The sequence below is a fragment of the Erinaceus europaeus genome, chromosome 3, assembly GCF_950295315.1.
Source record: "Erinaceus europaeus chromosome 3, mEriEur2.1, whole genome shotgun sequence".
Taxonomy (NCBI): Eukaryota; Metazoa; Chordata; class Mammalia; order Eulipotyphla; family Erinaceidae; genus Erinaceus; species Erinaceus europaeus.
Genome location: NC_080164.1, coordinates 41,262,247 through 41,384,142, shown reverse-complemented (window position 1 = coordinate 41,384,142; position 121,896 = coordinate 41,262,247). Strand labels below are relative to the sequence as shown.

General features: G+C 40.5%; 1 protein-coding gene across 4 annotated transcripts; it reads left to right on the top strand.

Moving 5' to 3' along the window:
- Positions 1–1,754: 1,754 nt before the first annotated feature.
- Positions 1,755–80,528, top strand: TPO (thyroid peroxidase). 4 transcript variants are annotated; one of them, XM_007518930.1, is made up of 14 exons: positions 1,755–1,848; positions 10,986–11,070; positions 28,938–29,107; positions 29,910–30,042; positions 35,893–36,022; positions 42,198–42,404; positions 46,024–46,542; positions 55,658–55,916; positions 57,367–57,537; positions 61,187–61,424; positions 63,926–64,134; positions 69,057–69,227; positions 72,852–72,983; positions 80,425–80,528. In XM_007518930.1, the coding sequence occupies exons 1-14, from the start codon at positions 1,755–1,757 to the stop codon at positions 80,526–80,528; spliced, it is 2,622 nt and encodes an 873-aa protein (XP_007518992.1). The 4 variants fall into 4 exon arrangements, with proteins under 4 accessions (XP_007518992.1, XP_007518996.1, XP_007518995.1 ...); XM_007518934.1 differs by lacking the exon at positions 46,024–46,542; XM_007518933.1 differs by lacking the exon at positions 57,367–57,537.
- The last annotated feature ends 41,368 nt before the right edge of the window (positions 80,529–121,896 follow it).

Genomic DNA, 121,896 nt, shown 5'->3' with positions numbered 1-121,896 from the left:
ACTAGAAAGTTCAGAGAGGGAAATGGAAGTCTTATATGGGCAAATTGATCTGGTTTCTTCTAACATAAATAAAATGTTCAGTATGTAAACATTCTTTGTAACTTTGTCCAACCTCAAAAATACCTGTTAACTTTAGTGTTAGCTTTAGTGGCACAGAGCAGTGGTGTGAACACAACTATGTTTTGTTTACCAGCATTTCATCCTAGCATAGAGCTGCCCTTTTCCTGCTCACTTGAGTGAGCATCACAGTGTGGAACTAGTTTATATAGGGGACAACAGAGCCCTGGAAACAGCTGAAGATTTTGTTGCAGAAGAGTGAGACCACTGATTACCTCCCAACCTAGCAAGTTCCTCATGGATAAGTGGAGGAGAAACAAAAGGTCAGGATGGCAAACTTCTGATTTTTCTATTTGCTCAGAGAAATCTGTCACTGAAACTTTAACAGTGGTCCAAGAGAGACCATTATTTTAAAAAAATATTTATTTATTTATTTATCCTCTTTTGTTGCCCTTGTTGTTTTATTGTTGTAGTTATTATTGTTGTTGTTATTGTTGTTGGATAGAACAGAGAGAAATGGAGAGAGGAGGGGAAGACAGGTAGGGAGAGAGAAAGATAGACACCTGCAGACCTGCTTCACTGCCTGTGAAGCGACTCCCCTGCAGGTGGGGAGCCATGGGCTTGAACCGGGATCCTTACACCGGTCTATGTGCTTTGTGTCACCTGCACTTAACCCGCTGCACTACAGCCCGACTCCCTGAGAGACCATTATTTGTGTTATGTGGCCTGTCTTGGCAGTGTTCAGAACAAACTTTGATGAACTGATGGATGATGGTGTGTTCTCAGGGCCCTCTTTTCAGTGTCAGGATGATCCCAGAGTATTAATAATTGAGACATAGGATGTAGTCATCAGCACTGTTCTGTTTCACAAATTTAGAGGTTCAAAAATGGTGTAAGAACACAAGGTTAAGGAAACAAAGATTTGTAGATCAGAAATGACTGGTTTAGAACCTTTTGCTTTACTTTACAACTTTGAAATCCTTACAAAAGTAAGGGAAAGAATGCCATAAGAAGTTGAATATGCATTTAAATAATTGTATTTACAGGGCCTGGGTGGTGGTGCATCTGGTTGAGCACACATGTTACAGTGTGCAACTATCCAGGTTTAAGCCCCTAGTCCCCACCTGCAGAGGGAAAGCTTCACAAGTGGTGAAGCAGTGTTGCAGGTGTCTCTCTGTCTCTCTCCCTCTGTATCTTCCTATTCTTCTCAATTTTCCTGGCTGCCTCTATAAAATAAAAATAAAAAAGATAATAAAAAAATTTTTAAAAAGGTTTTAAAAAAGGAATTGTATTTACTGGTTTTTATGTAGGCTAAATTGCCAACATTCACCTTTTTTCTCCTTAGACGTACTAAGGGAAACATATTTACTTTATTCCCAGTAATTCAGTGCAATTTGATAGCACATAAATTAAAACAGGTGGTAACTGTGTTTTGGGTGACGATAGCCACCGAATAGGAAAGACTGGCTTTTAGGTAATTTGAACAGGCAAGACCTGCTTAGTTTGGTAAATTGATGGAACACTCTTCTTGGTTTGGAAAGCAATTCAGAATCTGTCTGAACTCTAGATCCAAGGTTCTGAGAATTCATCACCTTTGGAAAACTAATAAGTGAAGAAACAACCAGTTTGGTAAGTGACATAAGATCATTTCCTCTGCCTTGGCCTTGATGTCTGCTGCTCTTTGTTCATATTTTAGGATGTGGGTGCTGGTCCTTAAGGCTCTTACACTGGTTGTGACTTGTGTCCTAGTCTTCTTCCCATTCATCTGGAGAGGCAAGAGCCTCCTTTGGGGTAAGTGACATGCAGAATACAGTCTTTTGGTCGAATGAAGTCATTGATCACAATTAGCAGTGCAGAAGTATAGTGGATGCATTTCAGCACCAGTAAGCTTCTACACTGTGTGTTTTGCCATACAGGAAAAAAATATCCTCCTTCAAGGAAGGAGATTACATTATAATTCTTCCTGAAAAAGAAATGATTGCCTGTGATAACCTGATTTTTTTAAAAAATTCTATTTTTACCTCATTGATTTGAATTTATTTTTCTTCTTTGGAAATGTTTGATCCTATAGTACAAAATCAAAGGGTCCGGAACAGAGGCCTGGGTGAGTCACAGCTCAGAGAGAAATAAACTTGACACCTGAAAATACAGAAATAAAATAATTTGACAGTGGAAAATATTTATTTTTGCTCAAAAGTATGTGTGTGACCACTATGGATCTAAGGGAAAAAAATCTGCTTAAATCTCTTCTTCCAAACCCTGAACAGAACTTTCTCCAGGACACCATGTGTATTCATCACCACACAGATTGTGATGCATTTCTAGTGTTTGTGCAAAGTCAAGATTTATGTGCAATTATCTTTATGGCAAATGTTCCAATAAGTTATAACTGTTAAAGAAAATAAGATGCAAATGAACAGGGGGAAGCAGAAGTTTTGACTGCAGATTGGGAAATTTGGGAAGCCAGCCTAATGAGTGAATTTGTTTAAAAATGAAAGTTGGCAAACTTTATTTCAGCTCATTGGATTATAGAAAACAGCAACGATTAAAGTAAGGATCAGAACATAGTGCTCTGAGTAAGAACCACATCCTCCTCAGTGATAGTCAAGGGCAGATCTCAGGGGCAACAAATTTATGGTTTTGGAGAAAGAAACTCTTGATTTTTTTTTCTTTTCTTTTGCTGTTGCTTAATAAGCACTCTTTGGTAATGTGTGGTTTTCTTTCTTGCATAAAACTTCCTTAATTATTTTTAAAAAATATTTATTTTTTTATCTATTATTGGACAGAGACTGAGAGAAATTGTGAAGGGAGGGGGTGATAGAGAGGAAGAGAGACAGAGAGACACCTGCAACTCTACTTCACCACTCATGAAAGTTTCCCTTTGCAGGTGGGGACCAGGGACTTAAACCCAGTCCTTGCACTCTCTAGTGTACATTCTTAATCGAGTGCACCATTGTCTGGGTCCCAAAAACTTCTTGAATTCTATCTCTTCAACAAGTGAACTAACTGTACCCTGAAGGAGTGCTAATTATCTTTAGAATAGATGCAGTAGGCAGGGTGTGTTCTTCAGACCAGACTGGTGGTGTAACTAACACTTTAGAAGTTACTTTTCAGAGCTGAGGAGATGGCATAACGATCATGCAAAAGACTTTCTTGTTTGAGGCTTTGAGTTCCCGGGTTCAATCCCTAGTACCACCACAATCCAGAGTTAAACAGCACTCTAGTTTCTCTCACTCTGTTTCTCTCTCTATCAATCCTGTCTGGACAGCACTCCCTGCCCCAGTACTTTGCTGGTTATGAACAGTAGTTGAAGAAACCAGAAAAGGAAATGGAGGAAGGATTTATAACTATGGAGGAAGAAATATTTCTTCATTTTCATGCAGTGATAAATCAAAGCAATTAAAATCTGTTCAGTACTAGTAGATATTTAAGACTGATATAGATGAGATTCATATTTTTCTGGGAGAATTTTTTTCAATGAAAAACATTTCTTATACAAAAGTTGTAGAAAACATTATTATTCAAGCCCATAATACTTTTTCTAAAAATATAGTAAAAATATTTTGTGATAAGTGGCATGAGATCAACCAGGTGTTAAAAAGTTACATTTACTGGTATAAATTAAACTTTTTAATTTTATTTCTGTTGGTCAATAATAAGAAAATAATCCTTCTAGTAAATGGTAATTCTAAGTATAGTGGCAACAGATAAATACTTCTTTTTATATGTTATATGTAGTCAATAGACTCAAATAATTCCCAACTGCCTATGAAGAGCCATTAACTGATCTAAGTACTAGAGAAGATAAAGATGTGAAGAAAGCATAACCCATAACCCATCCCTAAATAAACTCATAGAAGTGTGATATACTTTTTCAGGTAATATGCATAAAGGAATTCATTATGTTTTCTGGTGTGTAGGGAAACACTAAGATTTCATAAAGGCAGAGACATGAGTTGAAAACTTGAGGTCAAATATTACATAAGCTGGAGGAGAAGTTCAACATTAAGTACAGAGATTTTAAAACATAAATTGGTCACAGTCAGATGGTTAACTTTAGAATAAGGTTGGAGCTTTCTTGGCATGTGGACATCTTCAAATATTTTAGTAAAAGGCACAGACATAAGCAGTTCTTGTTTTAGAAAGATGGCATGTGTGACAGCACAACTAAAGGAAGAGTTAGAGGTGAACATAGGAACCAGATGGAGGATCTTTCTGCATAGGCACATGGGAATGAGAATTGAATGAGACAATTTTTAGAGACAGAAAGATGAAATTAACACAGCAAGGTGAAATCTAGGAAAATAAGCACCACTGTCAAATTTCTTCTTGAGGTTGTAACTTGCTAAGTGAATGTCTGGGACCAAAGGCTTGAGATGGGATTAGAAGAGCAGATCTTGTGTCTGGACATCAGAAGTTCAAGGTGTATACAGATGTCTGGGAGAGGGTGGAGGACAGAGTGATGTGATAAAGAGAACCAAAGATAATATGTGGGTCCAACCCACTGTGTGAGGTGGGCTAAGGAAAGAAGAATTAGCAGTTAATTCCAATAGGAGAGAGCTTGTCATTGGTAGAAATCAGATGATGCAATACCATACATCTACAATTTGTCTGACCTTCTGCTGGAGTTTTGCAATCTCTCCTTCCATCTTCAAGCAATCCTAAGATGTAACTGTGAGAAGAGGTGAGTAAATGGCAAGGCTAAAGAACTTACCAAATTATTTGAGAGTTAGTTTCAAAAACAGGTTAGAAAATAAGTCATTTTGAAGCCTTCTGCTGCACAAAGCTGTCAGTGAGGTATAAGAACCAAGGTCTTGTAGGCAAAGGGCAACTTTAGAAATGAAAATATGAGCTGAACTATAAGGGTGCTTCAGTGGGTAAGGAGGGAAGGGGGGGGAAGTGCATGAAAGCACAGGTGCAGTTTTACCCAAACTTATGGAAACTCTCCTAGCCCTAGAGTTCTGAGTTGTCCTCAGGTTATGTGTCCTTGGAGTTTGTTTCCTTTTATCTCTGGTTCCTCCTATACCATCATTTCCTTGTGCCTCATGCAGCTCCAGGTACACAGGTCAATGTGTAGCTATCCCTTTTTCAGACTGCCCACAGGTTCCTGGCTATGGGAGAATGAATCTCATCATGCCAGGTCTTTCTGGGCAATAGGTTTGTAGAACCCATGGCCTAATTATTCTGCATGGCCATCAGAGAGTTGTAGCTTAAGAAGCTCGAATAGGTATCACTGCAGCCAAAGCTCTGGATTCCAAAGCTCCTGGCCTTCACCATTTGTTAACTGGTGTGAATGAAGGGATACATAATTTGCTGGCCATTGTAGCCATAAAATCTGTTGAGGTCCCCATAAGAACACTACTCAGAGAAGATCAGTGTTACTGATCTATACAGATTTTGCCCTCTCTTTGTTTTCTTTATCAAATAATTTGTCTTAAAATTCATTTTTTCATTTTTCAAATTTTATTTAGTAATGAATGACAAGTATGTTGGATAAGAGGGTTACAACTCCATACAATTCTCACCGACAGATTTCTCCATCCCACCCCTTCCATTAGAAGCTTTTGTATTCTTAACTCTCTGGAAGTATGGACTCAGGATCATTATGATGTGTAGAAGGTGGAAGGTCTGGCTTCTCCAAGTGTTTCTCTGCTGGACATGGGCATTAGCAGGTGGATCCATGCTCCCAGCCTATTTCTGTCTATTCCCTAATGGGACAGGGCTCTGGTGAGGTGAGATTCTAGGACTCTTCGGTGAGGTTATGTACCCAGGGAAGTCACGTTTGCATCATGATAGCATCTGCAGCTTGGTGGCTGAATAGCATTCATATATAATGCAGAAAGATTGTTTAGTAATTGGATTGTTTAGTAATTTAGTAATTCTGCATTCATATATAATGCAGAAAGATTGTTTAGTAATTCTTACCCAAGGGTAAGAATAAAACAGATGAGATTTGGGTTCTCTATTTTGGCAAAAGTTAGGAAGACTATTTTAGGTATATATACCAAGGGTCCTATGTCTTTATTAATTTTTACTTTAACCTTGATAACTAATAAAAGGCAGGGAACTCAATGGGCACAGCCTCAGTGTTTACAATCCATTTTCAGGGAAGTATGTGCCACACTGAGCCTCTTAAGATTAAGATCAAACTAGAGTCTTTTAAAATTATTATTAATGATTTAGTATTAATCCACAGAATGATGACAACATGGGCTTAATTCCATACCATTCCCACCACCAGAGTTTTGTATTCCCACCTGCTACATTAGAAACTGCAGCAGTTCTCCCAAGGTTGCAGATATGGGTTGACTATTATTCCTACAATTATCTGTCTATATTTACATATATTTGACCTTTTTTCTTTTCCTATGGTCCTGCTCTCTCTTCCTTTCTAAGTTACACTCACACCTATTACTACTTCTGAATGTCCTTCCTTTTTCCCCTCTTCTCTCTCTGGGTCCTGATGGAGCTGGAGTTCACATATCTGTGGTTATTTCCCCCCTATCATTTCTCTCCCTCTGGGAATATGGACCACAATTATTAATGAAGTGCAAAATATGGTAGTTCTGTCTCCTGTCATTGCTTCTCTAATAGATGGGCAGATCTATCTGTACCCCCAGCCTATTTCTACCTCTATCTGGGGGTTAGGGCTCTGAAGAGATGAGGTTCCAGGACACAATGGTAAGGTTGTCTGCACAGGGAAGTCAAAATGTAATGACGATAGTATCTGAAGCCTGGTGACTGAAAAGTAGTAAGATTAAAAAAAAAAAAAAGCAGGACAAAATGATTAATGAACAGGAAGCAAAAAGTAGGAACAGAGCAGATGAGAATAGGAATCTTAGGGTGGAAAGAAACTAGGAAGTCTATTTAGGTGTGTTCCTAGGCACCCATGACTTTTGTAGTTTTTGTTTGAGTTTGATAGCTAATTTGGAGATGGACAAAAATATTGTCTGGGAAGATGGTGGCAGAGTTGAGAATAGGGATAAAAAAATTGGATTAGGGCAGAGAGTAGCTTCCAAACCTGGAGAATTTCTACAAATAAAATTAACTTTACCCCATCAACCTGAAAATCCATATTTAGTACAGGAGCCTGTGCACTCTTGAGTCCTGAACAGTCTAATCTGGCAGTCCATGGTCACAGCTGGGAACATTCTAGGTGCACTCATTTCAGGATTCCTCCAGTATTCCTCTAGTATTCCTCCAGTGGCTGAGTAGGATAGCCCTGCCTCCCTTCAGAGTGAGGCAGTTCTTACCATTGCTAATTTATAGTGAGGACAAGTTCTTTGAGTGGCCCAAGAGAGGGTTTATGATGACATTCCTGGTGGAGGTGACCAGCAATGGTGGAGAGAGGGATCTATTAGAGGTCTAGGCCCATGATATCTGTGGGAATCCAAAGATTTCTTGACTAGGGCCTCAGATGTTGGGGTTATCTGTTATTGACCAAAAAGGCCATCATTAAGTGAGCCAATCTCTTGCCCTTCTCCAGCTTTTGTAGTCTTTTTTTTTTTTTTTTTTAAATCTGATGAGCTTAGGCTTTCTCCCAGTTGTTAAAATGATGAGTGCTATTTGTTGTATCCAAACTAGCATTAGGATTGTGGAATCTGCCTTCTTGGGCATTTGTACTAGATTGCCAAACTTATTAAGTCTAAGTCTAGTAGATAATTTATGGTGTCTCCTTTAGGCCCTTCTACAAGGATCCCAGACTTATTAGGTCTAAGTCTAATCAGAGAAGAGCATTAAGCACTTTCACTCTGAGGTATATGATTGCCCCTTATTTATGGATACATGCACATCTGTACCTGATACACTAAATCCTAGTCTGTATCTAATACCTGTAACTTTGTTCAATAATGTGCTATCTGAAATGGAACTTGGTTGTCCCATGTGTTAGGAAAGATCTCACCAGATTAGAAGAGTTGGGAGGTTGGCATCTGTGACTTCTTGTCTCTGGTGACAATCTGCGGTAACAAGTCAGTAGCAGCATAGTATGGCATGGCATCTCCAAACTAGAGTCTTAAGTAATCATTTATTGGTCCTGAATTGGAGGCTGCACATCACTCCACACATGGTTTTATTTGCCATGTCTTAGCAGAGCACGGCTGGCCTGCACATCTTTCAGCTTTCTACTTGAATACTTTTACTTCTGTTCACAATTCTCCTCAGTCCTATGAAGAGTTACCTAGGCCCCAACACCCACTGTTTTCTTCCAAAGAATTAAATCTGAAACTTTCCTTGCCTTAGTTATTTAACTATAACGTTTATTGCCAGAAGAGAGAAGGTAGGGCAGAGATAAATGGGAGCAGATAAAATGTTTGTTGTTTGGGCATAAATGTTGAGAGAGGGTACATGAATGTAGATCCTTGACAATCCTTCAACATATCTCTTTAAAAATTCACCTTATGAGAGTCTCCATAGTGAACCCAAGGTTGATAGTAGAAATTTGATATGTTCTCCTATTCTAGGAACCTACAATCTAAAGTTCTTCAAACAGCTTTAAAACACTTCATTTATTTTTTAAATAAAATCGTTGCTTAAATTTTAGAGCAAATGATTCAAGTAACATAATCATGTTATAAGCATTCATAATTTAAAATGTTTTCTGTAATATGCCATGCTCATTTAATTTCTTATTGATAGAAAGAGAGAAATTGAAAGCGAAGAGAGAGAGAGAGCACAAAGTAGTGGCACAGCTGGTTGAGTGCACATATTTCACTGCACAAATACCCAAGTTCAAGCCCCTGGTCCTCACTTACAGGGGGAAAACTTCACAAGTGAGTGGTGAAGCAGGGCTGCAGGTGTCTCTCTGTCTTCCTCTCTACCACCCTCTCCCCTCTGTCTCTGTTCAGTAATAAACAAATATTTTTTAAAAATAAAAGATAGTTTTAAAAAGAGAGAGAGAGAGAAAGAAGAGAAAGAGGACTGCAGTTCTTATTCCCCAGCTGTGAAGCTTACTCCTTGTGGGTGGGGACCAGAAGTTTGGACCCAGGTCCTTGTGCATGATAACATGTGTTCAAACAGGCATACTATACTGCCCATCTTCTATGTCTACATAAGTTTAAATATGCTGAAATTTACTTTTTAAAATACTTTACTTTTGAGGCCTGGGAGGTGGTACAGTGGACAAAGAGTTGAATTCTACCAGGGCTAAGTTGAGTGCACATGTTATAATGTCCAAGGTTTGTGCCCCCAGTCCCCACCTGCAGAGGGAAAGCTTTGCAAGTGGTGAAGCAGGTTTGTAGGTGTCTCTCTGTCTCTCTTCCTCTCTATCTCCTTGTTTCCTCTTGATTTCTGAATGTCTACCCAATAAATACGTAAAGATAAAAAAAAAAGGATTAAAAAAAACAGTAGAATTCTCAGGTATGAGTTCAGTTCTTGGCAGTGAACATTCCAGAGTACTGGTTGGTTCCCTTTCTCTCTCTCTATCTTCCTATCTCTTACTAGTAAATAAATATTTTTAATTAGTTTTATTTCTACATAGATGCATACTGATTGCAAACTATGACATTCTATTTTTCAGAAAAACATCCATTTTATTTGGTAAAGTATTTATTATGCTGAAATAGTTTAGTCACAAAAGCTGTTTATGAGATTATTGGAATAATTTATCTATTTGGTATTATTCATTTGGAATCTCACATTTTGATTGCTTATTTTTATATGGATCAATGGGATGAATTACATTCCTTCCCAGTCCAATTTCTTGTTCTCTATTTTTGTGTGAGAGAGGAAAGGGAAAAACAGACAAAGGGAAAGGAGAGACATCACAGCACTGCTCCACCCTCTATGGAGCAATCTTATGTCTCCTGTGCTGTTCCTATGTCATGCTGACATTCAAATCCAATGTCTCATTCACATGCAGCAAGGCATATACTGTACCAAGTGAATTATCCTCTAGACAGCAAAAGCTCATATTTTAACATGGGAATGGGACCATAACTTATTATCCTGTTCCATTTGAACCATTTAACAAATAATCATACACTGGGACACTTAATCAAAGATACTTACTTTTCCCAGTCTAAAAGCTGGAAGTCCAACATCAAGATGATGGCATATTTAGTGTCTGGTGATAACTTCCTTCCTCGTTCATAGGATAGGAGAACATTCCTGTGTCTTCAACTGGCAGAAGGAATGAGGGATTTCTGTGTGATCTCTTTTACAAGGACTTTGATTCCATGGATGAGGTCCTCATTTTCATCAATGAATCTACTTCCCCCGAAGTCCTACCTCTTAACACTTGTAGTCACTATGATTTCCACACATGGGTTTGGGAAAAGCAACAATTTCTCAGACAAAGTCACTTACTAAACTTGCTCACAACAGCAACAACAAAGTGGAAATTATGGGGATCAGATAGTAGTGCACCAGGTTAAGCATACATAGTACAAAATGCAAGAACCAGCTCAAGAATCCTGGTTCAAGCCCTCAGCTCCCCATCTGAAGGGTGGGGGTCACTTCACAAGCAGTGAAGCAGGTCTGCAGGTATCTATCTTTCTTTCCCTTTCTTTATATTCCCCTCCTCTTCCAATTTCTCTCTGTCCTATCCAGTACAAAAAGGGAAATAAATGGCCTCCAGGAGCAGTAGACTTGTAGTGCCAGCAAAAAAAAAAAAAAAGGTAATCTTTTCATTGGAAAATTTGGGGACAATTAAGTTAAATACACAAGTTAAAAAGAGGTAAATATTATTAAGAACTTCATTACTGGCTTAGGAAGCAAAATAGTCTCAGTCAGATGTGTAAAGGAGGAACAGCAACTTCCCTCCCCCATGGAAGATAGAAGATGGTGTTTTGGGTAAGTGACCCAGTGATCAGATTTCCCCAGCCAAAGCCCTGTGATTATCACCAAATCAAGCTGGATTTGCTGAATTTGGATAAAAGTGACAGGAAATCCTGAACATTGTGTTATGATTGTGTTCTTTTATTCCATAGGCAAGACAGAAGAGTCTCATGTTATCAGCATTTTGGAGGAGAGCAAGCTGTTGGTGGACAGTGCTTTCTACAAGACCATGCAAAGGTGAGATGTAGTGTGGGACTATAGGAGAAGGGCAGAGGGAAGTGGCACTGCTTACTATATAGTATCAGCACACTTAGCTTTATTTACTTACTTTCTACTACGTGTGTGTGTGTGTGTGTTTCATTTCTTTCTTTTTTTTCAAGAATTCTTTTTCTTTTTTATTTTTATTATCTTTATTTATTGGATAGAGATGGGCAGAAAGCGAAAGGGAACAGGAAATAGGGAGAGAAAAAGAAAGATACCTGCAGTACTGCTTTACCACGCAGGGAGGATCTCCCTGCAGGCAGGGACCAGGGGTTGAACCCAAGTCCTTGCACACTGTAACATGCACATTCAAGCAGGTGCACCACCACATAGTCTTTTTCTTTTTCTTTTTTTAAGCTGAAGGTTTATAGCAACCCAGACTTCAGAAATGTTTTTCCCACCACCTTCTCAACAGCATTTCCTTACTTTCGTGCATATGTGTCACATTTTGATCATTTTCTCAAAATATTTCAGTCATTATTATGATGATTCTTATTAGTAGTAGTAGTAGTAATAGTCGTAGTAGTAGTAATGCCACAAGGGTTACCACTGGATCTTGATACCTGCTCTAGGAATCTACCAATCCTGGCATGCATTTCTTATATTTATTGGGGGTATTAATAGTTTACAGTCAACAGTAAAATACAATAGTTTGTATATGTGTAATATTTCTCAATTTTACACATAACAATTCTGCCAGGCTAGCTTCGTGGGCAGGAGAGAGAGATGACCAGGGACTCATGGCTGAGTGGTACACAGTTCGGTCTTTATTCATGTGGAACGCAGTGCAATCTAAGCTAAATCTAATCACAATCCTGTCCTTATATATATACTCGCCAAGTAGGGTGGAAACAGGATGTGATGTAGAGAGGGTGGAGCGAAAAGAGACTGGTGGAAATCAGGGTGACTACGAGAGGGAGCGGAGCAAAAAGACATCATGTACCAGTGGGGATTAAACCAATGTCCTGCAGGCAGGGCAGTTCCTAGGTAACTGGTTATGTAAATAGACCGCAGGGATAAGCAGAGGGAAGCTGGCTTACTGCCCAACACAATTCAACCCCCTCTAGGTCCTCCTCTGCCATTATATTCCAGGACTCGAACCCCACCCCCACCCCAGAGTCTTTTACGTTGGTGCAATACACCAAACCCAGCCCAAGTTCTGCTTTGTGGTTTCTTATTTTTCAACTTCTGTTATTATTATTATTATTGATTTAATAATGGTTGACAAGATTGTGGGATAAGAGTGGTACAATTCCACACAATTCCTGCTACCAGCCTGCCATATTCCATCCCCTCCATTAGAATTTTCCCTAATCTTTATTCCTCTGCAAGTATTGACCAAAGACCTCTATGGGGCACAGAAAGTCAGAGGTCTGGCGTCTGTAATTGCTTCTCTACTGGACGTGGGCATTGGCATATCAATCTCTACCCCAAGCCCCTTTCTACCTTTTCTAGTGGGGTAGGGCTCTGGGAAGGTGGGATTCCAGGACACATTGGTGAGGTCATCTGCCCGGGAAAAGGAGGTAAGCATCATGGTATTATTTTCCTTTTCTTTTCTTTTCTTTTCTTTTCTTTTCTTTTCTTTTCTTTTCTTTTCTTTTCTTTTTTTATTTATAAAAAGGAAGCATTGACAAAACCATAGTATAAGAGGGGTACAACTCCACACAATTCCCACCACCAGATCTTCATATCCCATCCCCTCACCTGATAGCTTTCCTATTCTTTAACACTCTGGGAGTATGAACCCAAGGTCATTGTGGGATGCAGAAGGTGGAAGGTGTGGCTTCTGTAATTGCTTCCCCACTGAACATGGGCATTGACAGGTTGATCCATACTCCCAGCCTGCCTCTCTCTTTCCCTAGTAGGGTGGGCTCTGGGGAAGTGGAGCTCCAGGACACATTGGTGGGGTTGTCTGTCCAGGGAAGTCTGGTTGGCATCATGCTAGCATCTGGAACCTGGTGGCTGAAAAGAGAGTTAACATATACAAAGCCAAACAAATTGTTGAACAGTCATGAACCTAAAGGCTGCAATAGTGCAGATGAAGAGTTGGAGGTTCCTCCATTTTGTAGATAGCTAGTAGGCCTATTTTAGTTATATTCCAAAGGGCTGTGGCTATACTAGTTTTTTTTTTTTTCCTTGAGCCTGAAATCTGATATGCAGATGAATCCAAGTTATTGTCTGGGGAGGATATGTTATGACTGGAAAAGGGACAGAAAGCTAGATCAGGGAAGACCGTAGCTCCCTAATATGGGAAAGGGGTATAAATATTGTTGATTGTAAACCCCATCAATTTGATTTGGTCTCGGGCCCATATTCAGCTTAGGTGCCTATGCGACCTCTGCATCCCTGTAGATCTGAGCTCACATTCTGTGGTCATGAGTAGGAACATTGCAATCTGCCCCAATATTGACCCATCTTCCTCAGGTGTAGCATGGAGTATGTTGTCCATCCTCCAAAGGGAGGATGGACGGTAATATTTTTCAATTTATGTCTATGAGTGAGATTATACCATAGCCATCCTTTTCTTTCTGGCTTATGTCACTTAACATGATTCCTTCAAGCTCCATCTAAGATGAAGTTAAGAAAGTGAAATCACCATTTTTAATAGCTGAGTAGTATTCCTTTGTGTATATATACCATGGCTTTCTCAGTCACTCATCTATTGCTGGATGTCTGGGTTGCTCCCAGGTTTTCACTATTACAAATTGTGCTGCTATGAAAATAGGTATATAGGTATACAGGTATACACAAATCTTTTTGGATGGATATATTGAGTTACTTATGATATATCCCCAGGAGAAGAATTTCAGGGTCATAGGGTAGGCCCACTTCTAGCTTTCTGAGAGTTCTCCAGACTGCTCTCCACAGGGGTTGGACCAATTTACATTCCCACCAGCAGTGCAGGAGGGTTCCTTAGTACCCACAACCTCTCCAGCATTTGTTGCTGCTAACTTTTATGGTGCATGACATTCTCACAGGAGTGAAGTGGTATCTCATTGTTGTTTTTATTTGCATTTCTCTGACAAGCAATGGCTTGGTGCATTGTTTCTTCTGGTTGTTGGCCTTTTGTATCTCTTCTGTGGTGAATATTCTGTTCATATATTCTTGGCATTTTTGGATGGAGTCATTTGTTTTCTTGTTGCTAAGTTTTTTGAGCTCTTCATATATTGTGGTTATTAGCCTCTTGTCTGATGTATGGCATGTAAAGATCTATTCTGTAAAGGGTCTCTTTGAATGGTGGTTTCTTTGGCTGTGCAGAAGCTGTTTAATTTGGTGTAGGTCCATTGGTTTATTTTTGTTTCAGTCTTCTGGATTTGTATCATTAAAGATGCTTTTAAAAACTAGATGGGGGAGTGGGGCGGTAGTGCAGCGGCTTAAACGCACATGGCGCAAAGCACAAGGACCAGCATAAGGATCTGGGTTCCAGCCCCCAGCTCCCCACCTGCAGGGGAGTCGCTTCACAGGTGGTGAAGCAGGTCTGCAGGTGTCTATCTTTCTCTCCCCCCTCTGTCTTCCCCTCCTCTCTCCATTTCTCTCTGTTCTATCCAATAACAACCACATCAATAACAACAACAATAATAACTACAACAACAATTTAAAAAAAGACAACAAGGGCAACAAAAGGGAAAATAAATAAATAAAATTAAAAAAAAATTAGATGGAAAGAGTTCTGCCAATATTTTCCTCTAAGTATTTGATAGCTCCTGGTCTAACATCTACATCCTTAATCCATTTTGAATTTACTTTTGTGTTTGGTGCAATAGAATGGTTCAGTTACATTCTTTTGTGTGGCAGGTATTCTTTTTTTCTCCTTGTGTTCCCTCTTTTCCTTTTACTTGATAGGACAGAGAAAATTTGAGGGGCTAAGTAGATGGGGAGAGGGAGAGAGAAAGAGATACCTGTAGACCTGCTTCATTTCTTTTCATGCTTCCACCCATACAGGTGGGGGCTGGGGACTTAAAGCTTGAGCAGGGTAACAGACACTCAACCAGTCCTATCACCCCTCCTGCCACTTTCTTACTATGTTGGTTTTTGTGTTTTGTGATCAATAAAAAGATAAATCAATAGTTGATTTATCCAAATTTCTGTTATTCCAAGAAGAATATTGACTGTATTGGATACAAACTAATATTTTACTTATCTTCTAAAATACTGAGCTAACAGGAAAAAATAAAACTATATTCTTAAGAACTTCTATACATTTTACCACATCTGAAACTATGGTAATTATTAACCAGAAAGATATAATAATAGATTTCAAGTTCACAATAATGATCTCATGCTAGCCTCATAGCAATATTTTTATGTCAAGACACTTATTTTGGAATTGGTGTCTTGATTCCACAGATCCCTCAGATGGTGGTAAGCCAGGAGAGATATTTTATTGCTAATATTTTGTTTTAGGTAGTTCTTAAATAATATCCTCTATACCTGCAACAGGTTTATACTTTCTTCTTCATAAAAAATCCTGTTTCTATTATATGCTGGAGGCTCACGATATAAGATGAATTAAAAATATCACCATTCCTAGGCTGGGTGGTGGTGTACCCAGTTAAGCAAAAATAATGCTATGCGCAGTACGTGGGCAAGGATCCAGGTTTAAGCCTGTCGTGCTAGCTTTGTAGGCGGGAGAGAGAGAGACAACCAGGGACTCATGGCTGAGCTGGGAAGCAGTATCTCTTTATTGATGAGTGGAGATGCGGTTCAACAATCTAATCTCTTCTAATCACAACACAGTTCTGTCCTGCCTCTCTTTTGAGGCAGAAGAGTCAGGTCTGAAAAGGATGTATGTAGGATAGGGGGCCGGGAGAAGGAAAAAGCATGAACCAGTGAGGATTAAACCAATGTCCTGGAGGCAGGGGCATGCTCAGTCAACAGTGGCTATGCAAATAGAATACAGTGTTAAGCAGGGGGATCAAACCAATGAAACAGAAGGGGTCTCAGCAGCAGAATTTAGAAGCATACCAACACAAGCCCCCACCTCCCCACGTGCAGGAGGGATGCTTCACAAGTGTGAAGTGTCTGCAAGTGTCTTTTTCCCTTTCTATCTCCCCCTTTCCTCTCAATTTCTCTGTGTCCTATCAAATAAAAAAGAAAAAAATATCACCATTCTCAAGAAGTTCACCTTCCTTCTATAAAGATAGGTATATAAATAGTGCTCTCAATTTAGGAATGGGTATATTACAGATAATAAACATACTTCATGGTTGATTAACTGATTAAGGATAAGCCTTTAATATATATATATTTATCCAAAAATTTTAATAATTTCATAATTGAAGAAGAAACAACTGTCAAAATAATATCCAAAGTGAGAGCTATGGTTAAATTGATTCATCCACTTAATCACCAAGGGTGGCATAGTGTCATTGTTTTAGAAACTGTCATAAAAATACATAGAAAGGCCCACAGAGGTATGAGAAATGGTAGTACTAAGACTTTACCCTCTTGAAAAACTCATATCTGGCAACAAAACTAATATGGACATGAGACTTCTGGCTCAGAGACCATGGAGTTCATAGAAACCTGGAACTTTGATTTTGTATGCCTCTGAAACTCTGATCCTTAGGAGTAGTGAATAGAGGACTAGAGACAAGTACACAGGGTTACACAACCTGAACAGAACTGAGAGCTCAGGAACCCATGACTTTTTTCTTTTTCTTTTTTCTTTTTATTTATAAAAAGGAGACACTGACAAAAACCATAGGATAAGAGGGGTACAACTCCACACAATTCCCACCACCAAAACTACATATTCCATTCCCTTCCCTGGTAGTTTTCCTGTTCTTTATCCCTCTGGGAGCATGGACCAAGGGTCATTATGGGATGCAGAAGGTAGAAAGTCTGGCTTCTGTAATTTCTTCCCCACTGAACATGGGTGTTGACATGTCAATCCATACTCCCAGCCTGTCTCTCTCTTTCCCTAGTGGGGCAGGGCTCTGGGGAAGTGGGGATCCAGGACACATTGGTGGGGTCATCTGCCCAGGGAAGTCCATTTGGCATCACGGTAACATCTGGAACCTGGTGGCTGAAAGAAGAGTTAACATATAAAGTCAAACAAATTGTTGTCTAATCATGAACTTAAAGGCTGGAAGAAACCCAAGCCTTTTATAGCAGGAGGCAGGTCTCTTTGTTACACTGGATAGAATAGAAGTGACTTGTGGAGAAAGATACTATCTCTGTTTTATAAAACTATTGCTTATTCCCATAATCTTGGAAAGTAATTCTAGAGTACAGATAGTCAGCACTTTTTTTTTGTGGTTGAATGTAGATGACAAAGACCTTGGAGGATTCTCTCCAATGATATCCCCTTGATATGTACATCATATAACTTATGCAAGCTTTCCTATGACTGTCCCTCTGTAGACATTACCCCTTTCCAATCTGATTGGCAGGGTCAAGGTCATGTGAATTCATCTCACAGCATTCAGTTAGTGCTATGTCCAATGGCTCCAGGCACAGGATGGGACAAGCATGCTATTCTTAGCTCAATCTCCTCAACTATATTGACTTCTAGATATAATGAGCTGAACCACCTCAGTATCTGTCAGGATCTAACTTAGAAGGCTAAGTGTTTTTCTCCTTGAGTGTCTGAGTTGATCATTTCCCTTAACTGAGGCATTCATTGGACATAGAATAATGCTGAGAGTGGCTCCTGGCCTAGGGCAACTCTTTCATGAGTTGAGGTCTACTGATGCTCAAAATAGATTTGATTATCACACTCTGAGGATAAGTAAATGGAGGCAGGATGAGAGTTCATAGTCACCCAGTTGCTGACCAACATTAGGGAGCAAGGGAAAGAGTGGATGGCAAGGTCAACAAGATTTTGACCCCCAAGGTGTCCCTTGCATAGTATTATCCCAACTATGGCAGGTGGAAGGACTATTGACCCTTAGCCACCCTCAAATGAGGGAACATCCCAAGTGTCCTGAATGTTCAATGACCTCCCTTTAAAACAAAATCAAAACCCTGTGACTCTTTTGACCATTTGTCATTCTAGCTCTCCCAGAATGAATGTGTGCACAGTTTGTGTATTTAAATTCTTTCCCATAATATGATGGGATGATACCATTCCTGTCTCCTTTCATTGTTTCTGTGCTCAGTGGGACACTGATTTGTACTAAGGAGGCATCAGGTCTGATGAAATTAATGGATGAGGAACCAAATGTTCTTATTAGCCTAAATAGTAGAGAGCTGGGTTATATTTCCATCACAAATAATTTCTTTTTAGCATTCAGCAACAATTTCCAATGTGCCCATTATGTTGTGACAACCTGGAATGTCTGCATGTAGATTAGTGATATTACTTGAGTCTTTTATTGTTATGTGTCTGGCATTGCCCAGTGGCACATTGAAAGTCAAGGGGACATTATTCATTCATAAAATGACCCAGTATGCTCTGACCTCCAGAGATTCAGAGAAAATGGGAACTTGAATCTGGCATATGACTCTTCTAGACTCTTGATACTAACTGACCAGTCAGAGTAAAATTCCATCAAAATTTGAATAAAAATCAGAATTTTTGTGGCAATTAAGAACATGCACCTGTCATTTCTTAATATCTTGCTCACATTCTAAAGCTGAAATCTTGAGCTAATGCAGTCCTGGCATGTGGTTTTGTACAATGATCGTAGAATGTGAAATGATCCATTGCAAAAGCTCTGGGGAAGCAACAGCAGAGGAACAGAGCATTGTCCAATGTACAGATGGACAAACTCACATGTCTAAGGCAGCTAATGTCCTCACTATGTGGTTATATGAGGGAAAGGGACCAGCAGGAGAGTTTCTCTATAGGAGCTCATAGAAGTGCAGGTGATCTCAGGTACTCAGAGGAAATTAATTTGTGATACCAACTCTCAGTGGTCACCTACTTGTTCTGGGCTTCCTGGACAAGAGGTCAATTACCCTAGAAACCTGACATGGGTAGATGGAGACTGGGGGTTTTGAGATGCATCTTCCCATAGCCAGAAACCAGATAGCACCCCAGTTAGGAAGATAATTCAGTTTCAGGTAGAGATGAATACGCACCAAGAATAATGCCTATTCCTGTCATTATTACCAGTGGGTAACCCTGTAGATAGGACCTCAGGCTCCAGAACAAAGATGTCAGAGTTGTGGAACAGCACAACCTGGTCTTGGCCAATGAAGTTGGACTTAGAGTGCCCATGGCATGATCAGAAAGGTTGGAGGCAGTCTGGACCCAGGACCAAAGAGTAATATGAAAGGAGGCTGGCCTCTTACCATAGCCCCATGCCCAGCACAAAGAGTGGAGTTCAGAGGGTGAATTATGGAGCTGGAAAACCTGAGAAAGAAGGGGATTGGACTAATTCCTTGCTACCAAAGGTCTGCACCAGTCAGGAGCCTGGAAGTCTTGACATTAGACTGGCAATTAGAAGAGAGGTGGTGAATATCGTTAATGCTCACTTTAACGCTGGCTGTGGATACCAGGCCAGCCCTGTTGTGAACATCAGACTAATCAACTAACCAGCAAAGGGCCTCTATAGGGAAGGTTATTTTTCTTTCTTTCTTTTTTTTTGCATTATTTTAATTTATTTATAGAACTGAAATACTGACAAGGCCATAGGATAAGAGGGGTACAATTCCCACCAGAAGAACTTAGTTCTTCCCATCCCCTCCCCTGATAGCTTTCCTATTCTTTAACCCCATGAGAGTATGGACCCAGGGTCATTATGGGGTGCAGAAGGTGAAAGGTCTGGCTTCTATAATTGCTTCCCTGCTGAACATGGACATTGACCAGTCGATCCATACTCCCAGCCTGTCTCTCTTTTATAGGGAAGAGTTTAAATCCTACTGGTGTTCACTGGGTTTCCATCAATGTGGGTACATTCATGTGTATGCACACATATCCATAGAATAGAAATCCTTGTGTACAATGTTTAAGAAATAGTGTTTAAGAACCAGTGCACATATTTGCATCTATAGCTGCACAACTATTTGCATAAATTGTTTAAATTTTTTATTTATTCTTTTTTTAATGAGTGAGAGACACATAGAAACCAGAGCACTGCTCAGATCTGTCTTGTGATAGTGCCAAGGGTTGAACCTGGAATGTCAAAGACTCAGGCAAGAAAGTTTTTTTGCTTAAGCATTATGCAGCCTCCCTACCCTAGTTGCATGGATTTAAATGAAGATGCTCTTAAAGACTTCCTCCCAGGAGAATGTCCGGGGAGCCACTGGGAACAGAGTATGGAAATTGTTGTTGTTATGGCCAGGGTTAGGAGTGGAGAACAGGTTTCTAGCCTCACCTCATACCTTTCCACCTATGGGTTATAAACACATACTTACAAAAACAAGCAAAGCACTGTGCTCTGTTTGCACTGTCAACAGGATGGTTATTTCTTTGACCTGTAGAGTGGATGGTACTGTGAGCACAACTGGCCTCTCCAGGTACTTTTAGAGCATGTCCTCTCATAGGTTTAGGGCCACTAAAGTGGAAGAAATGCATAACTTCTGCTTCTCTGAACTAAGCACGTTAGCCACTAATTTTCAAAAAGTGCATGATGCAAGCTCCCTGTTTCTAGTGCTGATGCTAGAACTCAGGACACACTCAAGACTCATACATTCACAATAGACATATCACACACTGATTAGATATGTCACAACAGGTTATGCATACACTCAAGCTTGCACGCACGTCACCCTCACATAAGATGTATATGCTTTTGTACAAGTTCATACACTCTTACATACATATGCTATACTTGTTCCTATATATTGCAAACATAGCACGTCTTTGCTTGTTTTGGTGTGTATGAATATGGTATATGTGTAGACAGTGTATGTGCATGTTTGTATGTGATTATTGTGTGGTGCTTATGTGAGTGTGTGAAATGTACTTGCATGAGTGTTATAAGCTGTACATGTGTGGTATGTGGGGTGTGTGTGTGTGTGTGTGTGTGTGTGTGTGTGTTCTAACTACCAGTAGAAGTCTATTCCCTAGGAACTTGGGTCTGCTCTATTAAATTATCAAATCGATTTTTTACATTTAACTGTTCATATGTTAGGAAATTGCCTTTTCCTGGCATTGACTTTCAATAAATGTCACTGGAGAACAGAGTGAATTTAAACATTTGTTTCCAGAACTGAAGAGTGGAGTGGGTAGTGTAGTACTATGAACTAGTTCCAATGTAAGAAAATGTTCTTATTCTGTTAATAGGGAGACACTGGTAAGTGGGCACTCACCATCAAAGAAAATTACAACATTTTTGCACATTCTGTATGAACAATAAGAAATCTGTAGTATTTTTTCACTATACTTACTACCATAGTGGCTTTTGATAATCTCATATTAGTTCATGTTAAGTGATTTAGAATATCCAGGGTTAGAACTAAAGACTTTACATTTGCAATCTAAAAGCAGATAACCAATCAAACTTCCCAGTCCCCAGTTTTGGGGTTCCTTTTCATAATCACATTATAAGTAGTGATTTTGACAGGTTCAGGGCTCAGAGCTCCTCTATCCAAGCAGAAATCATCATACTCAAGTCATTTATAATGTTCATATACTTAATTCAATAAATCTGTAGGCTCTATGGAGATATTAACAATAGTAGCATCTTTAAATACAGTTTATTAATTTTCTAGTCAGGGTCCAACTCTGTTTATATAAATCACCTGCATTTCTTTTGACTAAAATTTGAAGTCAGTAAAATCTGCATTTAACAAATAAGTGGGGGATAATAAAACTTTAACCCTTATCTAATTTCATGGCCACCCTACAAGCACTGCCTTACTTTGCCATCTAGGAAATATAATATACATCTATATCATTCAGTACTGTTCTTCAGACTTCTTTTCTCCAAATACATAGTAACCTGGGAGACAGTATAGGAACATGAGAACTCTGAAGCAGACTCAGGAGGCCCAGAGACTAAACACATACTCACACAAATACATGGAGGCACATATACACACAATTGGTAAACAGAGTTTGGAATCAAAAATAAGGCGAGCACAAAACCTTTTTAAAATCTGTTCAACAAACGTAGCACTGGTATACAGGGTTTCTTTTCCAACTTTACCCCCCTGTAATCCATCTTTCTCTCCATAAGAGAATTGACCTCTGACCTCAATGTTCATAATGCATTTGACCTAGGGCTTTGTTTCAACTCTGAATGTTGAAACAAAAGGATATTGAAAGGTGTAAAAAATTGATTTTCGTAAAACCAAGGGGACAACACTTGAAATAGCTGACAACCAGGCTACCTTCACTGAAACCTTGGAAGTAAATTGAAACCTCATTCAGGGCCAGGTTTCCTGCTGATCAGCATTAGGACCTGGCCAAGCAGCAGTGTGTTTGCTCAAAAAGGTTTTGTTTACCCAAGTGCTTTCTTTTATATACATCCACCACAGTGGAAGAAGCAAAAGCTGCCTTTATTCTAAATAATTCTTCCAGGATGCTTTCAGAGGAATAGTCTTGGAAGGCAGAATGTGTCTAAACAGAAAGGAGAGTTCTCATCACTGTCAGATGTAAAGGAGCTAATGACTCCTCCTGGGTAAAGGCCAGGTCAAGTGACTGACAGATCCAGGTTCCATGACTGTGGATCCTCTGTGTAGCAGTTCCTCCACCTCCAGTCAGAGAGCCAGCTGCCCTTCTCTGTTCCTTTGTGACAAAAGATGTACTGATTTTTGGTGGTTGCAATAATAAAGTACCACACACTGCACTGGTGACTTAAAGATAGCACAAATATCTTAGTAGAGACCTGTAAATTCGAAATCCAATATGAGTCTCATCAAAATGTTTGAATGACTGTACTTCTTGATAGGTTGTAGGGAAAAACCCCCTTTTATTGTTGTAGTTATTATTGTTATTGATGTTGTTGTTGTTAGATAGGACAGAGAGAAATGGAGAGAGGAGGGGAAGACAGAGGGGGAGAGAAAGATAGACACCTACAGATCTGCTTCACTGGCTGTGAAGCGACTCTCCTGCAGGTGGGGAGTCAGGGATTCGAACCAGGAGCTTTTAAGCTGGTCCTTGCGCTTTGTGACACGTGTGCTTAATCCACTGTGCTGCTGCCTGACTCCCTGTAGGGAAACCCTTAGTCCTCTGCTCTTTCTGGGTTCTAGAGGAGTCTGTCCCATGACTAAAAGCCAATATTTCTGACTATCTCTAAATTTAAAGTTACCACACCCACTCAGGCCACCTTATTCTCTTCTAGGGACCATTATAGTCAGCCTGGTCCATTTTGATAAACCATAACATCACCCCCTCTATAATCAACTGATCAGCAATCTTAATTCTATCTGCAGCTCAACAGTTATTACTGTGCAGGTGCACATTTGTAGATTCTGAGGATCAGGACCTGGGTATCTTTGGTGAGTATTTTCTATATACCAAAGAGATTCAGGCATTGGACATCCAACATCAAACTCTACAAATCTATCACCTTACTCTGAGTACTAGCCAAAGCTCATGACTTCATTCTGGAAATCATGTTGGCAGATCTCAAATTCAACTGTTTGATTTGTTCATCACATATATTTCTGTGTTTGTTAACTTATTTCCAGTGTATATGGTGTGTTTGTGTGTTTGTGTTTGTGTTTGTGTGTGTGTGTGTGTGTGTGTGTGTTGTGTTTGGGAGTTGATTTTATTTATTTATTTATTTTTATAAAAATTAAACATTGACAAAACCATAGGATAAGAGGGGTACAACTCCACACAATTCCCACCACCAGATCTTCATATCCCATCCCCTCCCCTGATAGCTTTCCTATTCTTTAACACTCTGGGAGTACGGACCCAAGGACATTGTGGGATGCAGAAGGTGGAAGGTCTGGCTTCTTTAATTGCTTCCCCACTGAACATGGGCATTTATAGGTTGATCCATACTCCCAGCCTGCCTATCTCTTTCCCTAGTAGGGTGGGGCTCTGGGGAAGCAGAACTCCAGGACACATTGGTGGGTTGTCTGTCCAGGGAAGTCTGGTTGGCATCCTGCTAGCATCTGGAACCTAGTGGCTGAAAAGAGAGTTAACATGCAAAGCCATACAAATTGTTGAACCTAAAGGCTAGAATAGTGTGGATGAAGAATTCGGCATCTTCCATTTTGTAGATAGCTAGTAGGTATATTTTAGTAATATTCCAAAAGGCCTGTGGTTTTATATATATATATATATTTTTTTTTTTTACTTGAGCCTGAAATATCATATGCAGATGGATCCAAGTTATTGTCTGGGGAGATGATGTCATGGCTGGAAAAGGAACAGAAAGCTGGATCAGGGAAGAGCATAGTTCCCTAATATGGGAAATGGGTATAAATATTGTTGACTATAAACCCCATAGATTTGATTTGGTTTGGGGCCCATATTCAGCTTAAGAGCTTATTTGACTTCTACATCTCTGTAGATCTGAGCTCACATTCTGTGGTCATGAGTAGGAACATTCCAAGCTGCCCCAATATTGACCCATCTTCCTCAGGTGTAGCATAGATTATGTTGTCCATCCTCCCTTCGGAGGATGGAACATTCTCTACCGTTGTTGATCCAAGTTGAGGGCAAGGTCCTATGGGGGCCCACAAAGGGGTCTATTTTGTTGTTCCTGATATAGATGACCAGTAACAATAGAAAGAGGTATTTATTTGAGGTCTAGGTGGGGGTTGATTTTTATAACTTAATAGTGTTTCCATCTCTTACTGGCCAACAGCCTAATATAAAGCCACTTCTAACAAATATAAGCTCCTCATCTTTGAAATGGGCATAATTATAATGTTTATCTCATGAGGTTTCTAAGGATATAAAAATTTAAAAATTGATTAGCATGTGTACATGCTTAGAATGATGGTGACTAACATGTAATTTTCACTCAGTAAGCATTTTGTGTCTTCAGCTATCGTTAATAATCAGAAACATAAGCAGTCCACATACTTATGGATAGAAGATTCACTGGAAGAATAGTTAGGTTGTTTTCCCTCACAAGAAAGAATACTTATGAACCAAAAATCTAGCCTGAGTCAAGAGAAGCATTTATGATGGTCACTGAGACTCATCTGAACCTGTTTGGCCTCACTTGAGATTAGGGCTGGGTTCTTAGATAAGGTGCTTGGGATCTCAGTGATGCTGCTCTGCAGATGTCATTTGGTGGTGACAATCTCATTGAATAGGTCATTAGAACCATTGCCCAGGGACTGGAAAGCCCAGTTGACCCCATGTTTGTTGATCTGAAAGATTAAGGTACCTGTACTAAAGAACAAGATACTGGGGTCAGGCAATGGTAGAGTTGGTTAAGTGCACACAAGGACCAAGGTTCAAGCCTCTGGCCCCTGCCTGCAGGGGGAAAACTTCATGAGTGGCAAAGTAGGGCTGCAGGTGTCTCTTTCTCTTTCCCTCTCTATCTTCTTTCCCCCCTCAATTTATCTCTGTCTCTATCCAATACTAAATAAACAAATAAAATATCTTATAAAAAAGAACAAGATACCATCTACCATTGGTACTTAAGGACATGTAATTTTTGACAGGAGTTGGGGGAGCAATATATTGAATAGAGAAAAGAGAGTCTCATAAACAAATGGTGTTGGGAAAATTGGATTGAAACATATAGAAGAATGAAACTAGACCACTACACTTCACTTCATACAAAAGTAAACTCAAAATGGATTAAAGATATGGATGTTAGACCAGAACCCATAAAATATTAAGAGGAAAATATTAGCATGACTCTTTTCAATCTAGGTTTTAAAGATGCCTTCAGTAACTGGAGACCATTTGCAAGGAAAACAAAAACATAAACCATTAAGACTACATTAAATTGAAAAGCTTCAGAATAGTAAAAGAAAACACCACCCAAATACAGATACTTCTTATGGAATGGAAGATCTTTTATGCCATATGTCAGACAAAGCCATAATAACAAAAATCTATAGAAAGCTCACTAAACTTAGCAACAGCAACAACAACAACCCCATTCAAAAGTAAGGAAAGGATATGAACAGAATATTCACCGAAGGAGAGATCCAAATAACCAATAGGACATTAAAATGACTTTTAAGTCACTTATTAGCAAATAAATGCAAATGAAAACCACAATGAGATAATATTCATTCTTGTTGGAATATCATACTTTAGAAATGACAGTAACAACAACTACTGGAGAGGTTGTGGGGTAAAGGAACACTTCTACACTGCTGGTGTAAATATAAATTGATCCAACTTTTTGGAGAGTAGTCTGGAGAACTCTTTAAATTCTTACTCACTATCAGGCTACCTCATCATCTGGGACCCTAGTTGGAGATTCCTGGGGTTCTCACATAGACATGATAGCCTAGACCTTGAATAGACCCCTTTATCCACTGTCACTGGTCATCTCCATCAGGAACAACATAATGGACTCATTTATAGGCCCGCATAGGACATTGCCCTCAATGTGGATCAACAATGGTAGAGAATGTTCCATTCTCCTAAGGGAGGTTGGATAACATACTCTATCTACGATCTGAGTAAGATGGGTCCTGAAATCGGTGAATTAGAATGTTCCTACTCATGACCACAGAATAGGAACTCAGACCTACAGGGATGCAGAGGTACATAGGCTCCTATACTGAATATGGGCCCCAGATCAAATCATTGGGATTTACAGTAAATAATATTTATACACATTTCCCATATTTGGGAGCTACTCTCTTCCCTGATCCAGATTTCTAGCCCTTTTCTCAGCCATACACCATTTCCCCAAACAATAACTTGGGTCCACTTGCATATCAGATTTTGCTCAGGCAAAAATCTAGTAAAGTCACTGGCCCTTTGGAATATACCTAAAATAGACCTACTAGCTATTTCCAAAATGGAGACCCCGAATCTTCATCTGCAGTATTCCAGCCTTTAGGTTCATAACTAATCAACAATTTGTTTGACTTTATATGTTAACTCTTTCTTCAGCCACCAGGTTCCAGATGCTACCATGATGTCAACCAGACTTTCCTGGGCAGATGACCCCACCAATGTGTCCTGGAGCCCCACTTCCCTAGAACTCTGCCCCATTAGAGAATGAGAGAGACAGGCTGGGAGTATGGGTCGACCTGCTTACACCCATGTTCCACAGAGAAGCAATTACAGAAGCCAGACCTCCCACCTTCTTTACTCCATAATGATCTTGAGTCCATACTCCCAGAGGGATAAAGAATAGGAAAGCTATCAGGGAAGGGGATGGGATATGGAGTTCTTGTGGTGGGAATTATGTGGAATTATGTACCCCTCTTATCCTATGGTCTTGTCAATGTTTTCATTTTATAAATAAAAATTAAAAAAAGAAATGGACTTACTTTATGACCCAGTAATTCTTCTCTTGGGAATATATCCTCAGGAAACAAACATGTACTTCCAAAAGAGATCTAGGTACACCTATGTTCAAAGCAGAAAAATTTGTAATAGCTCAAACTTGGAAACAACACAGGTGTTCAACAGCAAGTGAGTGGCCAAGAAAGTGGTGGTATATAAACACAAAATGGAATAATACTCAGCTATTACTAATGATGAAGTTACTTCTTTACCTCAGCTAGAATGGAGCTTGAAGGAATCATGTTATGTGAGATAAGTCAAGAAGAGAGTGATGAATATGGGATAATGTCACTTGTAGGTAGAACTTGAGATGCAAGAACAGAGAGAGGATACACAAAGTAAAACATGGATAGAATTGATGTATTGCACCAAAGCAGATGATTCTGGGGAAGGAGAAGGCAGAGAAAATTGGTGAGAGAATGGCTTTGAGGTCCTGGCACATGACAATGGAAAAGGAACTAAATTGGTGCAAAGAGTGTTTTATAAACACCTATCATGATGAGATGAGAAATTTTACCCATGTGCCAATAATTGTACTGTAAACTATTACTCCCTCCAATAAAATGATTAAAAATATAATAAAAAATAAACAAATAAATAGAATATACCAACCATTGAGGAAGACCTGTATGGAAAATTATCAGGACTTTACCTTCTACTGAAGTATTTTAGTTCTTACTGTATGCTCCTTTATTGTTGTTTTCTATAGTGCAGTGAGCTCCTTAATTAGACAGAAAATGCAGGGTTCATCATAGACTCAGTAGGTATGTCTAGCTCCAAGCCTCCTTCTCATCTGCTGGAACCAAAACAAATGTCCTCTGTGTAGATTTGAATGAGAGGGTTTATCTCACATAGTTGTTATGAGATTTAGATGAGTTTGGATATGAAATCTTTGTAAAGGTCATCTTGCCCATTCACATCTTTCAATATGATGGACTGTAATCTCTTTCTTTGTAAACATCCCATAATCAGGTTCTGCATAAATTCTGTCATTGGATACTCCACAGAGTCTAGTACATGATGGATCTGTAGGGAAGGAAAGGAGACCCAAGAATCTCCCCATTCCCCATGTTGTCTGGCTCACCCCGGTTTTGTTCTCCAAAGAATTGCCGAGGACCATACCCTCAAGCACTCTAACCTTTTATTATGGAATGTGAAAAGGCACACACATAGAGACCTGTAGGTTATTTGGCAAATGGCAGAATGGCAGAGTTCTTGAGGAAGATTGGGCCTTTTTAGTACACTTTGCAAGGCCCTGACTTCTTGTGTTCTAAGTCACACCTACAACTATTACTAGTTCCTTTTTCTTCCCTCTAGCTAATGGAAACAAAGGGTATGATGACTTCCTTAGGTGTTCTCTAAATTATCTTCCTTCTCAATGACAGGGCCAAACAAAGATTCTTGTTTCATGAAAGTTCTGGGTCCTGCAGAATTGAGGTTTAGGGTACTCTGGTTCTAATCTTCCCCTAGCATACCCTCTGTAAAATACATGCTTAATCCATAATTAACTAACAGTGATAAAATACTTTTTGTGTATCTCCTCTTTGTACCATAGAAACCTCAACAAAAGAGAAATAATTTCTCCCTCTCAACTTCTGTCTTTTTCCAAACTCCCTGAGCCAATAAGCCGATCTATTTCTCGAGCAGCAGAGATTATGGAAACCTCAGTACAGGCAATTAAAAAGAGAGGTCACCTGAAACTTAAACAATCACAACCTCTAACAGGTGAGTATGCCTTTGGGTATCCCTCTTGCTCCAGGAGCAGTGATCTCAGAGAGTAAAACAATTTTCTTTTTCCAGTTGGATGGAAAATTTTAGGGTGTGTTTCTCCTTTGACTCTACCTATTGTGCGTTGGATTCTCTTCTCTTTCAGGAGACAAATGCTGGAACTCCTTATATTCTGATCATACGGTCACTGCATTTTATTTCCATTAGTCTGGGAATTTTTTTTTTAATATTCAAATCAGTACTTTGTGTTTACTCTCTTGTAAAGCATTGGGGTCATAAAGGATATGCTCTCTTATTTGGGCAGCTGAGAAGAAAAACTGGATGAGGATGTGTCCAGTGAGGACAGAGAGGACTCTTATATGTGCTCCCTGCTTATCTCTTGAGGGGTGGGGCTTGACTCAAAACTCTTAGAATTGCCCTCCTGATAATTTGCAGTGCCAATATAAGTTAAAAGTGCAGGTGTATCTCCATTACCTTTCCCTCTCTTTCTCTCTATTCTTCTCTGCCTTTATCAGAAAAAAAAATTAAGAGGAAATAAATAAATAAATAAATAAATAAATAATAAATAGGTCACTGGGAATAGTGGAGTTGTCATGCAGACTCCAAACCCTAGCAATAATTCTGGTAGCAAAAATAAATAAATAAGTAAATAAATAAACCCCAAACTCAGATGATGGAACCATATCTAAGACTATATTAGAAAAAAATGGATATTAATAGCAAAAATATTTTAAAAAGAAAAATGAAATTAAGTAGTTCTGTCATTACAAATGGAATGCCTATGGCTTATTTTTTCCAGATGCTTTATCAGGAAATCTACTGAACATAATTGCCAATGTGTCTGGATGCCTGCCACATATGCTCCCCCCAAAATGCCCAAACACGTGCCTGGCAAAGAAATACAGATTGATCACAGGAGCGTGCAACAACAGGTATTTCCTTTAGATGTTTTAATCTTCCAGTGTAAATTGTACTTGAACATGATTAGATGTCATTCTAAAAGGAGACTTTACATCCCATGTTTGTATACTTCTGCCTCTGTGCCCTTGACACCTCCTTCTCCAATTATCTTTCAAGGCTTCCTGTGTGCTTGATGGGCTTATAACACACAACATACCCAGAGCAAAACATTTCTTCCAAGAAATGAAGGTCTTTTCGCAGTATGTGCTTACAAGTCTCTCTTATCTTCTAAGACTCAGAAAATAACTCCTTTGGTCAAATTCTTAGATGTCATTATTGATTTCTTCAACTATTTTCACACCTGTAACCAGCACATTAGTAAGACAGGTCCTTTTACTTCCAAAAGGAGCCCTCATGTCTCCAACTTCCCACTGTCCATTACCAGACTCTCAAAGTGAAAATAATCCCTCATGTTTATCACATCCTTCCTCTTGTAACTGGCTCTTCTATTTTCCTACATTTCTCACTTTTGGGGTAGCAGACACAAATCTCATCACTGCAGGCTCCTCATAGATATCTTCCTTAGTATACTTGTCTTTCTGCTAACACAACAAGTTTCCTTCTCCATCAGCAGCATACACTAGGCGCATGTATCACAGAACTCAATGGCATGACTGTGCCCCGTATATAAATGTTTTGCCTTCCTATCAGTGTTTATTATAATCTGGGTCTCAGTTATAATCCTCAGGCAGCATGACCATCCCAGACACTGTTTCAGGTCCAGACCAATCACATTACTCTGGTGTGGGTGTTTTCATAGCACCCCTGCTCATCATCTACAGTTGCTTATTTGTTGTTCTTTCCCACTCCCTCACCCAGGGAATGTGCGATCCAGTGAGCATGCTGTTGCCTCACACTGCTAGTAACTAGCTAGGCAGTGTCTGAGCAGGAGGAGAGCAAGGCAGACATCCGTAGCTAATGAGTGGTAGAATGACTACCCTGGAGTATATATAATACCTTCAGACTGAAGCCATTATGTGTTCCTTGGAGTGAGGAGGTGACTACATGATACTGTCACACAAATATGAATGAGTTCATTGCAGCCAGGTACTGAAAAAAAAATAAGTAAAATACAGGCACAGGAAAACACCTGTCATGAACTTTAGAGTCAATATCCTTGACATGGTAAGGGAAATGAGTTCAGAAGTTAATGCAGCTTATTCACTGATTTATTGAGTCACTCAGTTATTTATTCATAGATTTATTCAGAGTAGTAGGAACACCCTTGAGTACTGAGCATGCATCTGGCAACCTCTGTTCTCACACATCTGTAAAACAGGTGAGCATGGCCCCAGTGCAGCTGAAAGTGTCCAAGTTTATACCTGTAGATTTAGAATAAATGTTAATAGCTACCTTTGTCTGTAAAAAATGTCTCCCAAGTTTATGAGCCGATGATATGATTATGCTCTTTATAGAGTAAAAATGACAAAATAAAACAAACCAGGGCTGGGTGGTGGTTCACCTGGTTGAGTGCACATGCTACAATGCACCAGGATCCAAGTTCAAGTACCTTGGTCCCCACCCTCAGGGGGAAGGCTCTGTGAGTGGTGAAGCAGTGCTGCAGGTGTCTCTGTTTTTCTCTCTCTACCTCCCCATTCCCTCTCCATGTATGGCTGTCTCCATCCAATAAATAAATAAATATAATAAAAATTAATAAAATAATAGAAAAAACAAACAAATAGCAATGATGAGTGGCTAGGCTATGGGAGAGTGCACACAGGGTATTTTTATTGGTGTTATTATTGGGATTTCATAGTTCAAGGCCTGAACTGACATAGCCACCAAGTCTTCAGACCCACTGAAAACAGTGATAGGCATTTATCACAACTCACAGGTCTAGCTGACCAGGCTGAGGGTCTGATTTTGACATTTAAATGCACGTATATACTGACTGCTCTCAAGCACATGTCTGCTTCTAGGCTATTATGATATCCTCATGGGCAGCTGAAATATAAAAGTCAATCAGAAAAAAAAAAAACAACCATTGTCCAAGTAGTTAAATTTGACTTTCATTATTTTTAGTTGGGTGAACTAGCACCTCCCTATGTACAAATCTTCATAAAATTTCAATAAAGATAGGGGTTGTCCATGAATTTCAATAAAGATAAACCAACTATAACAAGTCTGAGCCCTTTACTGAAGTGTATTCCTATCTTCCTATGCTGACATATTGCAGCTAATTGAATGCATTACTGTCCCATACAGTTATGCAAATTGAGCTGCTTTGATGTGAAGAAAATCCAAAAGGTATTAATAATAGAGTTATTCTCTACTCGTTATCCCTACAGGTAAACACAAGTAACCATCTCTACAACCTATAGCTTTGAGCTATTCTCCAATGGTTTCTGGATAAAGTAGTAGTGACACCAGTGACATCAGCAATAAAGTTTCTTTTCTGTAATGCTTAGAGCTGTGTGGTATCACTAGGAGACATACAGATAGAAAAGATATTCAGCTTGCTCAGTCTACTGCCAAGGGCAAACAGAATCTTGCTTTTAACTGTGTTCACTTTCTGTTGCTCAATTTAGAAAGAGTTCTTAGTGTCATATTTGTCCTTTCACTCTTACCCAGAATATCTAAATCAGGCACATCTGTGTAGGTATGGTTAGTATAAGTTAGTATATGTCTATAACGATACTAATAATTTAGTTTCAAACAATTTTAAATATTTATATTACCAAATACCTCCCAAAATTGTAAAAATAAAAAATATAGTTAGACTTATTTTTTTTAATTCATTTTCTGGGAAAAAAAAAACAACAGAGTTTTCTCCAGTAGGAAAATCTTCATAGTTATTTATTGTTAACTGATATTTCCAAACCATCTCTGGTTTTACAAACTTAGATAATTCAGATCATTAGACTATTTTATTCTTGAAAATTTTTCTCTATTACATATTATTTTGCTTTCAATGCTGTAAGATATTCCTTTGTTATACAGATTATATATTTGCAATTTTTTTGCCTCTAGGGTTATTGTTGGGACTCAGTGCCTGCACCATGAATCCACCCCTCCTGGAGGCCATTTTTCCCCCTTTTGTTGCCTTTGTTGTTGTAGCCTTGTTGTGGCTATTATTGTTATTGTTGATGTCATTTGTTGTTGGATAGGACAGAGAGAAATGGAGATAGATGGGGAAGACAGAGAGGGGGAAAGACAGACACCTGCAGACCTGTTTCACTGCCTATGAAGCGACTCCCCTGAAGGTGAGGAGCTGGAGGCTTGAACCAGGATCCTTACACCGGTCCTTGCGCTTTGTGCCATGTATGCTTAACCCACTGCACCACCGCCCAACCCCATATTTGCAAATTTTATATGATCATGCATTAAGCTTACACCTCCACATACATTTAACATATATACTTGCATGTTCTTATGTTTTAATTTATAAGTTGTACATATTTTCATTTTGTAAATTCTGCTCTCACATTTACACTAATTCTCAGTAGCATAAGGGCCTTAGATTTAACTGTTTTCCTCAAAATTTAAAACATTTTTAAAAGTGTTATTATTATGAGACAGTTGATAAAATAGCACACATATATTATAAATATTAATGAATGGGTAGGGAGATAGTACAGAAGTCATGGACCACACTTCCATTTCTGAGGCTTTGCAGGTCTCTCCTGGTCCCCTGTTCAGTAGAAGTGAGGGCCAGAGTGGCCCCCTGGGGTCCTGGGGTTGCTCCATGTGTTGAGGGCAAAGTGCTCAGGAAGACAAGCAGTCAGCCCTGGGAGAGCCTCAGTGGGTCAACTCGTTTATTGAAAGAAAAGGTAGGCAAACATACCCATAACTCTGGGGGAAGGTTGAGGTAACCATTAACCCAAACACAGAGCAACGCAATGCACAGTCACATTTTGACCTACAGACTGTTTGATCACAAGTAAAAGGTTACCACACAAGGTTTGGTCACAACCTTTACAATGTACATTTTTCTGGAGGTAAACTGCGGGCACTTTAAAGCAGTGAGTGGGGGGGGGGTGGCAACTGAGCAATCAGGATGTTTACTGGCAGTTTTCAAGTTAACCACACATAGTAATCCATAACTTTTAATTAAAGAAAAATTGGGGAGTTGTGGCATGTAAGAGAGTTGCCCATGTCTGGGGGATTTGGGGTCCAGCTGTCATAAATTCCAGAGGTCAGGGGGGAGGTTTTGGGGTCAAACCCACTCAGACCTCATGGAAACTAAGTCCTGGACTTTCCTGGGCAACGAGCCCAGCCCCCAACAAGGCTTGACTGTCCCAGGTTCAATCCTAGTACCACTATAAGCCAGAGCTGAACAGTGCTGAGGTTGTTCTATCATTAAGATACATATTAATAATTTTCAAAATAACTATCAATCATAGTAGTGAATGTCTTGCTTGCAATCCCTGTTCAAAATTAATTGCAGCAGAGTGAATTTCTATTGTAATGAACTTGTTGATGAGATAGGAGCAGTATTTTAGCTAGCTCAAGGATCAGAGTGAACACAACATTCTGACTGAGTGACTATGCAGTCCTGTTACCTGAAATAGTCTCTGTTTATACCTGTCACTGCAGAAAATGATTCACTAGTTATATTCCCTTCTACTTTTGAAAGTATTCCATTTTGAATTATGAATTATATGATACCCCAATTTATTACAAATCAAGAGGACATAACAGCAACCCCATGTCTATTTTTCATCTTTGCTGAGAAGATAAAAAGTCCTTATTCCTGTGAATACTCAGAACAGAAATTTCTGTTACAGTAATGGATCCTGGATCTAGGATTCAATTATGAAATATAAAGAAAATTAGCAAAGAGTAAGACATCATTAGATTTACTTTTCTTGGTTTACCAGCAAACAATTCAATCAAATTCTTCAAATACTTTGTTTAAGAAACTTTGGAAGGTGTTAATTTACAAATGGATTCTTTTTTAATCAGTCCCCTATTTTCTCAATTTCTGGAACAGTTTCCATAATATTGTAAAAAAAAAAATTTCACTCTTGCCTTTTTTTTCTTACTGAGAGTCAGTGTCCTTAACATATCATGCTCAGAAGTGATTTGTAAAATAAATTATTATTATCCAATACAGTATTGTCTCATTATGCATTATATTTCTTATTGAAATATATTTTGATCAACACAGTAAAGTCACATATATGGAAAAATAGCTCATTTAATTTTATTGACTAAGTCCATTATCATTGTCAAACACATCAACCAAATATGACTTACTTTCAGAAAAAGGCTGGTTTATTTTTCTTTCAAATAAGTATATTAATACATGCTCCCTTGACAACCATCTCACTTCTGGATTTAGAAAATATCACTAAGTCCCTAAGAACCTTGTTTCTAGCAGAAACTTCTTCTTATAGATAAATACATATGACAAGAAGAGCACAAGGCTCCATATGGCTACATGGCTCCTGATTAAAGGATGCTTAAATACAACAATATTTCAAGCTATTTTTGTCTGGTATCCCAGAAGTTTCTGTCCATTTCTGTCCTCCGAGGAAGGGCCACAGGTGTCAGAGACATGTCTTTAAAGGAAAGAGGGAAGGCAATCACATCTACAAGTAATTATAAAAAAAGAACACATTTTCAAGCATGAGAACATGGTTCTGGAATTGAGGCTTTGGAAATTAATTTCTTGGAGATTCTACCTACCACCATGCTGGAAGGAAGTATTTCAGTATCCACAGGTTTGTGACCCCCAGGCTTAGATCCTCTCTATAAGGCCATGACCTCTTGGTTGCCATCTCCATTTATTCTCCTTGAAAATGATGTCCTATATTCAGGACTTTCTACCTCTTTCCTTTCTCTTCATTTCCAAGTCATCCTTACATTTGTTCCTACAGAGATCACCCCAGATGGGGAGCCTCCAATGTAGCCCTGGCAAGATGGCTTCCTCCTACCTATGAAGATGGCATCAGCGAGCCCAGAGGCTGGAACCCCCACTTCTTATACAATGGCTTTCCACTCCCCCCGGTTGGTACTGTCGTATTGCACATGCTACTTAAATTGATGTGGAATTAGTCTCTCCTTCTGCTACAAAATCCACCACTATATTGGAGGAGTCTAATCATATATGAGGTGTTCTTTATTATAGTTGATGGTGTGGGGGAATGACTGTTATAGTCACAGGTTATATTACATGGTTTCTGTAATGTTCACACTGCCTGTGAGCTGGAAAGTCATTCTACATTCTAACATACAGTGAGATTCTGAATGATTTAAGTCACTGAGCAAGTAGATAGAGAAATACAGATTTAAACTAAGTTCATATAACTCTACTATCTTTAAGTCACCTCAGTGTTTTCAGATAAATTTCTCTACTCATAAGTGTAAAACTGGAAACATTGACAGACATTTATTAATTAGGTAGCTAACTCATGTATGCAAAATGATGATTGCCACTTTCCTCTCATGAGAAATACTTTTGATAAATAACTCATATCTGATCTATTAATAAATTTGATTTTTTTAAAAAGGAAAAGATCATTTTGCTCCAACTTGACTACTTTCTGAAATGAATGAACTATTCTATTTCTTCCTATGTTAATTTGGCAATAGTATACTTCAAAAATATGTAATTGACATTCTGTTCAGTTAAAGACCATCAGTATGAGAAATCAGACACATTAATCTGAGACACATTAATTATAGATTCCACTTTCCTTCCTCTACTGAAACCAAAATTTTAATTGTAAATTTGTTTAGGTACAGGGTTTGTCAGAGGGTCATTAATATTTGAGTGAGCATCTTTATTTTCTTCTATCTTCCAAATAAGTCATTACGGTAGTATTGTCATCAGAATAGACTTGCAGAATCCTGTGCATTGCTGATTCTCTTACTTGCATTATGATTTCTTTTCTTCTCAATCTCAGCGCCGTCATCCATGGAGGTCCCACAGGTGCTGTCCATAGTGTGAACCCAAAGCTTCAATCATAATAAGGATCACACTCTACTGGATGAGCTCTCACTAGACCCCTAAGGTTTTATATATATCAAGATTGCATGTCAACAGGTGTTTAAATCAACACCATTTCCACCACTAGAGTTCTGAATCTTCAGTCTCCCCACTGCAGTCCACTACAGTTCCCCTAAGGTTTTAGACATGGGCCAACCATCATCTCTATGACTACCTGTCCACATTTATACCTAATTTATGCCCCCCTTTTTTTATAATTCAATCCTCTCTTCCCCTCCAAGCCACTCATGACAACATAACTACTTCCATATGACCCTTTCCTTTTCCTTCTCTCTCTCTCTCTCTCTCTCTCTCTCTCTCTCTCTCTCTCTCTCTCTCTCTCTTTCTCTCTCTCTCTTTCTCTCTGTGCTGGCTGAAACCAATATTTCATGGGGAAATTTTTCTGGACTGCCATATAGTAAGAAGAGAATGGAGAAAGTCTGAGAATCTGGATAGAATCCATATTTGATGACACAAAGGAGTTTAGTGCTGCCATATAGGACACCCACAACTCAAAGTTCACTTTCTATCCTTAATATTCTGTATACCACTAAATCTCTCTTACATCAACTGACTCTCTCTAAAATGGGCTTAAGAATTAGTTTTCTGTCCTGCTAGATTCTGGGTTAGTTCAATGCCTAGGGCTCTTTGAACCTTAAGTATTGACAGACTAAGGTTCTATAAATCCATACTCAGAATTGTCTATTTAGAAAAATCAGAGCTCAAGTGTCTTGAAATTGTGCTGTGTCAATTCTTACTATAACAAATTCTCATGATTTAAAACTATAGAAATTAATTATCTTCCACTTCTATAGGTTAGAAGTGCCACTGTGATAAAGTCAAGGTTGGACAGGGCTGCTTTCTTTCAGAGCAGAATTAATTTCTTTGCCCTTTCTGCTTCTGAAAGTGTTCACCTGTCTTGTCTCCTGGCCCTTTCCTTCAAAGCCAACAACTTTCATCTCTTTGTGCCTTTCTTCTAAAGTCATAACTCCTACAACTGATTGTAGTCAGGAAGGTCCTTAGGTTTTAAGAATACAAGTGACTAGATTGGATCCATTTGGAAATCCAGGATAATCTCTCCATTTTGAGAACCTTAAAAGTAAAACCTTAAATCTGCAAAGTATCAGTGTATTCACGTTCTAAGGTTTAGTAGGAATTAGATGTCTTTGGGGGCTACTATTCTACCCATCAGATTGTACCCTTTAACCATAAAAGATACATGTTCATTTTATATGCAAAATATTTACTCTAAACAAAGCCCTCAAAAATCTCTCAACCATTGACTTCTGGAGGTGTGGCTATGCAGTATGACATGTTTTAGATTGCTACCCCTATAAACTAAAAAAAGGAATGAAAAATCATCTAAAATGCGACAAAATAATCAGAAACTCACTAAGCCACAGGTGAGTAGGTGAGTGCAGACATATATGTACAATGGGTAGAAAAAAGGGGGTGAGGGAAATTCTTGAAAAATAAGAAGCTGTACTCAGTGACTACTGACAACAAATTGGGCATTACCCAGTAGAGCACATGGGCAGTAGCCAAAATGTGGGCTTGGGTGCTAACCTCTGAACTCAAGAGCAACGAATATTGAATGGCCCATAAGGACTCGAGTGTTCAAGAAAAATCAGGCTGATGTTAAAGCCCTCTGAATGGCTCAGGCTCCCACAGCTGGCTAGAGAAGTAAATCCCAGCCAACTTCTGGTGGGATAGCAAGGGATTGGCAGCTGCAGAGCCTCACATTGGAGATTAGTTAAAGCAACAACAGCTGTTAAGAACAACAACAACAACAACAAAAAAAAAACAACTAAAAACTCACAAATGCACAATTGTGACTTCTTAAGTAATTCACTTAACCATAAGTGGATGCAGGCAAATGTGATCAGTAAATGGAAAAGAAGGGAAGGGCTCTCAAGACTTAAGAAGCCATGCTCAGTGGTAGCTGGCATCATTTCAGTACTTAGAAAACACAGCACACAGACAAAGGAAGGAAGGCAGGGAATTTGAGAGGCCTTAAACTCTGAACCCAGGGGCATCAAGATGTTAAACTGCCCAGAAGGGTCACCAGGATTTATGGCAAAACCTGACTGAGAACAAATCTTGCCTGGACTACACAGATACTGGCAATTGGTTAGGGAAATAAATTCTACTTCCTCTCTCAACACTCAACACTCTGAAGGAAAGGATTCTCCATAAATTCTTCCAAAATTTGAAGAGGAGCAAGCACTTCTTAATATGTTCTATGAAGCTAATATCACCTTGATCCCCAAAGCAGTGAAGGAGTCTACCAAGAAAGAAAACTACAGACCTTTATTCCTGATGAACATTGATGCAATGATCCTGAACAAGATCTTGGCAAATTGATTATAACAACATAAGAAGACAAAAATTCACCAAGACCAAGTGGGATTTATTCCTGGGAAACAGGGCTGGTTCAACATTTGTATGTCTTATTCATCATATAAAAAAAGAAATATAGGAATCACATGGTCATATCAATCAATGCTGAAAGGGCATTTGACAAAAGCCAACACACATTTATGATGAAGATCCTCTAGAAACTTGGAATAGAAGGATTCACTCCTCAGTATAATAAATACCACTTATGACAACATCATTCTTAATGGAGAAAAGCTGAAAGCTTTGCCTCCAAAATCAGTAACAAGATAAGGTACTCATCACTACAATCAGACAAGAAAGAGATATCAAAGAATACAGATTGAAAAGGAAGAAATCAAAGTATTACTTTGCTGATGATATGGAAATATACCTAGAGAACACCCAAAGACTCTACCAAAATTAATACTGGAAATAATTACTAATTTCAGTAAAGTATCAGGACACAAAATCTGTATACATAAATCTGAGGGAGTTCTGTATACAAACAAGGATACAGAGGCGGAAAGGGAAATAAAAACTCAACCCCATTTGAAGTCTAATCCAAAAAAGATAAAATACCTTAATGTGACTCTTACAAAGGAGGTAAATAAAATTTTCAATGAAAATTATAAGACTTTGTTAAAAGAAATAGAGAAAGAACCATGGAAGTGGAAGAACATACCTTGTCCCTGGATTAGAAGAATAAACATTATTGAAAAGCAACCTACAATTTCAGTGAAATCCCTATCAAGACCCCAATATTTTTCAAGCAAATCACACAACTTGTTAAAAAAATTGTGTAGAGCCGCAAAAAAAAAAAAAACTTGAATAGCCAAAGCATTTATGAGAAAAAAGGAAAAATATGGAGGAATCCTATTCCCCAACTTCAGTTTATAATACAAAGCAATAATAACCAAAATAGCATGTTGCTATAATAACAATGGATATTTGAATCAATGAAGAAGAACCAAGAGCCCAGAAATGAGCTCAAAAATATATAACCACCTAGTATATGACAAAGGGACCAAAACATTTCAATGGGGTAAAGAAGTTCTCTTCAACAAATAGTGCTGGAAAAGTTGGTCAGCCACACATAGAAAAGCGAATCTACATGATCACCTAACACCATCCACCTAGGTTAAATAAAAATAGATTAAGGATCTAAATATTAGACCAGAAACTAAAATTTATAGGAGAAAATGCATGTGAAACTTTTCAGGACCTTCTATGGGAAATAAACACAAGAGTAAATAAATTGGATTACATAAAATTAAAAAAACTTCTGCACATCGAAACCAAACTATCCAAGGATAGCCAAGCAAGTGAATAAATGAGAGAAGATTATTTTTCACATTAGACAAGCAACTGATATCAAACATCTATACAGAATTAGTACAGATCTAAAGTAACTCAATTAAAAAAAAAGTGGTCCAAAGAACTAAGCAGACAGTTTTATAAAGAAAAGATACACATGGCCCACAGACACATAGAGAAATGCAAATTAAAACTACGCTGAGATACCATCTCACACCTGTGAGAAGGGCCTTCATAAAAAAATCAGGAAATGACAGGTATTGGAGAGGCTGTGGATAAAAGTCAACTTGGCTACACTGCTAGTGGGAATACAAACTAGTACAACCCTTTTGGAAGAATGTATAAAGTCCTTAAGCAAATAAAAATGGAATTACTTTATGATGCAGTAATCCCACTCTAAGAATTTATTCAATGGACACTGAAACACTAGTTCAGAGGGACATATGGGGTTCATAGCTGCATTATTCATAATAGCCAAAGAATGGAAGCTGCTTAAATGTCCATCATCAGATGACTGACTGAGATATATATTCCATGGAATACTACTTTGAAGTAAAAAAAAAAAAAAAGATGATATTGTGTCACAATAGATAAAAGTAGAGGTGGAAGGTGAAAACTAAAGCTGAAAGACAACTACTGGATGGTTTCACTCATGTGTGGAATCTAGAGATTGAATATACATGAACTTAAAAAAAAAGGAACAAAAAACAGAAAGCAGAGGCAAACAAAATGTTTCTAAGACTAGTGTGAACTATGCTAGTTATCTTTGGGAGTTGGGAGTTAAGGATACAGAACTTTGATGGTAAGTATGGTATACTATTATACACTAATATTACAATCTTATAGCATATTAATAAAAATAATTAATTTAAAAGTCTCAATTATTATATCATTAATTAAAACTCCAAAATTTCATACAAATTTTACCCAAATCTCATCATCTATGTGATATAAATCATAAAGAGTAAGAACTATCCCAGGGTAAAATTACTCTCTAAAAATGATACAGCTCACTGTCTAACTGCTATGGTAAGAAAGATATAGGATTATAATTACAGATAACCTGGTTTAGAAAAGAAGTGGAAAGAAAAATAAAATTTATTAATCAAAAGAATCTTTGAAATCAGATCAGAGAAACTCCCTAAGCTTCCAAGCACTAACAACTGCTCTGTGTCAGGAACCTCTTACTTTGGAGTCCTCTATGGTTCAAGGTTCTGTAGTCTAGGACCCTGACTTCAACCTCAAGTCAGGCAGCATTTGTGCCTAGATGTTCTATATGTGAGTCCATTTGATCTTCACAACAATCCTAAAAGGCTGACCCAGAAAATCGGAACAGTTAAGTAACAGGTCCTCAAGTCACCACAGAGCAGTGCACCAGGTGTACAACCAGTGCCTGTCTCCATGACAACTCTATCCCTGTGACCACCAAACTGTGGACATCCTCCCCTTACCCTATAACCCAGTCTTCTGCATGATGACAGGCTGCTCTCTCCCACCCAGGTCCGAGAGGTGACCAGACAAGTCATTCAAGTTTCCAACGAAGCTGTAACAGAGGATGACCAGTATTCTGATCTCCTGATGGTGTGGGGACAATATATTGACCATGACATTGCCTTCACACCTCAGAGCACCAGTAAAACTGCATTTAGAGGAGGAGCTGATTGTCAGTGGACATGTGATAACCAAAACCCATGTTTTCCCATACAGGTATAATATTTTATTATGAAACTATTTAAAAATCTATTTTAAATGAATCAGTCACAAAGGTGTAAAGTTAAATGTCAAAATAACTTTGTGTCCAATTCTCAAAGATAATTTCTGTTGTGAGTTTTCTGTGCATCCATCAAAAAGTATCTATGCACATATGTGTGTAATATGTACATATGCATATGCACAGACTGCATTCATGTCTATTTTATCTTTTACATGTTTTGCTTGGAATTGGCTTGAGGTACTAATCAATAATTCTTATAACTCTTGTGAACTGGGAAATGGCACAATGAATAAATAAGTCTTGAACTTTCAAGTATGGAATTCTGAGATCAATTTCCAGCATCATATACTCGATGCTTTGGTCCCTCCCCTTAATAAATAAAGAATACCATTTAAAAAATAATTATTATCTTATATATTTATTGGATAGAGATAGCCAGAAATCGACAAGGAATGGAGAGAGAGAGAAAGAAGCGCCTGTAGGTCTGCTTCGCTACTTGCAAAGCTTTCCCCCTGCAGGTAGGGACTGGGGGCTCAAACTTGGGTCCTTGCACATTATAACAAATGCACTCAACTGGGTGCACCACCATCCAGCCCCAATAATTCTTTAGAAACTAATAGTAAACATAAACAGAAGTTGAGAAAGAATAATGGAAAGGGAAACACAAACCAGAATTTAACTGAGTTTGGAGTATTGCACTAAACTAAATACCTCTGGGTGGAGGAGAGAGTAGATTTTCAGCTTCATTATAGAGGGTAGAGGTAAAAAGTAATAATTTTTATGAAGTAGATATGAAATTGACTGTGTTACAGTGTTTAATATCCCATCAGGTCTACATTATGCATTAGAACTTACTTAACCAGTTGTTTTCAGCTTTATTGTTATGCCATCACAATAATGAGGTGAACATGTATTTGGACTTAAATCCTGGTGCACATGCATATATACTAGACAAATCATCCAGAATCAAGTAGTCAGATGTAGAGTAGGTGTATGTGAAAGTTTGATGGATATTGTGAAACTGCTTTCTATTAATAGTGTTGCAGTCTCCCTCCTCTCCAGAAAAGAAAGACATACTACATGCACAACAGTAATTGTAACACTTTAGAAACATCTCATGGCTGGCAAGGATCATTTATTACCTAAGAGCCTGACTAGGATCCTGGCTAAGCATCTCTTCCCTTGGGAATTCCAAGCTACACCATAATTCTTGGGAACCCATGCTCTTTGAATTCAGATCAGAGAAACTCCATAAGTTTCCAAGCACTGACAACTGCTCTCTGTCAGGAACCTCTGCCATGGGGCTCCTTCCTCCACAATAAATAAATAAATAAATAAATAAATAAATAATAAATAAAGTTAAAAGCTATAAGTGATTGGGTATTGTCATATAACTGTAGGAATATAAATGTTGTCATATAATTGTCTGATAATTGTAGGAAAGACTTATGGGCAGGAACCAATGGAGTAAAGAAGAGAGGTAAGTAGGGGCTGAGACACTCACACAGGCACACCCATACACACATACACACATACACACATGTATATATATATTGTGTATATGGGTATATATACACATGTGCTTAAGCACATAGCCTACACAGGTATACAAATACACCTACATGCACACACATTCATGTACACATACCCACAAGCACACTTCTGTATACATGGGCACAAACAACAGCTCCAGGAGCCTGAGGAGTGAAAAGAAGGGTAGTCCATGCCTGGTGAGGATCCTCTCTGAGGTGTCAACTGATCTGGGCCCTGCTCCTCTAGGGCTCATGCTGTGTTGACATTAAACATTTATGCTCATATTCACTGTTTGCTCTCCTTAGGCTATTTTGCTCCTCATATCTTTCTGCTTGGCTTTTTTTTCAGCCCTAGTCACAAAAGTCACCTTTTCTCATGCACTTGACCTTATCCCTCTGGCAAAGTGGGAGCCAGCATGATCTCTGCATGCCAGCCCATTCACTTTAGTCTACATGTGACACTCAGAGTATGGGGCTTATGGGAACAGGAGAGTATGGCAGCCAATTGTAGATAGCAGGAGGGAAGAGATGGGGATGGAGGGATGGACAGGAAAGGAGGGCTGATTCCCAGGACTTGGAAAACAATAATTCATTCAATGACTCATAACCAGAGAACTGTGTGCTAAGTTTCAGAGGCAAGAGAGGAACTGGGGAGAAAAACTTCAAAATTTACTATCACGAACAAATCATTTTTACTTCATGAAGAGTACCTCTAAGGTAAAGAGAAAAGACAAGCATCATGATAGAATAGACTGCTAATATCACTTGTAAAAATCATAGAAGAGCAAATGTGTGTGTGTTTATATGTGTGTGTGTGTATATTCATGTCATTTATACAAAACATTAATATTAAGATAACTTTTGAACTATAATCCTTAGGGCAATTGAGGATACAGTAGAATGACTCCCTTAGAGACATGACTTGTGCAAATATAAATTTGTGGAAGCCTTCAGGAGGCAATAGACATAAAGAATTTAAATAAAACCACTGGGTATCTTAGATCCTGACTAAAAGGTGTATGGATCACGATTCATCACAGTTGTTTATATTATGTCAAAATAGTGGAAACAATTTAAATGTTCATCACAGAATATAAAATAAGTGAATTAGGAAAACCATACAACTTTAAATAATCATATGACAAAAGAACAGCATATTTCTTAGATTAGTGAAGTTTTGTATGAAAATTTTACTGTTATTCTGTTCTCCAAGTGTTTACTATTGAACAAACATTAGTTTTTTACTTAGAGCCATATGTTCTTTTTTAAAATAATTAAAAACAATAGGCAAGACTACATATAGAAAAGAGAACATGTGTTTTGCGGGTTGATGAGAACAGCAGTGAAACAACAAAGCTTCAAGTTCTGTGCATCTAAAGCTTCGAGAGCTCACTCTCTTGTTGTAGTTAAGTGTTTAGAATAGTAATTCAAAATAGTGTTAACTGGAATGGGGATTAAATCTGTGAGCTTTTGGAAGTGCTTCTCCAAGTTAGCAACTATCCGTGGAAGGCATGGTGGCACTGAAAATGGGCTTACTTAAACTGAAGGCAGAATAGAGGACTGGGAAGTAGAAGGTGGGGGATCCTGGCCAACCTAGAGTTTCAGTCATCTCTAAAAAGGGATACATAATGGAATACCACTCATATTAAGATTGCCGTAGCCAGATTATTCAGCTCATCTTGTATGGAGCTTGAAGGAATCATGTCAAATGAGATAATCCAGAAAGAGAAAACTATATATGTGATGATTTCACTAATAGAACTTGAGAAAGAAAAACAGAAAGGGGAAACACAATGTAGAATTTGAACTGGGTTTGGTGTATTGCACTACAGCCAAGTGCTCTGGGGAAGGCAGATTGGGAGGTTGGGGAGAGGTGGAGGGGGTTGAGGTCCTGATATATGATGGTGGTAATGAACCTAGGTTGGAGGTAAGAGTATTTTGAAGATACCTATTATGGTGAAAAGATAAGTCGTACCCACATGTCAACAACTGTACTGTAATCACTAACATCCCCTTCCCCCTAAAAAAATAAATAAATAAATAACAGACCCTGGTAACACTGATCTCCCCTTCCTGGCAGCTCATGGTCGAGGACTCCATCATGTCAAAAATATCCTGTTTACCCTTTTACCGCTCATCTGCAGCCTGTGGCACTGGGAACCAAGGCGCCTTCTTTGGAAACCTGACCCAGGCAAACCCAAGACAACAGATGAACGGGTTGACCTCCTTCCTAGACGCATCCACAGTATACGGTAGCTCCCCCGACTCGGAAAAGCAGCTGCGGAACTGGTCCAGCAAAGCGGGATTGCTCCGGGTCAACCGGCGCCACCAGGACCTGGGACGTGCCTACCTACCCTTTGCACAGTCCAGCGCACCCCAACCCTGTGCCCCTGAGCCTGGTGTCTTGGGGGCAGCTCGCACCCCCTGCTTCCTGGCTGGAGATGGCCGTGCCACGGAGGTCCCCTCCCTGGCAGCACTGCACACGCTTTGGCTGCGAGAGCACAACCGTTTAGCTACTGCCCTCAAAGCCCTCAATGCACACTGGAGTGCCAACACCATCTACCAGGAGGCTCGCAAGATAGTAGGCGCATTGCACCAGGTGGGCAACAACTCCTCCAGGGCACCCTGCATGAGAGCGCTAAGCTCCCAGGTTAGGTGATTAATTGAATACAGCCTTCTGAGCTCGATGCTTGGGTGCACTGCAAAGCCCTTAGATGCTCTGCACAGAAGACTGGGTCCTTGGTTCTATTTCCAAGCTGCTCATCTTCTCCAGGCTTGACCTTAGACCAGCTGAAAGCACAGCTATTCAGCTGTCACAATGAATTGCTCAGTCATCCAGTGTTTCCCGGCACAAAGTTCCTTGTAGGTGCTTTAAAAACTCTGCTGATTTGATTCCTCACAGCTATTCTTTGAGATGGGTGTCCACCAGTGATTTTTTTTTAAATTTTAAAAACAATGGAGAAAAGCAATCTGCATGAGATTCTAAAATTAGTATATTCAAGTGACTCTGTTTAAATTCTTCCCGCATTTATGATGTTTCTTAGTCTTGAGTCAGAGAACATGGATGGCATTTTTAGTTGGCCAATTATTAGTTGCATGATGTTACAAGAAGCTGGTTATACCTCTAAGATACAATGACTAACTCGTTGGTCTCACAGGACTATTAAAGATAATGAATGAATAATGTTTAGTTAGTAGTTGCCACTTGCTGTGTGTCTGTGTGCTAGGTCCTATGGCTGAATTTGGTTATCCCTTGACCCTTTCAATGGCTCTGTCAACCTTCTTTACAAGGAAGCATGTTGGGTCTTGTCCAGGCTAGCACAAGACCCCCATAGCCAGGTGGGCTACTCTCAGGCAGGGAGGACTTTTCTATTCCTTCTTCCCTTCACTGTGGTTCTCAGAGGCCAGGTCAGAACTCAGATCCTGCTCTGCAGGCTCCTGAACCCCTGTGTCAGGATCTGGATGATGGTGCTGAGTGGACTTAAATGGACTATTGGAAATTCTTACAAGCAGTGGGATTTCACTTTTTTTGTTTTTTTGTTTCCCTGTTTTAATACCAGTGTTTACTAAGTGGACATCAACCCAGACTAAAGTAAGCTGAGGTGTGTGTGTGTGTGTGTGTGTGTGTGTGTGTGTGTGTGTGTGTGTATGAGAGAGAGGGGGGGTGTTGTTTTGTTGTTCCTGATAGATATGACCGGTAACAATGGATTGATTCGAGGTCTAGGCCCATTATGTCTGTTTGGGAATCTCAGGCCTCCCCAGCTAGGGCCCCAGCTAATGGGGTGGCTTGATAGTGACTAAAGAGTAATCCTTAAAGTATGCAGTCTCTTGCCCTTATTCAGCTTTTGCAGTCCTTGCTTTGATAAGTGTAGCTTGGGAGTGAGTGAGAGAAGTATAATAGGAAATAAGTGAGGAGGTTCTCTAAGTCTAAGTAGACCCTATTTCATTATGAAATTCATACTGACTCACTGCAGACTATTGTGTATTTTTGCTTTCAGGTATATATTTTGCACTAATTTATAGATATGTGTGAACATATGCTCTATCTTATGGGACCTGGTCTATATCTAGGTTTGGGGACTCTGTTAGGAAGTGAACCACCTGGAATGGAACTAGAGAATCCTATGAAAGGAAAGGTATCGCCGGAGTAATGAGGGTGAAGGGCTGGCATTCCATGCCTGATGTCTCTGGACACAGTCTGAAGTGAAGCGTACCGAGGTAGTACACATTATATTGATTAGGTTGGAATCAGCAGATGCGATATCATTTGGTATAAATTGATAGAAGTATGCAGGAAAGTGAGCCCCACCCTAGAGGTTCTAGGAATGGGGAAATACAGGCTCTACAGAGGAAGTGGGAGGTTCCTTCTGTCTTAGCGCTTAAGAAAGTAATAGATAGTTATTGCTATAATCACATTACTTGGCAATTGGGTTAACTTTGAAAAATCTCTTTGTTAGAATTTGCTGTATCATACACAACATCACCATAATTTTTGTCTTTTGACATTATTTGTATATATCTATGCCACTGGTTGCTTCTGTTCTCCCTGGTCTAAGCTTTTAAGAGAGTCAAAATATCAAAGACTCAGACTATGGTCTGTGCATTAATAAGTTTGAGAAATTCAATCAATTTTTCATATTAATTAAATAGTGGTTTATATTATTAAAAATTAATAGGAGGGGAGTCGGGCTGTAGCGCAGCGGTTTAGGCGCAGGTGGCGCAAAGCAAGGACTGGCATAAAGATCCCAGTTCGAACCCCGGCTCCCCACCTGCAGGGGAGTAGCTTCACAGGTGGTAAAGCAGGTCTGCAGGTGTCTGTCTTTCTCTCCTCCTCTCTGTCTTCCCCTCCTCTCTCCATTTCTCTCTGTCCTATCCAACAACGATGACAACAACAATAATAACTACAACAATAAAACAACAAGGGCAACAAAAGGGAATAAATAAATAAAATAAATATTTAAAAAAATTAATAGGAATGTACATAAACACCATTCCCACCACCAAAAGATTGTGTCCCATCCCATCCTCCCCACCCCCACCCCATGATGTCAAACATCCACCCTCACCCCAGGGTTTTTACTTTTGTGCCCTACTCCAAATTCAGTCAAATCCTACTTTGAGTTTCCTCCTCTGTTCTTCCTTCTCAACTTCTGCTTATGAGTGGGATCATCATCTCATACTTATCTTTATCTTTCTGACTTAGCTCACTTATATAATTCCTTCTAGCTCCATCCAAAATGGGTCAGAGAAGATGTGTTCATTGTTCTTCATAGCTGCATAGTATTCCATTGCATATATATACCACAGCTTTCTCAGCCAATCATCTGTTGTTCGGCGCCTAGATTGCTTCCAGGTTTTAACTATTACAAATTATGCTGCTATAAACATAGGTGTACATATTTCTTTTTGGTTGGGTGTTACAGATTCCTTGGAGTATATCCCTAGGAGAAAAATTATTGGGTCATACGGAAGGACCATGTCTAGCCTTGTGAGAGTTCTCCAGACTGCTCTCCAAAGAGGCTGAACTAATTTACTTTCCCACCAGCAGTGCAGAAGGGTTTCTTTGTCCCCACAGTGAGTCCAGCATTTGTTGCTGCTGTCCTTTTTGATGTATGCCATTCTCACAGGAGTGAGGTGGTATCTCAATGTTGTCTTTATTTGCATTTTTCTGACAAGCAGCAACCTGGAACAATTTTATATGTGTTTGTTAGCCTTTTGGATCTCTTCTGTAGTGAATGTTCTGTTCATATTCTCTGCCCATTTTTGGATGGGGTCATTTGACTTTTTGTTGCTAAGTTTGTTGAGCTCTTGGTATATTTTGGCTATTAGTCTCTTGTCTGATGTATGGCATGTGAAGATCTCCCATTCTGTAAGTGGATTCTTTGTGTGATCGTTTCTTTGATTATGTTAAGGTTTTCAATTTGATGTTTTTTTCAATTTGGTTTGTTTCTGCTTTAGTCTTCCTTGCAATTGAGTTTGTGTCATTAAGATGTCCTTGAAGTTTAAATGGGAAAGTGTTCCACCAATGTTTTCCTCTAAGTATTTGATAGTTTCTGGTCTAACATCCAGGTCCTTGATTCATTTGAAGTTGATTTTTGTTTCTGGTGATTCAACCAAATTTTCCCAGCACCATTTATTGAATAGAGCCTCCTTCTTCCATTTAATATTTTGGGTCCCTTTATCAAAGATTAGATGCCCATAGGTTCAGGTGTTGCCTACTTTTAGTGAGAAGTGACAGTGAACAGTAGAGAAAGTGTTTTAGTCCTATCATGGATATCTTCTTTAATTCATTTTCATTGTTTCCTTCCTTTAAAAAATGTTAATATTTTTTCATTTTTAGCTTTGAGTTTCGTTTTCATATGTGTGTGTGTGTGTGTGTGTGTGTGTGTGTGTGTGTGTGTGTGTTTGATTTGCAACCAATAGCTTCTCTTTGGTGGTTTTTGAAAATACACTGGAAGGTTAGTGAAATAACTTACTTGAATAGTGTTCTGGTTTATCATGTTGCATGACACAGGCTCAAGACTGGACCCTATCATGTTAAAAGAAGCTTCTATGCTGTGGTGTCTCATTTTTTCTCTGTTTTTCTGCCATTCTATCTCTAAAAGAAATATATATATATATATATATATATATATATATATATATAGAGAGAGAGAGAGAGAGAGAGAGAGAGAGAGAGAGAGAGAAAGGAAGGAAGGGGAAGATAAAGGAAGGAAGAAAACAACATTGGAAACCCCAAACATAGAGGATGTTGTGTTTCTTGTGTTCTTGAAGCTTCTACTGAGATTTTGAACTTAAAAGAGCAGCAGTGGCATGAATACTGATCATTTTTCCTCTCCTGATTTTATTACCAACAGTTTGGTGAGTTTATGATCTGAATCTCTCTTCTCTTGAAAACATTAGGTAAGAAATTCTGAGAAAAACTTAAGAGAGCCATTCCTACTGCTGTAGCTGGGAATTAGCCAAGGACTGTTCAAGAAGAGGGCAAGGGACACAGGCTCTATTTCTTTCTCACAACCACCCCACATCTCTCAAGGATCTCTCAACACTGCTTTCTTTGAAGATCTGTGCTCTGATTATTTTATCAATAATTGATTAGGGTGACTTCTTAGCTTCTGGGATGACCAGGCTTCTGGGATACTTTTCCTGGGTTCCCCTCCCAATAATTCCTTGAGACTAGCCTAATTTTAGGAATACTCAGGAATATATGTCTTAACTCATCTTCAATTTCATAGACTTAACCCTGCCTTATAGAATGGAAGTTTCAGGTATATAGTGGTCCTAAGGTTCATCGAGTCTATGTTGTAAAGAGAACCTAGAATCAGAGGCTCACTTTGACAATATCTGCTTCCCAGAGAAAGAAAGTCTGTTTGGTGGTGGTGGTGATGGTGAGGGGGGAGTCAGAAGGAAGAGTACAAGTATTTTTATTGCTCTGAGTGTGGAACTGAAGACATGGAATTGTGTCTGCAGGAAAGTTCTGTGGAGAGATGCTTACTACACTTAATTGTCATCAGGCTCAGATTCTAGAGAGTAGTTCTCATTCATACATAGTGAATGTGTCAAAACCAAAAGAGCAGAGTCCTTTCTTTTCTATATGTTTTTCTTTGGGAAGGCAGGAAGATTCCATCAGATGAGAAACTGAGAAACCATCTGTTGAAACTCAACTGTGGATCTGCAGCTGCTGGGTTTTATTTCAGTTGACTTTCACCTCCCTGAGAGAGAACAATGGAAAAAGATGGAAAGTGGAGTCTTTATCCAAGGCTGGAAAAATTCCAGGAAGCACCATCTCTGCAATGGGTACACTTACTGCTTATCCTCTGATGACTTTGTAAATCCACAGATAAGATCTCCTAGAAACTTCTCTCAGAATGAGTAGAGGGAGACCACAGCCCACCACACATAAACTTTCTAGGGACATGCTAGGTTCTTTCTTTAAGTTCAAATCAAGACGGGATGGTTGTTATGCCAGGGCTGCCTATAGGATCACACAAAAACTAGATCCTGGCTGATCCCATGCTGGGCATGCTTCACACGGCCCCTGCCAGAAGTCTTCAGGAAAAACAGGGATTTTTGTCTTTGGGGGTAACTGACAGAAGGTCATAGCCTCTTCAGATTAGTGAGATCTTCTCTCTTCTTCTTCTTTTTAATTGTCTCCAGGGTTAGTGCTGGGCTCTGTGCTGGCACTAGGAATCCATGGCTCCTGGTAGTCATTTATTTTTCTTCTTGCTTTATTTTTATTCAACAGGATGGAGAAAAATTGAGAGAGGAGAGGAGATAAAGGGAGAGAGAAAGATAGACACCTGCAGACCTGCTTCACCTCTCATGAAGCAGACCCCCTACTGGTGGGGAGCAAGGACTCAAACCCAAGTCTTTGTGCTTGGTAATATGTGCACTTAGCCAAGTGCACCACCACCCAATCCCGCATATTTTCAATAACATAAATGGTTCTCTCCTGGCAGAAGCCAAGTGGGATACAGAGAAGAGAAAAGCCAGGAGATCTTGGCTTAAGAGGGCCACATTTGGCAGGTCAGTGCCAAATATCAGCTGAGACCCTGGGCTCTCATCCTGCCCATCTTCAAGCCTCTCACCCTCAGTCATCTTTTCATCACAAATGACACTAGATACTTCATGTGATGCTATCACCAAGAGGAGAAAGATTCAGAAGCCTTATCTTAAAGTTTCTGTGAACATGCAGAGCCAAGGGGTGGGACAAAAATAAAGAGATGCTGCTCCTTTGAAAGATGGAACCTCATGGTCTGGGAGGTGGCACAGTGGCTACAGCATTGGACTCTCAAGCATGAGGTCCTGACTTCAATCTCTGGCAGTACATGTACCAGAGTGATGTCTGTTTCTCTCTCTCTCTCTCTCTCTCTCTCTCCTGTCTTCCTCATAAATAAATAAATAAACAAACAAATCTTTTAAAAAGAAAGATGGAACCTCTCTGGGAGCCTGGGAAAATAAGTCAATCTTCTAACCCATTAGTGGGTGAGGAAAGAGAAGCTCCATTCTATGATGGTCATCCCAGCCCCACAGGATCCATTGAGGACCAGTGAAGTGTTTGCAGAGTCACCACAAAAATGCCAGAGCCATTCTGAGATTCAAATGTTTAAACCTTCTTGGGAGGTTTGAACATAGGTGCTGCCTCCCCCACACACGCACCAACTTGTAGCTCTAGGGGAAAGATTCAGACATTTAAGACATTTCTCTAATAGACACTTCATCTCAAGAGCACATGAAGAGGGGGAAATACCTGAAGGGGCCAGATAGCAAGAATGCACAGCATATATGAAAGGCATTCAGTTAAAATGTATGTTTTCTCTGGGTAAGTAGCTGCTTTGGGGACCATCAGTACAAAGTCAGTCCATAATAAACACCTTCAGGTTTTACTTTGTTGTCCCCAAGTATTGCCATCCTCTAGATCTTTAGTCAAACTTTAGGTGGAGTGCAAAGGGAAGAGGCATTGTTAGTGGTGTTTTAGTTTACCCTTGAGTTTAAGTTGTCCCTTGTTTCTGGAGAAGAAGAAAGAAGACATCGTCTTTCTGCTATGAGGAGGAGGAAGTAAGGATGTCAACATAGATGTGTAGTGCTCTGAGTGGAAAAGGTCCAGCTCACCAGGCTGTCAGAAGCACCAGGCATATTTGAGGCTCCATCCAGTGCTACTATAGATTGTACTGGAGGTGAGAAGTGGTTTCTGAGAGCTAGTGACCCCATTCAGGGTGAATACATCAATTAGAAGCACTGAACTTGGCCTTCCATCTCTAATGTTTACAGGCCTGAGGGATTAAGACTACATAATGATGCTATGGAACTCTGTCTTTCTTGTCCTCAGCTGGGAACAGTAAGTTACAAGTTCATATTCGTGACACTCTACTCTTTTGTGAAGTATCATTTTGTACCACCCCTTGCAAAAAAAAGTTTTTGTCATCTGGAAGGAATGTATTAAAATTATGTAAAAGCTTTTATTTTTTAATTAAAAATTGTGTCACTTTACTTTTCCTTTGTTATAGAGGGAAAGAGAGAGAAAGAGAGAGAGAGAGAGAAACAGAGAGAGAGAGAGGCCACAGTACAAAGCTTTCTTCAATGCAGCGGGAATCAGGCTCAAACCTTTGCTACTCACAGAGCAAAGCACCACACTATCCAAGTGAGCTATTTTTGCTGGCTCAAAGCATTTACTTTCATAAACAAATTGATTGCCTACAAATTAAGAACTTTCTAGTATAGTAAAGGATCTTATCTATTGTATATGTTCTACCTCATTTAGATATGGTTTATTGACAAAACTATTATCTTTAAATACCAAAGCAAGTTGATGCCAATTTATAAAGCTGGAACAAATGTTATTAAACCTAAAAAGCAGAACCTGTATATATTTCTTCAGAGACCATGTATTGAATAGGAGCTACAAACTCCTATGGCTATAATGTACATTGACAGGGACACTTCTGGGTGCATTATTCTTGTATTTAATCCTTGCAAAAATTGTAAGAATTGGATGTTAATGCTATTGCTTCAGAGGTATTGAGCTATAGTCCCTGCTGCTCACAAGGAGGAGAATGTGTTATCCAGCACCTTGTGCCTTGTCTGTTCTCTCTGACCACTATCACCTGACAGGAGCTTCCAAGGGCCACCACCAGCCTGATTATTGTCTTGAGTATCATGCTGTGGAATTAGTCTTTATCATGAAGGTTCATTCTGATAGTCTCTGTATATGTATATGCCCTCTTATATTAAGGGAATGCATCCTGGCAGGATTTAGACTCACCTATAAACCCAGTGGCACAAATTCAGCCCCTGTTGAAGTCACCAGTGGTCCTTTACTATGAAATTTGTCTCACATTTACAAAGAAGTGACAAGTAGTTGGTGGAGGCAATTCAGAAGGGGGAAAATAAACAATATAAGAGTAATCTTACTCCCTTGCTCAAATTTTGACATATGAGAACCTTCAATTTTATATTATCTTCATTTTGTGTATCATTCCTTTAAACTTAGGGAAGAGAAAGTTAAGCAACATGTATTTACCTGCTCTATAGAAACATATCTACTACATATATATAATGTATTCTTTCTATCTGTTCTTTACATGAAGTACTATATACTATATCTAATGCATAAAACCATGACCATGTGTTTTTTATTCCCATAGAAACTGTATCTAAGTTCAGCTAAACAGCCTTCCAGAGTCTTAGAGGAAAGTGAGGGGTGGATTTAGCACTAAGAAGTATCTGCATCCTAAGGCTCTAGCCTGCCCTCTAGATTTCTGAAGTTACTTTAAGTTCAGGTGTTAGTGGTTGGGAGGGAGACAGTGCATTGGAAGGAGACCATCCTTTGAATGGAAATGTTCTCTTGCTTCTAGAAGAAGAGCTCCAGACAACTTTCCTTCTTCTAGGCTCTGGTTTACTGTTTGTCTTCTCAAGGTACAGGTGACCTGCCCTGAAAGGTGTTTGGAGGTGACTTTGTGGTAACTCACACAAACCCATAAACACTGGGAGCTGTGAGGCCTTCTTTTGGAGTAGTCGATGCTTCTGTGTCTGTTTACCTGTTCACATACGTGAAGGGCAGACCTCACCCCCAACAACTGTTGAGATGATGTGAGTTTCCTGGATGTTCAGGAAGGAATCCTTCCCAGTGGTTCTGATATCCTTGTATCTGCCCTACTGGACTTTCTGCAATTGGGCTCTCTCTCAAAAGCTTTCATGTTTTCCTTCCTTTATAGATCATCACCATGCGTGACTATGTCCCCAAAATCCTGGGTCTAGAAGCTTTCCAACAGCATGTGGGGCTCTATGTGGGCTATGATGACATCAGGGACCCCACGGTTTCTAATGTGTTCTCCACTGCTGCCTTCCGCTTTGGCCATGCAACAGTTCACCCACTCATGAGGCGGCTGGATGCCCACTTCCAAGAGCACCCTGACCTTCCCAGGCTCAGGCTACAAGATGCCTTCTTCAGTCCCTGGAGACTCATCAAGGAAGGTACAGATTTCTGCTCTGGACCTCTGGAGAAGGCACTTCCTTACTCATTCACTCTGAGACAAAACCAATTATTATAACCCAGGAAAGTGTATGTATATAAGTCTCCCTAATGTTAGCATGTTAGGCTGAATACTTTCTAGACATCAGTGCTTATAGAGGAAAGTGAACTTATTCAGAGATTTTTAAGAGACTAACATGTTCATCAGAAACACATTCTGGCAATTTTTTTAAACTCTGCCAAATTCCCAGACAAACTCCTCCAGACACAGTTAGTCCCTACCCAATTATTTAGGAACACTACAACAGAAACTACCATCTCTGTCTATACATGAGACACAGTGAAGCTTTCTCATTAAGTATTTGTTTGTTGTATGGATTGTCCAATACCAGATAGTATTAGAATGCTAGTTCTTGGAGCTGGGCCAGCTATGATGCACAAGGACCCAGGTCCAAGATTCTGCTCCCCACTGGTAAGGGAAGGGGTTGCTTCATGAACAGTGAAATAAATCTGCAGATATCTCTCTTCCTGTGTCCTTCACTATCTCCTCCTTCCCTTTAAATTTCTCTCTACCCTATCAAATAAAATAAAACAAAGTGATAGGGCAGGTGCTGATCACCTGGCACTGTGGTAAATTCATTTTGCACCAAGCCCCAATGATAACACTGGTATAAAAAGTGCTAGTTTTTAGGCTATCTTTTGGGGAGTCCTGGTCAGTGAACTGTTTAGAAAATCATTCCAATTACCAAGCAAGACAGACCTTTAAAAGGTTATTTCTGTGATCCTTGTTTCATCCTTTCTCTCCTTTTCCCAGTGTTTCCCATATCTATTTGGAAGCCTCTATCCCACCTCAGAAGGTGATGCTCTTCAAATAGGTATCAGGTTTAGAGGGAAAAATTCACTGCAGATTCATCTGTCTCCCAGAGGGGAATAATGATGCTTTGTGATACTAGGGCTCTGGACAGTTGAACAGACCTGAAAAAAATTATTTTGTATAACTAGGATGGAGCATGAGAGGCCATCAGATCTTTTCCACAGGGTGCTACATGGTGACTAGCACCTGGTGAGAAAGCAGAAGCTTCCTAAGCCCACTTACTGCTCACTTAGCCATACCTTGTTTTCCTTTGATGTTTCTAAGTGTTTGAATTCAGCTAATATGCTTCCTTTCCCTATAATGTCTCTCTGCCCCTGGAAAACCAAATAAACCCTTCAGTACCTGATAGGCTCCTAGTTGGGCTCCTTTTTGAATTAGAAGGCTTGTCCTGAACAAAATCCATCTTCAGCGACTCAGATAAGCATGAAATCCACCAAAGCAGCTTCCTACAAGTACTTGGGAATCACATTATATAAATCCGTGAGCTTAAAAAAGCATCGCATTGGTTACAAATAAACACAGTTCATGATTTTACCAGAACTCAGAAGTCCTGTCACCTTGTCTATGTTATTCTACAGGAGGTTTGGACCCTGTCATGCGGGGCTTGCTTGCCAGGTCTGCCAAGTTGCAGCTGCCAGAACAGCTGATGAATGAGGAACTGACAGAGAGACTCTTTGTGTTGTCCAGCTCAGGCAACATGGATCTGGCATCACTCAACCTGCAGAGGGGCCGGGACCATGGCCTTCCAGGTCTGTCTCCTCCTCTGGGTTCCTTCCTCATGCTCTAGGTTCTGCCAAACTAGCTTCTTGCTCCCTGAGAGACTGACAAGTTTATGCTAATTTCTAAGAGCCCAACTTGTATAGCAACTAGCCAAGTCCACTAAATGGGCCATTCACACTTCTCTCGGACAAAAGAAATGAACAGAGGGACCTGAGTTTTCAATAGGGAAGTCCAAAAAGTTGGAAATAGCATATCCCTGGAGAGGAAACAGGATTTTCTGGACAGATAGTGGCAAGTCATGTCAGGAAGTTTGTTCAGCTAAACAGTCACTGTAACACTGTTTAGTACTATATGTGCCTGTCACCATTCTAGGTGCTAAGATTTGGTAGCAACAAAATAGAATCATTTCTCACAGAGTTGATATTTTATGTAGGGGAGAGTAGCTAGTGGGAAATGTGTATTTGTAGATATCTTGTTGTACTCGATAATAAGTATTATAGACAAAAGCAATGCAGTACGGTAGACAGATGTAGAGGCCAGGAGCAAGGACATGCATTTATATCCAGAGTTGTCAGATCATTAAGTCAGGTAGTGACTTGAAGAAAGTGAGAAAGATCAGACTAGTGACAGCAAGGAGAGTCTTGCAACAGGAGGCCAGTGCAAGGGCCTTGGAGCAGGCAGTGATGCCTGCACTAAGTTCAAGAAGTTGTTGTGGTTTAGCCTAGTTCTTCCTACAATGGGAAAGGAATGGGAAGGGGGTTGATAAACATACACAGCAAAATGTCTTAAGGCATGGATAGTGATATATTAAAAACAATGTAAGAGCCAACTTTTGGTGAACTTTGCCTTGTAATAAGTCCTACTCTGTTATACCTCAAGTATTAGCTCTTTGTGTATTCCTAAGCCCTAGGAGATCATATCACAATCACTTAAAAATTGATATGGGGGTCAGGTAGATACCAAATGGTTATGCAAAAGATTTCCATACCTGAGATTCTAGGGCCCCAAGTTCAACACTTTGCATCACCATAAGCCATAACTGAGCAGTATTCTGGTTAAAATTAAAAATAAATGATATGGAAACAGAACCTTGAAGTGTATAAGCAGCCCACCTACAGGGGAAAAGCTTCATGAGTGGTGAAATAGTGCTGCAGGTACCTCTTTCTCTTTCTCTCTCTCCTTATCTTCCCCTTTCCTATCAATTTCTTTCTATCTCTGTCCAGTAAAAACATAAATAAAAACATAAATTTTTTAAAAATAATTATAAAAAAAGTGTAAGCAACACCTAGCCCTCATTTTTTGAGGATTGGAGGTATTTGGATACAACAGAAAGCTCAGATGTATAATGGGCACTTGATTAAATCTGGTAAGATAGATTATCTAATCACTTTGCTAAGAAATACTTATTGTAATGGTGTTGGAGTGACCCAACTATACTATGCAATTTTTTTTTGTTTTGCTTTGTGAGATCAGTGCCTTCCAGATTTTATTTCTTTACCATGTTCTCAGATGAGGCACTGTTTCCCTCTGGAGCTAGAGACAGATATAAATGTTTGCTCTTAAAGCAGTAAGAAAAAATTTTATCTTTTTAATTGCTTTTTCCTGTGCAAATCTTCAAGTGCTAGTCTCTCATAGGTACTGAAATAGTCCTATTATTTTTCACTACTTAAAAGTTTGCAAATGGTCTATATTGCTATAGACCATTTGCAACATTGCCCCTAATTTTGGAACTTGGATCACTTAATATTTTGGATTTTGTCTCCCCTGAAAATAAATTCTTTCAGCAAATATTCAGTGAAGTAACTGCTATGATTCCTAAGCCCTATAGCAGGCACTGAGAATATATATTTTTCTACATAAATCAAATTTAGTGTCTCTGTGCTGTCAGTTACTGGATTGTGGAATATTTGGAAGGTGTATTTGTGAAGGTTGGACCTGAAATAGCCTGTCATTTTCTGTGTAGTAAGAATGAAGGGCCACTAGCACTATTGAGCTGGGGAGGCATCTGTATCCTTTCAATGGAGGACCACTCTCCAAAGGCATATTTTACTAGGGACAGGGAATGACCCTTTAGGGAACAGAATCACAGGTCATAAGAGTCTTTCTACTAGTATCAAGTCATGAATTGAGGCAGCTCAGTTTCTTGGGGAACAGGATAACTCTACAGACACTGTCTTGAGCTGAGGTGCACTCCCTGCCCAATCTCCTCTAACACATGAACAGAAAGTTTTCAGACACCAACTCCTAAGTTGAATCTTGCTACCTGTGTGTTGAAAATGGGCCCAATGGCATTTTCAGTATACTTTTTTAAAGCTCAGATTTTATTTTTCCAGCTATTTTCTTCAATCTGTCTCTTCTTTCCTTTTATCTCTCTTCTTGCAAGTTTCTCTCCCTGAGATGAGCAATTCTCTTTATTACTTAAGTAGTTCCTTCATTCTAACAAAAAAAAAAATCATTTTTCTACTTCTATTTTATATAAACATGGGATTTTCCATGAGAATCCAGTTGTCTCTCTCAAGAGTCTCAGTATACCTGAGCTGAAGTGAGCTATCTATGCAAGAAATGAGCCACTACTTTTGTTGAAATTCTTATTACCTGAACTTGAGGAGGGAGAAAGAGTCTGGAGGAGTGGAGGAGGTGAGACCTGATTAAGACAGAAAGGTGGGAGCAGGTTGGTGTAAGGAGGCAAGAACAGGAAAAGTACATGAGAGGAGAGTACTTATCAGGGAAAGTTTTTTTTTTCTTCTTTTCCTTTTTCTTTTTCTTTTTCTTTTTTTCTGGGATTATTGCTGGGGCTCAGTGTTAACACTACAAATCCACTGCTCCCTATGGTAATTTTTCCCTTTTTTTTTTTTTTTTTGTTATTGGATAGGATAGAGAGAAATTGAGAAGAGAGGGGGGGATAGAGAGGGAGAAAGACACCTGTAGACCTGTCTTGCCACTTGTGAAGCTTCCACCATGCAAGTGGGGACCTAGGGGCTCAAACCCAGATCCTTGTGTGAGTCCCAGGTCTTAGTACTATGTGCACTTAACCCTGTACACCACAGCCAAGCCCCTTAGAAGAAGTTTCTACACAGGAAACCAGAGATGGATACCAAGGGGCCTCTGGGGAGCAGTAAAGGTTGGTGGTCAGAAAGAGAAAGAGGAAGAGAAGCTGCCCTTGTTCAGGGACCAGGTGCTGAGAAATTACCCTGGGTAGAGGGAGATAGTGAGAGATTTCCTATACCAGAAATAACTGCATTCTTCTATATCTCTTTATCTAAGAGTCTGAAAGTGGGGAGGGGTGGAGACATGAGTGAGGGCAGGCATGCTTCTGCAGATGTTCATGTGTGAGACATGAACCCTGTGCAAGTAGAGTGGACCTGTTTCAGCTTTTCTGCAGAGTCAGAGACTGGGAACAGGTTAGGTGATGTGAACCTGCTCACTCTTAGCTTTAGCCTCATTGCCCTCTCCCAAATGATTTATGAGCAAGCTCTTTAATAAGACCCTGAAGTCTGTGCAGAATATTCCAGCAAGTTGAACTCTATAGACAATGAAGTGATTTCCCTATGGCTGGAAATTGTTTTCAGGGCTTCATTGCTATGGTTACTCTGTCCTGCACTACATACTAGCAATGAGTAGGGGGGGTAAATATTTGAATACCTAAGAAAGAAGATCTGTGCCCCTCTTTCTGTGCAGGCTACAATGAGTGGAGAGAATTCTGTAACCTGCCCAGATTGGAGACCCAAGCTGACTTAAATGTGGCCTTTGGCAATAGGAATGTGGCCAACAGGATAATAGACTTGTATGGGCACCCTGACAACATCGATGTCTGGCTAGGTGGCTTAGTCGAAAGCTTTCTCCCTGGGGCTCGAACAGGGCCCCTGTTTGCATGTATCATTGGAAAACAAATGAAGGCCCTGAGAGATGGGGACAGGTAGGTGCATTATCCAGCTAATTCTTTTATTATTTTTTTATTTATAAAATGGAGATATTGACAAGACGATAGCATAAGAGGAGTACATTTCCATATAATGTCCACCCACAGAGCTCCATATCCAACCCCCTCCCTTGATAGCTTATTTATTCTTTATCCCTGTGGGAGTATGGGCACAGGATCATTGTGGGGTGCAGAAGGTGGAAGGTCTGGCTTCTGTAATTGCTTCCCCACTGAACATGGGTGTTGGCAGGTCAATCCATACTTCTAGCATGTCTCTCTCTTTCCCTAGTGGGGCAGGGATCTGGGGAAACAGGGCTCCAAGACACATGGTAAGGTCATCTGCCCAGGAAAGTCAGGTTGGCATCATGGTATCATCTGGAACCTGGTGGCTGAAAAAGAGTTAAGATATAAAGCAAAACAGATTGTTGACTAATCATGAACCTAAAGGCAAGAGCTAATTCTAATGTCTATAGAGAAGGTAGAAGTCTACATTGGGTCAGATGAATTCAGTCACATCTGGGTTCAAAATGTGCTTCCATTGCTTGTATCCAGACAGGGTATTTCAAACAGTCTCCTCAACTGTACACTGGGCTATTAGAAAAAATAAATACCAGAGTGCACAGTACAAAATCAACTCTTAATAATGTGAGCTGCTGTTGATTTTCTATATCATCTAATCACAAAAGGAGGCAGGCATGCTGTGAGAAGCAAATAGTACTTTCTAGCAGCCCTATAGCTCATTCCAACTCTAAGCCACTGGCAACATCGATGGAAATGGCAGTGGAGTACCTGGCCACAGCACTGAGGTTAAATGCAGGACCATACAGGGTAGAAACCTGCAAAGACACATGCTACCATAGGCTTCCAGCCCTCACCCTTCAATTCAGGCAGAGGGCTGCAAGGCTATATGAAAGGTTGCCTGCTGGGATCAAAATCCAGCCTACATACACTACAGCCTAAACTGACAAAGGAGGACATTGATGTTCTCTTGTTTCTTTTGAATAATCCCTTCACATCCAGTTCTTTCTTTCTTTCTTTCTTTCTTTCTTTCTTTCTTTCTTTCTTTCTTTCTTTCTTTCTTTCTTTTTTTCTTTCTCTCTCTTTTTTTTTTGTAGCTACCATGCTGAGACTTTTTTCTTTTTTATTCTTTCTTTTTTTGAGGATATTTAATGTTTTTTAAAGAGTCTCAGCTAGCTTTACCCTATTGTGCCTTTCCACCTTCTACACAGCTTTTGCCACTAATTTTTCAATGGCAGAACTGCAGTGAGTTAAGAACACCTGGGAGAAGCAGTCACAAGTTCGGGTATACAAAACCATACTTTTATCCAACCTGTTTGAAGTGTTCTGGGATCCAGTACTGTTTTCTCCAACACTCCTTGCATGTGTGCCTGCACACCTCTAGGCAGCATTATGTTGGAAACAAGCCCACAGATAGGAGGACAGACTCTCAGAGGGCTGCTGAAAGTTTCTTGAATTTCTTAACCGGATTATATACAATGGAGTCTCTTTCCAACACAAAAATTTGATTAGAAGTATAGATATTATGAAACTACTTTTTCACATACTAAGGGGAATTGGGTCTCAGATGGGAAGAGGAAAGTGTGTGTGTGTGTGTGTGTGTGTGTGTGTGTGTGTGTATGTGTGTGTTTGTGTGTGTGTGTGTGTGTCTGTGTGTATAAGAGAGAAAGAGATGTTTTTTAGCTTAGGAGCTATTGGGGATTTGTTGATAGCTTTAATATTATGAAAAGAAAGTGGAGTGATTTCCATTTCTCTGATGGGTCCTGGCTAGCAGAGTAGACAGGAGGAAGCTACATGTCTTCAGTACATCAGAGTTTTCTAAAAGTGGAGAGTTTCTTACATGGCTCTTGTTTTATTTTTTCAGTTTAATTTAGTGGTATTTTTTTGCCACCAGCATTATTGCTGGGACTTGGTACCTACATGACACCACTGTTCCTTGTGGTCATATTTTTTTTCCTTTTTCTTTCTTTCTGATAATGGGTAAGCAACAGAGAGAAATAGAGGAAAAGAGAGATACAGAGAGAGAGAGAAAAACACCTGCAGCACTGTTTCACCTTTCTTAATCTTCTTCCCTGAAGGTGGAGACTTGGGGTTTGAACTCTGATTCTAGCATTCACATGATACTGGGTGACGTACCATCTAGCCCCTGACTATTTAAAAATAATGTGATTCACCTAGGGGAAAAAAACAGGTCTGGGAGTAGAGTAACACAATGTTGAAACCATGGTTCACAGGGACTATTCCTTGATGGCTACAGAGCCAACAGAAGATCACTGGGTCATCAAGGACCTTCCTGCTCCTTCTTTTCTGGAGCCCTGTGGACACAGTGCTTGACCTTAGATATCTCACGCCTAATGGTCTGCCATGGACAGGGACAAGTATCAGCACAAATTCACAAAGCAGGATGGTGTTAAGTATTTTTGGAATAGAAAATGCAAGGTGCTGTGGTTTACAGGTCTCTCTGTTCTCCTTCTGTGGAGGTTTTGGTGGGAAAATGATGGCGTATTTACTGAAGCTCAGAGGCAAGAACTGGAACAGCATTCTCTCTCCCGGGTCATCTGTGACAACACAGGTCTTACCCATGTTTCACTAGATGCCTTTCAAGTTGGAAGATTCCCTCAAGACTTCCAGTCTTGTGAGAACATCCCTAGTCTGAACTTGGAAATGTGGAGGGAGACTATACCTCAAGGTAAGGGGAACTACCTATAAATTACTTTGTAGCACACAGATTCACAACAGAAAGCACAGTAGTCACAGCTGGTGATAAATGTGACACATGTGTGCTCAGTTGAGAAAGAATAGAAAAAAACTAACAGGAGTCTCCTAACTAGACCCCCTGCAAAGCGTGGAACAAATGCTGAGTGAAATCTGGGATCCTGTCACAGAGTGAATCCTTGGCACTTGGTCTTCTTGGGTCTCCTGTGGACCTGTCCTGGACCTATAGGATGCAGGAGTGAATGATTATCCTGCTCCTCACATCACTAAATTTCTGTTCTGGGTCTATCTTGTGCACTGTAGGAGTAGCAGCAACCCCTGTATTCTTCAACTATTGGGTTGCCGGAAAAGTCACGACTTACTTTTATGTTTTCCTACGCAAAAATGCATCATGACTTTTCTGACAGCCCAATAGTTCCCCAAACTCCTAATTAGCTGTGACAGCCACCATCACACAGAGGTTTGCCTACTATCCTTGGTGGAAAGGCAAAGTAATCCCTAATTGAAAAGCAGCAGAGCATATAAATAACACATTTCAAAGAGCTAATAGAGCAGCTAAAACTTGGCTATGGTGAACATGACCACTGGGGGATGTAAGAGTCAGTAAATACTGAACTTTCTTTAGGATTTAGTTAAGCAAAGAAGATATTTCAGTTGCAATATGATGCCAGTCACTCTTCCTAAGTGTCGGGCTGAGCTTCATTGACGGGAGACAGACGACCCGGGACTCATGGCTGGGTTGTACGCAGTATCTCTTTATTCATGCAGGACGCAGCATGATCTATACCAAGCTAAGCTAACCCTAAAAACCACAAACAATCTTGTCCTTATAAATATACTAGCCCAGTAGGGTGGGAACAGGATGCGATGCAGAGAGGGTGGAGAGAAAAGTGACTGGTGAAAATCAGGGTATGACAAGGGGGGGGGGGAACAGGTGAGAATTCTACCACTAAACCACCAATGCCCTGGAGAGAAGGTGGTGCTTGTTAACAGAGGTTATGTAAATAGAATACATTGTTATGTAAATAGAATGCAGGGGGGATTAAACCAAATGAAACAGAAGGGGTTTTTAAAGCATACCAACAATTCCCCCTTTCTTTTTAACTAATGGCCATAGTATCAGGATTGTGGGGTGAACAGAAACCTATATGGTACAGTCGTTTTCAAAAAAACTGGCATAAGACATGGAAAACAAAATAGGTGAGCAGCAATAACCAGTGTGATGCCAAGGGGAATGTTTCTTGCCTCAAAGGACAAGGCCTAGCAGGCGAAAGGGCATTTCTTGCCTCTGGGAGTGCTTCATGCCTCTGGGGGCATCTCTTGCCTCAAAGGGCATTTCCTGCCTCTGTGGGCATAACCTAATAAGGGGGGAGAGTTTTCTGACTCTGGGAACAGAGCCTGCAGGCGAGGGGACATGGTCTATAAAGTCTCAAGGCAATTGGCTGAAGTTAGTCTTTGAGAAACACAGCAGCATGTACTAGTAAGTCCGATGGAGGTGTCAGTCCAAAGTAGCTGACCACAGAAGAAAATGCCAAGGGATGAAACGCGGCATGTCTGTCTCGATGGGGAATGTTGGCCACCAGAATTCTGCTTTTCTGTAGAGAGTGATCTTTGGAGTCTGTGAATCTGTTTCTTCAGTTCATGCCAGGTCACATCATTGGTTTCCGGGGGTGTGTTGTAGTCATTCCATCTTGTGAGCAATGTCAGAGAACAGGATCCAAATGGATTTCCAGGAATTTCATTTGAGTAGATGCTTTTTCATGTGAATACTTGACAGCTGAAATTCACTTACTTGTCAACAAAACTTGTAGCAGATTAGAAGTTTACTATAATTGATAACTCCATTATAATTGGAAGTCCTTTCTAGTATGATTTTAAGGTTGTTTAAACAGTTTAAACTCAATAAAATGTGGAAAGGTAAACAGAAGAATAATGGTTAAAAGCCTCAGGCCTGAGAATAATTAACATAATAATTGCACCCATAACTCATACCGTTTCAGGATTAAACGTTTCAGATTTATGTCAAGACGTAAAAAAGAAATCAAAGGAGGGAAAAAAATTTTTTGGATTGTTTCTGGATGTCTCTAGAAATCATGGCTGCATCCAGCATTTTTTTTTAAGTCAATGTCAAACAGAAATTCAGTCATTCAAATCACTCTCTTATGAAACAGATCTCACCATGTAGCATCAAGATTCCCCGGAGGGCGTCCTAGTCCAAAAAGCTCTTCAAAATTCCATTTAGGGTGCTTCTGACTGTTCCTGCTGTATTGCTTCAGGCATCTACTTTTAAAAGCGTCTTCCCATCGAAGAAAGAATCCAATCAGGAGAGTAGAACTAACCACGTGTCTCCATTCTTGGGGTCTACCAGGGTACTGGAGAACGCTCCTCAAATTAGAGTAGTCCTTCTCCATGGGAAACATGCGAGAAGAATTCCAGAAAGTCCCAGGGGAAATCTCCGTACATATCCCAAGGTCTACGATGATGGTCATAAAGAACCAAATTGTGGCCGGGAGCAAAACGTAGTCCTTTTCCTCGGGAAACATGGGAGAGGGAATCCAGAAAGTCCAAGGAGAAATCTCCGTGCATCTCCCAAGCTCTATGATCCCGGTCGTAAGAAACCAAAGTTCCCGGTCAGGGAACTGAAGTGTGGCCCAGAGTAAAATGTTCCAGAGACAGAGAAACTGTCTCATAATGAAACAGTAGAGGCTTTGGCAAACCTCTTCATAAGTAAAAAGGCAACCCATGGTGGATGTGTAGCCAAGTTTACTTATCTGGGCGATGGGCAGGTTAGGTCCCACGTCGGTGCCGGTCTCTGTTTCAGGGCTTATGTCAGTCCCTTGTTCGGGTGCCATATGTCAGGCTGAGCTTCATTGACGGGAGACAGACAACCCGGGACTCATAGCTGGGTTGTATGCAGTATCTCTTTATTCATGCAGGACGCAGCGCAATCTATACCGAGCTAAGCTAAACTAAAACTAACTTGTCCTTATAAATATACTAGCCCAGTAGGTGGGAACAGGATGCAACGCAGAGAGGGTGGAGAAAAAAGTGACTGGTGAAAATAAGGGTATGACAAGGAGAGGGGGTGGAGCAGGTAAGAATTCTACCACTAAACCACCAATGCCCTGGAGGGAAGGTGGTGCTTGTTAACAGAGGTTATGTAAATAGAATACATTGTTATGTAAATAGAATGCAGGGGGGATTAAACCAAATGAAACAGAAGGGGGTTTTAAAGCATACCAATACCTAAGGAATGACAAAGCAAGCCTTAAATCAGATCTTTATACTGCAGTGATTATACTATAGCTCCCAGTATCAGATCATGGAAGTAGTATGTCTCTGCCCTAGTTTGTGCTTGTGTATGCTATTTCTTGCTCCAAACAGGATCCCAAGTTCTATTTAATGATCCATCTTATGTGGCAGACAGTTTCCAGATGCCCAGGACATATTTTTAAAAATAAATGGAGACATATGCACACACTTCACATATCTACACACAGAGAGCACACCCCCCTCAGTATTAATGCGCTAGATGGAGAAGGCAGATAGTAAATATATGTAACTATTAAAAAGTGAGTGATATGCCGTACAGTCATTGGAGACAGCCCAGAGTTGTAGAGTGGAGATTCTGTAAAGTGGGCTGATTGGTTTTCAGGGAAGAAGAAATGGATGAGCTTCTATCAGAAGGAAGTTTGGACACACTCAAGAGGCTAAAGGATCCTCATGGAGGCTGCTAAGAAGTGGGAGTGCAGGTCATATCAAGCTCTGGCTTTAAGGATGTCTTTTCTTCTGAGTTGTATGTAAAGGAGACACATCTGATACACATTGTAGAAACCCCTCTAGATATCTTTGTGAGGACACTTGGGATGCTAAACAGAGCAGGGGCAGATAGTAGGAAGCAGCTCTGAGAAGAAGGGGAGGGGCATATCTTTTCAGAAGACGGAGCATGTGACTTTCTAATGGTTCACAATGGTGGCTGATATGCTGTTATACCATAGGATATGCTCTCAGGGTTCCTAGGAATTGAAAGTTAGTGGGCTCCATATGATTGGGTTTCATGAGTGAGTGTGTCAGGAAGTTGACAGTTCTGTTGAGCACAAGTTAGTGTAAGTGTCTGTTGGGCATACAAGAGGAGGTGAGTGAAAGAGTGAATATTAAGTATGGAATTCACTGGTGGAGTGTAGATAGCATAACTGTTATGCAAAGAGACTGTCATGCTGGAGGCTTCAAAGTCCCAGGTTCACCTGCACCACCATGAGCCAGAGCTAAGCAGTGCTCTAGTAAAAAAAAAAAAAAAAAAAGAAAGAAAGAAAGAAAATCCCTGTGGAAGTATGGAATTCACAGAAAAGGCTGTACACATGGGATTCTAGTGTAAAAACCATCTATAGAAAGTGAAGAAAATAATATGGAGGGGTGCAACTAGACATAATTCCACAGACAGTATGGGGAATAGCTTGCTAAAATATAGGGAGAAAAGGCTCACAACAACATGGAGGACAAGGAGTGAAGATGCTATGAAAGCCATATGCAGAAAGGTCTCAGAAAGGAGGAAGTGACAGGTTGTACTATGCCACTGACCAAAAGCACAATGAAAGCTGAAGTAGCCCTATGTTCAGCAGCTAGGCTCTGTTGTCCACTTTAATGGAAACCATTTTGGTAAAGTGGGGAGCAAAAGCTTGATGAAAGTTCAGTTAAAATACAATGGAAGAATATTCTGGAGAATGCACAGGAGAAGAGCTAGAAGGGTGGGGTAAGAGCATAGTTCTGAGGTAAACCATGGGAAAATGGATTGTGCTTTGGTCATATCTTGGCAAGCCCAGGCAGGCAGAGTACAGTTTAAGATGAGGGTAGTTGCTGAAGTGAATATGCTGACTGCTTGACCTTCCAACATTGCAGGTGACCCTTGTGGCCTCCCAGATACAGTGGAAAATGGGGACTTTGTATTTTGTGAGGAATCTGGAACGCGCATGGCAGTCTATTCCTGTCGTCATGGATTTGAGCTTCAAGGGAAAGAGCAGATAATTTGTGCCCACAAAGGATGGGACTCCCAGCCTCCTGTGTGCAAAGGTCAGTCATTTTACAGTGATTTAAAAGAATATTACCCTTAAAATCTTCATTTTTCTAATAGGAGCTCATGATAAGTATCATTCATAAAAAGGGGATTCTGTGAACATAGTTACATTCCTTGGGATCAACAATGACATAGCTCCTTTTAGTTCATCATGTACTTAATTTGACAATTTCTATAGCATGAGGGTTAAGAAAACTACATTGAAATAGCCTTAGCAGGACAGTATAGGTAATTAATTAGAAAGCAAACATGGCCACTTATAGGGAAATTGCTGTAATGAACTCCTTGGACTAATTTTTCTAATGGAACAAACAGAAAATATTTCCACTGGAAGAACTGGTATGGACACAAGCCTCCACCCCATAGCAGGTCACTTCCAGGAACTTCCTTTCACATAGTGCCACTGGACCTTGTTCATGTTACTTCTGCTGAGCTGTGGGTTTGTAACTAGAGACATGGGAGCAGTTCTCTTAGTCACTCTGTGAGAAGTTCCCCTGAACTTGTACCTTTAGGGAGCTTGGAATGATATCAAGGGTCAGGGTGTTGAAATAGCAACGTGTGAAGGGGTTTCCTACTGAACTATACTTTGAAACATAAGGAGTCTCTATGCTCTATTCTACTAAGGCTTGGAAGTTTGTTGTTAGAACACTTTTAATATCTGATTCATTCTGAAAAGATCCCATAAGGAAACCTAGAAATATTCATTACTGTTCAAGGAATAGCAAGGAAGTGATTTTATTTTATTTTATTTTTTTTTGCTTTTTTTTTTTTTAATTTAAGAAAGGATTAATTAACAAAACCATAGGGTAGGAGGGGTACAACTCCACGGAAGTGATTTTAGTAGCTGGAAACATAAGTGTGCTACTGATGGTGAAAAACTGAGCTAATGATTGTAGTCATTTGAAATATAGATCAATCACCGATATAAACCATGTTTCTATAGGAGATAAGCATTAAAAATTAGTTTATCTAGGGTTACTTGTTATAAGCTATGGTTAACAAGGCAATAGGAGATGAACTCATGACTTAGGTCCCTGCGAAAAGTGGAGGGACATAGCCATGTAAAAACTGAGGCGCGAAATGCAAAATAATAAAATGCAAAAATAATAAACTAATAATCACTTGAAAAAATTTTCTTTTACTGGGGGATTAATGTTTTACAGTCCACAGTAAATACAATAGTTTGTATATTCATAACATTTCTCAGTTTTCCACATAACAATACAACTCCCACTAGGTCCTCTGTCATCCTTTTTTAGGACCTGTACTCTTCCCACCCATCCACCCCAGAGACTTTTACTTTGGTGCAATACACCAACTCCTATCTTAAAGGAGAGACAGAAGCACTGCTCTAGCACCCTAGAGTTCTCATGGTGCTGTTTTTGATAATCACATACGGTGCCAGAGCTTGGATTTGGGGCTTCATGTGTGATGATGATGCAAACACTCTACCCAGTGAGCCACATTCTGAGCGCAAGATCTATGCAGTTCTAAGCTAGCTGGTCCTAGCCCTTTGTTAGGTCAATCACAGTAAACTGTGCAGACACTCTGAACTCAAGGGTGAGTGGGGAGAAAGGCCAAACACTGCTCAGATGGCATATACCCCAGAGGGCTATCATGATAAATGTAAAGTATCCAGGGGTTGTCCACAGCCAAGGGCCTGGCTTTACTTCTTTCTTCTCTACTCCTTTCCTGAGGTCAGTGATCCTGTAGGTGCTTATCTGGCTTTTCTTGTCACAACCTGCTGACACCCTTATCCAAGTGAATCTGCATGCACACACCTCACCTTGCTTTCCCACCAATTATTTCTCTCCCTGCATTGTGGGATGCAGATGGTGCTTGCTCTAGGCTCAGAGCTCTCAAAGAGAAAGCATCATGTGCCCAAAGGCCTTGACACCATTAACTGTGGTAAAACATTTCTTAATAGCTTCATAATAGAAAGACAATTAGCAACAGCTCCAATTCACTGTGCTGCTCTGAGCTCAGGACTCCATGTGCCTGCAGTCCTCACAGCATCTTGTTAGTACTATTTCTATTGTCATTACTATCACCAATGTCAGTAGAAGCAACTTTTCTCTCTAAGGGGGCGTCATATTCTAGATGCTCTGTGGGCTTCATCTTTCAGGCATCACCTGTGACTCACAGCACCCTTGAAATCCACATAATTGTTCTACTTTGTACATGAAAAAAAAAAATTCGGCTCAAGAAGCAGGCATCTCCTGGACCTCTGAATCAGGACCAAACCCACTACCTCCAGCCCATAAACACTTGTCTATCTGTATCAGCTAGAGCCAAGCTCAAAGTCTTTCACTGACCTCTCAGCACAAAGTTCCAGTGTTCCTGCTATCTGGGGCCATGACCTATCATGGTCTGCCAACCTGTACAGGTATTCAGCTTATATTCCCAGAGAGCGCTTTTCTTCCATTCTCCCTTCCATTTCCTTGCTGGTAGCATCAAGGACAGGTGTGTTTTTCAGTGAAGCTGTGACTATAGTGAAGTACACATTTAATTTGAGTCTCTAGAGCAAAAGAGCAGTTGAGAAAAGGCTCTTTTTCAGTATTTGTAGTACATTTTACATTTGCACAACATTAATTTAGGAATACACACAGACATGTGCTTTCTTTTGACATTTTAGTGTTGATTTCTGAGTTGGTCAGAAATGAAGCATTATTTGAATGTATACATCAATTTATTTTTTATATTTATTACAGTTGTGGTTATTATTGTTGTCATTGTTGGAAAGGACAGAGAGAAATTGAGAGAGGAGGGTAAGTCAGAGAGGGGGAGAGAAAGACACCTGCTGACCTGCTTCACCACCTATGAAGTGACTCCCCTGCAGGTGGGGAGCCGAGGGCTTGAACCGGGATCCTTTCACTGGTCTTTGCACGTCATGCCATGTGTGTTTAACCCGCTGTGCTACCACCCAATCCCCTTTTATAAAAATTATCTCTATTTATTGGATAGAGACAGCTAGCAATTGAGATGGAAGGGAAAGACAGATAGGAATAGAGGCAGAGAGACACCTGCAACATTGCTTCCCCCTTGAAACTTTCCCTCTGTAGATGGGGTCAGGGGCTTGAACCTGGGTCCTTGAGCATTGTAACATGTGCACTCAATGAGGTGCACCACCACCTGCCCCCTATCAATTTACTTAGAAGCAGAAACCTCGGAAATTCGGTAATATACTATATTTTAGGGAGAATATTGGGCAGACAATCTTCATGCATAGTGACTTGCCCACATGCTCCAGAGCTGCAAGATCAGAATCAAGTTAGGACTCCTGACTTCAAGCCCAACATTTATCTAGGTATCTGGAGGCCAATCCCAAGTCCTGGTTCTCAGAGCCCATGGCCCTATTTAGAAATGATCTCTTGAGAATATGTTGAGATAGGCTGGTCACCATAATTCTCTACTTTAATCTACCAATGTCCAGCATATGAAGTCCTAGTCAGTGAGGATCATGCCCCACATTCCTGTAAGGATGTTCTCCATCCACATATGAGAAAGACCTGCACTATCTACCTGGTAGTTGAAATTTCTCTTTTTCCTGGCTAGGGAGCAGGGATTGGACTCTACCCAAAAGAGCTAGGGAGACCCTGAACTCTGTGCTCTCTTTGCAGACATCAACGAGTGTGAAGATGTGATGGACCCTCCCTGTCACTCATCTGCTTGGTGCAAGAACACAAAGGGCAGCTTCCAGTGTGTGTGCACAGACCCCTATGTATTGGGGGAAGATGGAAGAACATGTGTAGGTAAGGCCATGCTCCCAGGAGGCTCCTGAAGGGCAGGGGTTGGTGTGTATGATGCTACATACTCAAGGATAAGTGAAGGGTCTTCTCACAGTCATGCTGTAGCAGGTGCTATCTTGTGCATGTCCAGTCTGCTATGTGGAGACCTGTAGGTGTTGACTGAGGTTGGAAAAGGGGCATGAGCAGAGAACACAAAGGCCCATACCTAAGCCAGGACTGGTCAAAAGACAAAATTTGTGAAATATACAATATCAGGCACTGCTCCAGCCTGTGAGCTAATTTCATCTCCCAGTTAAATATCTCTGTGCAGGAAGCACTACATACAAAGAAGAGGGGTTACGTGATTTGCTTAGGATCACACAGTAGAGCTGGGATTTTTTTTAAATTTTATTTATAAAATGAAAACACTGACAAAAACCATAGGATAAGAGGGATACAACACCACACAATTCCCACCACCAGAACTCCATATCCCATCCTCTCCCCTGATAGCTTTTTCATTCTTTATCCCTCTGGGAGCATGGATCCAGGGTTATTATGGGGTGTAGAAGGTGGAAGGTCTGGCTTCTGTAATTGCTTCTCTTCTGAACATGGGCATTGACAGGTTGATCTATACTCCCAGCCTGTCTCTTTCTTTCCCTAGTGGGACAGGGTTCTGGGGAAACTTGGCTCCAGTACACATTGGTGAGGTCCTCTGCCCAGGGATGTCTGGTTGGCATCATGGTAGCATCTGGAACCTGGTGACTTAAAAGAAAGTTAACATATAAAACCAAACAAATTGTTGACTAATCATGATCCTAAAGGCTGGAATACTGCAGATGAAGATTTGGGGGTCTCCGTTTTATAGATAGCTAGTAGGCCTATTTTACTTATATTCCAAAGAGCCTATGACTATACTAGTTTTTTTTTTTTTTCCCTGAGCCTGAAATCTGATATGCAGGTGGATCCTAGTTTTGTCTGGGGAGATGATGTTATGGCTGGAAAAGGGACTAGAAAGCTGAATCGAGGAAGAGAGTAGCTCCCAAATATGAGAAAGATATATAAATATTGTTGACCATAAAGCCCATCAATTTGATATGATCTGGGGCCCGTATTCAGCTTAGGAGCCTATGTAACTTCTGCATCCCTATAGACTTGAGCTCACATTCTGTGGTCATCAGTAGGAACATTCCAAGCTGCCCCAATATCAGGACCCATCTTCCTCAGGTCAAAGGTAGAGTATGTTGTCCAGTCTCCTTTTGGAACATTCTCTACTGTTGTTGATCCACATTGAGGGCAAGGTCCGATGGGGGCCCACATAGGGGTCTATATTGTTGTTCCTGATAGAGATGACTGGTAACAATGAAGAGAGTGATCTATTCGAGGTTTAGGCCCATTATGTTTGTTTGGGAATCTCAGGACTCCCTGACTAGAGCCTCAGAGCTAGGATTCTTAATTTGGCTTCTGGCCTCTACAAAATACAAATTATCCACCAATACTTGTCAGAATGACAAAGCCTATTTTATTTATGCTGATATAGTAAGAAGACAGATCTTACTATTTAACCTAGCTAAATTATAAATAAATAGAGATTTATAGCCTTGGGCAAACCCATAGGGCCAGAGTAAGAAAGTACCAAGAACACTTAGTCACATTATTAGTGTGAATTGAATAATCCCACACATGACTAGTGTCCTTTGGGTGGCTTATACTGAGACTCAGAGGAAGGGGAATTTCAGGGAACCTGGGCCAGGCTCTGGTCAAAGAAGTGGTCTTCTCTACAGGTTTCTTCACTTGTAAACTACTAAGATTAGCCCCACTCTCTACCCCAAATATTTACCAATTATCTCATATGGCAGGTATGAGGCACTGGGGTGGAAGTGATGAATAAAAATGAACATGGTCAGGACTGGGCAGTGGTGCATCTGGTTAAGTACACATATCACCAAGCACAAGGACCTGAGTTCAAGCCCAGTTCCCCACCTGCAGGGGGTCTGCTTCACAAGTGGTGAAGCAGGTCTTCAGGCGTGTCTCTCTCTCTCTCTCTCTCTCTCTCTCTCTCTCTCTCTCTCTATATATATATATATATATATATATATATATATACCTATTCTCTCTCAATTTCTCTCTGTCCTACCTAATAAAATAAACAGGTAGATAGATATAAATACATAAGTAAACTCTTTGAAAAAATGAGCATGTCCAGTCCAGTAGAGTGAAAGGGATGAGCCAACAGCCACATGAACTCACAGTAAGATTCTAACCACTTAAGTTGAGAGCTACTAAGGATATCATGACCTTCAGGTGTGTTTAGTGGCAGCGGACCTGCCTGGGAAGTGTAAGGAGAACTTTCTTCAGGAGTTAAGAACTGAACTGAGATATTCAAGGTGAACAGCAAGGAGGTTGTGAATAGAGGAGGAGTGATAGATTCAAAGACCATATATCAGGTTGCTCATGATGAAATAAAAAGATCATATGGCAGGGACAAGCTGGTGGTTCACCTAGTAGAGCGTGTGTGCTGTGTGCCAGAACCCAGGTTCAAGCCTCCATCCCCACCTTTAGGGGGAAAGCTTCACAAGCAATAGAGCAGCACTGCATGCACCCCTCTTTTCTCTCTCTCTATTCCTCCACTCTTTTCATCTCTATTTTTCTGTCTCTCACAATCTATAGAAAAGAAAGAAAAGGGGAGTCATGTGGTAGTGCAGCAGGTTAAGCGCATGTGACGCAAAGCAAGGACTGGTGTAAGGATCCTGGTTCAAGCCCCCAGCTCCCCATCTGTAGCGGAGTCGCTTCTCAAGAGGTGAAGCAGGTTTGCAAGTGTCTATCTTTCTCTCCCCTTCTCTGTCTCCCCTCCTCTCTCCATTTCTCCCTGTCCTAGCAAACAATGATGACATCAAGAACAACAACAATAACTACAACAATAAAACAACAAGGGCAACAAAAGGGAATAAATAAATACATATTTTAAAAATATAAAAAAGAAAGAAAAATGGGCAAATGCCCACTGGGAACATTGGAATCATTCAGGCACTCAGCCCTGGAAATAATCCTCATGACTAAAAAAAAAAAAAAAAAAATTATAGCTAATTAGAGTGCATTACAGAATGAGGGGCAAACAGTATTCAATAAAAGCATTGTGAAGCAGACCTAGCTAGATAGATAGGATTTTTTTTTTCAAGTTGTTCTATCAAGCAATGAAAAAAATCCTTTAATTTTTAAAGAAAAAATATAACTTGTGCAAGTTATACAAGTGTCGAGAGGTTTTTCAGGATCTTTGCATTTGAAGAATACTGGCAGGGAGATGCCTGCATTAGACAAAGTCAAAGATAAAGTGCCAGGTTCAGCATGTACTGAAGAGGAGAACTATCACCACTCTGGTGAGATATTTAGAAATGGAGAATGTGGTGGTGTGTTGGGTAGGAGAACTGAGTGCAGGAAACATCAAAACTGGCCTTGAGAGCTGAAAAAGAACTGAAGCAGGGAACCAGCCAGATTGAGTTTGGGATAAAGAACCTGATTGGGGTGTGCATGTGTGTTTAGTGAGACAGTTTGCACAGACTTACATTTAAAATCTATTTAAAAAGATCAATTTTGGGAGTCGGGCTGTAGCGCAGCGGTTTAAGCGCAGGTGGCGCAAAGCACAAGGACCGGCATAAGGATCCCGGTTCGAACCCCGGCTCCCCACCTGCAGGGGAGTCGCTTCACGGGTGGTGAAGCAGGTCTGCAGGTGTCTATCTTTCTCTCCTCCTCTCTGTCTTCCCCTCCTCTCTCCATTTCTCTCTGTCCTATCCAACAACGACGACAACAACAATAATAACTACAACAATAAAACAACAAGGGCAACAAAAGGGAATAAATAAATAAAATAAAATATTTTTTAAAAAGATCAATTTTGAAATCAATTAAATTTACAGCATATGTTCAATGTCCTTGATAGGTTGTTAGAAACTAACTTTAAACAAACATAGAGCAAAAGCAGTTCTTCAAGTAACACTATATATTTTTGCTTTAACAGATCTTTATCAGATCATTTTATTGAGGGTTTAATGGTTAATTGTACATTTGTTGACACAGGGATACAATTTCTCATCACCCTGTGATAGGTGTCTGTAAAACACTCTCACCCCAGTGAATCAGGCGGTAGCACAGCAGGTTAAGCGCAGGTGACACAAAGCACAAGACTCATGGAAGGATCCTGGTTCCAGCCTCTGGCTCCTCACCTGCATGGGAGTCACTTCACAAGTGGTGAAGCAGGTCTGCAGGTGTCTATCTTTGTCTTCCCCTCCTCTCTCCATTTTTCGCTGTCCTATCCAATGATGACATCAATAACAACAATAATAACTACAACAATAAAACAACAAGGGCAACAAAAGGGAATAAATAAATAAATAAATATTTTTAAAAAAATACACTCTCACCCCCACATAAGTCCTTTTCCACCATTATGTGGACTCTCTATGTGGCCTCTCATTATGTGGCCCCTTTTTATCACCTACCTTCCCCTCCTTTCCCAGAGCTCTTTTCTTTGGTGTGATATACCACATCCAGCACAAGTTTCATTTTGCATTTTCACATTCTGTTCTTGTTTCTTAAGTTCCATCTATGAGTGAGGTCATCTTGTATTCATCCTTCTCTTTTCAGCTTATCTCAGTTAAAATGATACCTTCATGTTCCATCCAAGATGAAGTAAGGCAGATAGCTTCATTATTTTTAACAGCTGTACAGTATTTAGTTGGAGACCTATGGGGATTTTCCCACCAATATCATAACAACATGGCATTATTTAAGGACCTGCTATATGCAGAGGAAGAATGAAGCCTAGTAAATATTTTGGAGAGCACAACCCTAGAGCAGGGGCTACCTGGGCAGGAAGAGTGTTCCTGAGTACCTGCAAGCAAACATATTGGATGGAATCAGGAGGCCCAGTCTGAGTGTCAGTGGTACAATAGACAGTGGCTATGGTGACCCAGAGAGGAATGGATGGGAGGCATATAGAAATCCCCTGCTCCTCTTCCCTACTCTTTAGAAGCCCTGACTCCAACTTGTACTGAAGTGGTTAGCCAGCGGCTAACCATTGTCCAAACCCAACTCTCAGGGATGGGAGGTGGTGGGTGGTGTGGGCAGGGAGGGGTGAGAGGGGGCTTCCAAAACTCAAGGATCCTGCTTCCCTGTATCTCTGCCTGTGCTCCTCCTCTCTGCTCCTCAGCTTGGGAAAACTGTGGCTGGTTTCCTGGCTGATCTCTTGCTTAGAAGCTCTTGTTCCTTGGCCAAGAGTCAACCCTTCATCACACCCTCCCTCTGCCCCCTCCAGAGCTTTCTCTGCCTGTAAGCCTATTGCTTTCTCAGCCCCTGGCTTTATTCCCAATGTTTCCTCTCTTTCATAATTTATACTTTCTTTAATTGAAACTAGATCACTAGATCATAGAACACCACTGAAAATAGTCTTTGCATTCAGTTTTTTAAATAAAATGTCTGGAATAACCATTCAAATGCAGATTAGCTAGGTAGCTAGGGGTTCATACACATTTAATAGAGTGGAATTCATCTCTGCTTTCTACATTGATTGTTATAAATCCTAGAAAGTTGATTTCAGAAACCCAAGAGGTAAACCCTAGGGCCTACAAACAAACACTTGGACTTGCAGTCACGTCAACCCCAGGAACATTTTTTGCACTTTCTGTAACATTTATCAACTTGAAATGATTCTATAAAACCCTGAGGAGCCCTTTTGCTTCTACCATCAAACCAGGGCATCATCTCTCTGCCCTGCCTGGTGTTTGCTCAGAAATCTGCACAAAAGGCCCCTCTAAAGTCATATTTCCGTACTCTACTTCCCTGTGCTGCCTGATCCTGGGTGATCAGGAGAAAATGCTGGAAGTCATAAGCTCACAAGGTGTGAATCTCTAGGCAGCAGTCTACTCCTCCCCCAGTTCCATTCTCCTGTTCTGGTGGCAAGTTATTCGTGTCCATGACATAAATGTATGGGCTTAATTTTGTGAGACTGCAGGTAATAATGGAAGAACTGGACCACTTTGTATCCAGGGTAGTAATTATACTCTCTTTCTTGGCCAATTTGTCTTGTGGGGAAAGGACAATTTGTCGGGGACGTTTTCTATACAACTGTTAATTTAAGGTCATGCACACAAATGTAGACTTCTCTTCCATCCTCTTGAGGCCAGAAGCAGACAAAGTAATTCCCTGGAATAGCAGCCAGCAAGGAGCCAGTGCTCAGTATGTTAGCCCTGATCTGCTTATTTTGTTTTAATATTTTGTGGCAAAGGGCACTGAATTTCTGAGCGAGAGTAGCCATGACAAGCACTGCAGGTGGAGATTAAATAGTTGGCATTTACTGCCTTATAAATAAGTAAAGGGAAGTCTGAGGTATCTACAGGGTTGTGTCTCCTGAATCCTCACTCCTTATATCACTTGTGACTGACCCTCTGTGCTGCTCCTAGTGTCATATTACCTCTCCTTACACATTTCAGTCATTTGTGGGATTAAACTCACTTTATGCACCTCATTTTAACTTGTTGGTCACTATTAAAACTTCATCTCCTAATGCAGTCACTCAGAATTATTGGGTGTTAAGCATTCAACATGTGAGTTGGAAACAACTCAGCCCACAAGGAACTTTGCGGTGACATGTGTCATCTGAACTGTGCATTATCCAGTACTCCTGGAAGAGCTGGATTGGAACAGATCCAGGAAGAAGACCTTTAGAGTCTATCACCCATCCAAGCCCTGCCCCTCAGAAGAAAAATGAAGAAGGTCCTTGAGGAGATGTATAGTTGTTTTAGTGAAATATTTGGAGCAGGAAGTTTACTTATCCATCCATTTATCCTACAAACATTTTAGGAGTTTCTGGAATTGAGTTGATTGAGCCAAAAGGAAAATCCCCCCCCTTGTTCTTTTTGCCTCAGTGCCTGCACTCCAAATCCACTGCTCCTGGAGGCCATGTTTCTCCATTTTTGTTGCCCTTATTGTTGTTATTATTGTTATTGCTGTTGTTGGATAGGACAGAAAGAAATCAAGAGAGGAGGAGAAGGAAGAGAGGAGAGAAAAATAGACACCTGTATACCTACTTCATCACTTGTGAAGCGACTGCCTTGCAGGTGGGGAGCCGGGGGCTCAAACTGGGGTCCTTGTGCTGGTCCTTGTGCTTAGTGCTTTGAGTGCTTAACCCACTGCACTATCACCCAACCCGCCAGTCCTTACCTTCTTTATAGACTCTCCCCACTCACCCTGTGCTCAGAGACTAAGCTTAGTTGAAATATTGAAAACAGTCACTCTGTTTTAAACAGTTGCTTCTGGGAAGATTCACAACCCACAACCTGAGTGCTTCTTGTAGTCCTGTGGGAATGGGATGGAACTCTCCCCCTCTATCATGATGAGGGCTGTCTGCTGAGCAGACTTACCACTTCTTTTGATTTGGCAGGCTCACTTATTGGTTGCATTCTTGCTGCAGACTCTGGAAGGCTCCCAAAGGCATCTCTGGTCTCTATCATACTCAGTGTCCTATTGGTGTGTGGCCTGGCAGCTCTCACATGGGCAGTGATCTGCAGATGGTAAGTCCTTGACCATTAGCTATTATTTGGACATGAATTAATTTCCTCTCCTGGTACCAAGGAGGCTATAAGGATACTGCTTTATTTTCCTAAATCATTCCAGATTATCGGCATCCCAGAGTCTGTCTATGTCCAAGGCTATTTAGAACAGAGTCTTAAACATTTTGGTTCTTTCACTATGATTTTGATAATAGTAGCAGAATGATCATCTGTGTTTCTCAGAGAGTGTCAGCCATCTCTGGATGAAAATTCAGCAATATAGGATTCTTAGTTGCATTAAATGATTGTATAGAATTATTTTAAAGGTTTTTTTAATATCTAGTTATTCCCTTTTGTTTCCCTTGTTGTTTTATTGTTGTAGTTATTATTGATGTCATTGTTGGTTAGGACAGAGAGAAATGGAGAGAGGAGGGAAAGAGAGAGGGAGAGAGAAAGATAGACACCTGAAGACCTGCTTCACCGCTTGTGAAGCAACTCCCCTGCAGGTGGGAGCCGAGGACTGGGATCTTTAATGCTAGTCTTTGAGTTTTGTGCCACCTGCGCTTAACCTGCTGCACTACCTCCCAACTCCCTGTATACTATGGACAGGCTGGGAGTATGAATCAACCTACCAATGCCCATGTTCAGCGAGGTAGCAATTACAGAAGCTAGAACTTCCACTTTCTGCACCCCATAGTGATCCTGGGTCCATACTTCCAGAAGAATTCTTCTTCTTCTAGCGTTTGCCCTTCTTCCGTAGCCAGTCAACAGCATCAGGTTGAGCCTGATGTAAAGTTTCGAGACCTCCTTTGAATCTGGAGAGGTGGCAGTCGTTGACTATGTGGGTCATAGTCTGTCTGTAGCTGCAGGGGCAGTTTGGGTCGTCTCTGGCTCCCCAGCGATGGAACATAGCGGTGCACCGGCCATGGCCTGTTGGATAGCGATTGCGGAGGGCCCAATCATAACGTGCTAGGTCAAAGCCGGGTTGACGCTTGCAGGGGTCTGTGATGAGGTGTTTGTTCTTTACCTCAGCTGACTGCCAACTCTGTTTCCAAGAGACTGGAACAGAGAAGTTCAGTGTAGGCGTAGGGGACCAGATTGGGTGACGAGATGTCAAGCATTGAACAGGGTGGGCGAAGATATCCGTGTATATTGGCAGGTCCGGTCGAGCGTAGACGTGGGAAATGAACTTAGATGATGCCGCATCCCGACGAATATCTGGCGGGGCGATGTTGCTAAGAACTGGCAGCCATGGAACCGGGGTGGAACGGATGGTTCCAGAAATTATCCTCATGGAGGAATATAATTTGGAATCGACCAAGTGGACATGGGAGCTACGGAACCATACTGGGGCACAGTATTCTGCAGTGGAATAGCATAATGCCAGAGATGATGATCGTAGTGTGGAAGCACTCGCGCCCCATGAGGAGCTGGCCAGTCTTGCAATGATGTTATTACTCGCGCCCACCTTTGCTGCAGTTTTTATGAGGTGTTTGTGAAATGACAGAGTGAGATTGAGAGTAACGCCAAGATAGACTGGCTGGGCTTCATGCCGGATTCTCGTATCGCCAAGCTGCACATTAAGTGCACGCGAGGCTGAGGCATGGTGTAGATGGAAAACAGATGATACCGTTTTAGCAGTGCTAGGAATTAGTTGCCATTTTTTACAGTAATCAGATATCAGAGACATGTCTTTCGTGAGTGTTTCCTCAAGGATGTCGAACTTGGATGCCTGAGTTGCACAGCAGATGTCATCGGCGTAGATGAACTTCCTTGAAGAAGAATAAAGAATAGGAAAGCTTTCAAGGGAGGGAGTGGGATATGGAATTCTGGTGGTGGAAATTTTGTGGAATTTTACCCCTCTTATCTTATGGTCTTGTCCATGTTTCCATTTTATAAATAAAAATTAAAAAGATAGGTAGACTTTGATTAGGGAGTAAATATTATTTCAGAGGTTTCTTGGAGACAGAAAGGTATCTATGGATTCTTCAGTCATATATTCCCCCTTGAAGGCAAACTGCTGGGAAACTGGGGGATTTATGTTGAACTTTTATGTTAAAATATATAAAGGTCTCACTATGGAGACCTTCAGAGATGAGATCTGAGCATTTTTTTAAGCTGTGAGGAAGTTATCTGGGGGAATTTCAGGGGTCCTCTGTTTCTGAGGAGGCAGAACTTAATCTCCATCTTCACTCCACCCTGCTGCTTCTTAACTCTCATTTCTTCAGTGTCCTTGGGGCTTCATTTTCTAACACACAGTGCTTATTTTAAATGGAAAATATATGAAAAGTAGCACACAATGGGAATGAAGTTACAGGTTTCTGATGTGGCCCATTCATCCCATCCACCACCAGCTCCATTCATACCTGGAAAAGATCCTGCATCATTTCTGTCTCTAGTCTGTCCTCTAACTGTGGGTCTAATTGAACAGCTAGGATGTCTCTGTGTGTTGAACCAATAGTCAGCCTCATACAGGATATACTCTGATATCTGCTTCTACTGCCTTATGTGCAGGCACTCTTGACTGTGGCTTTCCAAGTATGGAGATTCACAGACTGACTGTAGACTATTTGCTGGCTTTAGTACTTCTGCTGTGCTTCTCATCTCCCTAGAGATGGAATAAATACCACATTCCAGCACCTTCTTGGGGCTTCTTGGCACATTCAGAAGTGACTGCTATTTGACCTGAGTGGGACTTTCCTCTGGGTTTCTACATATCTAACAGGAGCAGATTTCTTTTTGAACATTTTAATGGGGGTTAGTGATTTACAATATAATCGTTGACACATAGGTACAATCTCTCATCTCCTCATGATAGATGTCTACAAAATAATCTCACAACCAGCTTACGTCCTTTTCTACCAGCATGGATCAGAACCCCAAAAACAGCCCCAACCTCTCCCTCCCCTCTTTCTCCAGAGTCTTTTGCTTTGATGTAATACATAAAACCTGATCTAACTTTTACTTTGTATTTTCCCTTTCTGTACTTGTTTTTTAAGTTCTGCCTATGAATGATACCATATGGTATCTATGCTTCTCTTCTTTTGCTTATCTCACTTAACATGCTTCCTACATGCTCTATCCAAGATGAGGCAAAGAATCACCAATACCCAACCCTTAGCCATGAGAGATCACAATTGCCTGTACTAGATCTCTTCACTAGAGAGCACTAATAATCTGATTTCATTCTGAGGAGCTGTAAAGGAAAGTTCCTGAAATTGTGGCCTGCTCTGTTCCACATCCTACTTGCTGAGACATAGTGATAGAACCTGAACCTGAACCTATATTCTTTATCTCCAAGACCCTCTGCTTCCACCAAGGCTTTACTGGATATAAGAATTTCAGATCTACTGGTAGTTGTATGAGAATACTAATGATGAGTATACTATATGCTGATGTGGGTTTAGGTTTAAGATCTATCTACCACAGAAAGTATTTGGGTAACATACTTTTTTTTTTTTTTACTTACGCAGAGGATTTTTTTTTCATTAGTGATTTAATAATGATTAACTAGATTGTAAAATCACAAGGGTACAATCACAGTTCTACACAGTTCCTACCACCAGGTTCTGTGTCCCATCCCCTATACCCTCCATTGGAAGCCTCCATTCCTTTTTCTTTCTCTTTCTTTCTCTCTCTCTCTCTCTCTCTCTCTTTCTTTCTTTCTTTCTTTCTTTCTTTCTTTCTCTCTTTTTCTTTCTTTCTCTCTTTCTTTCTTTCTTTCTTTCTCTCTCTCTCTCTCTCTCTTTCTTTCTGTCTTTCTTTCTTTCTCTCTTTTTCTTTCTCTCTTTCTTTCTTCCTTTCTCTCTTTCTTTCTTTCTTCCTTTCTCTTTCTTTCTTTCTTTCTTTCTTTCTTTCTTTCTTCCTTTCTTCCTTTCTTCCTTTTCTTAGTTTTCCTATTCTAATCCCTCAGGGAATATGGACCAAAATTCTCTATGGGGTGCAGAAGGGAGAAAGTCTGGCTTCTGCAATTGCTTTTTCACTGGATATGGACATTAGCAAGTCAGTTCATACCCTCAGCCTGTTTTCATAAAAGATTCATAGCTGGGGCTGGGTGGTGGCACACCTGGTTACATTAGAGTGCACAAGGACCCAGGTTCAAGCCCCAGTTCCTACCTGCAGGGGGAAAACTTCACAAATGGTGAAGTAGGGCTGCAGGTGTCTCTCTATCTTTCTTCCTCTCTATCTCCCCCATCCCTCTTGATTTCTGGATGCCTCTATCCAATAAATAAAGATAATACAAAAAAATTAAAATATTTTCTAAAATAAAAAAAAAGATTTGTAGCTTCTAGCCACACCAATGTACTAAGATAATACTGTGTGGAATGTCTCTCCCCCCCAAAAAAAAGAATTTTTTATTATTCCTAACTGCACTAAAATCAGCTGGAAATTTTGTGTCAGGTGCTAAGCTGAGGAATATCACTGCCTCATCTCAGTTTTCTGTGGGTGCTATATGTCTGATACTTGCTATGAGCTGGAGTATAGCCTCCAAAAAATTATGGGTTGAAGTTATGAACCCCAGCCCCTCAGAATAAAACCTTATTTGGAAATAGGGTTGTTGAAGATGTGTTTACTAAAAATGAGATCATTGGAACCCATCTCAATGACCCATAGGAGTGGTATCCCTTTTAAAAGAGCACCTCTGCTCAAAGATATAAACAAGAACACTATGTAAAGGACAAGCAGAAGTTGGGATGATGTTTATACAATTCAAGAAAAACAAATGATTGCCAGGGATCACTGGAAGTTAGACAGGGTTTTAAGTAGATTATCACTTGTGACCTTGAAAGGAACTAGCCTGTCTGAAATTCTGATCTCAGATTTCTGCTCCAAAACTGGGGAAGAATGTGCTTTTGTATCCAAGACACCAAATTAGTGGTGGTACTTTGCTTCAACATCCAAACAAATGTAGTACTCCTGAGTAAGGGAAATATAATGTTTATGCAAAGGATTTTCATGCCTGAGGCTCTGAAGTCCCTGGTTCAATCCCCTGTACCACCATAAGCCATAACTGATCCATGCTTTGGTCTCTGTGTGGTTTTATCTCTCTCTGTACCTCTTTCTCTCTCACTAAAAAAAAAAATTGTTTTTACAATATCTATTTAGAAAAAGGAGAAATCAGTACACCACTACTATATTGTATCTATTTTCAGTTTACATACTGAGGGGAATAGGGATATTGCCACTTGCCCAAGGCTAATAAACTGTAGATTCCTAAACCCACAAATGCCCTGGAGCTGAAGGTCATGTAAATAGTATTAAGCCATCTTGCCTCACTGCAGAGTTGGCACTGGCACAGGCATGGTAATATACATGGGGGCTGTTATTTCAATTAATCATTGGCATTTAATACTGAACTTTCAGACACTGTGGCTTTTAGGAGAAGTTATCTTAAATTAACCTTAAGCAGTGTCTCTAGTTTAAGATAGGGTCAGTGACAGGAAAAAAATCTCTTTTGGGAAACACTTGATCTTAACATCTTAGGCATTGGGGCTGGGTGGTGGCTCACCTGGCTGAGTACACATATTACAGTGCACAAGGATCTGGGTTTGAGCTCCCAGTCCCCACCTACAGGGAGAAAGCTTTGCAAGTGGTGAAGCAGTGCTGCAGGTGTCTCTATATATATCTCCCCTCCTCCTCTCAATTTCTGCCTCTATCCAATAAATAAAGATAATAATAAAAAAGCTTAGGCATTAACCAATAATAACTTAATAATAATAAATGTAGGTATTACCAATAATTAAAGCCCTCATCTAACCATGAAATAAATTAAATGATAAAAAATAAAATAGATCATAGACACATACATAGACAGCCTCAAATTAGCTAGTTTCTATAATTGTATCTACTAAAAGTTCACATTGTGAAAAAACATATTAGTATAATTTAGTCTCCCTGTACAATTTTATATTTGTAAACATCTACATTAAACATCTATAAGTTTGTCATTCAGAAGAATAGTATGCCTCTGTAACCCCACACACATACATAAAGAAAATAACTATTTTATTTTAAGACTGACAGATGTAGATGAACTAAATGCCTTTCTAAGGAAATCTAAAATATAATAGTCTGCTACACTTGACTTTAAACTCTGGAACCTTAAAAACCTGCTACCAAGAAGGATTTTGGTTACTTTCTCACTTTGCTGAACAACATGGGAAGACAAGTGGCCCAGGGACTGAGAAATGGGGAAAGCACCAGACTTGCATGCTTGAGGACCCAAGTTCAACCCCTGACATTACGTGTACCAGATCATGTTCTCCATACTCTCTCCACCCCCTCATAAAACAATAAAATTAAATTTAAAGAAGGAGGAGGAGGAGAGGAAGAAGAAGGAAGAGGAGGAGAAGGAGAAGAAGAAGAGGAACAGGAAGAGGAATAAGGAGGAGGAGGAGGGGAAGGGGAAGGGGAAGGGGAAAAAAGAAGGTGATACTGAGTGTGGGACAGCCTGGTAGCTGTGACCACTCAGAGTAGTTCTGTGTACACCTACTGTAGGAACTGGAGGATCGGCATTACCCAAACCACTGCTCCTCAGAGTCCCTGTCATAGGAGTTCTGGCTTTACCAGTTATTTCTTCTAGAAATGTTTTTCTTAGTAGCTGCTGTGTTGTGTTCAATCAAGAGCAACTGTCATAGACAAGCAGCCCACCCTTCTCTTTGTATCTCATCATCCCCAGCCTCAGGATATGTATATGTATGTATATATGTGTGTGTGTATATATGTATATGTGTGTGTGTGTGTGTGTGTGTGTGGGAGGGGGGGGGAGAGGGAGAAAAGTCATGACTTTGTAGCATAGAAAAATGCATCATGGTTTTTCTGACAACCTAGTATGCATACACATATGGAGGGTATATGTATATACCACTTTATGTAGTGTGGCATACTTTCTATATTATGTAGGGAAATAGAAATCACCTGAGAAAAAAGGACAGATAGAAACAAAGGTAAAAAAAATAAAAAATGCCAATACACAGAAGAGTCTAAAAGAGACCCCAACACAACCTCTGCCATATTCAAATGCTTAATAAACATTAATCTCCACCCGCTTGCAGAAAGCTACTTTGATCTTTCTCCTTGCCCTCATTTTCTACCCAGCTTCTATTTAAAGTATATGGCTATAGATATGGGGACAGTAACTATTAATGTGAACATTTCAATTAGAAATATGCAGAAAGTAATATATTTTCACTTAAACTCTGATTAAGAATTAACCATATTATTTCAACTCCCTGACTGATTTTCTTGACACTACTAAAATATACACTGTACATTATTTCACTGAAACTTTATTCACCAAAGTGACTTTTTGTGTGTGTGGCTCTCACATTGAAATGATTTATTAATCAATTTTTTGTCTGTGCCTATTTTGCTAATTAATCTTAAGTCAAAGTGAGAATGAAATAATAGGCGGTGAAGCAAGTGTGCAGGCATATATATAATGTGCTTCCAATTGCTAGTGATGAGAAACTCTTTGTAAATTCCTAATTGATGATAGCACTAGGCATTTCATTTACTCTAATAAGGAACTCTTATATTTCTGCTCTAATGAGACTCTGAGTGATCTCCTGGATGAGGTCCAGTCAACCGAAAGACCAAGATGAGAAGCTGTGAATTTTAGTCTTACTCCCATCCAGGGCCCTGTGGAATGCAGCAAGGGCAAGAATGTGTAGATAAAGGCTGGAAATAAGGTTAAGAAATGATTCAGTCTATATCAGGAAACCTTCATAAAGTCCCAATAAGTATGTGGGATCCAGAAAGTTTTCAGATTAATAAATAGTTCCATGTGCCTGAAAGGTAACACACCCCAAGTCAACTGAGAGGGGAATTTCTGCACTTGGATACCTGCTCCTGTAGTGGCAGCTATGTGGAGATGGAGGACAAGAATGGAGCCTTGGCTTACTATGAAACAGCCCTTATGGAGAAATTCAGGCTAAAAATATACAAGAGCCACAACCAAGATATACAGTGAAGGAAGATGGTCTCCATGCAGCTAAAGTGCATTATGCTTCCAGGTTCAGAAAGCAAGAAAACACTAAGGCCATGCCTTCCTTTTCTGTGCATTGCACTCCATATAGGATGAGACAAGGGGTCAACAGTATTTTTACTGCTCTCTCCTCATATCGATCTTGACACATTTCAGCATGTTATGGGAACTAATGTGGATAGTTCAATGATACTCAAAAACAAATTAAATGTTCCAAAGTTCCCTGCAGATCCATCTGCCCATGTATGGATCTAAGGACCCTGCCCCTGTAGAAAGTCCTTATTTTTAGATTAATTGCCCACCAGAAAAGGCTGGGATGCCAGGAAAATGTTATAATCAAGACAGATCTTGTTAGCCTCCAGCAGTTCTTGGTCAAAAACTGGGTCATTGCCATTCTTGTCATCTCCAATCAGTGAGCGAGTTATGAGAGAGAGAAGGGGAAGCATTCCCAGCACAATGCCAGTCCAGGCAGTAGCAGCAGTTCTTATACCCTAGCCTTTGGAAGCCCCATCAACCAGCCTTTAGCAGGGTAGGTGGCTTATTTGCAAGCTCAGTCTTCTGACTGCTGTTGAAATTGACAAAGCAGCTTCTGCTTTTTGCAAAGAAGAGTCACTGTCACTTTTGTGCAGTCAGTATATAGCTTTTTTGTGTGTGTCTGTCAATTGTCTGTGAAATCTTGGGACTTCTCATCTCTCTTTTTATAGCCACCAGGGTTGTTAGTGGGGCTCAGTGCCAGAACTATGAATCTACCACTCTTGGTGGCTATTTTTTCTTTCTGATTTTTTTTTCTTAGGTAGGACAGAGAGAAATTGAGAGAAGTTGTAGAGACAGAGAGAGGGAGAGGAAGACACCTGCATACCCTGCTTCAAAGCTCATGAAGTGGACCCCCTGTGGGTGGGGACCAGGGGCTTGAACCCAGATCCTTATGCTTAATAATATATGCACTTAGAGTGTGCCACCACTCAGCTTCATGAAGGGGCTCCACTCAGCTTTCATGAAGGGGTTTCTCATCTCAACTTGGTGATGGGATTGGGAGCCCTCTACAGCACCTGCTTCCGCCTATACAGAATCCACAACCAACCCTGTATTCCTTGGAGAGTGAAGTATTAGGAAGTGTGGATCTTGTATCTGGAACCCTGAGGAGAAACAGGGGAAACCTGTGGAATGCATTTCTCCTCCTGCTCCAATAGATTCAGGACATCAGCCACAAATGTTGAGTGGTGAATGCAAGTTTCTGCTTTCAATATTAAAGAGAGAAAGAAAGAAAGAAAAAAAAACCTAACTGTTGCTTACACTGTAACTATAGATACAGACCATGTACTGGCTCCTGATACATATTTTTGTTGATCATGTTAGTTTTGTTTGCTACTTATCTATTTTCCTTATGTAGATCCTAGATTTTGGTTATTGCATTGAGGGACTGATGAAAGAAGTCTCAGAGCACCTCTATTTTTTTTCTTTCTGGTTCCAAGTATGTGACCAGAATCCCTTGTGTCAGCCATGTAACCATAACCAGGGCCACACCTATACCTTCAGTGGGATCTTAGCCACTCCCAGTTCCTACTTTGCTGTTTCCTCTTCCAGATTCTGCTTCTGGTAGTTTATCATTTCTGAAGTGTCCTTAATTTTCTCTACCCTTCAGACTCTACCTATCCCTTTCATTGGGGGGGGGAGAGATAAATAAGGGGGGGGTAAAGACAATATGCAGGTACATTCACACAATCAGACATATGCATTCACATGCATAGGTTCACATGTGTACATGTGCAAGTTCATGGAGAAATCTAGCCCTTTCTACAGTTGGGAACTCAGAAGATTATGCTCCACACATTGCTACCTTCTCCCCAATCCCACGGGCCTATCATAGTCCCTTAAGGATGGAATACATCCTTAAGGATGGTAGAGACAGTGAGAAAAATCACCAGTCATTCCTGAGGACCTGAAGGATTGGTCAAAGCTATAACCCATAGAAATGTGCCCACTTTCCCGTATGCCTCTCCCAATCCATATCAAATAATATTGCATCTGCCGATCACAACCTAACCAATGCAACGATTGCCACCTCAACATGCTTCACTTCAGACTGTGTCCAGAGACTTCACGTGTGGAATGACAACCCTTCAGCTTCATTACTCGGGTGAGACCTTTCCTTTCATAGTATACTCTAATTCCATCTCAGGTGGTTCACTTTCTAACAAAGTCCCAAAACCTAGATATACACCAATTTCTGTGAGAGAGAGCATATGTATCCATAAACTACCGCAAAATACCTGAAAGCAGAAGTACACTAGAGTTTGCAGTGAGTACCCCCCTAATACTTCCTCTCCACTATTCCAACCTTTGGGTCCATGATTGCTCAACAATTTGTTTGGCTTCATATGTTAACTCTCTTTTCAGTCACCAGGTTCCAGATGTCATCAGGATGCCGGCCAGGCTTCCCTGGACTGAAGACCCCACCAATATGTCCTGGAGCTCCGCTTCCCCAGAGACCCACCCTACTAGGGAAAGAGAGAGGCAGACTGGGAGTATGGACTGACCAGTCAACGTCCATGTTCAGCATGGAAGCAATTACAGAAGCCAGACCTTCCACCTTCTGCAACCCACAACAACCCCAGGTCCTTGCTCCCAGAGGGATAGAGAATGGGAAAGCTATCAGGGGAGGGGGTAGGATATGGAGATTGGGTGGTGGGAATTGGTGGAGTTGTACCCCTCCTACCCTATGGTTTTGTTAATTAATCCTTTCTTAAATAAAAAAGAATTTCTTTCTGTCTCTATTCAATAATAAATACATTTAAAACATTTAAAAGAATAAAGTTGGATTAGGGCAGAGAGTAGCTCCCAATCTTGAAGAAAATCTATGAATAACTGTTTACCACATCTATCTGACCCAGTGCCCACATATATTTAAATTTAGCACAGGAGGCTGTGTACCCTGAGTCCCTGTCAGTCTGAGCTCACAGTTTATGGTCCCAGATGGGGAAATTCTAGGTTGTACTCATTTCAAAACCAGTCTTCCTCAAGTGGCAGAGTAGTATGACACAGTCCCCCTTCAGAGAGTGGGGCAGTCCATAACATTGCTGCTTTATAGTGAGGACAAGGTCCTGGAGAGGGCCACAAGATGGCTTATGCTGATGTTCCTGATGGAAATCACCTGTTTATGATGGAGAGAGGGATCTAGTAGAGGTCTAAGCCTATAATATTTGTGTGGGAATACAAGGGTTCCATAACTGCCCTTCTGGAAACTTCTATGGCTGCCTTCACTGGCAGCAACTGCTACACTTCCTCCCAACGCATCTGTGGCCTCAAGTTGTCCTAACACTCTTGGAGATTCTCAGAACTCCTGGAATTCTGATTCTGCTAGTGCAGAGCTCCAGTCCAGATTTGTTCCCATCCCAAGAACTCCTAGCAGTTAGAGAGGAGAGGAGAGGAGAGCGGTCAAAGGCCAGAGATATTTGGTGGGTGGCTTGTGGTTACCATCATATAGAGAAGCCCTTTCTGCTGAGGTAACTGAGCCTAGTCAAGACTCACGCTCTCCACTATATATTTCTTTTTTTTTTAACTAGTGATTTAATAGTGATTGACAAGATTGTGGGATTAGAGGGGTACAATTCCATACAATTTCCACCACCAGAGTTCAGCATCCCATCCCCACATTGGAAGTTTCCCTATTCTTTAACCTTCTGGGAGTATGAACCAAGATCTTTATGAAGTGCAGAAGGTGGGAGGTCTGGCTTCTGGAATTGCTTCTCCACTGGACATGGGCATTGGCAAGTCAATCCATACACTCAGCCTGTTTCTATCTTTCCCTAGTGAGGCAGGGCTCTGGGGAGGTGGTGTTCAGGGCACATTGATGAGGTTGTCTGCACAGGAAAGTCAGGATGGAGTCACGATAGCACCTGCAACTTGGTAGCTGAAAAACATTAAGAAATAAAGAAGAATGAATTGTTTAACAATCAGGAACCTAAGGGTAAAAATATAGCAGATGAGATTTGGGGTCTCCATTCTGGAAGAATCGAGGAAGTCTATTTTAGGTATATTCCAAGGGACCCTTGAATTTACTAATTTTTTAATTTATTTTTTATTTAAGAAAGGATAAATTAACAAAACCATAGGGTAGGAGGAGTACAACTCCACACAATTCCCACCACCCAATCTCCATATCCATCCTCTCCCCTGATAGCTTTCCCATTCTCTATCCCTCTGAAGCATGGACCTGGGGTCATTGTGGGTTGCAGAAGGTGGAAGGTCTGGCTTCTGTAACTGCTTCCATGCTGAACATGGACGTTGACTGGTCAGTCCATACTCCCAGTCTGCCTCTCTCTTTCCCTAGTAGGGTGGGTCTCTGGGGAAGCGGAGCTCCAGGATACATTGGTGGGGTCTTCAGTCCAGGGAAGCCTGGCCGGCATCCTGATGACATCTGGAACCTGGTGACTGAAAAGAGAGTTAACATATGAAGCCAAACAAATTGTTGAGCAATCATGGACCCAAAGGTTGGAATAGTGGAGAGGAAGTATTAGAGGGGTACTCACTGCAAACTCCAGTGTACTTCTGCTTTCAGGTATATATTTTGCACTAGTTTATGGATACATGTGAACTTATGCTCTATCTTATGGGACTTGGTCTATATCTAGGTTTTGGTACTTTGTTAGAAAGTGATCCCCCTGGGATGGAATTAGAGAATACTATGAAAGGAAAGGTCTCACCTGAGTAATGAAGCTGAAGGGTTGTCATTCCACACCTGAAGTCTCTGGACACAGTCTGAGCTGAAGCATGTTGAGGTGGCAATCGTTGCATTGATTAGGTTGTGATCGGCAGATGCAATATTATTTGATATGATTGGGAAAGGCATGCGGGAAAGTGGGCCCTATCCTAAGGTTCCAGGACTGGGGAAATATAGGCTCTATAGTGGAGATGTGAGGTTCCTGCTATCTTAGGGTTCAAAAAGACAATGGATAGTTAATGTTATCATCACATTATTTGGTAATTGGGTTAACTTTGAAAAGTCCTTTTGTTAGAGTTTGCTGTATAGTACCCAGTATCTTGTATATAGCTGTGCCACTGGTTGCTTCTGATCTACTTGGTCTAGGCTTTTGAGAGAGCCCACATATCAAATACACAGCCTATATATTAAAAATACTCAGTCTGTGTTTTAAAAACTTCGAGACATACAATTAATTTTCCCCCTCTCATATTAATTAACTAATGATTTATATGACTACACTTTTATAGGAGTGTACATAAACACCATTCCCACCACCAAAAAACTGTGTCCCATCACCCCCACCCACCCCCACCCTCCACCGGCCCAGGAAGCCTCATGTCTACCCCTCACCACAGGATTTTTACTTTGGTGCCCTACTTTCAATTTATTCAGATCCTGCTTTTAGTTTCCCTTTCAGATCTTCTTTCTCAACTTCTGTTGATGAGTGGGATCATCCCATACTCATCTTTATCTTTCTGACTTAGCTCACTTAACATAATTCCTTCTAGCTCTGTCCAAGATGGGTCAGAGAAGGTGGGTTCATTGTTCTTGATAGCTGTATAAATTTACTAATTTTTGCCTGAGTCAGTTAGCTAGCATTCAGGTAGGCTAAAAGTATTGCCTGGGAAGATGGTGTCAGAGTTGGGAATATGACTAGAAAGCTGGATCAGGGCAGAGAGTAGCTCTTTAATTTGAAATCTGTTGAAACTCAAAAAGTTGTATCACAGTGAATCACAGGGAATAGCAGAAACTTTCAAAGAAGAGTCTGGCCTGGGTTCTGGCTCACACCAAGCTCCTGCTATAATGAGCCCTAATTGTCAATCTGCTGCTGCTAAGGAATTCACAGAACAGCACCCCTTCTTTATCATGGAGAATACTGTAGTCTGCTGACAAGCAACTCTGAACTCAGTGTGATAGATCAGTTTCTGCCTAGAGTCAGAATCTCCTGCTCACACTCATGACTTCCCTACCTTCTTATAGCAGTGCCCCAGTTCTCTACTTCCAAGTAATCTCATGTTCTGAAGTCCAGCAGCACATAAATTTGTGGGACACTGTTCACTTAAGCTGCACTCCAGGGCAACTCTGAGGCTCCAGGACTATACACTGTGTGACATTTCAGGTATTCTTGAGACAACTGATTGAAAGCACAAGCTTGAGAAAGTGTCTGACTTTTCTTTAGAGCCACGCTACCACCTTCTTGGTCCATGGATTTACAGGACCTGAACACTGACTTTTGACCCAAGTTATTACCCATAAAGCTGGTGACCTGGCTGTGGGATCTGCAGACCATCCTCTTCCATTATCTTTCCCTCTCAAGATGGAGTCAGAGATATCCCCAGAGTGCTCACATGAATGTTCTGCATCCCACTCAATGTTGGAGAGGCTCCTTCTCCAGCACTCACCTATTGGCTCTCCAGATGGGTTCTGGTGCAGACCTGGAATCATGGCAGCAATGTATAAATGCTCTGTTCTTCAGATGTCTTCTTCCCCTGGGAGTGGGGGTGCAGTGGGAGTCACACAGTAGAAAGGAGTCCTAATCATTCAGATTATGGCACTGCTCTCAAGAAGTAGTCATCAAGTCACAGTGACTTCAGAAGTAAAATATACCTGTGACACACACAGCTTCTTGCAGGAGTGTGTGTCCCTGGTTGTCCCACTGAGTCTGTATCACCTCTGAGAGGCTTCCTCTGCTGGGATGTGGGTGCTAAAGAGAAATTCCTCACATTCATCATGTCCTAGGTAGCTCTCAAGTGGAGAAGCTCAAGTTTTGCCATCAGATTGACCCATCTCACTGAATTCTTCTTACCCTCCTTCCCTCCCTAGATTCTATCAAGAACCCCTTCTCCCACTAGGTTAAAATTGGGCTGATAACCTCGACTTCCTGTTAATTTTTTTCCCATCCAAGCTTATTGCTGGGACTCAGTGCCTGCATAAGGAACCTGCCTTTCTTAGTGGTCAATTTTCTCTTTCTTTTTTTAAAAAGTATAATAGAGACAGGTAAAATTAGTGTGGGAGAGCGAGAGAGAGATATCCACTGCTTATGTGTGAAGCTTCCCCTTGCAGGTGGGGTCTAGAGACTTAAATCCAGATCCTCATGCATGGCAGCTTTTGCTCTTTGCCAGCTGTGCTACTTACCACCCCTCCCTGTTAATTCCTCATGTCAAAAACAACATAGCCCACGTATCTCACCACCTTGTGCCTCTCAGCTTAAAAGATCTATAGACCTGTAAGGAAGGAGCAATGTGTTTTTAAAAATTGGAAGAATGTGATAAATACATTTACTTATCCTCTGTGGATAGCATTTGTATCATAATTTCAACATTAAAAAAAAAAGGAATGAAAAAGGTAAAAAAAAAATCTCACTACACTGACCCTCTAATGATAGAAAACTCTTTGTGTTTGCTTGTTGTTTTTTTTTTTTTTTTTTTGAAAAGATTGTTTATATTCCCATGCTTGTCAAATTACTTTTTCTGAGAACTTGCTATCCTCCAAAGATCAAGGGCTCTGGTGCTATGTTAAGGGGGTTGTCACTGCATCTTAGGACATGTTTTTGAAAATATTCAATATCACAGTATTATATTGTGTCTTAGGAATAGTCCAATCAAACCCACTTTAATACTATGACCTTGGTTGTCATTTCTGTCATTCACACAAGGGGGGTTGATAAGCAATGAGACATTGAATTATGTGATGTAGGATCTCATTAAATACCCCACCAGGGGGTAGACGTTCATCTCCCAGCTGTTCTTCACAGAAATTTTACTTATCTTTTCTCCACCAATTTATTTATTTGAGTTACTTAAAAACTGTCTGTTTTGTAGAGAGATGGATTTAAGAACCCACTGAAATGTCCTTTGGGAGTTAAATCCATTGGGCCCCTTTTAGTCTCCTACACTCTGTGTCAGATGAACTCAAGCAAGGTTCTATCTAACCTTTCTGAGCACCAGATGCCAGTAGACAGTCTTATCTCCTTTCCATGACTATGCAAGATGACAGCATTATATATATAGCTCTGTACACAGTGAGTACTCACTACCTACTCCATTCATTGTCATTAGAAACCAACCATGACTACACTAAATTTTGCAGGCGGTCTGTTTTGTTTTGGAGAATTTCAGGTCCTGAAGAGAATGAAGCAGTGCTTGACGAGGGGAGACAGCATAATTGTTATACAAAAGACTTTCATGCCTTGTAGAAAAATGAAACTAGCCCACCACCTAGCACCATATATAAAGTCAAATCCTAATGGATCAAAGATCTGGATATTAAAACAGAAATTCTAAAATTTATAGAAGAATACATCAGTGAATATTGCAGGATCTTCATGTCAAAGATGTATTTGGAGACTCAACTCATGCGCATGGGGAAAGAAAACAAGAGTAAATAAATAGGATTACATAAAATTAAAGAGTTTCTACACATTGAAAGCAAAATACACAAGGATAACCAGGGAGCCCAGTAAATAGGAGAAAATATTTTCACAACACACATCCAATTAGTGAGTGATATCAAATGTCTATATAAAAATAGTGCAGATATTAGAAGAAGTAAAAAATATCCCAGTTAAAATTTTGAAGCAAAGAACTAAACAGACAGTTATCTAAGGAAAAGATACACATAGCTCACAAATGAAGAAGCACTCCACTTCAGTTATCATAAGAAAAATGCAAATTAAAACTATGCTAAGGTACCATCTCACAACCTGAGAGAATGGCACACATCAACAAACACAGGCCCTTTGGAATTTAACTAAAATATGCCTACTAGCTATCTCCAAATTAGAGGACCCCCCCGCCAACTCTTCATATGCACTATTCCAGTCTTTAGGTCCATGATAGGTCAACAATTCGTTTGGCTTTATATGTTAACTCTTTTGTCAAACACCAGGTTCCAAATGCTAGCATGATGCCGACCAGACTTCCCTGGACAGAGGACCCCACTAATGTGTCCTGGAACTCTGCTTCCCCAGAGCCCCACCCTACTAGGGAAAGAGAGAGGCAGACTGGGATGGTATGGATCAACCTGTCAACGCCCATGTTCAATGGGGAAGCAATTACAGAAGCCAGACATTCCGCCTTCTGCATCCCACAGTGACCTTGGGTCCATACTCTCAGAGGGTTAAAGAATAGGAAAGCTATCAGGGGAGGGGAGGGGATATGGAGTTCTGGTGGTGGGAATTGTGTGGAGTTGTACCCCTCTTATCCTGTGGTTTTTTTCAATGTTTCCTTTTTATAAATAAAAAACTAAAAATAAATAAATAAATAAATAAAGGGAGTCGGGCAGTAGCACAGTGGGTTAAGTGCACCTGATGCGAAGTGCAAGGACCAACATTAGGATCCCGGTTTGAGCCCCTGGCTTCACAATTGGTGAAGCAGGTCTGCAGGTGTCTATCTTTCTCCCCCCGCCTCTGTCTTTCCCTCCTCTCTCCATTTTTCTCTGTCCTATCCAACAACAAGGACAACAATAATAACTAAACAATTTTTAACAAAAGGGAATAGTAAATAAATATTTTAAAAAATAAAAATAAAATTGTATAAAAAAGAATTCCATATTCCCAGAGGGGTAAATGTTAGGGGAAGATGACTAGAGGACTCTGAACACCAATTCCATCAGGATCTGGAGAAGGGAGCTGAGAAGGAAGGAAGTAGTAAGTGTAACTTAGAAAGAAAGAGAAAGGGGAATGGATCTTGGTGCAAGGACCTGGGTTTGAGCCCCTGGCCCTTACCTGTAGAGGCAAAGCTTTGTGATTGGTAAAGCAATTTGTAGGCGTCTCACTTTTGTTTAAAAAAAGTGTTTTTAATTATCTTTATTTATTGGCTAGAGACAGCCAGAAATTGAGAGGGGAAGGGAAGATAGAGAGGGAGAGAGACAGAGAGACACCTGCAGCCTTGTTTCACCACTTATGAAGCTTTCCCTCTGCAGGTGGGGACCGGAGGTTCAAACCCAGGTCCTTGAACATTGTAACATGTACTCAACCAGGTGTGCCACCACCTGGCCCCCTTGCAGGTGTATCTCTATCTTTCTCCCCCTCTACCTCCTCCTTCCCTATCAATTTCTGGCTGTCTCTAGCCAGTAAATAAATAAAAAATAATTTTAAAAATTATAAAAAGAAAGGGAGAGAAGCAGGGTCATAGAAAAAATAGGCAAATATATAATAGTCATCCCACATCTGTGAGCTTGGCAGAACTAATATAGTTTCCAATGCAGGGGATGGGGACACAGAATTCGGTGGTGGGAAAACTGTGCAATTATATCACTGTTATAATTTTATAAATCATTACTAAATCGCTAATAAAAATGAAAAAAGAATAAAGTAGGAAGGGATGACAAAAGGTGAAACCTGGACTGGGTGTGGCATATTGCAACAAAGCAAATGGCTCTGGGGAAGGAGGGAAAGAGGCAGGATGAATGGACATTGGGGTCCTGGTGTGTCTCCTAGACTCCAGTCTAGGAGAGATGAGAGGCTGTGCCTATGTGTTAAAGACTGTACTATAAACCATTAAACCCCCAATACAATTTTTCAAAGTCAAGAAGAAGAAGAAGAAGAAGAAGGAGGAGGAGGAGGAGGAGGAGGAGCAAGAGGGGGAGGAGGAAGAGGGGGAGGAGGAAGAGGGGGAAGAGAAGGGGGAGGAGGAGTGGAAGGAGGAGGAGGAAGAGAAGGAGAAGAGGAGGAGGAGAAGGAGAAGAGGAGGAGGAGGAAGAAGTGGGAAGGGGAAGGGGAAGAGGAAGAGGAGGAGGAGAAGGAGGAGGAGGAGGAAGAGGTGGGAAGGGGAGGGGCAAGGGGAAGAGAAGAAGAAGGAGAAGAAAAGAAACCTGTCTTCTCCATCTCTCTCCAGATCTTTCTTTTCTCTCCAAACTGAAATTCTGTACCCTTCAAATACTGACACCATTATCCTTGGCACTCCCTTTTACTTTCAGTCTCTGTGGATTTGACTGTTCCTGGAACCTCATAATGGTGAAATAAAATAGTGTCTATCTTTTTGTGGGTGGTACATCTCATAAAGATTATTATGGCATGTGTCAGAATTTCCTCCTTTTGTTAGGCTGATATTATTCCATTGTATGGTTAGAACACAATTTATTTATCTACTTACCCATCTATGAGCTTGTGCTGCTTTTGCAAATGATGCTGCTGCATTTAATATGTTGCCATATTTGCTGCAGGTCTTTGTGGCGATACTTCTTATGGTTTTGTTCCACACAGGCAAACTTTGGCTCTTGAAAGGAAAAGAGTGTCATTGAAAGCAATCATCAAGTCCTATATTTTGCCCTAAATACCAAGTTAATCCAGTGTCATTTACTGTATAAGTAGAAAGGGAATAAGCAAATAAGCACACAGCGCAGACACCCCAGTACTTTCTAAGTAATTATTAAATACAGGATTTGTTCCAGACCCTTACACACTAAGCACACACTCTTCTTTTTTTTTTTCCTGTTACTTTGTTCTTTTTTTTATTTAAGAAAGTATTAATTAACAAAACCATAAGGTAGAAGGGGTACAACTCCACACAATTCCCACCACCCAATCTCCATAACCCAACCCCTCCCCTGATAGCTTTCCCATTCTCTATCCCTCTGGGAGCATGGACCCACGGTCATTGAGGGTTGCAGAAGGTAGAAGGTCTGACTTCTGTAATCGCTTCCCCGCTGAATATGGGCATTGACTGGTCGGTCCATACTCCCAGTCTGCCTCTCTCTTTCCCTAGTAGGGTGTGTCTCTGGGGAAGCTGAGCTCCAGGACACATTAGTGGAATCTTCAATCCAGGGAAGCCTGGCCAGCATCCTGGTGGCATCTGGAACCTGGTGATTGAAAAGAGAGTTAACATACGAGGCCAAACAAATTGTTGAGCAATCATGGACCCAAAGCTAGGAATAGTGGAGAGGAAGTGTTAGGGAGGTATTCACTGCAAACTCTAGTGTACTTCTGCTTTCAGGTATATATTTTTTCTAAATAATCAGACTCAAACAAGGTGGAAGTGAGGAGTCTTCTGAACTGCTTCTCTAGGACATGTGAAAAGACATAAGTTCAGCTGCCTTCCACTGGTCTCTGTAGGACAGAATACATCTCACACAACTTCTTTACTCCTCATTTACAGTCATAAGAATCCTGACTATCAACTTCCAGATTAACCAAATGTAAAACAAGAGAATTTACTATAATATGTACATTGTGCACCACTCTCTTGTTGTGCAGAAACTTGTTTTATTCTTTCTTGGAATTTACAAACTTCCTCCCAAACACTGGAAATTAGTGTCCATGATGTTCTAATGATACCACCTTCAACTTCTGCTATTCAAAGTTCTTAGGGTCTCATATTACTAGGTTTTGCACTGGATACTGTGAGAAACACTGTTTTCTCTGCATAATCATCATGGTGAGGGAAATGGGGTACCTGCAGTGGACTGTCTTGTACCCCAGCATAGAAGGGAGGAAGAAGAAAGAAATCTGACACAATAACAAGAGTGAGCTCAAAAACTGTGAAGGCTAGAAGTTGCAAGAAAGGCTGTTGGAACATGAACTGAGAGCTCTTTGTAGTATTAAAGCAATGTACTCAGGGTTAACAAGTTGGGCTGTATCTGGAATAGGAATGGCTGAGGGGCTTCATTTCCTTGATTGGTAGGAGCAGAGGATCATAAGATCTGCCATTCTAGGTCTCTAAAAACCTTCCAGCTCTGGGACAAGTGTCCCCCAGGAGAGGTCATCTGAGCCCAGAGGTACTGCAGAACCACACTGTACTTTCAGAGACAACTGCAGACCCAAAATATTGAACTGGAAAAGTGAAAACCCTGGGAGTGACATGGGATCTATGGGGATTTCAGGACTGTCAAGAAAATTAGTTGGAGTAAGAGTCTAAATGCCAAGTCCCACAAACAGTCACATTAATTCCTGGGAAATATGTAGCTTCTGCTGAAGAGATGTTGAAGATAGCATGCGATCTGTCATTATTTTAATTGAATAAAATTAGACACCAGGAAGAAGGAAGAAAAAGGTATAAAGAAGTCAGTTGTATAAATGCAGAGACTTCTCTGAAGGAATGCTGTATTAATATACTGATACCTTGCTTCTTTCCAAATATAAAGCATAATGCCTTGCAGGTTAGAAGCAACAGAGGTTTTCTGTCAATTGCCATTTCAATGTCAGGTGTAGGCTGTCTTATTCCTCACAGTGCTCCTCTCTGATGTATTCCTACCCTCTGTTTAGTGTCTGTTATCTGTGTGCTGGGACTCTTTCTACAGGTCAGATTACTAGTTCAGTAAGAACCTCTTAAAAATATGTCATACTCCTCAAGTAAAGAAGTGCCTCACATCTAGAGTCTAAGCTTGACTTTCTTCATTACTGCAAATAAATGAACCTCAAAACACAAGTTATCTCACATGACACCTCAGATTGAACAATAATAGATTATTACTCATAAAAGTTTAATGCCCTCCAGCCCAGATGGAAATAGAGCCCAGTGAAGAGACCCAACGACCCATTGCCATTCTTACAAACAGCCCTGGATTCTACAAGTGCAGCTCTGGGACATGAGACTATGTGGTGTATATAAATAAATGTGAATGCACAAGCCAGCCTGCCCTCCTGCCAGGTGTGTAATAGGGATGAATCACCATGCTGACTAGCACTGTCAGAGCATCCAGAGTGCAGCAGAGAGAGAGAAGAAAGGCACCTGCCTGATAAGGAATTTGCTTCAGTAGCTTGGGTCCCATTCAGACACCGAGTGATAGACATGCTCACCAGGGTGAGCTCCAATGTGGCCTCATTCTGCATTTCTCAGAAGGGCATCAGGTCACCCCTTTTGAAAATCCCTTAGTGACTCCTCACCTACAGAGCTTCCCCCCTATCAGTTTCTAATGACCTGTACCTGAATCATTTCCATACACTTAACAGGAGGGAGAAATGCAGTAAACAGCATAGAGGTTTACACACATTCCTCATTGACCAAATGAAAATTCCCTTGACCTTCAGTCATGCTCTGCTTATCAATCTGTCATCTCTGATCAACTGCATCAGTCAATCCTCCTTGTCATCGACTTGGATCCCCCATCATCAGATAAACAGAACTGGGAAAGAGACAAATAAAAAAAACCAGCACCATAGATCCTCATTTGAAAAACCTATTTATCCTCTGGCATCCTGATGAATTTTCTTAGGTTGATTCCACTTTTCTGTATGAAGAATAAAGGGTGTTTTAATACATGTGGATTGCAAAGGTACGTTGCAGACACAGTGGTGCCAAACCAAAAGCTATGACCTATTTGAGTTGTGCTATACCTATGCCCATTTATGATGGAGCCAGGAGATGCTCAAATTATAATGAATTAGATGCTACTAGATGGAATACATACAATTTTTAGAAATCCACAAGGTAAACTCATTCGCTTCAATATTAAAAATTACCAATATGTGACTTTTAGACTTTTTGATTAATAAGTGACTTAGACTGCATCGGAAAAAGTTTATCTAAAAACAAATTATCACTTGCTTTCTTAAAAAGAGCATTTCAGAGATCTGTGTGTGTGCATTTCCCTGAGTACTGTGATAAGATAAGCTCTCACTAGTGGTGCAGTTTCATAGTGGGAGGTGATTCTTTTTTTTTTTTTTTTCACCCTCTGAAGGCATGCTAGGAAGAAAAGTTAATCACTTTCCAATGGGACTTAATGACAGATAAGCCTAGTACAGAAAGAGACAGGAACCTGGCATCTCCCATAATGGTTATTTTGCAGAAAAAGTAGCTAACTATGTCTTAAGTCTTGCCCATACCACTTCTGCCTCAACTTATGTGGGTGTGGGTGTCTGCTTAATGATAAAAACAACCCAAGGACACAGCACAATCAATTGTTCTGGGAAAACAGTTTTTATTCTTTTCTCTTGACTTCACTTTGGTGCTATTCCATATTCTTTTCAAAGTCTGTGCTTTTCTGCATATTTGCCTAGTAGGCAGATGTCTGTCTTATGAAAATGATAGTCTGAGAGAAAATAAACCACATCACACTATGACTGGCTCTTCCTATGCCTTGTTCTCACTCCATACTCCACACTCAGGGGACAATGAATGTGAAGTGGTGGCTTCATACTACGTACATTTACTAGATCTGCTGTGAGTTTTTTGTCCAGACTGCCTGAGCAAAGAAGACACTACACAGAAGTCCAGGATTTCCAGGACCAATGATTTTCATGTTATATTGGAGAAGATCGCCACCATCCCCTCTCCCCTCTACCCACTCCCATGCCCCCCACCCCGACACACACACCCTGAATAGGAGTCTGAATCCTGTCATGGTCACAGAGCAGAGTGGTGACTAGTCCCTTTACTGTGGCAGATCCAGGTATTTCCCTCCCTAAAGTTATCTTGTAGAGAATAAATTCCATTTCCAGTAGGGCTGAGAAAGCTTCACCATTTAAGGTGGTCTTTACCTCCTGCTCACTACTAGGCAGCCCAGGCTTCAGATTTTAAAATAGTCAATGGAGCAATTTATGGTCAGTATATGACAATTGCAAACATATCTTTCAAAATCTGATTTCTAATAAAAGAAAAGAGATAGTAGCTCAAATGGATCAGAAGAGAGGAATATAAAGGTACACAAAAGGTAATGAAAATGCTCATGGGCCTAAATGTGATTTTAAATTTCTCAAACAAGGTGACATGCCTATGAAAGACCTTTTGGATATGAAATGGTCCAGGTCAGTGGTGAAAGCAGTCATAAAAGAAAGTCTGGACAAAAGCATCTGGGACCCTTTTCTTGCTGCTACTCTGGAGGAACATAATTATTATTTGTTCTCCCAACTGGGCACTCCAATATGGAGGTGAACATGGTACTGTGGCTTTAAAGTTGAGAGACCTGAGCACTTTTTACAAACTCCTTTCACTCCTGTGTAGAGATGATCCTCTAGTCAATTTGTAATGGGAATGAATGAATTAGTTCATCTAAGTTTGCATGCTCTAATTTTGTTTACAAAATTCCATTTGTGTAATCATTTAATACCTATTTTATATCGATAGCTTACTATGAGCTAGACTGTGTGAAACAGGCATAGGTCAGGAACTTAGGCCACTTCAATTTTAGTGGAAATGAATGAAAATGAGGAAATATACGAAATGATGACACTATGCATCATACTCTAAAACTTTGACAGAGGGATGGTAGTCCTCAAGTTTCATTTCTAAATAACTCAACTTCTGGGAAAGGCAGTGATGACCACATCTTCACTTAACATATGCTACCCTGGAGTAAAGATAGAGCCATATTTGAAGGGTCTCAGACTGCACAGACAATTTTACAACTTCCCTAAGAGGCAGAAGGCAGTGAGAAGTGGCTCGTGGAAGGAAGTACTGCCGGAGTCAAGACTTCATATAGTGATGATGGAGCTTCACACTTTAAACTAGTCTCATGTCTATTTCATTTATCTCCACTCTGGACTTTGTAATCACCTTCCAACTATTTGGGGTTTAACTTGTATTTCTTCTTTTAATCCTTTGAGTTGCAAAAGTAGGTTGTTTGAAGTTTCTTTTTTTTAAACTTTTTTATCTTATTTTATTTTATTTATTTATTCCCTTTTGTTGCCCTTGTTGTTTTATTGCTGTAGTTATTACTGATGTCGTTGTTATTGGATAGGACAGAGAGAAATGGAGAGAGGAGGGGAAGACAGAGAGGGGGAGAGAAAGACAGACACCTGCAGACCTGCTTCACCGCCTGTGAAGGGACCTGCCTGCAGGTGGGGAGCCAGGGGCTCGAACCGGGATCCTGACGCCGGTCCTTGAGCTTAACCCGCTGTGCTACAGCCTGACTCCCTTCTTTTTTTTTAAATTTTGCTCTTAGCATTGCTGCCACTTCTTGTAAGTTTTAGTATCTTGTGTTTTCCTTTTTTTCTTTTCTTCTTAAGATGTTTTTCTTGGAACCACTGATTGTTCAAGAGTGAGTTGTTTAATTTCCACATGCATGTGAATTTTCCAGTTCTCTGATAATATGCTCAATTAACTAAATGAAACCATTCAAACACACATGAAATGGCCTGTAAAAAGCTCACTTGGACAGTGAGCTGCTTTGCCATATGCAAAGTCCAGGCTGGAGCTTGGACCCACTGCATTCTATGAAGCTTTAGTGCTGTGTTCTCTCCTTCCTTCCTTCCTTCCTTCTGTTTTTCTTTCTTTTCCTTTCTCTTTCCTTCCTTCCATCCTTCTGTTTTTCTTGTTCTACTAAAAATAAATAAATAAATAAATAAATAAATAAATACATTAAAAGTTAAAGCACCATATCTAGGATGAATTCAAAGACTAAGGGCAGAACAATACATGTCGAAAATAATCACAGTTCAGCCAAATTACATCCAAAGGAAAAATGTCTGGAGTGAATATAAAAAATATATTAAAACAGTGGACTTATGTTGTATAATTTACTTTCTCCTCATAGTTATTCTGTGTGACCACAGGACTCATTCTGACACAGAATCCTCAGTGCTGATCATAGAGAATGATGGAGAACTGACACGCAGAAAAGGCCAAGAAATGAGTATTTCACAACTGAATGTTCCAGCTCATGGTACACATCAGGTGAGTGCATCCTTACAGTTGGTCTTAGTAGTTTTACAGCACATCAGGTGTTTGTGGTGCATTCATACAGGATTGACTTGTGTATTTTTTAGCACACTTTCCCTGTTGTTTTCTGTGCTTTCCTGCTGCGCTTCTTCTCATACAAATTATATTGTATGAAAGGACAGTTTTTCTCCCAGTTTTTAAAAGCAAAACACACGAGTCAGTAAGTTAAGCTATAAGAAATAACAGTGTGAGAATACCTGAGCAATCAGGGCTTCGGTCCTGCCAGGGTCACCAGGTTCCAGATGCTACCATAATGCCAGCTGGACTTCCCTGGGCAGACAGATGACCCCATCAATGTGTCCTGGAGCCATGTTTCCCCAGAACTCTGCCCCACTAGGGAAAGAGAGATAGAGGCTGGGAGTATGGATCAGCCTATCAATGCCCATGTTCAGCGGGGAAGCAATTACAGAAGCCAGACCTTCCACCTTCTGCATCCCACACTCCCGTCCATACTACTAGAGGGTTAAAGAATAGGAAAGCTATCAGGGGAGGGAATGGGATATGGAGTTCTGGTGGTGGGAATTGTGTGGAGTTGTACCCCTCTTATCCTATGGTCTTCTCAGTGTTCCCATTTTCTAAATAAATAAATAAAATAACAGTGTATAAGACACAGAACTCTGGTGGTGGGAACTGTATGGAATTATACCCCTATTCTTCTACGATCATGTTAGTCATTATTAAAACACTAATAAAAATTAAAAAATAAAATGATAGTGCCTTCCTTACATAGGGAAGTCAATTTCAAAACCAAGGGGTAACTTTTAGACACTTGCTTCAGTGCGATTTCAAGAGTTGGCTGAAAACTAGTGAGTAATTAACTATTCAATTAACAGAAAAAAAGATGAATTTTTGAAAAACAGAACTGTTCAGATCAGTATGGGGGAAATCAATCTAAGCTGAATTTTTACTTTCTTTAATATGGCTGACCTCTAGTGGTGTTATCTTTAAATGACCCTTCTAGACATCTAGGATTCTGCCTGAGACAAACACAAAAGCTTAGTCTCCAAAGTCCAGGGATATGGTATGTGAGTTAAAAATCAAGGAGGAGCCAGGAAGACTCAGGTGCACACCAGGTCAGCACTAGCCTCCGTCCGCCCGGTGTGGAACTAAAGAAACTGCCTGACAGTGATGCCCTGCACCTTTAAAATATATAGTGTGGTTTCTGCCAGACCATAATTTCCTCTCTTCACCCAAGACTCAAAGCTAAGGCGTGTTTTTGTCTCTCCTGCAGGACCCGGCCTGTGGATCCCAAATTCATCTTTGTACATAGGCAGCAGTGTTACTCTACCTGGAACCCGGTGTAAACAGCATGGCCAAGCCCCAACTGCTTCATAGGAACAAATAGTCCCTCTTGGATCGGGAGCTTCCTTCTGAAAATGATGAGTGAGAAGATGTCATTCTTGGAAACACTTCTTTGTTAGAAATGGTACCTACTGTGAGCATTGTCACTGTGTGTGGAGATTATGCTTCTGTGGAAGGGCAGGGCACCAAATATCACCCACCTTGGCTTTGGTTTTCACACCAGTGACCAGGTATGAGGAGGCAGTGATGGATCTGACACACTGATGTGTGGGCAGTTAATCCATTTTCAGAACAGTTGTGTGTTTCAAAAATCATCTGATGAGAGTGTTTTCCAAATAAAAGCATGCTGAATAAACCTATTGGTTCACAGTTCACTCACTTTGTAATACTGTCTGTTCTCTAACCTCCCAGAGGTTGTTATAAAAAGCATCTTCCTGTTACATTCATAAGCCTATTCTTCAAATGGAGAAATGTGTTCACCGTACTTTCTTTAATCCCACCTTCTCCACAATTTCAATGTGATCATTTCCCCTAAATCCTTCAGGTACCATGTGACTTCTTTTTTAAAGACATATATTTTATTTATTTAGTATTTATTATTAATGAAAGAGAGAGAGGGAGGCACTGCTTTTATTTGTCTCTGGTTTATGGTGGTTCTGAGGATTGAACCTGGGACCTCAGAGCCTCAGACATGAATGTCTTTTGCATAGCCATTATGCTGTTTACCTATCCCCCCTTGTGACTTTGCATGGTATATTTAGTCAGTCTCCTGATCCTTTAGTCTTAGGAAAAAGAAGTCATTATTTTCTATTCGTGTGCAAGGTCATAGTCTGAAAGATAATCTGAGATCTGAAGGTCAAACAAGTGAGTGGTTCATCTCATCAGATGAGTTTGTTTTCAACAAAACAGATGGCCTGTTGAACAAATTGAAAATAGAATGGAGGCACTTCTCTCGCTTGCCCCATATCTGGGCACACCCATTTTTCCCTCCACCTCATCTACCCTGGGTCTGGGTGTTTCAACTTAATATTCCTGACAAATAGTCCTGTTCCCCTCCAAACTTCCATGGCCAGCAAAGTATCACCAGTCTGATTACTGGAGTGGCTGTGAATTCCATGGCCTTGCTCTATTGTGCCTCATAATGGAACTAGTGATAGCTAGCTGGTTACAATGAATGTTTTTATCACATAAGTTTCAAAACAATTAAACACAGAAGGATCATACTTTAAGGTCCCTAATTGGGCCAGGGTCTCTGCTTCCAGAAGTACTGTAGCTCCACTCATACAGAACCCCCTATTCTTTGTGAAGTCAACTATGTAGAAGATTAACTACCCTGCTGATGTGATACTTTTGGTTGACCTACTGTCCAACTTTGCAATAATCTTCTCTTGTATTGAGATATTTAAAATCTAACTCAGCAGATATTGTGCTTGGAACAGTATGTGGGAAATTAATAGACTTCCATTCCAGTCCTGCATGCCTGCTGCTCCAACCATTGGGTTTTATCATTTCTGTGGGCTGTTTGAAAGGGAAGTACCAGGCAAACTGGCAATAGCTCTGGCCTGTTGATGAAGGTCATTAGCATTTAGGTAATTGACACTGAAAGCCTTCCTATAGATCTTGTCACTTCAGAAGAAAGAGCTGAGGCTCCAGAATGAGAGGGGAGTTTAGTGTTAGACAGAAAATTAAAGTTCAAGAGGAAATGAAAAGATTGTTTAGGATTAACTCCTAAAGATGTACCCTGCAGCTACCATAGAACTAATCACCCAGTTAGGTCACCCCGACCCTAGCTGTTCCTTCAGTTCTGACTTTGCTATTTGGAAGGCAACTTTTGTTGTTCTTTAGTAATGTTGATTCTCAGAATACTGTTATTTCCTGGACTCAGAACACCTACCTATGTGGCTACTGCCTGTGAGCTCCCTGATGCATTTGTGCTTAAGTAAGCAGGACTCTGATTTCAGACCCTCTGACTTAGCTTTTTTCAGTTTCAGCAGTGCCTGAGGGTTTCATGTGCAAATACCACCACCTGCTGTTAAAGAAAGGAATAAATGACATTACTGCTCTTTTCTCAATTGGCACTTTAAGTTGCTCCCCTGAGAGAACTGGTGTGTCTATTTAGTGCCAGTGTGCCAAGTTTGTGCTTATGCATGGCAATCTTTTATTTTACTTGCTTCATACACTTGGAGCTGAGCATGACCACCTTCACATTCAACTGAAAACAAAGGGCCTGCTTGCTGTGAGTTTGCTGCTTATGTGACAAGCTTCCAGAATCCCAGACACCCACAATCAGGGGCAAATTTACAGATGCTTTCATGGGGACCCAGAACCCCAAATATTCTCACTGACTAGCCCAATGCATGTAAAAATCCACAGTATGAGTGACCATACTGGAACATGCCAAATGCCCACAACTGAACTCAGAAAACAAGGATTGTGTGTCACCAAACAAGCCACAGCCTCACTGAAATGGGAATTCATGCTCCCTGCTCCAGGGGTTTTGATCTCTGGCTTTGTGTTCTATCTCTGCCACAGCAAAATACCACCAACTGTGGATCTTAACACACAGATATTTATTCTCTTTCAGCTCTGGAGGCAAGAGTCTGAACTCAAGGTTATCTGGAGCCATGCTCCCTCCAAAGGCAATGTCCTTCCTGCCTCTTTCAATTTCTATGACCCCTTGTGACCTCTGACTTTCCTTATTCCAGTCAACTGGTGTGTTAATGACCTTTCCCTCTCTTCTTTTTATTTATTTATTTATTTTAAAAAGGAGACATTATTTGGGTCTTCTCCCTTTTTTTTTAGTGAGTCTCGCTAGGGGTTTGTCAATTTTGTTTAATTTTTCAAAGAACCAACATTTGGCTTCATTGACCCTTTGTATGGTTCTCTTCTTTTCAATGTTGTTTATTTCTGCTCTAATTTTAGTGATTTCCGTCCTTCTGGTTACGCTAGGGTTCCTTTGTTCCTCTTCCTCTAAGTCTTTAAGGTGTGCAGTAAAGTCGTTTATTTGAGCTTTTTCTTGTTCTCTAATATGTGATAGTATGGCTATGAGTTTTCCTCTCAGTACTGCTTTAACTGTGCCCCAAATATTTTGATAACTTGTGTCTTCGTTTTCATTTGTTTCCAGGAACATTTGAATTTATTGTTTGAGTGCCTCTCTGACCTAGTTGTTCTTTTTTATTATTTTTTTTTTATTTAAGAAAGGATTAATTAACAAAACCATAGGGTAGGAGGGGTACAACTCCACACAATTCCCACCACCCAATCTCCATATCCCACCCCCTCCTCTGATAGCTTTCCCATTCTCTATCCCTCTGGGAGCATGGACCCAGGGTCATTGTGGGTTGTAGAAGGTGGAAGGTCTGGTTGCTGTAATTGCTTCCCTGCTGAACATGGGCATTGACTCCCAGTATCCATCCATACTCCCAGTCTGCCTCTCTCTTTCCCTAGTAGGGTGGGTCTCTGGGGAAGTGGAGCTCCAGGACACATTGGTGGGGTCTTCAGTCCAGGGAAGCCTGGCCAGCATCCTGATGACATCTGGAACCTGGTGACTGAAAAGAGAGTTAACATACGAAGCCAAACAAATTGTTGAGCAATCATGGACCCAAAGCTTGGAATAGTGGAGAGTAAATGCTAGGGGGGTACTCACTGCAAACTCTAGTGTACTTCTGCTTTCAGGTATATATTTTGCAGTAGTTTACGGATATATGTGAACATATGCTCTCTCTCACAGAAACTGACCCAGTTGTTCTTAAGCAGTATGTTGTTTAGTTACCAAATTCTGTGACTTTTAGTAATTTTCTGTTTGTTGTCAAATGTTAGCTTTAGTCCTCTGTGGTCTGAGAAGATACATGGGATGATTTCAATGCTCTTGAATTTGTTGATGCTGTCTTTGTGGACTAACATGTGGTCTATCTTTGAATATGTGCTGTGTGGATTTGAAAAGAATGTGTATTCCAGTTTTTTGGGGTGAAGAACTCTGAAAATGTCCAGGATGTCTAGTCTGTCCATCTCTTCATTTAATTCTCTTATTTCTTTGTTGATTCTCTGCTTCATTGATCTGTCTAAGTGTGAGAGTGGGGTGTTAAAGTCTCCCACTATTATTGTATTACTATTGATGCATTTTTGTAGTAATTTCAGTAGGTGTTTGATGTATTTATATGGTCTCTCATTGGGTACATAGATGTTAATAACTGTTAAATCTTCTTGGCTGATTGATCCTCTAATCATTATGTAATGGCTTTGCCTATCTTTTATTACTTTATTTAATTTAAAGTCTATGGTGTCAGAGGCTGTTCCTGCTTTTTCTTTTTTTTCTTTTTTTTTTTTTGTGGTCAATTAGCCTTATTAAGTTTTCCATCCTTTCACTTTAAGGCTTTGTTCTGTTGGGTCAAATGGGATTCTTGTAAGCAACACATGGTTGTGTTGTGTTTTCTGATCCATACAACCACTCTGTGCCTTTTAATGGGTGAATTTAATCCATTAACATGTATTGATATTATGGATTTAATGTATTGTAGTGCCATTATTCAACAATTCTTTATTTGCTCTGATATATGGCAAGTATTATGGTGATGTTTTGTGTATAAGAGGTCTTTTAGAACCTCTTTCAGGGCAGGCTTGGTAATGGTTGCCTCCTTTAACAGTTGTCTATCTGAGAAGATTTTGATCCCTGCATCTAGTTTGAATGAAAGTCTAGCAGGATTTATTTTTCTTAGTTGAATCCCTTTTTCATTCAGGGCTCGATAGATATCTTGTCATTCTCTTCTGGCTTTTAGAGTTTGAATGAAGAAGTCTGGTTGTAGTCCTATGGGTTTTCCTCTGTATGTGACTATTTTGGTTTTCTCTTGCATCCTTTGAGATCCTATCTTCATCCTTACTTCTTTTCATTGTAACTATGATGTGCCTTGGTATCTTGATTCTGGGTTGATTCTGTTTGAGTCTCTCTGGGCCTCTTGAATCTTAATGTCCTTTCTGTTGTTTAGGTCTGGGAAGTTTCCTTCCATTGTTTCCTCTAGAATATTAACTTCCCCTTCTTCTCTTTCTTCCTCTGGCAGGCCAATTATATGAGTGTTACTTCTTTTGAGATCGTCCCATATGTCTCTGCTGTTGTTTTCAGTGTCACTCAATCTGTTTTTGAGCTCTTTTACCTCTTTCTTAGTTTTCTCTATCTCATCATCTGCATGGCTAATTCTGTTAATCTGATTTTTCTTCCCTCAGCTTCTTTCTTCAGCTCTGTTATAGTATTAGCTTGTTCTGCTATTTGGCCTTTTAGCTCAGCTATTTCAGCTTTCATTTCTCTAATTACCTCGAGGTAGCATGTATTTTCTTTGAGGTTCTCCTCTGTTGTTTCCCTAATTCTGATAGCCCTTTACTCTATAGTTATCTTCATTTCTGTGATTATTAGGTTTACTATTGCTTTCACACTTTTCTTATCTATGGTTACTTCTGACTGATTTGGAGTTTCTTCTGGGCTCCTGTCTTGATTCATTGTGGTAGCAGTTTTATTTGCTCTTGATTTAACCTTTTTTTATTGATGTGTTTTTATGTTTTTCTGTTCTGTCATTCTTCAGTTGTTGTTTTTTGAGTACAAGCCACACTATACTAAAGACATTTATGATTAATATAGTCAACAACTTCAGAAATTACAACAATAGTAACTGAAGCAAGGATTGATACAGTTTAACCAGTACCATTTAGCCAAACAACACCTCAGTCCAAGAAAAAATAGCAATGAAACAAAAGAAAAAGAAAGAAACAGGAAAAAAAGGAAAGAAAGAATATACAATTATGCAAATCTACTTTCCACTATAAATTCTAGGGATAGAAAGGAGATAAAGGAAAGTAGAAAAGTCATACACACATAGAGTCCACTCCAAGTCAGATTTCAATGAATTCCTTCCAAAAACAAAAGAAGGAAGAAAGGAATAATAATTAAAAAATGAAGAAAGAAAAAAGAAAGAGCAGTGAAAGGAAAGAATTTTTTTTTTTTAGTTAGCTAGGAGGAGGGAAAAAGGAGAGTGGAGAGAAGAGGTAGAGAGAAACAAGTTCCTCTCACAATGGATAGGACACCCAGTCACCAGTCACCTAGCAATGGAAAAAACAACAATGGTTAATTTTGGTCAACTGAAGAAGTTGGATAGAAAAGTAATAATAGTAGTAATAAAATAAAATAGAAAACCCCTAACAGTCAACCTGAAGCTTGGACAGCTCAATTGGCTGCAGGCAGCCTTAGCAAAGACAGCCAATTGTAAGAAGTATCCAAAAAAAAAACCTCCAGGTAGTCTTTCCCAGGCAGGGATGAGGCTTTGATTGGTCAGGTATTTTATCACTCAAATAAAGCTTCAGCCACTTAAAAAAGAGAGAGAGAAGTTAAAGGGAGAGGCTTGGAATTACACCCCTGGTGAGCCAGGAATCTTTGTAAAGAAAATAGCTCAGCGGGGAGCCTGCTAGGAGCAGCTGCACTGCCCCTGGAGGCTGGTACTGGAGTGGGAGGGTGAGCTCAAAAATAATCAAAGGATTTCCCTTTATCCCCCTGATCTCCGTTTTTCAGCCCAAGAGAGTGTTATGGAACTGTATTTTGGTGTCACTCTGACCAGCCCGTGTTCACCCTCCTACAGACAGCCCAGTATCCTACCCTATCCAGTTGATCCTGGTTTGCAAGCTGCTGCCTCTTGGAGCTCAAGGCAGCTGTGGTTCCAAAGTTGCCATCTTGGCTCTGCCTCCCTGACCTTTCCTCTTCTATTTGTAATAAATTTACCCTTGCTGTCTACTACTGTATGTGTAAAGGTACATTTAGGGGACTTTTCTATCTCTACTTTCTATAGAGATCTAATATATATGTATACACATATATACATGTATGTATCATATTTAACTATATATATGATACATAACTATATATGTCTTATTTATTGTAAGGAAATAACTCACATGATTTGGGAAGCTAAGACTTCTCTTTATCTGCTATCTTCAAATTGGAGACCCAAGAAAATCAGTGGTGTGGTTTCAATCTTTGTCCAAAAGTATCAATGGCATAAGGTCCAGCAATAGTTCTCCCTTCTTCCTCCTGTTTCTGATCAGATCTCTGTCTGACTCAAGCAGGACTGCCCACAATGGGGATGATAATCTGCTTTGCTCACCTCAATAATCTCATCTAGTCATTCCTAAAGTCAGTATTTCTATCTGGGATATTAATATCTGAGCTATCAAATATCTTAGTTTCCGGTGGGCCAGCCAGGTTAACACATAAAATTAACCAATATGGGTGGATGACTCGGCTTTTGGTGACCTTGAATGAAAATCCCAAAGCTCTCATCTCTGGGAAGACTCAGGCATAAGTAGGAAAATAACAGCCCCCTGCCCAGCAAGGTCAGAATGAGATAAATCATCCCACATGGTCAGATTGGCAGGTAGATCTCAGTCCTACTACATAGGAAGGAAGTGGGGTCAAAGCTTTGAAGGGTGGGGTCCACCAAGGGCAAGGTCAGGCTGTACCTTCTTCCTTAGAGCAGGATCAGTCTAAGTCAATGGAGCCCTTGCTTTGCTGTATAGTCCTTTCATCCTGGGCAGAATTTTAACACTGATAGTGGGGTAGAAATTGTCAGAGGAGAAGAAGAAGAAGAAGAAGAAGAAGAAGAAGAAGAAGAAGAAGAAGAAGAAGGAGAAGGAGAAGGAGAAGGAGAAGGAGAAGGAGAAGGAGAAGGAGAAGGAGAAGGAGAAGGAGAAGGAGAAGGAGAAGGAGAAGGAGAAGGAGAAGGAGAAGGAGAAGGAGAAGGAGGAGAAGGAGGAGAAGGAGGAGAAGGAGAAGAAGGAGAAGAAGGAGAAGAAGAAGAAGAAGAAGAAGAAGAAGAAGAAGAAGAAGAAGAAGAAGAAGAAGAAGAAGAAGAAGATGGAGAAGGAGAAGGAGAAAGGAAGGGAAGAAGGGAGGAAAGGAAGGAAGGAAGGGAAACCGGAACTATTAAAAAAAAAGGAGGAGATGAAGGTAAAGGAGAAGATGAAGAAATACTGTATAACACTAAGTGAAAGAATAAGATGGAGTTAGGTTTCCATGCTTCAGCTCTCTAAAGGCCCCTACACTCAGAGTTGAGCTTCAGGACATGGTCAATAGACAACTTATAACCATCAGTTTTCTCCCCTGGAGCACAGTATGGTTAAGAGGCTATGAAGCAACAATTCATATCTAGTAAGGGTATCCAGAAACTGTTAACATTGGAAAGTGAGCAGTCAGTTTGGGAGGTAGAGCTGTAGATAAAAAACTGGACTCTTAATCATGAGGTTCTAAATTCAGTCACCAGAACTGCATATGCCAGATTGGTACTCAGGTTCTTTCTCTTACATGTAAATAAATAAATCTTTAGACAGGCGAAAAAGCTCACTTGGAAAGTGTGCTGCTTTCCTATATGCATGACCCAGGTTTAAACATGGCCCTAATGCCAACATGTTGAAGGAAGCTCTGGTGCTGTGGTCTCTCTCTTATCTCTTTCTCTCTGGTTTTGTGGTCTCTCTCATCTTCTCTGCCTTCTCTGCCTCTACCTACAAAAATAGAAAGGAAAAAGGAGGATAGAAAAGTGTTAGTATTTTTGTGGGGTGACTCTCAGCCAGGAAGGTAAGCTACCGGTTCTCCCTTGCTAGCTCGAGGGCTCAACGATATAGACAAGAGACACCGGGGAAAATTCAAACACTCATTTATTGGAAGGTGGGCTTGGGTTCTTATAGGGATTCAAACAAAGAACATTTTTCAAATACGTCAGAAATTACAGGTTTCTTAAAGGTCAGCTTGCCCCTGTGGTAGGGGGCTGGTATGACAAGAATTGATGTGACACATAAAGGTCAAGATAATTAGTCTCCTGATGCAGGCATTTAATTACCCAAAGGCATTTAAGAGAATAGGGGTTAAACCAGTTAAGGTGAGATAGAAGATAAGCAAAATTTGATGTAAATTAAGGACATCAAAGGACACTGTTAGTAGTGTGTGATAAGGTGTATTCTCCTTTGTGATCAGAAGGTGAGGTGAACTTTGAGTAAATGAACCTTAAAGCAGGTAGCCATGTGGCCTGCTGCTAGCTGGAACAAACTGTGAGATTTCTGTGGGCTTGATAGGCTAACAAGGCAAGCTTAGTCTGGGAGACTTTTTCCCTCTTGGCTCATCTCTATGATGAGAGAAGCTAACAAGTGGGTTGTCTCTCCAGACCTCCATTCAAGGATGGGAAAGCTCCCCTAACTCTACCAAGCTTTCACATAGTCCCACAGAAAAGCTCTCGGTAGACAAAAGATAGATAGATCTGAGACTGGAAGGAATTTTAACATGCAAAATAGCTATTTTCCTAACCTTTCAGTATTAGGCCTTAAAGACAATACATGCCCCTAAATATATTTTGTGCTATAATAAAATAAATATTCCTCTTTTTTTATTATTAATGATGTGTATTATTGCTATTATTGTTATTGTTATTATTGTTGTTATTATTATTATTTTACTAGAGCACTACTCAGTTCTGGTTTATGGTGGTTCTGGGGATTAAACCTAGAACCCTTGGTGCCTCAGGCATGAAAGTCTTTTTGTATAACCGTTATGCTGTCTCTTCTATCTTGTTTAGAGAACAACTTCTTGATCCAATTTCTCCACTTTAACTTGGCATGCTCCTGGTTTACTATTGGAACACAATTTGTGGTATTCATGATAAGACTCTGGGGTATAATTAGCATACAGCTGATGAACATAGTTAGCATATGGCTGAGGGCAGCCTAAGAGCATAGTAAGAACTTATGCAAACCCACAAGGGATTGTGGATGCATTGTAATTTATTAAAACATGAGCCTTCCGGAAGTCATTCTCTGTTCTTTTAAACTCAGCTGCAGCTGTCTTCTTCTTATGCCTGCTCTTGTCCCCAAGGACCACCGTGGCTGCTTCTCCTGAGACCTGCACCTGTGAAACTCAGCTCTGGTAAAACTAGCTTAAAAGACTTACGGCTTTCTGGCATTGTGACTAGCCAGTATCTTTACCTCATTGCCTATTTTGCTGTACCTAAATAATACCATACCATACCATACCACTGTATTACTATGAATAAACTCCCCATTTGTCTTAACCTCCCCAAACCTTCAGGTTTTAATTATTATATATGGCGTCTCACATTGGGCACCATATATAGTAATTAAAAAATAAATGACTTGAGGGTCAGGTTTGGCTTGGTGCTTAAACAAATGGTAGGTTTATTACATGACAGTTATTTAGGTACAGCAAGACAGGCAATAGGGCAGAGATATAGGCTAGTCATAATGCCATAGAGCTGTGAGTATTAAACTAGTTTTACCAGAGCTGAGCTTCCTGTGTACAGGTCACGGGAGAAGCAGCAATGGTGGTCTTTGGGGATGAGAGCAGGTACTGAGAGCACAGGAAGAGAGCTGAAGCTGAGTTTGTAGGAAAAGAGAGCAACTTCTGGCAGACTGGTGCTTTAGTAAGTTTTGATGCACCCACAATCCCTTGTGAGTTTGTGTAAATTCTTACTAAGCACATAGGCTGATGTCAGCCATGTCAGTAGCATGCTAATTATGTTCATCAGCATATGCTAATTATACCCCAAAGTCTTGCTATGAGCACTGTGAACTGTGTTCTAATGGTGTACTTAAATCTTTCTCAAGGAAGAAGCAGAATGGAGGAAAAGGGACAATACTACGTAGAGTTAGGACTGAGATGAAGAGCATTGCCAACTCTAGGCTTCAGGAAGGATCTTGGCATTCATGGGCAGGTGATTTAAGAATTAAATGTCTGGGGGTCGGGCAGTAGAGAAGTGGGTTAAGTGCACATGGTGTGAAGCTCAAGAACAGGCGAAAAGTAAAGATTGCAGTTCGAGCCCCAGCTCCCTACCTACAGGGGGGTCACTTCACAGGCGGTGAAGTTAGTCTGCAGGTGTCTATCTTTCTCCCCTTCTCTGTCTTCCTCTCCTCTCTCCACTTTTCTCTGTCCTATACAACAACTATAACAACAATAATAATAACCAGAACAAGGGCAAAAAAAAGGGGAAGAATAGCCTCCAGGAGCAATGGATTCTTGGTATAGGCACCAAGCCCCAGCAATAACCCTAGAGGCGAAAAAAAAAAATAATTAAGTGTCTTCCAAATACCATATCTTTGAGTCAGCCCAGACAGGAGAATAACAGAATTCAAATAGAAGACTTCTAAAAAAAAAAAGTGGGGGTGGTTTATGAGAATCAGGGAAATTTTTATTCCTATTATTCAAGTGGATTTCTTTAGTCTCTGATGAGTGATGCCCCACACACACAACAGTCTAGGAATTTGAGACCTAGGATTCCTGTATTTTGTCTAAAGTTAATCAACCAAGAGTGGTTCTGATTAGGGGTCTCTTTCACCCAGAAAAGGTAGGTGTTGGAACACAACTGTGTAGTGGCACCTTGTGGCTGCCTCTGCTAGACTCCAGAAGGAGAAAGAAATTCAAACCACCTTTCCCAACAGTGTTTGTTGGTTGTCCTAGATGCAGACTTCATGAATTTTTATTTATGTACTTACTTAATTATTTAGAAACAGAGAAGTCAGAGAAACAGAGAGAGGATGAGAAAGATAGATGGGGAGAGAGGGAGAGAGAGAGAACGAGAGAGAGAGAGAGAGGGAGAAAGAGAGAGAGAGATACTACAGCAGCACATCTTCCTTTAATGTAGTGTGTGGTTGAATTTGAACCTGGGTCATGCATATGGTAAAGCAGCACATTATCCAAGTGAATTATTTGGCTGGCCCAGGCACAAGGAAAGATGTAGCACTTGGAACTGAGCCCACAGTCTCAGTCTTGTAGCACTATATTAGATGAGATGACAAGCTTGAGTCCTGTGACTGTGGCACTAGCTACCCTAAAACTTTAGAAAACACAAAGCAGAACTTGGACTGGCTTTGTTGTATTGCACCAAAGTAAAAGACTATGGGCTTGGAAGGAGGCTTCAGATCCTGGGAAATGACGGCAGAGGAGGATCAAGAGGGAATTGAATTGTTATGTGGAAATTGTTACACATGTACAAACTCTGTATTTTACTGTTGACTGTATACCTTTAACCCTCCCAAAAAGAAATAAAAAGTTAGATGCAAAAGGCCTACATACGAGAAACTGGTGTTAGAATTGTCATAGGACAGAATAAAATGGCTCCTCCCTGTTCAGCATGCCTGGCCTCAGCTGGGAGACTCAAAGACAAGTTTGAAGTGGAGAAGGCTGTAGATTTCTCCATTTTCTTTGATGTCGCCAGGTCTCTGAACAAGAGTCCAGAGCATGGGCATCAGGTAGAGTCTCTGCTCTGGTGTTTGAACAATCATGGTAGGGGGATTACAAATCTGGAATGGGACCCAGCAGATGGAAAGAGACATTCCTTCCATTTATAATGGGGGAAAAAACCTCAAAGTTGCTATGAGTTTGTTGACTAAATTTCCAGATGCAGCTTCACAGGTCTCCCCAGAAGCTCTTTGGAAAATGCACTAAAAGGAGACAGCAAAATTTATCAGGGGGAGCAGAAGGTCTAGAATCAGATAAGCTTGGCTAGATGGACTTAAGACAAGTTGATTGTGCTCTCTGGCCTTCAAGATAACTCTTTACACAATGGAGATTTCAGGATGAGTGACAAGCTGAGTCAGTATGGAATACAATCCCCAGTATGTAAGAAGCAGTCACTAAATAGAGCATTGTATTACTTCATATTCCATATCCACACCCTTAAGATTACAGAAATTCAGGAGGAATTTTGATTGGATAGAGGGAGCAGGCCTGGCAGCAAACAAAAGGAAAGCAGAGGAGATATGGGAAAGGCCTGCAGGAAAGGGAAAAAGAACAGAACAATGCTCACTTACTGATGAGAACCATGTTATCTTGTTCAACCTTTGCCAGATTCAGGAATCTGTGGGTTTTATTCACTTTGACATGTGAGCTAAGATAACATATTCAAGAGAAGGAAGATCTGGCAGTGATGCCCTGGAGCTGGTCTTTTGATTCATGGGAAATCACACTCATTGATGTCAGAACAGGATTAGCAAAGGCCACCAGTGGGTACCATAAACCCCACCTGACAGCTAGTTTTTAATCACATACCAGCACATACCTCCTTCAGGGGAACCACTTCTGGTTTGTGTCACCATGGAAAAGATACTACCTTTTTCTGAGCATGTTATGTCTCTGAAAAGTTAGGACAGTGGTCTTCAACTATAAGAAGCTGCAAGTAGTGCTTTAAAAAAAAAAAACGTGCTTTCAGTTATTTTTCTATGAGGGCTGTTGCTGGACCTTGGTACCTGCACAATTGTGACCATCTTTTTTGTTTTTAATTTCTTTATTGGGGAATCAATGTTTTACATTCAACAGTAAATACAATAGTTTGTACATGCATAACATTTCCCAGTTTTCCATATAACAATACAACCCCCCTAGGTCCTCTGTCATCCTTCTTGGATCTGTATTCTCCCCACCCACCTACCCCAGAGTCTTTTACTTTGGTGCAATATGCCAGTTCCAGTTCAGGTTCTACTTCTGTTTTCTTTTCTGATCTTGTTTTTCAACTCCTGCCTTGTTGGTATGCTTCTAAATTCTGCTTCTAAGACCTTCTGTTTTGATCATCACATTGGGTTCCTTGTATTGCTTGGCACTGTGGTCTATTTACATAATCATTGTTTTCATTGGTTTAATCCCTACTGATTTGCAAGCTTTTTCCTTCTCCCCACCCCCTATCCTACATGCATCCTCTTCTGACCTGACACTTCCGCCTCAGGAGATATATATAGGATAGCTTTGTGATTAGAGAATAGCTAGCTTGCACTGCATTCCTCATCAATAAAGATTGAACTGTGTCCCAGCTCAGCCATGAGTTCCTGGTCCTCTCTCTCCCGCCCGCGAAGCTAGCCCAGCACTGCCTGAGAGTGAGATCATCCCATATTCCTCCCTCTGTTTCTGACTTACTTCACTTAACATCAATTTTTCAAGGTCCGTTCAAGATCGGCTGAAAATAGTGAAGTCACCATTTTTTATAGCTGAGTAGTATTCCATTGTATATATATATACCACAATTTGCTCAGCCACTCATCTGTTGTTGGACACCTGGGTTGCTCCCAGGTTTAGGCTATTATAAATTGTGCTGCCAAGAACATATGTGTACACAGATCTTTTTGGATGGGTGTGTTGGGTTCCTTAGGATATATCCCCAGGAGAGGAATTGCAGGATCATAGGGTAGGTCCATTGCTAGCTTTCTGAGAGTTCTCCAGACTGTTCTCCACAGGTTGGACCAACTTACATTCCCACCAGCAGTGCAGGAGGGTTCCTTTGACCCCACACCCTCTACAGCATTTGCTGCTGTTACCTTTTCTGATGTATGACATTCTCACAGGAGTGAAGTGGTATCTCATTGCTGTCTTGATTTGCATTTCTCTAACAATCAGAGACTTGGAGCATTTTTTCATGTGTTTCTCAGCCTTTTGGATCTCTTCTGTGGTGAATATTCTGTCCATGTCCTCCCCCCATTTTTGGATGGGGTTATTTGTTTTCTTGTT

Coding starts and splice junctions, on each gene's coding strand:
- TPO (XM_007518930.1), top strand. CDS start 1,755: ATGTGGGTGCTGGTCCTTAAGGCTCTTACACTGGTTGTGACTTGTGTC. Junction 29,108..29,909: donor ACAATCACAACCTCTAACAG/GTGAGTATGCCT, acceptor TATTTTTTCCAG/ATGCTTTATCAGGAAATCTA. Junction 61,425..63,925: donor GCCCTGAGAGATGGGGACAG/GTAGGTGCATTA, acceptor CCTTCTGTGGAG/GTTTTGGTGGGAAAATGATG.